The 143,541-nt window shown below is 43.8% G+C and overlaps 4 protein-coding genes and 2 long non-coding RNA genes across 7 annotated transcripts in view; 3 read left to right on the top strand and 3 right to left on the bottom strand.

Moving 5' to 3' along the window:
- Positions 1 to 21,079, bottom strand: part of Zc3hc1 (zinc finger C3HC-type containing 1) — a 30,429-nt gene extending 9,350 nt beyond the window's left edge. Inside the window, exons 1-6 of the mRNA XM_040728650.1 lie at positions 20,898 to 21,079; positions 18,128 to 18,239; positions 9,171 to 9,321; positions 7,990 to 8,073; positions 1,613 to 1,740; positions 1 to 141 (exon numbers count right to left, since the gene is read on the bottom strand). The exon at positions 1 to 141 is cut by the window's left edge and continues 14 nt beyond it. Of these exons, the coding sequence (XP_040584584.1) occupies positions 1 to 141; positions 1,613 to 1,740; positions 7,990 to 8,073; positions 9,171 to 9,321; positions 18,128 to 18,239; positions 20,898 to 21,043 (762 nt within the window). The 5' untranslated portion in view covers positions 21,044 to 21,079. The remainder of the gene's footprint in view (positions 142 to 1,612; positions 1,741 to 7,989; positions 8,074 to 9,170; positions 9,322 to 18,127; positions 18,240 to 20,897) is intronic.
- Positions 21,080 to 26,062: 4,983 nt separating this feature from the next.
- On the top strand, positions 26,063 to 72,182 carry Klhdc10 (kelch domain containing 10). Of its 2 annotated transcripts, XM_005086467.4 has the most exons (10): positions 26,063 to 26,358; positions 44,245 to 44,331; positions 56,270 to 56,491; positions 58,146 to 58,300; positions 61,430 to 61,578; positions 63,406 to 63,490; positions 64,124 to 64,190; positions 64,912 to 64,959; positions 66,647 to 66,786; positions 67,632 to 72,182. In XM_005086467.4, exons 1-10 carry the CDS (start codon positions 26,202 to 26,204, stop codon positions 67,839 to 67,841), a joined length of 1,320 nt encoding a protein of 439 aa, XP_005086524.1. In that variant the 5' UTR covers positions 26,063 to 26,201; the 3' UTR covers positions 67,842 to 72,182. The 2 variants fall into 2 exon arrangements, with proteins under 2 accessions (XP_005086524.1, XP_005086525.1); XM_005086468.4 differs by lacking the exon at positions 44,245 to 44,331 and having other exon boundaries at positions 26,066 to 26,358.
- A 7,024-nt stretch (positions 72,183 to 79,206) lies between these two features.
- LOC121133039 lies at positions 79,207 to 80,376 on the top strand. Its single transcript, XR_005869780.1, has 2 exons — positions 79,207 to 79,823; positions 80,154 to 80,376. It is a non-coding gene; the product is annotated as an uncharacterized LOC121133039 (long non-coding RNA).
- Positions 80,377 to 96,591: 16,215 nt separating this feature from the next.
- Positions 96,592 to 122,232, bottom strand: Tmem209 (transmembrane protein 209). Its single transcript, XM_040728581.1, is given in 16 exon segments — positions 96,592 to 97,212; positions 100,011 to 100,084; positions 101,742 to 101,839; positions 102,295 to 102,409; positions 104,166 to 104,263; positions 107,000 to 107,125; positions 108,946 to 109,042; positions 111,301 to 111,372; positions 112,326 to 112,501; positions 115,116 to 115,317; positions 118,632 to 118,828; positions 118,831 to 118,872; positions 119,410 to 119,541; positions 121,254 to 121,312; positions 121,471 to 121,607; positions 122,209 to 122,232. Coding segments are annotated over 15 exon segments (1,680 nt in total). The 5' UTR covers positions 122,209 to 122,232; the 3' UTR covers positions 96,592 to 97,157.
- Positions 122,233 to 124,704: 2,472 nt separating this feature from the next.
- On the top strand, positions 124,705 to 134,397 carry Ssmem1 (serine rich single-pass membrane protein 1). The gene is made up of 3 exons (XM_040728582.1): positions 124,705 to 124,972; positions 131,332 to 131,386; positions 133,557 to 134,397. The coding sequence occupies exons 1-3, from the start codon at positions 124,790 to 124,792 to the stop codon at positions 134,051 to 134,053; spliced, it is 735 nt and encodes a 244-aa protein (XP_040584516.1). The 5' UTR covers positions 124,705 to 124,789; the 3' UTR covers positions 134,054 to 134,397.
- Positions 134,398 to 140,191: 5,794 nt separating this feature from the next.
- The window catches only part of LOC121133029, a 17,457-nt gene continuing 14,107 nt past the window's right edge, over positions 140,192 to 143,541 (bottom strand). Inside the window, exon 2 of the long non-coding RNA XR_005869758.1 lies at positions 140,192 to 140,825. This is a non-coding gene — a long non-coding RNA (uncharacterized LOC121133029). The remainder of the gene's footprint in view (positions 140,826 to 143,541) is intronic.

The raw sequence follows: 143,541 nt of genomic DNA, 5'->3' as shown, positions 1-143,541 counted from the left end.
GCACAGAGAAAGCACACAGGCAGTGACATGGACTTGCATGTCCGAGCCCGGTTTGCTTGTAGTTTTCCTGTCGTCCGTCTGGTGGTCAAGCTCAGCCTCCAGCAGGTGCAGCAGAGCGCTGACCTTGTCTTCACACAGGCACTGCAAAAGAACCACAGGTAAAGAGTAACTCAAGTTTCAGCCACCGTACACGGAAAACGCACTCACAACATGCTGTGGGGCAGGGCTAAGGTGCCACACAGAACTTAACTTCCTCAACTGATGACTGAAGGAGGTAGCAGCTCTCCTTCTAAGTACTAGATGGCTCTCAACTTACCAACTGCAGATTTTATCTGAAACTTGTCAACTTCAAACACAAATAATAAAAAGATGACTGTTTGTGTCCTGACCTGCCACTGAGTTCACTTTTGACAGAGCAAACCTGCCAGCCTGATTGTTGGCCTGTGGTGACGAGGCTCTCAGGTTTGTTTTTTTTTTTTTTTTTTTGAGACAGGGTTTCTCTGTAGCTTTGGAGCATGCTAGAACTCACGCTGTAGAGCAGGCTGGCCTCGAACTCACAGAGATCCACCAGCCTCTGCCTCCCGAGTGCTGGGATTAAAGGCCTGCACCGCCAATGCCTGGCTCTGTTTTTTTGTTTTTTAAGACAGGGTTTCTCTGTGTGACAGTTCTGGCTGTTCTGGAACTGGCTTTGTAGACCAGACTGGTCTCTAATTTACTGAGATCAACCTGTCTCTGTCTCCGAGTGCTGGGTTTAAAGGCCTGCACCACCACCGCCCGGCTGTTTTTTTGTTTTTTAAGACAGGGTTTCTCTGTGTGACAGTTCTGGCTGTTCTGGAACTGGCTTTGTAGACCAGACTGGTCTCTAATTTACTGAGATCAACCTGTCTCTGTCTCCGAGTGCTGGGTTTAAAGGCCTGCACCACCACCGCCCGGCTGTTTTTTTGTTTTTTAAGACAGGGTTTCTCTGTGTGACAGTTCTGGCTGTTCTGGAACTGGCTTTGTAGACCAGACTGGTCTCTAATTTACTGAGATCAACCTGTCTCTGTCTCCGAGTGCTGGGTTTAAAGGCATGCGCTACCACTGCAAACACAGGCTAACTATTTAGTGCTAGAAGCCCTAACAGAGTGTCAACTTGAAGCAAATGACCAGTTTTTACTGTCTACAATACAGTGTGTCTTCATAGAAGACAACGGCCGGTGAAATGTATTTCTAGTCACCTTCGGAAGAGGATTTCTTGTCTTGTAGCACTGGAAAATGATATGCAATAAGCAGTTTAAATAAAAAAGCAAGATAAAATTGAATTTGTAGGGCTGGAGGCTGGATGGGGGGGGACACAGGCCTTTAATCCCAGTAGGTGGAGCTCTGTGAGTTCTAGGGCAGCCTAGTTTACATAGTAAGTTCCAGGCCAGGCAGAGCCACACAGTGAGACCCTGTCCTGAAGACAGAAAAGAGCCATTTAAAGATTCCTACCTAGCGTGTAAATAAAGTCATTCATCACATGCTCAGCTACTGCCTTTCTGGCAGAGACTGCATTGTCTTCATAACACTCCCATCCTCTTTTCAGTCAAATGGAGACTTACGTACAAAAACGCACTAGCCAACAAAAACTCACCATACTTTTCAAGTCCTCTGGCCTGAGGAAAGGAAGCTGGAGGTCTAAGTGACAAAGGCTTTGAAACCGGTCCAGGAACTCACTGACAAGAACAGCAGGCTCGTCCAATGGCAACATCCCAAATCTATCTGTGGGAAAATTAAACCAGGAGATCAGACAGGAATGAAAAGTACGACCATGAATAGAGCAATGAGAGAAATGTAAAATGGATAGTTGATGATATTAAACTATTGTTTTATATAAATATGAGCCCATAGAGGCCTGCACAGGTTCAAACCAGACACAATCCCAGCACTAAGAAGCAGACACACAGTCCCACCCTAATGAAAAGTTATCTGCAATTTGATACTTGCCTAGAAAGGAAGGGGAGGGGGATATTCAAAGTCCTATAAGTAGGACTGAACTTTTTTTTTTCTAATTTATTTTTACATGTATGAGTGCTCTATCTTATGTATAACTTTATGCCAAAAGAAGGCATCACCAGATCTCACTAAAGATGGCCGCGAGCCACCATGTGCTTGCTGGGAATTGAGCTCAGGACCTGGAAGAGCAGCTGGTACTCTTAACCACTGAGTCATCTCTCCAGCTCCCAGGACTGAATTTCTAAACAATGTACAGAGTGTTGAAGTTGTGAGGAACAAAGAAACAAGACTGTCTAGGAGAAGGGGTTCAGAGTGTAGTTTGGAGACAGAGCACTAGCCGCGTATGGGCAAAGTCCTGGGTTCCATTCCCAGCACTACCAGAGGAAAAAAAGATGGGCTAAATTTGAAATGAAGTTGGTGACAGGTGGAAAGCATCTAATTATGAACTATTGTTTGCACTTGTGCGGATGTATGAAATTACTACTTTTAGAAAAGCCAGGGAAGAATCAAAACAATTCCTGAGGCAGAAGTCTGGATTCAGCAGACAAAAATTAAAGAAACAATATTTGATAACAATGATCAGATTGCAGATAACTCACCGTGAGTTGAAGTAGAAGGTAAATCCCTATTGCTGAAGACACCATGCACTTCAGACACGGAGCCCAGAGACCCAAGCTGGAGCTGACTTGAAAGCCTTCCTCCTGAGGACTAGCTTCCATGGATTCAGGAAGTGCCATGCAAGCTTCCAAAGGAGGGAAGAAACCAACAGTCCTACTCAGCTCTGATGCCTATGAACCACAACAGTGACCAGCATGGCACCTAACCCCAAGGGTGCAGCAGTGGCACACATACCTTTAAAGGCCTGCTCAACAAAAAGGAAGTCATGCCTGGTACTAGAAAGCCAGCCAGGCAAGCACCCAGGGCTAGTGAAACCACGGATCTTGAAGGGGAACCTGTACCCATCACTTTGTAAAACCACCACAGTCCCTAACTATAATGTACTTGTCCTGATACCCACAGAGGAGTGCAGTTCTCACCCTTCCTCAAGGAAACGTCTCTGCAACAGACAAGACCAATACAGAAAACTATAATCCATGGAAATGCAGAGTTGTGGAGCCCATTCTTAACTGACACATCACAACACTACCCCTAAGGCTCAGGAAGCTTCTGAAGAGGAAGCAGGAAGATTACAATAGACAGAAGAACAGAAATTTGCTGTGGGATTGTGTCTCTTAGAAATGTCAGAGAAGACACACCCAATAAGTCTCACAAACATGGCTTCCTACACATGATCTGAAGAAAGCTGACTCCAACAGACACGCTAACAAGGAAGGGGGAAAGATCAGGAGGACTGAACTCTACACGGACTACAGGCAACCAAGAAATGCGAACAGCAGGAGAAATCATCTTCCCAGGGGAGGGGGACACCGATTCTGGCCAATTCCAAATGGCCAGACTTGGAAACATACACATAAAAGTAACATTATAGGACTGGAGAGATGACTCAGTGGTTAAGAGTACTGGTTGTGCCGGGCGTTGGTGGCGCACGCCTTTAATCCCAGCACTCGGGAGGCAGAGGCAGGCGGATCTCTGTGAGTTCGAGGCCAGGCTAGACCGACAGCCTCCAAAACAGAGAAACCCTGTCTCAAAAAAAAAAAAAAAAAAAAAAAAAAAGAAAGAGTACTGGTTGCTCCTCCAGAGGACCTGACTCAATTCCCAGCACCCACATGGCAGCTCACAACTGTCTGTGACTCCAAAATCTGACACCTTCACACAGACATACATGCAGCCAAAACATCAATGCACATAAAACAAATAAATCTTTAAAACATTATACAGACTGAGCAGGTTGTATTATATTCTTATATAATATAAAATACACACAAATGCACATACCGACAATAAGAGAAAAAGATCATAAATTTGAGAGACAGCAAGCCGGGCGGTGGTGGCGCACACCTTTAATCCCAGCACTCGGGAGGCAGAGGCAGGCGGATCTCTGTGAGTTTGAGGCTGGGCTGGACCAACAGCCTCCAAAACAACACAGAGAAACCTTGTCTCGTAAAAACCAAAAAAAAAAAAAAAAAAAAAATTGAGAGACAGCAAGAAGGGTACATGGGAGGGGTTGGAGGGAGAAATGGGAAAGGAGCAAATGTTATATTATAATCTCAAGGAAGTATCATGAGATTGTGGACCAAGAAAACGGCTCAAGTAGTCACGTGCCCACTGTGACAGCATGAGGGCCTGGATTTGGATTTCTGGTACCCATGGAAGAAGCCAGGCATGCGGACTGGAGAGACGGCTTCAGAGTTAGGAGCACTTGCTCTTGCAGGGGACCCTGGGTGTGGATACCAGCACCCACATGGCAGCTCGTAACTGTCTGTAACTCCAGCTCCAGAGGACCTAACGCCCTCTTCTGGATTCTTCATGCACCAGATATACAAATGATACACAGAAATGCATGTAGGCAAAACACCCATAAACATAAATTCTCAAAGTTTAATTATTTAAAACACAAGTCAGACAAAATGGTGCACAGTTGTACTCTGTGGGCTCAGGAGGACTAGCTCAAGTTTAAAGTCAGACTGAGCTACACAAGACTTTTTCTCAAAAAACAAAACAAAAAAAAAAAAAAACAGTTGGGGAGATGCATATCTGCAATCCCCAAACCTGCACTGTGGCAAGTTCAAGACAACAGCCTGGTCTACATAGTAATCTCTAGGCTAACCATCCAGAACTCCATGTTAAGACTGCCTCTCAACCTGGTGTTGGTGGCGCACGCCTTTAATCCCAGCACTCGGGAGGCAGAGGCAGGCGGATCTCTGTGAGTTCGAGGCCAGCCTGGTCTACAAGAGCTAGTTCCAGGACAGCCTCCAAAGCCACAGAGAAACCCTGTCTCGAAAAACCAAAAAAAAAAAAAAAAAAAAAAGAAGACTGCCTCTCAAAAACCAAAACTGAGCCAGGCGTTGGTGGCGCACGCCTTTAGTCCTAGCATTCAGAAGGCAAAGGCAGGTAGATTTCTGTGAGTTCGAGACCAGCCTGGTCTACAAGAGCAAGTTCCAGGACAGCCTCCAAAGCCACAGAGAAACCCTGTCTCGAAAAACCAAACCAAACCAAACCAAAAACAGCAATGCACAGTAAATTAAACATTGTTGTATAAGTAAGTGTGGGTATTTCTTTCTCCACATAAAAGTTACTTGAATATTAAAAAGCCAAACTAACAGATGATATTATTGAAAGCTGTATCAAATTTTTGGAGAAAGAATAAGGACAAGGTTGGTAATAAAATATCACCAGGCGGTGGTGGCGCACACCTTTGATCCCAGCACTCGGGAGGCAGAGGCAGGTGGATCTCTGTGAGTTTGAGACCAGCCTGGTCTACAAAGCGAGTTCCAGGACAGGCTCCAAAACAATACAGAGAAACCCTGCCTGGAAACCCCCCTCCCAAAAAAAGTATTTTTTAAATTTTGTGTGTCTTATGTATTCCGCCTGCATGTCTACTATGTTCTCCAAACGACTGGTGCCTCTGGAAGACAGAAGAGGATGTAAGAGCTCCTGGAGCTGGAGTTACAGATGGTCATGAGTTACCATGTGGGTGTTAGGAGTCAAACCCAGGTCCTCTGTAAGAGCACCAAGTGATCTTAGTCACTGAGCCATCTCTCCAGCCCTGGCCTGGCTCACATCCTTAATTGCAGCTCTTGGGAGGCAGAGGGAGAGGCAGATGTAGGTAGATCACTCAGTTCAAGGCCAGCTTGGTCTACATACGCGTTTCAGCCCAGCCAGGGTGACACAATGGGACTCTGTCTGAAACAAAACAAAACAAACAAATAAAAACGGGGGAGGGGGACTGGAGAGATGGCTCAGTGGTTAAGAGCATTGGCCGCTCTTCCAGAGGACCCAGGTTTGATTCCTAGCACCACATGGGAACAACTGTAACTCCAGTCCCAAGGGACCCGACACCCTCCTCTGGCCTGAGGACACTAAATGCAGAAACCATATAGACATACATGTAGGCAAAACCCCCATATGTGTAAGTAAATAAGTAATTAAAAAAAAAAAAAGAAAAGCATGAAGGTATTAAAATGGCTTCCAGGTTTCTGGCAGAAATATCTGGATGGGAATGTCAGGGCAAACTTTTAAGTGTTGGATAGAGTTCAGCTTTGCACTGACAAGTGCCAGGTACCTATAATAATATTAAGCAAAAGTGTTAATGAGGTAGTTGAAATGAACACAATCAAAGAGCTCTAGGTAGGAATTAAGTTCTTCAAGGAGAGTCAAGTTGTGAGTGGATCTAGAACCACCCACAGAACTCAGGCAAACCCAAAAAGAGCCTCAGTGACTGGTCAGAGGTAACCTCACCTCTGCACAGGACTGGGCTGTGCTATACTACACAGGGGAAAAGAAAATAGGCCAGAGATGGAAAATCCTGTGCTACAGCCACTTTCATGTTAACGGTTTCATCAGGAGAGAGAAATCTACCATTTCTGATTGGTTTTTTATTTTTTATTTTTTTGGTTTTGAGACAGGGTTTCTCTGTATTGTTTTGGAAGCTGTCTTGGAATGCGCTTGTAGACCAGGCTTGGTCTTGAACTCACAGAGATCTGACTGCCTCTGCCTCCCAAGTGCTGGGACTAAAGGCGAGTGCCACCAACGCCCAGCTTCTGATTGGTTTTTCTGTTGGTGGTCATGGAATATGCTCAGCCACAGTGACCGTGGAAGCAGCTTGAGCCCTCCTACTGGAAACAGAACACAGCTAGACTACACTGACCAGATACCACAACACATGACCAACACTGTCATGAAACCTGGGGCTGAGCAAGCTTGTACCTAGACTTGGAGAGAGTCCCCACCAGAGGGCTCTGCTGTTGAACCTGTTTACTTAGCAGAGAGTGCCAGCTGAATAAGAGAATACCTCAAGAATCCCAGCTGAGGGCCAATGGAGAACTCAGTGGAAAAGGCCCATAGTACCAAGTTGAACTTGGGTTTAATCCATATGGGAGAAGGAGAAAAGGGAAAAGGCTTCCGTAAGTTGTCCTCTGACCTCAATATGTGTGTGAGTACACACATACCATTAAATAATGCTTTAAAAAAAATCCCAGTTGAGCCGGGAGGTGGTGGTACAAGCCTTTGAAGTCCCAGCACTCGGGAGGCAGAGACAGGCGGATCTCTGTGAGTTCAAGACCAGCCTGATCTACAAGAGCTAGTTCCAGGACAGCCTCCAAAGCTACAGAGAAATCCTGTCTCAAAACCAAACCAAACCAAACAAAACAATCCCAGTTGATAGTACATTTGGGCTCTCTTATCCAGCAATATTTTGTAGTTCCAGATATAAGGAAGACTGCCCTGTAAGGTCCTTATTATAGGAAGGACACAGGATCGGGTTTCTCTTAATCCCTGGCGGGGCAGACTTGGGTTTACCCTTACTTCAGTGCTGTTACACAATACTGCTTTCCTGTAACAAAGCTAAAGGTTTGCATCACCTTCATTTGGTAAATAGTAAGTTGAGAGTCCCAAAGTTCTGTGGTTATCAAACCCTGTTCAACTGCCACTGTTAGTGCCACTCATACACCTTCTAAAGGAAGCCACGGCAGAGCACAGGGCTGCTTAATACAGGGGAAAAGCAGAGAGTTTGGAATCAGGTAGCTAGCCCAGGTTGGCCTCCAACTCACAGAGATCCACCCACCTCTGCCTCCTGATCTAACTCTTAGTTCTCTTGCCTAGAACAACTGAGTTCATATTATCTACCTTGAAGGGCCCTTGTGAAGAGTCAAAAGGCTACCACACACACACACACACACACACACACACACACACACACACACACACACACACACACACACACACACACAGAGCGTTCAGCGCTGGTGGGACAGTAATAAATAAATGCAAGATCTTGAAAAGCACAAACAGGAGGAAAAAAAGTAACTTCAAAGATTAGGTTTTTACAAGAAAATGTGCACTATTAGAAACTCGATGATCCAAAGAAATGGTAATAGAAATCCTTAGAATACGTACCTGGAGAAGGGCTGTCTGGCCAAAAACAGAACTTTTCATGGGCACTGCACAAAGATTTCTTGAGTTCAGCACATCGTTCCTTATCTGAAAGTCACAAGAAGTAGCAATTATTACATACTATATAGATTCAAAATCTGAAGAGCCAAGAGTCTTTAAGAGAATAAAGATAACCACACATACATTTAAATAATCAGGATACCTTTAAAAAGATGAAAACAATGGCAATCACATCATTTTAAAAAAGATTGAGCCACCACGTGGTTGCTGGGAATTGAACTCAGGACCTCTATAAGAGCAGCTAGTGAGGCCAGCCTGGTCTATAAAGTGAGTTCCAGGACAGCCTCCAAAACAATACAGAGAAACCCTGTCAGCTGGGTGTTGGTGGCGCACGCCTTTAATCCCAGCACTCGGGAGGCAGAGGCAGGCGGATCTCTGTGAGTTCGAGGCCAGGCTGGTCTACAAGAGCTAGTTCCAGGACAGCCTCCAAAGCCACAGAGAAACCCTGTCTCGAAAAACCAAAAAAAAAAAAAAAACCAAAAAAAAAAAAAGAGAGAGAGAGAGAAACCCTGTCTCGAAAAACAAAATAAAAAAACAAAGAGCAGCTAGTGCTCTTAAACCACTGAGCCATCTCTCCAGGCCTTAATTAAATCAACTTAATAGTTACCACAAGAGAGTTCCAAATTAAGATCCTTTGTTGGTGCCAGGCAGTCGGATCTCTGTGAGTTTGAGACCAGCCTGGTCTAAAAGAGCTAGGTCCAGGACAGCCTCCAAAGCCACAGAGAAACCCTGTTTGGAAAAAACAAAAACAAACAAACAAAAAAGACCCTTTGTTGGTACATAGGAGGCATGTTGTGCAACTTGGAACATAGGGCTTTCCAAAGTGTGGGTCTTCAGAGTATCTCTCTGCTCTGAAAGTTCAAATTTGGGATTAAAAGGCAAACATAATGCTGTCTGTCTGGAAAGTACAAAATCAAGGCCACTCCATAGTAGAACAGCTGAGGCTTCAGGGTGAAGGCCATTGCAACTTCACCTTGTCATATCTAGTACAACACATTCTTCACTCAGACACACGGCCAGTCCAGCACCTTGTACATACTAAGCCAGTGCTCTCCTACTGGCTACGTTACCAGCTCACGTGTCTTTGAAGGCGGAGGAAAATGTGATCTGAGCTTTATACTCACATCTGCTGAAGTCAAAAGCTGGCTGCAAACTGGCACAGAGGAAAGCCTGGCAGCTGGAGCACTTGAGCATGTCGCATTCAACTGTGATCCAGCCATATTTTGCACAGATAAGTGGGGACAGCTCAGGGGGCTTCCCTGCCCATTTCAACGAGTATTCATGTTAAGAAAAACCATGCATATGAAAACTAAGCACAATTAAAACTTGAACACATATTTTGAAAACCTAGGAATACATTCATTAAAAGCAGACAGTAAATAAGATGGCCCATACAACTCTCAGCACTGGGAGGCAGAAACAGGTGGATCTTGGAGTTCAAGGCCAGCCTGGTCTACAGAGTTGGTTCCAGGACAGTCAGGGATACACAGAGAAACCCTGTCTTGAAAAAACAAAAAAGAAAAGAAAATGGCAGACTTAATTTTGTGTGTACATATGTGTTTTTGCATGTATATGTGTACTTGTTTGCATATGCAGGGGAATACATGTATGTGAAAGCCCAAGGCTGTTGTCCACTTTACATATGGAGAGGCCCTTAAAGAGGAAATGAAAAATTCCCTTAAAAAAAAAGAGGAGGCCGGGCGTTGGTGGCACACGCCTTTAATCCCAGCACTTGGGAGGCAGAGGCAGGCAGATCTCTGTGAGTTCGAGACCAGCCTGGACTACCAAGTGAGTTCCAGGACAGCCTCCAAAGCCACAGAGAAGCCCTGTCTCGAAAAACCAAAAAAAAAAAAGAGGAAAAGACTAACAAAAAATTGGAAGAAATTGACAAATCCCTTAAAGAAAACCAAGAAAAAAACAATCAAACAAGTGAAGGAAACAATTCAAGACTTGAAATCTGAAATAGAGACAATAAGGAAAACACAAAACTCAGGGCATTCTGGAAATGGAAAATCTGGGTAAACGATCAGAAACACAAACAACAGAATACAAGAGATGGAAGAGAGAATTTCAGGGGCTGAAGACACGATAGAGGAAACACATTCATTGGTTAAAGAAAATGTTAAATCTAAAAAATCCTTAACACAAAACATAGAGAAAATCTGGGACACCATGAAAATACCAAACCTAAGAATAACAGGGATAGAAGTCCAACACAAAGGTACAGAAAATATATTCAAGAAAATCATAGAAGAAAACTTCCTAACCTATAGAAGGACATGCCCGTGAAAGTACAAGAAGCAGCCAGGTGGTGGTGGCACACACCTTTAATTCCAGCACTCGGAAGGCAGAGGCAGGCGGATCTCTGTAAGTTCGAGGCCAGCCTGGTCTACAGGGACAACCTCCAAAACAATACATAGAAACCCTATCTTGAAAAAAAGAAAAACAAACAAAAAAGTACAAGAAGCTTACAGAACACCAAATAGACTAGGCAAAAAACACCAAAACAACAACAACAAAAACAGTCCCCTGGCTACATAATAATCACAATAAACATACAGAATAAAGAAAGAGTATTAAGAGCTACAAAGGGAAAGGGCCAGGTAATAGAGAAAGGCAGACATATCAAAATTACACCTGACTTCTCAACAGAAACAATGAAAGCCAGAAGGTCCTGGACAGATGTTATGTGGACACTCACTAAGGGACTACTATGCCCAGCAAATCTTTCAATAACCATAGATGGAGAAAATAAGATACTCCATGATAAAACTAGATTTAAGCAATACCTTCCCACAAACCCAGCCCTACAGAAAGCATTACAAGGAAAACTCCAACCCAAGGAAGTCAGCTTCATTCACAAGAACACAGGCAATAGATGAGCCATCACCACCAACAAAAAACAAAAATAACAGGGCTGGAGAGATGGCTCAGAGGTTAAGAGCACTGCTTGTTCTTCCAGGGTCCTGAGTTCAATTCCCAGCAACCACATGGTGGCTCACAACCATCTATAATGAGATCTGATGCCTTCTCCTGGGGTACAAGTATGTACACAGATAAAAAACTACATACATAACAAATAAATAATTTAAAAAAGAGTTACCTTCAATACAGAGAAACCCTGTCTCGTAAAACCAAAAAAAAAAAAAAAAAGTTACCTTTAAAAAAAATATAACAGGAATTAGCAATCACTGGTCATTAATATGCATTAATAGAAATGGTCTCAAAAAGACACAGGCTGGGGGCTGGAGAGATGGCTCAGAGGTTAAGAGCACTGGCTGCTCTTCCAGAGGTCCTGAGTTCAATTCCCAGTAACCACATGGTGGCTAACAACCATCTGTAATGAGATCTGGTGTCCTCTTCTGGCCTGCAGGCATACATGGAAGCAGAGTGTTGTATACATAATAAATAAAAATAAAATCTTTAAAAAAAAAAAAAGAAAATCTTTAAAGAAAAAAAAAAAGACACAGACTAGTAGACTAGATACGAAAACAGAATCCATCCTTCTGCTGCATAGAAGAAACATACCTCAACCTCACAAACATACATTACTTCAGAGTAAAGATTGGGAAAAAATTTTTCCAATCAAATGGACCTAAGAAACAAGCTGTAGCTATCCTAATATCTAGCAAAACAGACTTCAAACTAAAATCAATAAAACAGATAAAGAAGGACATTTCATATTCACAGGAAAAATCCATCAAGAGGAAATCTCAATTCCAAACATCTATGCCCCAAACACAAGGGCTCCTGCACGTGGAACCTTCTCAAAAACAGACCATATACTTCATAACAAAGCAGATTTCAACAAGATACAAAAAAAACAAACAAACAAACAAACAAAAAAAAACAAAAACTGGAATAACCCCCTGTATCTTACTGGATCACCATGGCTTAAAATCAGAATTCAACATTAATTTCAGAAAGCCCATAAACACATGGAAATTGAACAATGATCACTTGAACCACCACTAGGTCAAGGTAGAAATAAAAAAGAAATTAAAGACTTCCTAAAATTTAACGAAAATGACCACACAACATACCCAAACTTATAGGTAACAGGAAAGTTCATGGCACTAAATGCCTACATAAAGAAGCTGGAAAAATCCCACACTAGTGAATTAACAGAACAACTGAAAGGGCTAGAACAAGAAGCAAACTCACCCAGAAGTAGACAGCAAGAACTAGTCAAATTAAGGGTTGAAATCAATAAAATGCACAGAATCAAGGAGACAAAGAGTTAGTTCTTCAAGAAATTCAACAAAATAGACAAAGTTTTATCCAAACTAACCAAAAGACAAAAGAAAATATCCAAATTAACAAAATCAGAAATGAAAAGAGGGACATAACAATAGACACTGAGGAAATCCAAAGAATCATCAAGTCATACTTCAAAAACCTGTACTCTACAAAATTGGAAAACTTTAAGGAGATGGACAATTTTCTAGATAAGTACCATGTGCCAAAATTAAATCAAGAACAGATAAACAACTTAAATACCTATAATCCCCAAGGAAATAGAAACAGTCATCAACAGTCTTCCAGCCAAAAAAAGCCCAGAGTCAGATGGTTTTAGCACGGAATTCTACCAGATGTTCAAAGAAGAACTAATATCAATACCCCTCAAATTATTCCACACAACAGAAACAGAAGGAACATTCCCAAACTTTTCTTACAAGGCTACAGTTACCCTGATACTCAAACAACGCAAAGATACAACTAAGAGAGAATTACAGACCAATTTCCCTCATGAACATAGATGAAAAAAAAAATACTCAATAAAATACTGGCAAACCAGGAATCCAAGAACTCATCAGAAAAATCATCCACTATGACTAAGTAGGATTCATCCCAGAGATGCAGAAATGGTTCAACATAAAAAAATCCATCAATGTAATCCACCATATAAACTGAAAGAAAAAACCACGATTATCTCATTAGATGTTGAAAAAGCCTTTGACAAAAATTCAACACCTCTTCATGATAAAGGTCTTGGAGAGAATAGGGATACAAGGAACATACCTAAACATAATAAAGGCTATATACAGTAACCCAACAGCCAACATCAAAATAAATGGAGAGAAACTCAACGAGATCCCACTGAAATTAGGAATAAGACAAGACTGTCCACTCTCTCCATATCTATTCAGTATAGTACTAGAAGTTCTACCTAGAGCAATACGATAACAAAAGGAGATTAAAGGGATACAATTTGGAAAAGAAGTCAAACTCCCACTATTTGCTGATGACATGATAATTTACATGACCCCAGATGAGAAATGGGCTGAGAAAGAAATCAGAAAAATACCATCCTTTACAAAAGCCACAAATAACAAAATATCTTGGGGGTAACTCTAATCAAACAAGTTAAAGACCTGTATGACAAGAATTTTAAGTCCTTGAAGAAAGAAATTGAAGAAGATTTTAAAAAGTGGAAAGATCTCCTATACTCTGATAGGTAGGATCAACATAGGAAAAATGGCAATCCTACCAAAAGTAATCTACAGATTCAATGCAATTCCCATCAAAATCCCAGCACAATTCTTCACAGAAATTGAGGACAATACTCAATTTCATGTGGAAAAACAAAAAATCCAAGATAGCCAAAACAACCCTGTATAATAAAGGACCATCTGGGGGCATCACCATCCCTGACTTCAAGCTCTATTTGTTATAGAGCAATACTAATGAAAACAGCTTGGTATCAAACAGACAGGTGGACCAATGGAATCTAATCAAAGACCCTGATGTCAAACCCACATACCTATGAATACCTAATTTTTGGTAAAGAAGGTAAAAATATAAAATGGAAAAAAGCATATTCAACAAATGGTGCTGGTATAACTAACTGGCTGTCAATATGTAGAAGAGTGCAAATAGATCCATTATCTATCGTCATGCACAAAACTCAAGTACAAATGGATCAAAGACCTCAAAATAAATCCATCCCACTGAAAAGAAAGTGGGAAATACACTTAAACACATTGGCACAGAAGACCACTTCCTAAATAGAACACCAGTAGCACAGACACTGAGAGCAACAATTAATAAATGGGACCACCTGAAATTGAGAAGCTCCTGTAAGCAAAGGACATGGTCAAGAAAACAAAACAGCTCCCTACAGAATGGGAAAAGATCTTCACCAGCCCCACATCTGACAGAGGGCTAATCTCCAAAACATACAAAGAACTCAAGAAACTAGACATCAAACTACCAAATAATCCATTAAAAGACGGGATATAGCTCTAAAAAGAATTCTCAACAGTACCATATCAAATAGCAGAAAGACACTTAAAAATCCTCAGGCTCCTGGAGTGCAATTGGAGTGAGGGAGAGCAATAATATGAACAAAGGAGTCAAGACCATAGTAGGGAAACCCATAGAATCAGCTGACCCGAACTAATGAGAAATTGCTGACTCAACCTGGTGACGCTGGGGTAATATATGAGGCCACTAGCAGTGGGTCCAAGATCTAATATACAAATGACTTTGTGAGAGATTCCTTGTTCAGTCTAGGCATTGGGTGGGGCTGGGGGTGGGGGTGGGGCTGGCTGGCTTGGTCCTGCTCAACCAGATGAGGATGGGATAGACCTAGTAGACTTCCTAGGGGAGGCCTTACCTTCTCTGAGGAGCAGTGGATGGGAGGTGGGGAGAGGGGAAATGAAGGGAGAGGGAGGAGAGGAAGGAGGGGAAAATGGGATCAGAATGTAAAAAATTAAAATAAAAATAAAAAATCAACCACGGGGGGCCTAAAGGAGCTGTGGGATTATGCTATGGGCAGCTCCAGGGGCAATATGGCATGCAGGTGACCATAGAAGCCAGAAAAGGGCATTAGATTCTGTGGAGCTGGATCTGTGGGCAGTTATGAGCCTCCAATGTGAATGCTGGGAACTGAACTTGGGTCCTCTGAAAGAATAGCACCTCTCCAGCTCTACTTTTAACTTTCTTTTTTGACAGAGTCTTACTACTACATATTCCAGACTAGTCTCAAATGTGTGATTTTCCTTCTCTAAGTCTCCCAAGTGCTGGGATTACAGGCATGTACCACCATACCCCACTTAGGTGTTATAAATATCAGACAGCATCTCTCTTTTTGGTTTTTATAGACAGGGTTTCTCTTTGTTGCCCTGACTGTCCTGGAACTTGTTCTGTAGGCCAGGCTGGCTTAAATTCAGAGATCTGCCTGCCTTTGCCTGTCAAGTGCTGGGATTAAAGGCATGGGTTACCTGGCAACAGATAGCATCTTTAACTATGTATATTGGAAAGTGTCCTTAAACATTTATGGATCCCGAATAGTAAAAATCTCACTGCTTTATTTACCTTAGGAGATTTTATTTTGCTGGGCATGCTGGTGTACACCACCACTCTGCAGGCAGAGGCAGGTGAATCTGAGTTGAGGCCAGCCTGGTCTACAGAGCAGAGTTCCAGGACAGCGAGGGCTACACAGAGAAACCCTGTCTCCAAAAACAAAAACAAACAAACAAAAAGCCAGAGAGACTTTATTTTAGGGGCTGGAGAAGGAACTCGGTACTTAGATTGCCCCAGAGTAGGCAATTTTAAGGCAGCTCTAGTCCCTGCTTCCTGGTCTCATGCCCTTGGGTAATTCTGTCCTGAATATGAGCTGGCCTGGTAACTTGTGGGACCAGTGAAATGCACAGTAGGTAAAAGTGCCTGCTGCTGAGCGTAACAATCTGAGCTTTATCTCTGGAACCTACAGGATGGAAGGGGAGAAGAGACTCCCCCAAGTTATCCTCTGAGGACCACATGTAACTATGGCACCCATGCATTCACATACATACGCATGTCTACACACACTAAGTAAGTACACATAATAAAAAGTTAATTTTAAAAAGAACATTTAAGCTGGGTGCTGGTGGCACTTGCCTTTAATCCCAGCACTCGGGAGGCAGAGGCAGGCGGATCTCTGTGAGTTCCAGGACAGCCTCCAAAACAATACAGAGAAACCCTGCCTCGAAAAACCTAAATAAATAAATAAATAAATAAATAAAAAGAATACTTAATGTTGGGCATGGTGGCTTACACCTTTAATCCCAGGACTTGGTAGGCAGAGCCAGGAAGATCTCTGTGAGTTCAAGACCAACCTTGTCAACAAACTGAGTTCCAGGACAACCAGAGCTACATAGTGAGACCCTGTCTCACTACATTTAACAAAAAATTACCTGGAAGACAAACAACCAACCTCCTCCCCCAAGTAACCTGGCTTTCATTTTGTTTCTCTTGTTTACTGTGATGGAAGCCACTGCCAAGTTGTGAACTGTTCTTCTAATAGCGTCCCTTATTATATTAAGGAACTGAGGGAGGTTTTTGACCACTGGACAGCACAGGCCTAAAGCCCTCAGGGGACAGTAACAAGAAAGTGAACCTGCTAATAGCAGCACAAGAGAGGAGGAACTGGATCCTTTCCTGTCTATCTATGCACTGGACACCCTTCATTGCTGCCTCTAAGGGAGCCTGAACCTCTGCTACACTGCTGAGCATAGCGGCACACATTTGTAATCCCCACATCAGAGTTAAAGGCAGAAAGATCATGAGTTCAAAGCCAGCCAGGGTTGTAGAACTAGTTCCTTGTCCACTTGGGCCATATAGTTAAGACCCTGCCTGAGCTGGGCGGTGGTGGCGCATGAATTTAATCCCAGCACTTGGGAGACAGAGGCTGGTGGATCTCTGTGGGTTCGAGACCAGTCTGGTCTATAGAGTTACTTCCAGGACAGCCTCCAAAACAATACAGAGAAACCCTGTCTCGAAAAACAAAACAAAACAAAAAACCAACAACAAACAAATTGGGCTACAGAGCTGACTCAGTATCTAAGAAAACCTCCAGGGGACCCAAGTTTGGTCCCCAGCACATACACTGGGTGCTCACAACTGCCTGTAACTCCTGTTCTAGATCTGACACCTTCCTCTGGCTTCCTTTGCTCCCCCCCCAATTAAAAAACAAACAAAGAAAAACAAAGCTAAAACTACTGTGTCTGGATTCATAGTCCATAGAATTTGTGTGATAATAGTTGGGTTTTTTTGTTTTGTTTTTTGATAATCATGCAACAGTGACTATTATACATAAGGGATCTAGAAATTGTCAAGACAGTAGTGAGCTTTCACTTAGACCACAGTCCTGGCTCCTCTCTATGTTAGCAGGATGTCCTGGGCTAGTCATGACTTTTTTTTTCGAGACAGGGTTTCTCTGTATTGTCTTGGAGGCTGTCCTGGAACTCGCTCTGTAGACCAGGCTGGCCTCGAACTCACAGAGATCTGCCTGCCTCTGCCTCCCGAGTACTGGGATTTGCCCGGCTGTCTCATGACTTTTTTGTTGTTGTTTGTAAAATGAATACAATGAAGCTGGGAATGTGGCTCAGGGGGAAAGTGTTTGCCTGGCATACATGAGGTCCTAGGTTTGATTCCCAGCTTTGCCCTCCACCAAAAAACAAACAGAAACCAGTATGTCAGTAGCATTACTTATTTTCACAGGAGTGAGTTAAAGACCAAAAGTGAGAATACATGTGAAAACAGAAGCATTGGCAGCTTTGTTTTGTACTTCTGTAAGCAGAAAAGGTTATCTGGGCATGGTGGCTCCCATTTACCATCCCAGCATTTGGGACCAAGGCAGAACTATAAAGCTGCTCTCAAAATAAAACAAACCAAAAGATTAGATGTATCTCTTAACTGATGCTTTATGGGATAACATATTATGGTGCTAATTTTTATAGAAAAGTTCCTACCAATACTGATTCTTTGGCTTAAGATATCAGCGTAAAGGGGCTGGAGAGATAGCTCAGCAGTTAAGAGTATTGGCTGCTCCAGTTCAAATCCCAGCACCCACATGGTGGGTAACAACCATCTGTTAACTCCATTCCAGGGGATCTGATGCCCTTTTTTGGACTCTGTGGGCACTGCAAACACATGGTTCACATACATGTAAAACACAGACACACATAAAGCAAAAACTAAAGATCAGAGTAAGCAGTCACATAAAGCAAAAACTAAAGATCAGAGTAAGCAGTATAGTAGTCTAGAGTAACAATTCTGCAGCAGGTTACTTCTTACACTAACTGAAAAAGGATATAGAGAAGGTTTCCACTCTGTGAAAAAAGGCTTCTTTGCTTGTAGATTCCAATGGGGGCTGTTCTGCTTGAGGCGATCCATTGACTGACTGGAATGCAGCAGATGTGTCCTTTCTGAAACCAAGCAGTAGGAGTGTTACTGATCTCATCTCTGTATTACTCTGCTTAAACCTTCTGAGTCTAGCTATTGTATACATACTACATAGCAAACCCAAACTAGATTTTGCGTTTCTAAAGATCATTTCAACTGTCACCATTGCAGTCCAGCCATTCCTCTGCTTAATGTAGCCTTTTTCTTCATAATACTTATTAAATAGACTCTAAATTCTTCAATCTGTCAGATACAACTCTTTAAAGTTTAGCCAGACTCTCCTAGCTCATTCACAGTTCTCCAATAATATTTTGCCTAACTTTAGTAAATACAAAATAAGGTCTTCAAGGATTCAGGTATCGACTAATAATAATACAATTTAAACCACCTCAGAGAAAAAAATTCTTTTCCTTTTTTTGAGATAGTCTCACTCTATAACCCAGCCTGGCCTGGAATCCACAGCAATCTCTGAAGTGTTGGGATTACTGCTATGTACGTGTGTGTGTGTGTGTGTGTGTGTGTGTGTGTGTGTGTGTGTGTGTGATATGTGAATGATATCAGCACTTGTATGGAGGTCAAGGAACAACTTTGTGGAGTAAGATCTTGAACTCAGGTCACCAGGCTTCCTGGCAAGCACCTTCACCTAATGAGTCATCCTACTGGCCCAGAAATTTAACTCTCCACATGCAAAGAATAACAAAGATTGGCTATCTGCATGGACTGTTGTTCTCTATACCTCAATTAGGAGGTTCAAGTCAAAGACAAGATTTTTCTATTTCAAGAAGAAACTTCAGAACAATATAATGTAAAGAAAACCAAATAGGCCAGACAGTGGTGTATCACATCTTTAATCCCACTCAGGAGGCAGAGGTAGGGAGATCTGAGAGTTTGAGAGCAGCCTGGTCTACAGAAGGTCAATGTTATACAAAGAAATCCTGCTTTGGAAAACAAAAAGAAAAAACCAGCCGGGCGTTGGTGGTGCACGCCTTTAATCCCAGCACTTGGGAGGCAGAGGCAGGCAGATCTAGGAGTTCGAGGCCAGCCTGGTCTACAAGAGCTAGTTCAAGACAGCCTCAAAGCCACGGAGAAACCCTGTCTCGAAAAAGGAGAAAGAAAAGAAAAAGAAGAAGGAGAAGAAAGAAGAAGAAGAAGAAGAAGAAGAAGTAGGAGAAGGAGAAGGAGGAGAAGAAGGAAGAAGAAGAAGAAGAAGAAGAAGAAGAAGAAGAAGAGAAAATGAAAACCAAACATTTTCAGTGACAGGCATTCCAACAGCCTCCAACATTCCTCCTGGGGATAGGAAGAGGCTGCTAAAACAAGAACCCATTTTAAAACAAGAGCCCATTTTAAGTAGGGCAGTGGTGGTGCACGCCTTTAATTCCAGCATTAGGGGAGGCAGAGACAGGCAGATCTCTGTGGATTTGAGGCCAGCCTGGTCTAGAGAAAGAACCCATTTGTTTGCCTATTCTTTTTAGTACATGCATGTGTGTGATACCTGAGTGTGAGTCTGGGCGTCACAACATGCCTCCAGAGTTCAGAGGACAATTTTCAGACATCAGTTCTTTCCTTTAAGTGGGTTTCAGGGAGATAACTCAAGTCACCAGGCTTGCACAGGGTTTATCTACTGAGTCATCTGGACTATCTCTGTTTTGTTTCTTAGAAACAGGGTCACATTTCTGTAGCACAGGCTTCAAACTTTCAAGCACTGGTATTACAAGTGGAAGCCACTATGCTCAGCTACAAACCTCTTTAGCAATAAGATAACACCAATAACTGCGACTTGAAAGAAAAAAATATTTCAAGAATCTTCCTCAGACATTTACAGAGAACCTCAAGAAGAAGGAGTCCTTTGGGGGGTGGGGTGGGGATCAGAAGATCCCTAAATCTAGAAGGGAATCACATAGCATTTATTTCATAAATCGCTGAGAAATATAGTATGGCTTCAGTCTCAAGGTTAAGAAAAGCCAAACCTACTGTAGTCTAAGCAGTATCTGTGAATTTGTTACCAAGAAAAAAAAAATGTACTCACTTGAACCCTCTCTTCCCACTCTCCACATCTCTCTCTGACAGGGCCTCAAGTTGGCCTGAAACTTCAGAAGCTAGCTCTGCCGCCACCGGCACACCTTAGAGGTTTGTGCCACCACTGCCGGCTTAATGTAGGGCTGAGGACCAAACCCTGGGCTTAGCGCTCACTGGGCAGCTATATCCCCGGCCCAGCATTAACTAAGGCGGACGGCGGGAGGGAGTGGCACGTCATCACCTAACTTCCCTTTACTATCTTGATAACTACTTTACCGCGCAATTCGTTTCATTTATGATCCCGTGTACATTTTTGCTTTATGCATTTAAGAGTGGTCTTCGGGGAAAGGGATTCCTAAGCGTCCTCAGACTGTGAGAAGCCACCGCACGAACCCTCATTAGTAGTCGGGTTTGCTTATTCAGCTAACCGTCTTCTCCCTCAAAAAAAAAAAGGCTTTTAACAAAATTCCGCTAGTGATGCAGCATCAGGTACATCCGGAGGCTGTCGAAGCCAAGCAATCGGAGAAGCCCCAGCCTCCTTCAGATCCCAGGAAGTATTAAACTCCCGCCACCAAGTCACGAATAGAAGTTACCGTACGCCGCGCCCCCGGCCCCGTCCCCGCCCCCGTTCCCAAAGCGCCCAAACCACAGCTTGCGGAACTCACGGTTCTGTGCCTCCCTCTTCCTGGACAATTCCCTCATCTATCAGCTGCCGAACTTTCTGGGGTGTCCCTTCAGGGGAACGAACAACGGCACCCCAAGCCTTTTCAACGCCCGCGGCAAACAGCTGCCCCTCACTGGTAGCCGCCATCTTGGTCCGTTCCTCAGTGCTGTCCCCACGCGTTTGGAGGCTCAGGAACTTCCGTTCTGGGTTAAGACCCACCCCTCTGGCCTCTCAAAATATTGATCTCAGGTCCCACCCCTTCCTGGTTATCTAACATGAATTAAGAGTGATTATAGGGCTGGGCGGTAGTAGCGCACGCCTTTAATGCCAGCACTCGGGAGGCAGAGACAGGGGGATCTCTCTGTAAGGTCGAAGCCAGCCTGGTCTACAGAGTTAGTTCCAGGACAGGCTCCAAAGCCACAGAGAAACCTGGCTAGAAAAACCAAAAAAAAAAAAAAAAAAAAAAAAAAGAGTATAATGTTTAACACACTGAACGAAGTAGGTGATTTCTCAGGTGAACTAGCATATTTTTAAGTTAATAATTTTTTTGTTTGTTTTCAAGACAGGGTCTCTCTGTGCAGCCTTGGCTGGCCTGGAACTCAATCTGTAGACCAGGCTAGTCTCCAATTTAAAGTGATCTAATTGCCTCCGCCTCTGTAGTGCTGGGATTAAAGGTGTGCACCACTACTGCCCAGCTAAGAATTTTCTTTGTGGCTTTGGAGGCTGATCTGGAATTAGCTCTTGTAGACCAGGCTGGTCTCAAACTCAGTGATCCGCCTGCCTCTGCCTCCCAAGAGCTGGAATTAAAGGCCTACGCCACCACCGCCCGGCTTAAACACGACGCTTTTATGCTCTAATAGTAATCAAATGTTTAATTGAGCATGGGGGGCGGTGTTAAAGGCCCTGGGGGAGGGGGATGTAGCTCAGTTGGGATTGTGCTCGCCTAGCCTACATCATATAAATTAATTCGGCATAATGGCACTCGGAAAGTGGAGGAAGGAGGGTATTAAGTTCAACATTTTTTATCCATTGCTACATAGGACATCCTTTGCTCCAGGTTAGCCTGAGCTACATAAGACTCCCCCCAACCCCTCCTTCAATGATGGCGCTTGCCTTTAATCCCAGCACTCAGGAGGCAGAGGCAGTCAGATCTCTGTGAGTTCAAAGCCAGCCTGATTTACAGAACTAGTTAGGACAGGCTTCAAAACAATACAGAGAAACCCTGTCTCGGAGAAGAAAAACAGACTCTCTCTCAAACAAACAATAGGTTCTGTAGTTCATCGTACCCCCCACAGTAGGGCTGTCTTTAGACTATCTCCAGGGAAGATTTCTCTAGTTTTTCCTAGGCCCTGGGTCAGGGTTTCCCACAGATCCCACTTTTAATCAAATGACTTTCTTTTTTCAGAGTGATTTTCAGTTCACAGAAAGTTAAATAGAAAGTACAGGGAGTTCGGTGCTGGAGAAATGGCTCAGAGGTTAAGAGCACTGACTGTTTTTCCAAAGGTCCTGAGTTCAATTCCCAGCAACCACGTGGTGGCTCACGACCATCTATAATGAGATCTGGTGTCCTCTTCTGGCCTGTGGACATACATGCAGAATACCGTACACATAATAAATAAATAAATCTTAAAAAAAAGAAAGTACAGAGAGATCACAGCCATCCTGTCTCTGCTGTGCCAGAGTGTAGCTCATTTGTTAGAATCGATGAACCAGGGTTGACACGTCATTGTCAGTCAAGGTTCATAGTCCACACAGTGTAACCTAGAAGTGTCCCTTCAGGAACTTTTTTTAAACGCTTTTCAATTCTAATTTGAATTATCATCTCCTCCAGGGTCCTCCACCCCACTCTACCTCATCCCTGCCCCGCTCCCATCTCTAATTATTCTAAACACATACTAGATAGTAATATCAGGGGTTTAGATTTATTTATTTACTTTTATGTGCGGAGGTGTTTTGCCTGCATGTTTGTCTGTATACCTGGGGAGACCAGAAGAGGGCATCAGATCTCCTGGAACTGGAGTTACAGATGGTCATGGATTACTATGTGTGTTCTGAGGACTAAACTTGAGCCTTCTGAAAGAACAGCCAGTGCTCTTAACCACTGAGCAATTTTTCTAGCTCTATAATAGAGGGTTAGCTATAAATATTTCCACACAATTTTCTTTCCTAAAGTTTTTTGTTTGTTTTTGTTTTTCAAGACAGAGTTTTTTGTTTTGTTTTGTTTTGTTTTGTCTTTGTTTTTGTTTTTTTGAGACAGGGTTTCTCTGTGGCTTTGGAGGCTGTCCTGGAACTAGCTCTTGTAGACCAGGCTGGCATCGAAGTCACAGAGATCCACCTGCCTCTGCCTCCCAAGTGCTGGGATTAAAGGCGTGCGCCACCAACACCCGGCCGAGACAGAGTTTTTTTTGTGTGTAACAATCCTGAGTGACCTGGAACTCACTTCATAGACCAGGCTGGCCTTGAATTCACGGAGATCGGCCTGCCTCTGCCTCCTGAGTGTTTTGATTAAAGGCTTGCATCATCACCACCCACTCCAAGGTTTGTTTTTGTTTTTTTAATGTATATGTGTCAGGGTTTGCATGTGTGACTGTATACCATGTTTCTGACGGTCAGAGAGGCCAGAAGAGGGTGTTGAATGTCTCGGAACTGGAGTTACAGAAGGTTGTGGGGGTACCATGTGGAACACAGGTCCTCTGGAAGAGCAGCCAGTGCCTTAACTAAGCTATCTCTCCACCTCCTCACTGTGCAGCTCTGGCTGGCCTGCAACTATGTAAATCAGGCTAGCCTCGAATTCATAGGGATCCTCCTGCCTCCACCTCTTGAGTGACTGGAATTAAAGGTGTGCACCACCGCCTTTAATCCCAGCACTCAGGAGGCAGAGGCAGGTGGATCTCTGTGAGTTCCAGGCCAGGCTGGACCGACAGCCTCCAAAACAGAGAAACCTTGTCTCGTAAAACCAAAAAAAAAAAAAAGGTGTGCACCACCATGTCCACAACTTTTTTGTTGTTGTTGTTGTTGCTTTTTCGAGACAGGGTTTCTCTGTATTGTTTGGGAGGCTGTCCTGGAACTTACTTTGTAGACCAGGCTGGCCTCGAACTCATGGAGCTCCGCCTGTGAGTTCGAGGCCAGCCTGGTCTACAAAGTGAGTTCCAGGACAGCCTCCAAAGCCACAGAGAAACCCTGTCTCGAAAAACCAAAAAAAAAAAAAAAAAAAAAGAAAGAAAGAAAGAAAAGTTGATGCTCTTTAATTTTGTTTTTCATAGTTTAGAGTCACAGAGTTTGTTTTTGGGGGTGGTTGGGGGAGTCTCATGTGTCATAGACTCTATTTAAACTCATTACACAGCCGAGGGACTTGAACTCATGCGCCTCCTCCTGCTTCAATCAGTGGAGTGCAGGGCTGGGATTAGAGGCAAGCCCTGGAGTTTTGTTTAGTCCTGCCGCTCACCTTTAAAAACTTTAATTAGATTTTAAATGTCTGTTTTGCTTATGTCTGTCTGTCTGTGCATCTCTGGCGTGCCCAGCAGCTGGAGGAGGCCATAAGATAGTGTTTGGTCCTGGATTTGGGGTTGCAAATGGGTGTGATATGTGGGTACCGGGTACTAGGAATCAAACCCATGTCCTCTGGAAGACAGTGCTCTGTACTCATCCTTCTAGCCCCTGGTCATTTTTTTTTTTTTTTTGAGATAGGAGTTTATGCGGGTAAGGCAGGCCTTGAACTTGCTATGGATCAGAGATTGGACTTGAATGCCTGGTCTTCCTGCCACCATCTCCTCAGTGCTGGGGTTACAAAGGCACCACCATGGTGTTTTAGAAGGCGGAGGGGACTGCACCCAGGGCTTGGTATGTGCTAGGCAACTTATTGAAGCAACTGCATTCCCTAGCACGGAAAGCTTCCTTTTTCCCCAGATGGTAAATTCTTTTTAAATAAACTGCTTTATAGTGCATGATGGATAAAACACTTCTTTTCCTATGGAAACTGGGTGTGGGGATACAATAACACAAGTCTCGTGGTGACATGAAATTTGCTCATTGGGATCAGAGGATACTTCTCATCCCAGCCCCACCCCCATCATTAAAAAAAAAAGGAAAAAAAATCCAACGTGTGAGGTTCTCCTGTGTGACTCATCAAGGGGGCCTGCAGTTCATCAGATCAGATCTCAGAACCTTGAGAAGTTTTGTTTCCCTCGAGAATTTTTTATGTTTCTTCCTTATTTGGGAACACCAGAGTGTATCTGCATTTTCCCACTTTGCACTGCGCTCCCCAAGTTCAAAGCCAAATTTTCTGTTCAATTCTGGAACAATGGGAATTTCTGATATATACATTTGATCCTTAAAATTACATCATCTGTCCCATTTGCTGTCATTTAATTGTACATGTCTTTCACTGTTGTATATCGTAAAAGGATTGAGGTTGGTTGCGACCACCCCCCAGCAAAAACATCTACACGGTCATCGGTTATCTGTGAGAAGATCTTTTTCTTGGCACGGCACACACAAGCCGGGTGTTATTTAAAGATCTTCACTGATGAATGCGAGGAGCCTGAAAGGTTTTGTCAATGGAGTTTTCATTTGTGTTTCTATGATTACTCTTAAGATTGCACGGTTTAAAGCTGTTTTCTCGGGACGCGGCTTCTACGGGGGACGGGTCCTGCCAAAGCCACTAAGAGACAAAACAAATGATGAAACCCGGGAATATCTCGTTTTTTTTTTTTTTTTTTTTTTTAGATTTCATCTCTGACTCCGCCCCCCACCCCACCCCCGTGAGCCCTTTGTGTGTGCCATCAGTCGGGATGTCAGTCTGCAGAGCTGCGGACAGACATACTGACAGCAGATACACGCGTTGGGTACATAAGAGACTTCTGAATACAGTGCTTATGTATGGGACAGAGTTCTGGAGTACCGACCATGCCCGGGGTAGCCGCCCTGTCTGGGAGTCTCTTCAGGCGTAGCCTCCCGCTCGGCTTTCCACTGGCTGGTCTGAGGACCCCGAGTGGCGGCGAAGCGGGATAGCGCCGGGAAGTCGATGCGCTCTGCGAGCGACTGCTCTCGCCTTTCCTCCCCCCCCCGCCCGTTTTTAGCTATAGCTATGGTTACCACGTCTCTCCCCGCCTCCCTGCACCTGCCAAGAAAGCTAGTGTTCATTGGCTGTCTGTCACCAAGGCGGCCAGCCATTGGCTGCCGGCGAGCCCGGCGCTCCCCCGGCCCCTGTCTCCCCGGTCTCTTGAGGAGCCCGGGAAGGAGGCTCGGCTCGCGCTGCCGGGACAGGGGCTTGCCGGGACCGGGCTGCGGCAATCGTTAGCGGGCCATGTCGGCTGCTCAGGGCTGGGACCGGAACCGTCGGCGCGGAGGAGGCGCGGCCGGCGGGGCCAGCGGGGGTAGCGGGGCCGGCGCGGCCGGCGGGGGTCGGGGCACCGGCCAGCTCAACCGATTCGTGCAGCTCTCCGGACGGCCGCACCTGCCAGGTGAGTGGTGGGGCAGCTGCCGGCGAGGAGGCGGCGGCCGCCGGGCTCTGGCTGTGGCTCGGACGCACAGCCGAGGACGGGGAGGCACAGCACCGGGAAGGTGGCGTTGAGGTCAGGAGGGGGACCGGAGCACGCCTGAAGAAAAGTCTCGACTGCTCCGTGTTGAGAGTTGTGTTTGCCTCTCGAAGGAGAGGCCACTGTCTCTTTGACATCCCCAAATGTTTTGCTGGTCCGGTTCCTAATCTTTCCCCTTCCGCAGTTTGAGGTTGTGAAAGGAAGACATTGGGGTTCAGTTGTGGAAAATTATTTGGAAAAGAGTGCCAAATTAAAGGAGAGGAGACAAGAGCGATACAAGGAGTGATTGTGTTTAAAAGAAAAAAAAAAGCCACCTAACTGTGTGAGAGTTGGGTAATTTGAAATGGAATGAGCTTGTGAAAGAGAGTGTGTGTGTGTGTGTGTGTGTGTGTGTGTATGTTTTGTGTGTGTGTCTGTGTATGTGAATGTTGGCTGGGGAGTATAAGGGAAAGAAACCAACAGACTATGGGAAACGGTTGAATCATTAATATTTGGGGATGTCCAGAGACAGAATGGATAATGGTGTGTAGATTTTAAAGGGGGAGATAAAGATCAAGAATATAAGGAAACAAATGATGATGATGTGACCCTGGTGTCAAAACTGAAAATTGGAAAAATATACCTATTGCTATAATTTCATGTTCTGGCCTTTTGAGTTCACGTGCCTTAAAAATAAAATAGCCCAAAGTCAAAATGATATGTGTGTAAACAGTTTTAAAAGAATACATTTATAAATGAATTTTCAGTTTATTAAAAGGAAGGTAGAGAATTCAGTCATTCCCAGAATGCCAATCATTATATTGGGCAATCGTGTTTTCTCACCGTGAAGAGAACTGTCAGGAATGATGTATTAGACCTTCGCCATGTTTTTTTTGTGTATGTGTGACTAGTGTTAAGTTGATTGTATCGGTGATATATTTGTTTAGATCAGTTTTGGGAGCCTGACAGTTTCTGAATTGTGTTTACTACTGTGACTTGTATTGTTTTAGGTAGTGAAAAATCAGTTTATTAATTTAAAGATAACAAAGGGAATTTTACTTACTCAATGAGACAATTACTAATGTTTGTGATACGGTTTTAATGTGTGCCAGGAATGTTCATTAATCCATTTGTACATGCCACTAAAATAAAGTTGAGACATTGTAAATAGCCAAATATACCATGAATTGGATTTGAAATGACAGTATCAGATGGGGTGTCCTGGAATTGCTAAATATGGTTTTTAGCATGAAAAAAGAATAAAAAGATGACATCTTTTTTGTTATCCCCCGTTAATAACAAAACCATAGGTTTTTGTCTGTTGCTAGTCTACAAGATAAATCCCTTGACAAGCACTATTCCCAGTTTGCCCTCTGCCACTGCAATCTTTAAGTCTTTGGTTATGGATTAATTATTATACCATGAACTTCATGTGGACATTCTCAGGGGCCTGTATATGTTGGTGCAGTACCTCATTGCTACCACATGAGGGCGGTGGAAACCATGATTTCAAATAAGGGCCTGAAGTATGGAGCTATTTCTGCATTCCCTTAGCACACGAGGACGAGAACAGCCATTTGTCCAGAGGTGAAGATAAAACGTGCTTAAACTGTGAAAATTCGAGAAGTGGAGTCGTCAGTCTTCCGCTCTGCTTCCCTTCTTCCAGGCTGGCACTCAGTTCCTCCTCCCCCCCACACAGGCATTTTCCATCTTTCCCTCATTGTCAAAACTGAAAAATTTCTGTTATCTCAGTAATATACTTTGAAATTCTTTCATACTAATCTTTTGTTCTCCCAGGTATTACATATTAAATCTCTTACTCTATTTTGAAATGATTCCAAAGGTTTTAAGTGGTAGAGAGGACTAGGAATGTGTAAGTGTGTTTTATGGCTGACTTTGCAGGCCTGTCTCCTTTTTTTCTCCTCACTCGTTTGGTGTATTCATTTTCCATCTCTTTTGACCTCTAGTACTAGCTTCCACACACTGGAAGAACCTTTTCTCCTTCCCGTTTGCATTTCACCTTGTTCCCAGTCCCTAGGAATTAAACAGCACAGCCTGGGAGTCTGCCTGGAATGCTCCCACCGTCTTTCAGGGAGAGATAGCATCTCTTGGAAACAACTTAAGGACAAGGTCTCACTGTGTAGCCCGGCTGTTCTGGAGCTTCTGTGTAGACAGGGTGGCCTTGGAGCCACAGAGATCCTCTAGCCTCTACCTCCTGTGTGTCGGGACTAAAGGCTTGTGCTATTGTGCTTGGTGGTGGCATCTTGACTCACCTGCTTATGGGAACCTGAAATCAGGGTGACCTCCTTGAGCTCCCCACCAGCTTCAGTTGTAATTAGCTACCCAGTCTTTTTACTTTTCTTCTGCTGTAACTGATTCTGGCTGTCATTGTCCTTCAGGGTTACTGCAGTAGCTTCTTAAGCTGGCTTCCCACTTCTGCTAGTACCTTCCATTCATACAGTCCTGGTCTGTGAAAGTACAAAATCTTTCATCATCTCTGCTTAGAGCCCTTTTCTGGCTTTTTTTTATTTTTAAGACAGGGCCTCGCCTTTGTTTAGGCTGGCCTTGAACCATCCATCCTCCTGCTTTCGCTTCTAGGGTAGTGGGGTGTAGACATGTACCTCCATACCCAGTCTTTCTCGCTGCCCTCACATAAGGTAGAAATCCTTAACGTGTCCTAAAAGGCCCCTCATTGTCTTTTTCTCCCCTTGGGTGAATCCTCCATTTTGTCCTCTGCTCCCTGCTCTTTCTCTCACCACAGGAAGCCACTGCACGTTCTTCTGTCCTGCAGGGACCTCATGCGCTTCATTCTCTTATTTAGCTTCTGTTTTATTAAATCTCAATTATATCTTTTCCCATAGGAGCCTTCTCTTACCTTTCTGACATGGCCCCTTCTCCCTGTACCCTTGCATGCATTTCTCCTTCGGCATTTGTGTATGAATATTCTTGAGAAAGACATACCATATCTCTGTGTATGTACACACACACACACACACACACACACACACACACACGTATATATATATATACATACACTTAAATGCATACCACAATGTAGTGTCTTAAATTTTTAAACTAGGAGCTGTAGAGAGAACTCAGAGGTTAAGAGTATTGACTGCTCTTTCATAGGTGCATGGTTCGATTCCCAGTCTTCACATAGTGACTTACAACCAACCGTCTATAACCCCAGTGCCAGGGATCTGATGTCCTCTGTGGTCTCCACAGGCACCAGGTATGCAGGTGGTACTCAGTCATACATACAGGCAAAACCCCTGTACACATGAAATTAATTTTTTTTTGAGACAGGGTTTCTCTGTGTAGCTTTGTAGACAAGGCTGGCCTTGAACTCACAGAGGTCCGCCTACCTCTGCCTCCTGAGTGCTGGGACTAAAGGCATGTACTACCACTGCCTGACCAAAATTAAAACTTTTTTTTTTTTTTTTGGTTTTTTCGAGACAGGGTTTCTCTGTGGCTTTGGAGGCTGTCCTGGAACTCGCTCTGTAGACCAGGCTGGCCTCGAACTCACAGAGATCCGCCTGCCTCTGCCTCCCGAGTGCTGGGATTAAAGGCGTGCGCCACCAACGCCCGGCTAAAACATTTTTTTTAATTAAGAAAATAATGTGTTGGCATTATGTGTAAGATACTAATGTGCAATGATTTGATTATTGTAGTTCAATCCTCCATAGCCCACTGGCTCCTGACAAACAGATGATACCGAGTTCTTAAAAGTATCAGGTAGCCAGGCGTTGGTGGCACATGCCTTTAAGGCAGAGGCAGGCGGAGCTCAGTGAGTTCAAGGCCAGCCTGGTCTACAGAGCGTGTTCCAGGACAGCCTCCAAAACAATACAGAGAAATCCTGTCTCAAAAAGCCAAAAAGCCAAAAAGCAAAAAAAAAAGTATCAGGTAGTGTATCAGGCAGTCAGGTATAGTGTCAGCACAATGTTTTGAAAATTTGTTGAAAATTTGATACTGTGTTGCATTTCTGCTTTTTAAGTATTTTTTCTTTAAAAAGAGAATTATGTATTGTATATGCTCACTTACAAGCATGCCACAGTATACACTTGGAAGTCAGAGGACAACTTTAGGGAGTCAATTTTCTCTTTCTACCATGTGGGTCCTGGGACTAGAACTTAGCTTGTCAGACTTGGCAGCAAGCACATTTACCTTGCTGGGCCCTTTCTACTATTTTCTAAGACATAGCAATGATGATGGGTTTACCCCACAGTTTACCCCACAGGCTAAGACAATCATAGATTTTAAGTCCTCAGTAATTAATAATCTTTATATATATACCTAGGGAAAAAATAAGAAATGATGCTGCTGTTTTGTAGATTATGCATTTAGAGCTGGAGCTCAGAGAACAAAGGAATTGTGGAACAGAATACAAGTTAGTATTATGCTTTAATATATGAGTTTCATTTCATGAATGTGCTAGTAAGGAAAACACTAAAACATTGATGCTAACATAGAAACTGACAAAGAGAAAGAGATCCTTAACAGTTGGTAATGCTAGTAAAAAAAGTAGTCCTGAAATCTTAATTTAAAAGTCTTCAATAAGAAATGTGACTGGGCTGGGCGTTTGGCACGAACTCCTTTAATCCCAGCACTTGGGAGGCAGAGGCAGCCTGGTCTACAGAGCGAGTGCCAGGATAGACTCCAAAGGTACACAGAGAAGAAGCCCTGTTTCAAAAAACAAAAAATAAAACAAACAAACAAACAAAGAAATGGTAGTGGTGCATGTCTTTAACCCTAGGGTTTGGGAGGCAAAGGCAGGCTGATCCTCTGTAAATTTGAGGCTAGCTCTCTGTGAGAGTAAGTTACAGGACAGGCAGGCAAGCCTGTACAGAGAAACCCTGTCTCACACAAACATACAAACAGAAAATGTGTAAAATTCAAATGGTAGTACAAGTCTGTGACCCCAGCCAGCCTCAGGAGGAGAGGCAGGAGACAGACCCAGATCTCCACTACAGAGCTGCGATTGAGTTGGAGGCCATCTTGAGCTACATGAAACCTTGTCTCAAAATCGGAAAGGCAAAACCAGACAACATATGGCAGAAGGCTAGTTTTCTTTCTATCTCTGACCCTGCCTATTGGCTTCTCTCCCCAGTAACAAACGGTGATACATTTTCTTGGGGTGTGTGCTGTTTGCCTGGTCTAGGGGTGTTGTGTGTTTAGATGTACTAGCTGGGGCTTGAAAGTGCAGTCTCCTACCACAGTGACACAGTGAGTTTCCTTGTGTATGAGGGGTTTACACTTAGGAACCTTGTCCTGCGGGTGAATTCCTAGAAGCACTGTTTGAGCCGTAATAAAACCGTTGCCCTCCATAGTAGAGGTAGTGTCAGTTCATGGTCTGATGCAGCGTTAGAGTGCTGGTCTCTTCTTGGTTCCTTGGTAAGGGAGTGGATTATTGCCCCCCCATCTTTCTAAGTGCTATGGATGGAACAAAGGTTTTGTACATAAGCAAGCATGTCACCCTGGAGCTATTCCCCCAGGTCAGAGATTGGGGCTTTTCTGTCTTTGTTTTTGAGACGGGATCTCACTCTGTTGCATTGGTTGACCTGGAATTCCCCATGTAGACCAGACTAGTCTCAAGCTCACAGAGATCTGCCTGCTTCTGTGCCACCATACTCCTAAAGCCCAGACCGACTGGCCTGGGATGTGTAGAAATTCTCCTGCTTCTGCCTCTCAAGTGCTGGGATTACAGGCATGTACCATTATGCTTGGCTAAACTTTTTTTGTTTGTTTGTTTTTCGAGATAGGGTTTCTCTGTAGCTTTGGAGGCTGTCCTGGAACTCACTTTGTAGACCAGGCTGGCCTCAAACTCACAGAGATCCGCCTGCCTCTGCCTGCCGAGTGCTGGGATTAAAGGCGTGGGCGCCACCAACGCCCGGTTGGCTAAACTTTTTTTAAAATTATTTTTCAATGTATGTGTGTTTTGCTTGCATGTATATCTGTGTACCATGTGTGTTCCGAGTGTCCTCAGAGGTCAGAAGTAGGCATCAGATGCCTTGGGACTGGTATTAAAAGATGGTTGGGAGCTACCATGTAGGTGCTGGATATTGAACCCAGGTCCTCTGGAAAAACAGTGGATGTTCTTTCTTGTTGTTGTTGGTTTTGTTTTTTTGTTTTGTTTTGTTTTGTTTTTGAGGTAAGATTTCTCTGTGTAGCTCTGGCTGTCCTGGAACTCGCTCTGTAGACCAGGCTGTCTGTCCTCAAACTCACAGAGATCACCTGTCTCTGCTTCCCAAGTTCTGGGATTAAAAGTGTGTACTACCACCACCCAGCTAGGGGATGCTCTTAGATGCTCTTAACTACTGAGCCATCTCTCTGAAGCTCTAAAACCATTCTTATTTTTAGTTTCTCCCCCCAAGTCAGAATTTCTCTGTGTAGCAGTCCTGGCGTCCTGGAACTTACTTTGTAGACCCCTGCGTCTGCCTCTCAAGTGCTGGGATTAAAGGTATGTACCACCATTGCCTGGTACCTAAAACCATTCTTTTTTTTTTTTTTTTTTTTTTTTGGTTTTTACGAGACAGGGTTTCTCTGTATTGTTTCGGAGGCTATCGGTCCAGCCTGGCCTCGAACGCACAAAGATCCGCCTGCCTCTGCCTCCCGAGTGCTGGGATTAAAGGCGTGCGCCACCACCGCCCGGCTGGCTGCTCTCTTTTGAGGGTACTCCTTCCTTCCTTCCTTCCTTCCTTCCTTCCTTCCTTCCTTCCTTCCTTCCTTCCTTTTCTTCTTTCATTCTTTCTTTTGAGACAGGGTTTCTTTGCTAGCCTGGAACTCACTCCGTAGACCAGGCTGTCCTTGAGCTCAGAAATCTGCCTGCCTCTTCCTCGTGAGTGCTAGGATTAAAGGGGTGCCCCACTCTTTTCTTGATGTTCACATTTTTTGCAACACTACAGTTGGCAGTCACCTGCTTGTGTGAGCACAGCTGTGCCGTGCTGCAGATGCTGAAGTGAGGAGACTTTCGGGGGCGGGGCTTTCCTTCCAATACGAGTATTCCAGGGAGGGAAGGAGCTTCCCTTGTCAGGCTTCGTGTGCCTTCAGTCACCGAGCCGTCCTGCTGGTGCACAGGAGAAAACATGCCTTGCTTAGTCCATTGCTTAACTCCTTTATTCCTCTTTTAATGTCTGAGTCTTCTGTCTGCATGTGTGCCTGCAGGCCAGAAGAGGGCATCAGATCTCATTACAGATGGTCATGAGCCACCTTGTGGTTGCTGGAATTGAACTCAGGATCTCTGGAAGAGCAGCCATCTCTTTTCATTATTATTATTCTTATTATTATTATTATTATGTTTTTAAATTTATTTTTAAATTTAAATTTAAATTAGAAACAACCTTCACATGTCAATTCCAGGTCCTTCTCCCTTTCCCTCCCCTCCTCCCATGTCCTCCCACCAACCCTTCCAATATCCCCTCATTTCCCCAGGGAGGGTGAGGCCCTCCATGGGGGTGTCCATAGTCTGTCATTTCATCCAGGGTAGGGCCTAGACCCTCCCCTGGGAGTCCAGGGTGAGAGTTGTTTTGTTTTTTTGAGACAGGGTTTCTCTGTGGCTTTGGAGGTTGTCCTGGAACTAGCTGTTGTAGACCAGGCTGGTCTCAAACTCAGAGATCCGCCTGCCTCTGCCTCCTGAGTACTGGGATTAAAGGCATGTGCCACCACCGCCTGGCTATTCCTTATTTTTAAAAGATGTACTTACTGCATTCATGTGATATAAATGCATACATGAAGATAAAACACCCTTATACATAAAGTAAAATAAATAAATAAAAAGGTTTTTACTTACCCGAGTCTAGTCTATTTTGCTTAAATGATCTCAGTTCTGTTGATTTTCTTGGTGATGGCACAATTTTATTCTTTAGGGCTAAATAATACTCCAGTGTGTGTTTGTTAATGCAAGTGTGCAGGGACATGTGTATATGGAGGACAATTTTGGTGTCATCCTCAGGAACACTGTCCACTCTCTTAGAGTTTCTTGTTGGCCTGGAGACTAGGCTACACTGGCTTGCTGTTGATTCCCAGGTAGGTTCTGTCTTTTCCTCCCCAGCTCTAGGATTACGAGCACATCACCACACCTGATATCTTTTTTTTTTTTTTGGTTTTTCGAGACAGGGTTTCTCTCTATTGTTTTGGAGCCTGTCCTGGAACTCGCTCTGTAGACCAGGCTGGCCTCGAACTCACAGAGATCTGCCTCCCTCTGCCATTATTTATCTATATTTATTTATTTATATGTATGTGTATGTGTGTGGGCATACAGTTGCCACGATGCACTTGCAGAGGTCAAAGGACAACTCTTTTGGGAGTTAGTGCTCTCTTTGTACTACTCAGGTTGCAGGGATCAAACTCAGGTTGTCAGCAAACGTTCACCTTTGCAGCTCAGCCATCTCAACCCCATGTCTTACTTTCATCTTTTCCCATATTAATTTTCCAAACCATCTGTTGATGGGTACTTAGGTTGTTTGTAGTTTTTGACTGTTAAGCATAATGCTGCTGTGTGTACATGTGCACAGATGTCTGGGTGTGTCTTTCCTTTAGATAAATGCCTGAAGTGCAATTGTTGAATCATGTAGTAACTCTGAGATATGTTGAGACATTTGAGGAATTGCCACACAGCTTTCCAAAGCAACTGGAATTTTACATTCCCACCAACGCTGTGAACATCTTCCCAAACACTTGTCATCTGACTTTCTGACTCCGTAAGCTAGCTTTAGTATGTGTGAAGGAGAGTCTCATGCTCCTGCTTTAGATAAGGTCTTCATGTTGTTCTGGCCATCCTAAGACTCCTGGGCTCCTGCAGCCTCACGCAATACTGCTGGGCTGTAGTCTTGTACCTGCATACCTTCATGTTTGATCTGTTTTCTCTTGATGCCTAACAATGCCAAGCACCTTTTCACCTGCTTGGTGACCATTGTGTCTCTTTCTTCTGTAGGGAGCTGTACATCAGACGCTTCATCATCATCATCATCATCATCATTATTATTATTATTGGTTTTTCAAGGCAGGGTTTTCTATGTAGCTTTGTAGACCACCTCTGCCTCCTGTGTGCTGGGTTTAAAGGTGTGTGCCACCGCCCAGCTCTCATCCTGTTTTTGATTGTGTTGTCTTTTTATATATTCTAGGTATAAGTCCTTTGTTATTTATATGATTTACCACTTATATGTACATTTTCTCCATTTTATGGTTTTCTTTTTAAGTTGTGTTGCTTGAAGCGCAGTGATTTTTTTTTTTTTTTTTTGGTTTTTTGAGACAGGGTTTCTCTGTATTGTTTTGGAGACTGTCCTGGAACTCACTCTGTAGACCAGGCTGGTCTCGAACTCACAGAGATCCTCCTGTCTCTGCCTCCCAAGTGCTGGGATTAAAGGCGTGGGCCACCAACGCCCGGCTTGATTTTTTTTTTTATTTTGATAAATTATTGCCTTTTTTTCCTTTGGTTTGTGTTTTTGGTGTATATCTGCATGAGGGAGTCAGATCCACTGGAACTTGAGTTACAGACAGTGGTGAGCTGCTATGTAGATGCTGGGAATTGAACCTGGGTTGTTTGGAAGAGCAGCCAATGCTCTTAACCACTGAGCTGTCTCTCCAGCCCTGTTGTTGTTTTGAGACAGGATTTCTCTGTGTAGTCAGGGCTGTCCCAGAACTCACCTTGGAGTTTGAAAAACTATCCAGTATGCATGTTATATGAAGTATTTAGAGTTAATTCTTCCTATCAAAACATTAAACTTGACCTGAAGGGTGGAGCTTTTTTTTTTTTTTTAAAGATTTATGTGTGTCTTGCTTACATGTATGTATGTGCACCATGTGCCTACTTGGTGCCCAAGGAGGCTGGCAGAAGGCCTCAGATCCCCTGGAACAGGACCCAGGTCTTTTGGAAGAATAGCAAGTGGTCTTAATCACTGAGCCATGTCTCCCCTCTGGGTAGAGTTTTTATGTTGAAATTTTGGTAGACATTCATAAACATTAGGAATGTATGATATTAGCCGGGCTTTGGTGGCGCACGCCTTTAATCCCAGCACTCGGGAGGCAGAGGCAGGTGGATCTCTGTGAGTTCGAGACCAGCCTGGTCTACAAGAGCTAGTTCCAGGACAGCATCCAAAGCTGCAGAGAAACCCTGTCTCGAAAAACAAAAACAAAACAAACAAAAGAATATATGATATTATTTTAAACCAGAGTGTTTACAGGAATTTTATGTTTATTAAAAGATTCAGATGTACAATTTCAATCTGACAGATTTATGAATTATAATACTTTTTGATTAATATATGTAAATTTTAGCTAATTTCTCAAGGATAGTCTAGCTAAAAATCAGTCATTTCCATAGATGACTATGTGATTTCAATGTCACATTTGTTTTGTGCCCTTTCTTTCGAATAACAAAACCGAAATGACAAAAAGCAGCTCAAGATTAGAAGCTGTTATTAGTATGTTGTAATCACTTCATGTTTATAGAAGAAAAGTTTATGATAGCCTGCTTTGGTCTATAAAACTAAGTAATATTGGAGGAATAAGAAAATGAAAGAAACCCAGAGCTGGGCAGTGGTGATGCACGCCTTTAATCCCAGCACTCGGGAGGCAGAGGCAGGCAGATCTCTGTGAGTTCGAGGCCAGCCTGGTCTACAAGAGTGAGTTCCAGGACAGCCTCCAAAGCCACAGAGAAACCCTGTCTCAAAAAAAAAAAAAAACAAAAACAAAAACAAAAAACAAAAAAAAAAAAGGAAGGAGAAAGCTATGCAGATCAGAAAGGACCACCAGCCTGTTCTATTCCAGCTCTCATCTCACAGTTGTTCTTAATTAATAGTTTTTAACTCCGAAAACTTTGCTGAGATATAAAACATTTCTCTCTCTCTCTCTCTCCATACACACACACACACACACACACACACACACACACACACACACACACACACAAATCTGGCCTCAAACTCAGAGACCTGCCTGCCTCTGCCTCCTGTGTGTTGGGTTTAAGGCCTGCCACCACCTCCTGGCTTAATGTTACCATATTCTGTAGTCACAATGATCTGCTTTGGTTTTGATTTTTATTGATATTTGGCAATGTGGCAGTGTAATGGAGTTAATATCCGAATCTTGAAACAGTAACTCTTTGGGAGTTAGAAGACTTACTTTTTTACTGAGAGCCAATGTCCTAGTTTTCATTCAGCAAGTATTAATTAAATGCCTTTACAAGACATACTTGTTTAGGTGCCACATTGAATTATGATCAAGAGCATGATTGTATAGTAGTTAAGAGAGATTTAGATTCAGATGCATTGGTTTAGCTGGGCTTGGTGATGAATAATGCCTGTAATCCCAGAACTCCCGGAGGAGGCTGAAGCAGAAAGAATTTAAGGCCAGCCTGGGCTGTATAATAGCAGATTCCAGGTAAACTATAGCTTTATGCAGAGACCTGTCTCAACAAACAAACAAAAGCATGGGTTTAAATTCTAGACTTTTCATCTGGTACTTAAGTGCTTTTGTAAAAATTACCTAATCTTACTCTTCTTGATCTCCTCATCTGTAAATTGGGAATCATGGTAGTATCAATCTCATAGTGTTGTGGAGAGGATTAAGTGAGTTCTTTTAATAGTGCTAGTAATGTATGCAGCATAATGTTTCCATGTATGTATGTGCAGTGCTGTGGCTAATCAAACTAGAACACATAGTACAACATGGCATTATGAGTCATATTTTAATTTGCTGTTTATTTGCTGCTTTGTTTCAAAATGGATTTGAAATAGAACTGAAGGAAAGTGTTAAGAGAAGCTTTTTCTTTGCTAGCTGCTTTGGTATATCCCCCGCCAGTCGCCTGGGCTCTGCCGCGCCAGCCTGGTTCTAGATCCGCATGAGTCCCAAATAAACACACAGGAGGCTATATTAATTATGAAGCTGTTGGCCTTGTTCGTCTCTTACTGGCTAGCTCTGCCTTAAGTAATTACCCCATAATTGTTAATCTAAGTATGTTTCTTACCGGAGAATAGTTCCCGGTGTCCTACTCCCATGGCGTCACATGTTGACTCTCCTGTGTTTCTCCTACCCAGAATCCTCCTGGATTCCTAGCCCCACCTATCTAGATTCCTATTGGCCAGACAGTGCTTTATTAGCATAAGACTTCCCCAACATCTCCTCTTTTCTGTTTAAACAAAAAGAAAGGTCTTAACTTTAACACAGTCAAATTGTATATAACAGAACAGTTATCAAGTAAGAACATAGTTACAATATTTTAGCAAGATTTAAAGAAAATATCATCCATCCCATCCTTGTGAGTCCAAAGTCCTATATGTAGCTTATCTTTTATCATAACTAAGGAAAACTATAATTATAACTATCTGTCTTCAACTCCATCAAAGACCACAGAAGGATAATATATAAACACTAGGATTGACAGAGACATCTTACTGCCTGGACAGTCACCCGAAGTTCCTCTGTAACGTTGGGGCATCCATCTTCAGCCCATAGGCCACAATGTGTCTGGAACACTTCTCAGCAAAGCAGGAAATTTCAAACTGTCCATCTGCATTGGCAGTCTGTCAGTCATTTTTCTTTGTCCTGCAGAAAGTCTCGTAGACTCTTCATCAAGCAGGAACCCTGTAAGACTGAGTTCAGTAGTCACTTTCCTGTGGGTCCTGCATGTCCAGATGATACAACAACAGTCAAACAATCTAGGCAAGAGCAGTTTCTTGCCCAAATGGCTAATCTTGCCATGTTGAAAGCAAACTCCATAACAAGTTTCTTCGATGCCCATCTTCCTCTCAGATATAATTGGTGCTGCCAGGAGCAGACATTTCTCATTGTCAAAAAAAACCCTAGACCATTTTAAATGCCATGTTCTGAAGGTCTTTCAGAGGTTTGAAGACTGTCTATCTGTCTCAAATATATTTCTGTATATCTAGAAAACCTAACTTACCTAACTATAAATTCTGACTATTATAAGTAACTATCTATTGTCTGTATTTAATTATGCATTACATTTTAAAAGAACAGTATAAGTACAATACTTAGTCAAGAGGAGAAATATACTTATCACAAAATTGACCTTGATTTTGTCTCAATAAATGAAAAACAATACCCATACCATAGGAAAGAAGGGCTAAGGTGTGGGTTCAGATATCTCCCCCCCTTGGGTGGGTGTTGTCTGACTTGTAGCCTTGGCTGGGCTGAAGTTTACAGTGGAGGTCAGTAGTTCTAGGCAAAAGTCCTAGGAGCATGTGTTGAAAAGATAATTCTTGATACCTTTAAGGCATTGTCACTTAATTTCCTTGTCACTTCTCAAAAATTAATAGGTCATAGCCTGTCTCATAAAACCAAATAAATAAATAAATAAATAGGTCATAGATGTTTGGGGTTTATCTTTAAATTCTCACATATATTTACTTGTTATTTTTGATTTTTGGAGAGAAGGTCTGACTATATAGTCCTGGCTGCCTAGCACTTTCCACGTAGACCAGGCTGGCCTCAAACTCCTGGTGAGTTCTGGTTCTGCCCTCTGAGTCCTGGCATTACAGGCATGTGCTACACTCACTCTGAGTTCTCACTGGAAATGATTTATGATGCGTGTTCTTCCTTATGTCAGAGCTGTGCTCTGACTGTGGTAGCACGGTAAAGTCTGGGGTAGAGAGGGTTGGCTTCCAGCTTCTTTCCCAGACTGCGGTGGTGCTCTGGGCTCCTTCCATTCCATGTGAAGCTTAAGTTCATTTGTTCTTTTCTGTAGACAACAGCAAAGCAGTTCTTCAGATTTTGGTAGAGACGACTTTGCTTTGATATCTTAACTTTTCAAATCCTTCTGACATTTTTCGTGTTTGGGTCTTGGTTTTTATGCTGGTTCATGCAGCTTTGAGAATCTTTGCTAGCCTCCCTGTGACTCTCCGTTAGTGTATTGTGCAGATCCCTATGGACTTTGGTAGGATGAGAGGACTGAAGGATGCTACCTACCATTCTCTCCTGCAGCTGCCCCTAGTCTGCTAGAGTGCTGACATCCACACGGGCTCTTGGGTCTCAGTTAACTGCTCCTTTTGTTCTACCTGGGGAGCACATTCTTGGCCATTGCCACCATTCCTATCTGGGAGCAGATGCATCTTCTTAAAAGAGAGACGTTGGGTTGGTCTGTAACTTAACTTCTGTGCCTCACCAACCAGCTGCGTGGTCGGTTTTACAGACAATGTCAGCTCTTTCTGCTGTCTTCCTCTGCAGCCTTAGTTCACCTGTTTAGACCAGCAAAGTCACCACTCATCCATTCCCTTTCTTGGTTCTGTGGAACTGATTTCTTAGGCTGTTCATCAGCTTTTTCTTTTTACATTTATCTCTCACTGGTTCCTCATAGTTTTAGTCTATAGGGCAATTCTTTTTCTTTCTATTGTAGATTTTTGTTTTGTTTTTCAAGACAAGGTTTCTCCATGCAACCCTGGCTGTCCTGGAACTCACTCTGTAGACCAGGCTGCTCTCGAACTCAGAGAGATCCACCTGCCTCTGCCTCCCAAGTGCTGGGATTAAAGGTGTGCACGATCACATCCAGCTTCTATTGTAAATTTATAAAACGATGACATATTTATGATTTGGGGAGAAGGTGAGTTAGCTTGTGTCTTTCTAAGCCTTTATTTTTAGTCAGTGTCTATGGTGAAGTAATTTTGTAAAAAAAGAAATTAAGCTAGCAGGTAAAATACTGATTAGATCATTGGGAACATGATGTTTTTCTTTGTGCAGATACCTTTTAAAATACACACTAATGGAGATCTGTAGTTTGTTTAATTTGTACCACAAGAGTTTAATGTTTGTGTAAAATTGTAATGATTAAAGGTTTCGGTCAGGAATAAATTTGTATGAAATTTAGAAGGTGCATGTTTCTTTAAAACACAAAAGTGCATGTGCATGTTACTGTTCTGTTGTTAGTGTTATGCTGCTGTGCCCCTCCCCTCCTTATTCTGTTTCTCCCCTCTCTCTGCTCTTTGGGTGTCTAAGAGCACATGGGTCCTGAACTCAGCACCCACTTTGATTGAATAACTCCCGTGGAGCTAGCATTAGCGTCTTCCGAGACAGAGTATGTTGGTTGCTGTGAGAGAAGCATGCCAAAGATGTTTAACAGAAGTTCTAATGAAACAAAATGGGGCGGGGCTTAGGATCGGCCCAGGGTCTTGTGCATACTAGTCCAGTGTGCTCTGCACCGAGCTACACACCCAGTCCTCCAAAACATCTTGGGTTACAGCTTTGAGTCACTAATTTTTAGTGTTATTTCAATATTAGTCTAAAGTAGTTTTATGTTTCACGTGGGAGTCAGGTGTGGTGGAGCACACCTTTAGTCCAAATAACGAAGAGGCAGGTGAATCTCTGTGAGTTCAAGGCCAGCTTGGTCTACATAGTGAGTTCCAAGCCAGCCAAGGCTACACAGTGAAACCCTGTTTCAAAAAACCCAAAAAAATGATATGACTATATTATTTCATATAAATACTATGCCATATAATTTTTGGTTAATGTAGAAGGAATAATTACCTCAACCTTCATCATAACTACACTGTTAACAGTTTGGTGTGTTTCTTTCCAATATTTTTAAATTATATTTTCAAAAAATTAAAGTAATATGGTATTTTTTTCCAGTCCAAAAGTTATGTGTACTTGATGAGGATACTTGGAAAATAAAGATGAGCACAAGAGGAAAAAAATTCATAAAATCAACCCAAAGATAATCACAATCAAATTTTGTTGTTTATCTTTTTTATATTTTTCATGAACATATGCTTTTTTTTACTAAAATTATATACTATAATACTACTTTGTAACTGAATCATTTGCAATATATTGTGAATGTTTGCTAATGTTAATAGTCATAAACTTATAAGTAGTATGTAGCATATGAACATATTTAAGTATGTTTAACTAGCATACTTAACCATCTCCCTATTGTTGGACATTGAAAGTGTTTCTATTTTTTTACCATTATAAATATTACCATAGTTAATATCTTTGTCCATACATCTTTCCATGCATCTATGATTGTTTCTTTAGGAGTAGATTCCTAGAAGTGGAATAGCTGGGTCAAAGGGTATGTACACTTTAATGCTTTTGATACATACAAATGTCAAATTTAACTAACCATTGTTATATTCTGTCTTGTGTTGCTATTCAATTGTTTTGTGTTTCTGTCTTGTCTTTCTAATTGGAACATAAGTGAGAATAAGGGAAGTCTCTTGCATATGTTAGTATCCTTTGGCAGTATGGCTTCCTGTGTTGGACTCATATTGATTCAAAGAAGTGGTTCTTCAGGGTTTTGGATGTCGAAGTCTATACATTTAAAGATATGTGTGTGCGTATATCTATATCTAATATATATATTTAGAATAAATTTAGGTTTGCAAATTTCCTATTTTTCTAGGCAAGGACACTTAGAAATAAAACCAAATAAAATTTATATCCCCATCCTCTTAGGAAATAAGGAATATTTAACAAAAGGATAGACCTCTAAAGAGAACATTTTAGCTCTTTGTCCATATTTTTATCATTTTATATTGGGCTAGAAATTTTCACCTTAACCTAGAAGTGAACTAGAGACTACCATTTGGGTACCACAGACTTAGAAGAGATTAGAGCATTAAAAATAGGAACACTTTGCAATAGTATAATTTCCCCATGACTCTCTCCACAGTATTGTGAAGGTCATGCTACTGCTTTAAACAGAATTTGTGTTTCTCCGTGTCAGTATTTGAATAAGCAAGCAGACCTGCTGATGAGCATCTTAAAACAATGTCCATTTTCTTTCCAGGGAACTGGAGCCAGGGTAGGTGTGATGTAGTGGAAAGAAGGATGGTAGGCAGCTCCTTGCCTTCCGTCATCAGTTTTCCTTGTTTCCTTCCTAGCGTGGTGACTGTGATGGGTTTTTACAGCCCTTGTTACACTTACTTCACTGTACTGTGATTATTTGTTTATGCAAATCTTTTGCTTCTTTGCACATGTGTTCTTCCAGGTAGGATGAGTCATGCCCTTCTTTTGCAGCTCTAGGTCCCAACACAGGGATCCAGGCATAGCAGGTGCCTAATAAACTGAGTGCTGAGCCGCTGCTGGATTGTTGAGGGAATTATGTGGTATAATGTATGTGGAAGTGCTTCATAAACTGTGTGTTAACAAACAATGGTAATTTTCACTTTTGATAAGAGCGATTTTAATGGCGATTTGTAAAACTTTGGAGAGAGAAAACTGCTCCTTTGAACAGTTGTATAAGTGCATTACATTTTTCTGCTGTCTGTAAGAAAACAAGTTTTAATTGGGGTCAGTGTGGAGCTAATTTGCTTCCTAGGAAAGCAAAGTACTCCTCCTCCCTATGCTACATGGAGGTGCCCAGAAAGTAAATGTTTGACTTGATTATCATCTAATTTTAATTTTAATAAGACCAGCGGCTTTCTTATTATTAAAGCCAGTATCCATTGCTTCATAACTAGTAAAGAAGGGTACCAAGCCTTGAGCAGAGGAGCCTGTGTTGTGACTGATGCTTTTGGGTAGAGCTCCTGTCGGCTTCATTGGCTATAAAAGTCTGTTCTTTCTAATTGCTTCTAAAATTCCTGGTAAATTTTTGCCACAAGATGGCATTGGTGATTACTTGAGTATATATGCTATTGAAGCAGCTCAAAAAAGGTGCACGTGATTGCATTGTTTGGGGGATAAGAGTTGAAGACTTTCATCATTGCTTATGTATTATTTCATTTTAACTTCCAGAGTTAAATGATACCTTATATCACTTTCCTTCTGTATTCAAGTATTGTTTTGTTTCCTGTTTTTCTGTCTTTATAATACAGTAACTATGTATTATTTGCCATGTGTTGTATGTGTCTGACTGACTGCTGATAATTGTGGTGACAGGTAAGAAGAAAATACGATGGGACCCAGTTAGGAGACGCTTCATTCAGTCCTGTCCCATCATAAGGATCCCTAACAGGTTCTTGAGAGGTGGGTGATAATAGCAAGAGGTCTGTGCTTCCTGTGGGTTGAAGGGAATTTTGAATGGATTTTCTAAATTCAAAACTGTTTTCTTTAAGTTGTCTAACAGCCAACATTGAAGTAAAATATTTTAGGCCTCAGTTTTAAATTTATGTTTTTTTATTGACCACTGTTGGAATTGTAATGACAAGTTTGGGGGAAGTTAGACTCTCCTAATGTATCCAAGATGGTAGAGTAGATCACCTCTCCAGTGCCAATGGCAGTCCATATAACCTTCCAGTGTAGGGTGTGATTCTAAGGGACACATAGGAGATGATGTGACATCTAGACTACAACCTCTGTATTAAAAACTAAATAAAAAGTCACAGAAAGCACTTGTAACAGGTGATTAATGTGAATATAAAGAGCTCCTAGAAACTAGACATCTATACCTACTGGAAAAGTAAGGAAATGCATAAGAATAGTCAGTACATAGAGAAATCCTAGCGGAGGAGCACAAGATGGCTCAAGCTTGGTGATCTGAGTTTATTTCTGGAACCCACATGGTAGAAACAAAAGTTGCCCTCTGACTTCCACACATGTTCTGTGGCACAAGCATGTGCATGTACACACAACACATGCAATTTATGAATAAATAATACATGTATATAATAAAATGTTAAAAATAAACACCAGTAAATATAAACCTCACTTAATTCACTACTGTGAAATAAATATAATAATTAATATAATCTTTTACTTATTAGATGAGAAGATTAAAGTAAAACTACCTATGTTGGCAAGGATATGGGAGGAGAAAGCTTAAATGCTGAGGTTTTATGCAGGACCCTTTGGACCTAACTCTTGAAAGCTGCGGTGCTTTTGATTGGCAGCTCCTCCTTCTAGGCAGGCCACATTGCTTCTGCTTACCACCTTTTTATCAGCTGTGGACTGTCCTGAGTGAAACATTGCTCAGAAGAGGATTGAAAACTCTAGCTCACTTCTTGTTATTTTAGCTATAGCAAATTATCAGACAAGCCCGCTTGATGTTGTACTTTAGACCTTATTAAATTACTTACAAGTCATTTCATCTAATTTTAACGGAAGATATTTAATTAGAAAGTATACCTTTAAAGCAGGCAGAACAGTGAGTTCCAAGACAGATTGGTCTACATACCAAATTCCAAACCAGCCAGAGTTAAACAAAAAGTTAATGTCTAAGGAAAAGTTCTATAGCCTGCTATAGATGTTTCTATATCTAGCATCTAACCGATTTTTGGCAGCCAAAACATGAAAAAACTAAAGCCAGGCCTAAAGACAATCAGTGATAGTGAGCCACCTTCCACCATTCCAAAAGAAAAGTAATTAGGATATAGAGTTCAATGAAAAACATGTGTGAGGCTGGAGAGACAGCTCAGAGAATAAGAGCACCTGTGCTCTTGTGGAAGAAAGACCCAAGCAGTTGCCCGCACCCTCGTGGTGCTCACAGGCCTTTATACCAGTCCCAGAGGGTCTCATGCTCTCCTTTGGCTTCTGCCAGCATTAGGAATGCAAGTAGTACACATAATTGCAGCAAACACTTAAACACATTAAAAAACTTTAAAAATTGTGTAAAATCCTATAAAAAATATAAAATGACCAAAGAAGTAGCAAAAACAAAACAAACCTTGGTTATATCTGCATGGTAGGGTTTTTGGTTTTTGCATAGTCTCCATTTAAAAACATTTTAACCATGGAGAAACAATCTGCACAGGTAAGTTTTATACCATTGGACACTTGTAAGTCTGAGAAAATTGGTGATAGATAGTTCTGAACTAGTGAGGTGGGAGCAGGGTCAGGGTTAGGTTTAAAGATCACCACAAGCCTTGTCTGTCTTCTCACCTTTGACCAGTTTGAGTGTTCGATGCTGTTGGCCACCTGCTTTTTCTCTTGGGGTCACCACACTGTCTGCTCCTAGATGTTTTCTTCTTCCTCTTTGTCCATTTTGTTCCCTTCCCTGGTTTCTTATCCCATCCACTAGCGGGAATTCAGTGTTCTGTCCTTTCTCCATGATCTCTATTGTCCCATCAGCTTTCTTAGGGTTAACTCTCTGTTCATCATTCATTTCTTCATTGGGTACTCTGGGTTGCTTCCTATGTGGCAGTTACTGTACTTCAGCTGATGATGGTCTTACTTAGAGAACCAGGTAAACAGATAATTACACAGTAATTGGGATGAAATTATTTGTGATAAATGTCCTAATAAGGTGGTTTGGCATGGTGCACACCAAAGAAGTTTCTTATCAGCAAATGGATGACAGAATAGTGTCATTTCATTATTTTTTTTTTGTTTTTTACGAGACAGGGTTTCTCTGTATTGTTTTGGAGGCTGTCGGTCCAGCCTGGCCTGGAACTCACAGAGATCCGCCTGCCTCTGCCTCCCCAGTGCTGGGATTTCTTTTTTTTTTTTTCAAGAAAAGTTGCTTAAATTTGAGTGGGTTTTTGAAAGGGAAGGGTAGACCTGCAGACCACAGGTGCCAGGTAGCTTGAATATGGTGTTTATGCAGACCCAGGCATGCATGGTGCTTTCAAAGGTTTACAGCAAGTTTAGCACAGTGGCAGCTAGAAGCTCGAAAAGGCTAACTAGAAGGAGCACCACTGTAGAATTTTCAGGATCAGACTCGGTTTTGTGGCTAGTAAAGAGATCATGATTACACTTACCTAGGCGAGGAGAGTTGCAGCCTGAAATGAAGGTGGCTGTAATAGGTATTGGGGGATGGGTAGGTAATTCCAACTATGTATGCGCTGAATTAGATGAGACTTGATCACTAACTGACAAATAGGAGGGAAAGCAGTGACTTCAGGGGCTGGAGAGAGGGCAGTGGTTAAGATGGCTCACTGGCTGCTCTTGCAGGAGACACACTCTATTGGCCTCTTCAGGCACCAGGCACACACATGCATACCGAAGACAAAATGCTCATACACATAGAATAAAAATAAATCTTTTTTTAAAAAGCTTCCAGATTTTCTATGTGACTTGTGCTACTCTTCTCGAGGCATGGCATAGATAATCACAGGGCAGATTTTAGGAATAGGTGATACACTCCCATTAATCTGCAATTCAGTAGTTGTAGTTGATTATCCCTTAACTAAGAAGTATTTCCAGAACAACCTCCATTCTTTCTTAATTTTTTGTTTGTTTGAGACAGGGTTCTTCTGTGTAGCACTAGCTATCTTGTAACTAACTTTGTAGATCAGGCTGGCCTCGAACTCATGGAGATACTCCTGCTTCTGCCTCAGGAAGCAAAGTCGTGGACCACCACCATCAGGCTAAACTTCTGATTCTTTTTTGGGGGGTGGGTTTCGAGACAGGATTTCTCTGGGTAACCCTGACTGTCCTGGACCTACTCTGTAGACCAGGCTGGCCTTGAACTCACAGAGATCAACCTACCTCTGCCTCCTGAGTGCTGGGACTAAAGACATTCTACACCACTGTCAGGCTAAACCTGTGATTCTTTAACACTAAATTTAACAGTTTTTTTCCCAGAAAACTTGGAAGGCCTGTCCCCTCTCTGTTCTGATGTCATCTTCGTGTACAACCTGTATCAGCACTGATCACAAGGAACTCTGCTCACTCGTGTGTGCCTCCCTGAGCTCAGGCTGGATACTCTACAAGAATGGGCCAGTAGAATAGCTGCTCTGACTTCTCCATCTCCATTGGGTAGCACAGTGCAAGTGAGGGTATATTGAGTTAGATCTAATTATAAAACTGTTGCCAGGGAAGAGCACAGGTGTAGGTTTTAGTATGTCCTCAGCTGTTCGCAGTTGTAGTGGTAAGTTCATGGATTGTTGAAACACAAAACACACTTGTTCAGTGGCCCATTGGGTGTTTTCTTAAAAAACAACAACCTTATTTATACTTTAGAAATAGTCTTTTTTCAAGCCTTTCATTTTGGGAATCCTTTATCTTGGTTGAAAGCAGTTTCATAGGTCTGATTTTGTAACTAAGATCCTACGTCTTCTCAAAACAGATTCCTGCCAATTAACAGTGTGGTGTGGTAAAAATAGTTCGGGTATATTAAAATGCTGAGTTTCCATCATGAAGTAGTAAACTAACTGAAAGTATCTACGTACCTTCTTCAGTTTTCCAATACCATTGAAGATGAAAAAAAAAAACCTGAATGATGATGTTATTGTTTTGTATTGAAAAGGGAAGTTTGGAGTCAGATTGTCTGCATCTGAACCCAGGCTCTGCCATTTGCCAGCTGTAGGACTTTGGGCAAGTGCTTGCTTATTTATTTTATTTGCCTTAGTTTTCTTATATGTAAAGTTAGAATGGTGATACTAGTATCTATTTACAGGGAGAAATATCAAGAGAGAATGTTTGCAAAGTTTTTAATTATGTTTAGGAACATTTAGTTAATGTTATCTGCTAGTTTTTCTTGTACAATACCAGGAGTTGTAAGGAATTTCAGTGTAATTAAAAACAAGTGGGTGGTGGAGGGTGGAGCCTGATAGAGCACTTGCCTACATGAATTCAGTTCTCAGTACTGCAAAGCTCATTGAAAACTAGGCAAGTTGTCACATGCTTGTATCATGGAACGTGGAAGGTAGAGGCAGGAGGATCAGGAATTCAGGTCATCATCAGCTATATAGTAAGTTCTAGAGCATCCTGGGCTACATGAGGCTGCTTTTAAAAACTGGAATTATATCACATGGGAAACCAACACTGAGTATAATGTTGTTCTTGATGTGTGATTACTTCAGAGACTTTGTTTTTATTTATTTTAATTAACTTTTTTTGAGACAAAGTCTCACTATGTAGTTCTAATTGGCCTGTAGTTTACAATCTAGGCCAGGCTAGCTTTGAACTCACAGAGATCTGCCTGTCTCTGCCTCTTGAATGCTGGGATTAAAGATGTGCGCCTCCACTACTGGCCTCATGGTGTTTTGCTGTTGTTGTTGCTGTTGTTTTTAAGTCTCAGTAAGTATATACCTTGATGGCTTGGAACTCAACTCTACAGGCCAGGCTAGCCTTGAATTCATAGAATCTGTTTTTGTCTCCTGGGTGCTGGAATTAAAGGCATGTGCTACCCTGCCTGGTTTGCTTCCCCCCCCCTTATTTTTTTAACTAGTATTTTTTTAATTTTATATTTAAGACAGGGTTCTCACTAAGTAGTTCTGGCTTGACTGAAACTTTCTGGCATCAGCTTACAAAGATTGCTAGATTAAAAGTGTCAACAATTGGGGCTGGAGAGATGGCTCAGAGGTTAAGAGCACTGGATGCTCTTCCAGAGGTCCTGAGTTCAATTCCCAGCAACCACATGGCGGCTCACAACCATCTGCAATTCAATCTGGCGTCCTCTTCTGGCATGTAGACAGAACACTGTAAAGATAAATAAATCTTTAAAAAAAAAAAAAAGAAGGTCCTTGCTTATAAAAAAAAAAAAGTGTCAACAATTATGCCTGGTCTTGAGGAAACACAATGGAATGTTGGAAAGCTTTCATCCTAAGCATTGCCCTCACAGAGTCGGTAGTGAATTGTTTACTGAGCAGGTCTCAAGACTGACCCCAAGTTTCTAACATGCATCTCAGACACAGACTGCTAAAAATGATTGCATTCAGTGTTCTCAGGGGAAATTATTTCATAGATAAATTCTGTTTTGGGGGAGATCAAAATAAAAAAGAGATATGAAACATTTTGGGAAAATTAGATGTAGAGATACTTCTGGTAAATGCAAAAAATCCAAAATGAGGAAGATTTGAATATATGAAGTAGTATGTGGAGACACTCGTAAAACTTATCCATGAAACTAAGTATAATTGCAGAGATTCTAATGGCATAGAGGAGTTATGTAAAGATGTGTGTATACATATATGTTACATTCCATAACTAACATTAAATAAGTTGGAAATAGTGCTAAAGGTCTCACAGTTTTTTAAATGTACAAGTCTTATTGAGGAAACTAGAAAGATGGCTTAATGAGTAAGTGCTTGCTGTACATGCCTGAGGACCGGTTTGGATCCCTCACAATCCATGTAAATACCAGGGGGCATAGCAGCCTGCTTATAATTCCAGTTCTGGGAAGACTGAGGCAGGGGTCCTAGGAACAAGCTGGTTAGCTAGACTAGCTATGTCAGAGCTAAACTGAGAGAGCTTTCCTCAGTCAACGATGAAGTGATGAAGACTGTCAGATTAGTCTTGGGTCTCCATTCAGACACACAAATGCATACACACAACACACACAAGCAAAGAGAAATCTTATTAAAATATCAAGTTTTAATGATATAAAAAGGTAACAAAGATTCATTTTTGTTAAATTGCCCATACTGTCACCTAATACGTGTACTTTCTGTATGTAACATTTCAGTGCAAATTTTATTTTAAGAACATACCCTTTTCTGATAGGGAGCCCCCCTCTCCGAAGGTTTCTCTGTGTAACCTTGTCTGTCTTGGAACTCGATCTGTAGACCAGGCTGGCCTTAAACTCAGAGATCCCCCTGCCTTTAACTCCTGAGTGCTGGGATCAAAGGTGTGCACCACTACCGACCTGCTATGAGCAAAATTCTTAACATCTAGAGATTATTTTATTTGCAGACCATTAACAAGAAACCAAGAGGAAATGTCATATTTACTGGTGAAATCTGACCGGTGTTCTCACTGAATTAAACAAGACTAATCTATTAGTATCATCTCTACTATTGTTCTATAAATTTCAGCTAAAACTTGAGTAGGATAAACAAAAACAACAAAAAATTATTTGCTAAGGGACTGGAGAGATGATGGCTCAGTGATTAAAAGCACTTGATAAAGATAAAGTTGGGTTCCCAGCACTCACATGGCAGTTCACAACTGTCTGTAATTCCAGTTCCAGAGGATCCAGTGTCCTTTTCTGACCTCCTTAGGCACTAGGTATGCACATTGTATATATCTTACATTCAGACACTTGTTTACATAGCAAATCTTTAAAAAAATGTTTTACTTTTTTTTTACGCTTCTGCCGGGCGTTGGTGGCGCACGCTTTTAATCCCAGCACTTGGGAGGCAGAGGTAGGCGGATCTCTGTGAGTTCGAGGCCAGCCTGGTCTACAAGAGCTAGTTCCAGGACAGCCTCCAAAGCCACAGAGAAAACCCTGTCTCGAAAAACAAAACAAACAAAAAAATGTTTTACTGCACTCTTGTGAGGTAGATGAAAATCAATAGTTTGAGGCTTATCTGGATTTAGTGGTGCATGCCTTTAAACCTTGCACTGAAGAGGCATAGACAGATTTCTATGAGTTCAAGGCCAGCCTGGTTTACACAGGGAATTATAGTGAAACCCCATCTCAACATAGTTCAAGCCTGGCCCAAACTATGTATCCAGACCCTGTTTCAATAAAAGCAGCAAGAAAGACAACAGTGCTGGGAGGGATATATAGCTCAGTTGGTAGCATACTTGCCTGTCATGCATGAAGTCCCGAGTTTCATCCCCAGTACTGTAAAAATTGGGCATAGTGACCAATACCTGTAGTCCCAGCATTTTGGAAGTAGAGGTAAGAGAATTGGAGCTCAAATCATCCTTGGCTATGTAGAGAACTTGAGGTGATCCTGGGCTACCTAAGACCCTTGTGTCAAAGAAAGAACAAAATAGGCACTTTCATATACATATTTAGGAGTATGAATTGGTTCAGTTCAGCTATTGGAAGAACAATATGGCTGTACAATAGTTTTATCTGTGAGCATTTGAAACGTGTGTTCCTTTGACCAAAAAGTTCTATTTCCAGATATATTCATACATTTTCATATGAATAAGTAGAAGAAACTATTTATGGTTTTTCGAGATAGGGTTTCTCTGTATTGTTTTGGAGGCTGTACTGGAACTCGCTCTGTAGACCAGGCTGGCCTCGAACTCACAGAGATCTGCCTGCCTCTGCCTCCTGAGTGCTGGGATTAAAGGCGCACGCCACCAACTCCCGGCAGAAGAAACTTTATTACAATATTATTTGTAATAATGGACTGTTGGGACTGACCTAATCATCTGTTATATAATCTTAGACAACTAGTTGGTTTCTGCTACAAATTCAAACCCACTTCCCTAGTCACTATAGCTCCTGTTTACCCTAAGTTAGAGTATTGCTTGACTTAGGAAAGCCAGGTCCAAGGTCTCACAGCTACATGTCTCTTCTGGTTGTTAGTTAGATCACCTCAGGGAGTGGTTCATTTTCCATTGTTCACTTCTACATTTGCCTTTTTATTAAAAGTTCTTATATTTTGAGTGTGTGGGGGTCAGAGAGAGAGAGAGAGAGAGAGAGAGAGAGAGAGAGAGAGAGAGAGAGAGAGAGAGAGAGAGAGAGAGAGAGAGAGAGAGCGCAGAGGACAGCTGTCAGGAGTTAGTTCTCTCCTGCCATGTATATTCCAGGAGTGATGCCAGTCTTTGGGCTTGGGGGTGAGCACTTTTACTGCTGAGCTCGCTGTGAAACCCTGTACCCGTGTTTCCTAGTGAGAATTCTGGAGCCAGATAACCCAAACCTGGGGATGATTTTATTAGCCAAAAACTTGATGGAAGATTCAGACTTTAGACTAAAACCCAATCTCATTTTGTCAAGGTCAAGGAGCCTGTGCTATATGCCATATGATAAATTAATGGTTGGTTCCTGATAAATTGCTGTGATTTATTAAAAGTGAATAGGTTTCTGATTCGTGAGTCAACTCTGCGGGAAGGTTAGTTACTCAGTGCAGCTGCAGAGGCTGTGACAGAACGCTCTTGGTCCAGTCCTTTCATTTTAAGAGACCATGAGACCAACACAAGTTAGCTGTTACATTAGCCCAGGACTATCTGAAAGAAACACGAGGTACAAACTTAAGTTTTATAGCAGCCACATGAAAAACAAGACATGATGTTGATAATCCATATCATCTTAACATATCATTACCATAGAACTGGTGATTTACATTCTTTTAGAGATGCTAAATCTTTGAACACAAATCTTAGTTAGGCTCAGCCACATTTCAAGTGTGGCCAGGAACTACTGTGCTGTGCAGGGCAGAACTACAATGTAAGCCCTAGAGATAGTGTCACTGGCCCAGCACCTGTCATGATAACAGTTCACAGCTGCTGTTAAGTAATATCTGGACTTAGAGTGAATGAATAGATGCATTTTATGTCAAATCATCTTTTTATTTTGCCTCAGTATTTGATTCACATGAGTTATGTTTATCACAAAGATAGTTTGTAATAAACTTAGAACACTTCTCTGCTCCATGTCCACGGAGAGGAAGTCCTAGAATGTTATTGTATTCTGTTCACACCTGCCCAAAATGTAAAAACCTAAAATTATCTAATGGCTCCTGGAAATGAAAAAACAATAACATCCTAAAGATTCTTAGTTCCTGGCTATTGAGCATAGCAACTGTTTTAAGTTTGTGTTGCTAATTCCTAGATGTACTTATTGCTTGCAAAAATCATTTCACAGTCCAACACTTGTCTGTCCCCTGGATCACTCTCTCCCCCCTCGTCCCCTTTGTTCCTTTACTGCTGGGGACTGAAGCCAGGGCCTGGCATGTTCTAAGCACCTGCTCTGCCATTGGGCTCCATGCCATATATCTTGGAATAAACTATGTCAGAGTCCATAGAGCTGGACATCGTCTTGATCGTCCCTGCCATTGTTTACTTTGGCCTAAAGTTAAACTCAGGGAAACTTTAGGACGTATTTGGTTTTTCCAGCAGTGTTGTGGGTGATGCAGGATAAGTACGTGCTGTTAGCCTTTGAGAAACTTTTACTCCATTTGCATTAGTAAAACAAACGGATGAAATGAGTAGAGAAAAATCAGTTACTAGGTAGTTTATCCTCAACATTGTTGAGTGTTCCTGTGACCCTTAGGTTTAGTTATAGAAAAGGGGATGCTCATACACTTCTCTTCCCTCAAATAGCTTACCGTCACCTAGAAAGATACATACGTAATCCAGTGAACATTTAAAAACAACACTTATATGGGGCACAGTGATACTGTCCCCAGCATGGATGAGGAAACAGATTCAGTGAAGGTCCTGGCTTGTACATGGTCCTGGTTGAAAGAACCTGGATTCAACCTAGATGTTATGGGAACCCTTGCTCAGTCTTAAACTCTCCTGTGTTTCCAGTGTGCCAGAAGGAAACTCAATTCTTGACTTAGGTTAAATCACAGCTCATTTGTAAATTTGCCAGCTGATTGTAATTGTCTGTATTTAGGAAGTGACACTGTTCCCATCTAATAACTGTTTAGGTTTGCCCCGACATTTAAGCAGGAGGCTGCATACATGCTTTCCTGCCACCCGAGACTTGAAGGCCAGGTAGGCTAGGCAAGATCAAAGGAAACCCTCAAGGCCTGCTGAGCAGTGAGGATGACTCAGCTCTAGTGAGTAGAGGGAGTAGTTGAGCCTCAGAGGACTCAGATGCTTGACCCAGGCCCTCAAGGATTGTCAGTGATTTGCACATAGGACTGACATGGAGCAGAGTAACTACGAGATTCATTGTTGCTTTGTTTTTCGGTTGCTCTAGTTCTCTGCATAGTTTTTCAAGTCTTGTTCTAAAGTGTACCCTAGAAAGTGGGATTTTTGCTTAAAAAGACATGAAAGGCCTTATTAGGTTGGTAATAGATACTTATTAGTGAAGCATATTTATTGGGTGTCTAGCAGTGCCCTAAGTATTAATGTACATTATACTAATATCTGTAGTACATGAAAATAGAGATGTTTTTAGGACTATAGCAAATATAATATCCTCTTAGTCCATGTTGTATTTTATCTTGTTTGGTTCTGTAACTGTTTGAGGGTTTATATAGATTGTATAAGAAGTTGTAAGGATAATAGAAATATAAAGTAGTGGGCTTTTTTTCACCCTTTAAAATGATCTCAAATAATTTTAAATGAGCTAATATATGTGTATATAATTTCATCATTTATTTATTGTATACTGGGGATTAAGCCAAGGGCCTTGAATATGCTGGGCAAGTCTCTACTTGAGCCAAATCCCCAGCTTTTTTTTTTTTAATTTTGAGACAGACTATTGCTAATTGCCCAGCCTGGTCTTGAACTTCTGTTCTGATTGAAATTATGGTTCTCCTGACTCAGCCTCCCGAGTAGCTTAGTGTCCAGGCTTGCACCACAAGCTTGCCTGGCTAGTTAATGTAACCGGAGCTATAGAAAGGCTCTGTGGCTGTAACTCAGTGGCAGGATGCTTGCCAACCATGCACAAGGCAAGTTTCACTTCTGTATCATAAAGAAAAAAAAATCTCTAAATTCTGGAACTTGCCTCCTTCCTGTTTGCCAGGCTTTGCTTTGTATGTGGTCCTGGGGTCCTAGCCAGAATCTTTACCAATACCTTGGAGTCTTGGAGGCCATTTTTAAATTTTTGATCATTTTGAGTTAAACATTTTTTTCATAAATAGCTTTTCTTAGTAATAACTTTAAACAGAATATAAGATGTTCTTTGGAATAAATGCAGGATTTTCTTTGAAAAGTTTTGGAATAGTATCCAGAGAATTAATTTTGCTCTGACCACATAAGAGCCAGCTTTCTTTAAAGTGTATGCTTACGTGTGTGTTATTTAGGCATGACTCATTCATGTTTGTGGTTGCTTTCTCCAGTAGTCACAGTTTAATCCAGTTTGCCTGTGCTCTCCCCTAAACAGTAAGGAAACCTGACCTCTGACCTCTGAAGTACTAGGCCTCTCCTCTTCCTTTTCTTGAATTCCATATCGTCAGCCATTTCCTTGAGTTTACCATGCTGTGTCACCTCTCCTGGGAAAAATCTTTCTTAGTCTTTGAAATTTAGAAATCATGAAATAAAATAGAGACTAGCTTTTTAAAATCTTAAGTAGTCTGTGCAAATATATGAAATAACCTAAGTAAATGCCATATGCTCTGTTGGGATCCCTCCCTGCCCCCTTTGAGAGCTCACATGGTTGTCACTAGTGTTGTTTGTGCTCTTCATCTGTGGGCCACTTTTGGAAAACTGTCCTCTTCTTCCTTAGGCCACAGACCTCCCCCAGCCCGCAGTGGACATCGTTGTGTGGCTGATAATACCAACCTCTATGTGTTCGGAGGGTATAACCCAGACTATGATGAATCAGGAGGCCCAGATAATGAAGACTACCCTCTCTTCAGGGAGCTTTGGAGGTATCATTTTGCAACAGGCGTGTGGCACCAGATGGGCACAGACGGCTACATGCCCCGGGAATTGGCATCTATGTCATGTAAGTGCCAGCAGTTCTGAAATTTTGACTTTGTGAACCAACTGAAATGTCAGGTTCAGTGTCACCTGTTCTTTGTTATAATTTACACTATTGTAACATGATTAAGTATTGTCACTGAAGAGACATTTCATTGCAATGATAATATAGTGTGATGTCTTTGAATCCCTGAGTTCCTGGGTTTGAATCTAACTGTATAATATTGGATTGCCAGATGAGTTTTAACTTGATTTGCCTATAAAGTAAGATTAACAATGTCTCAGCGGGTTAATTATAAAGTATTATGTATGTATATATGTATATGTAACATATATGTATATATATGTTAGGAGAATGTAGTCAAAATGAAAAAATGAAGTTGCAGCTATGACCGTTAATAGCTATTAAGTGAAGGACTTCACCTCCTTACAGCATCACTATGTTAAGTTTCTACAGTGATTGCCATTGTACAAATGAGCCTGAGATTTCATAGACGCCCTGAGAATAATGGCTAAGAGTGCATGCTCTGAAGCCAGACTGTCTGTGATTGAATCCTAGCTCTTTTTAGGGAACCATCAGCAAGTTATTCAAGCTGTTCTTACTAGGCATGGTAGGACATGCCTAGAATCCCAGCATTTGGGAGGCTGAGATAGAAGGATTGCGATGAGTTCAAGGCTATCCTGGGCTATGTAGCAAGACCTTATCTCCTGAAAACAAATAAGCAGAGGAATTAAAACATTTGCCATTTCTGTATCTGTTTATGATCTCTAAAAGTGTAGGTTGGGCTCATTTCTTAGTGGTAGAGTGTACCAAGCCCTGGATGCAAACTTAGCACAGAGAGGAGACAGAGGAGAGAGAGGAAAGGAATAATAAAGAGAGAGGGAAATAACATTTATAGTTCCTACCTCATAGGGTTGTTGGGAAAGTTAAGTTAGGCGGGTTAACTAGTTTTCCTGAAGTCACTAGATTTAAATCCAACTCTTGACCTCACTAGGATGCAGACTGTTAACTACTACAATTCATGTTAATCACTACAGTGACTGTTATTCACTACAGTGTAGACTGTTAACCACTATGGTGTGTGAGTTAACGAATTGTGGGGAAGTTGGGAAGCTACTGAAATAAGAGGGACAGAGGAAGGATGGAAGAAAGGAGAAAGGGAAGGTTGTATAAATTGTGGGAAACAGAATAGATAAAGATTGAATACCAAACTTGTCTTCAGGATATCTTTTTATCTGGTGGATGATTAAACTGACAGAAACCATAGTTTAAAATATAGAGATCATACCTCCGACAGAATGATCCCTTGATTCCACAATCTGAGTCCTACAGGTTCTTTTCCAAGGCAAAGATGATAGACAGTTTTCCTTTGGTTTGCTGTGTATTTGAGTGGTCTTGAACAGCAATGGTATCCTGTCGTTCATAGACTTGACATTGCTATGCACACTGTTTTAGGTAATGAGTTCTATAAGTGTATTTTGGCTGTGAACAGTGAACCATGTGAGAATGCACACAGTATGAATTAAGCCATTTTCTGAGGAATCTATAGTTCGATATTAGCAGTCTTAATAAGATCATTAAGGTAGACATGTTTGAGCTTTTCAGATGGTCTGGGTTCGTGGGCAGCACACTTCAGGAAACAACTGCCTAAGGGGGATGTGTGCTTCTTCCTTCCCAGTGGTGCTGCACGGGAACAACCTGCTAGTGTTTGGAGGCACGGGCATCCCATTTGGTGAGAGCAACGGCAACGATGTCCATGTCTGTAACGTCAAGTACAAGAGGTGGGCTTTACTCAGCTGTCGGGGGAAGAGACCCAGTCGTATATATGGACAGGTACTAATCTGGCTAATTATTGGGGAATGTACTTAGTTCATATTTTTCTAGTCTAGAGCAGTGCCAGAATACATTGTTTTAATGGAGATGTAAAGTAAATTCACAAATCTTACCATTCCCCTCTGTTGTTTTTACCATTCTTTGTTGAGATAGAGGTGTGTGTGTGTGTGTATGTGTGTGTGTATGAGAGAGAGAGAGGAGGAGGGAGGGAGGGAGAGAGGAGAGGGAGAGAGTGTGAGTTTTGTGTTTTGTGTTCAGCTAGAGGACAGCCTCAGGTATTGTTCCTTAGGAACTGTACCCACCTTTATCTCTCCTTTCTTTTTGAGACAGTCTCTCTCTCTCTGGGATCTTGGGGCTTGCTGATGAGGCTGGTCTGCCTGGCTGGCCAGTGAGCTCCAGGGATTTGCCTGACCTTGCCTCCCCAACTCTGCTTTTACAAGTGGATATCACCACTCCTGTTTTGTTTTGTTTGTTTGTTTTGGTTTTTCAAGACAGGGTTTCTCTATGGCTTTGGAGCCTGTCCTGGAACTAGCTCTTGTAGACCAGGCTGGTCTCGAACTCACAGAGATCCGCCTGCCTCTGCCTCCTGAATGCTGGGATTAAAGGCGTGCGCCACCAATGTCGGCTCCTGTTTTGTTTGTTTGTTGTTTTACATGGGCATAGGAGTTGAACTAAGGTCCTTGTGCTTGCACAGCAGCATTTTACCCACCAAGCCATCTTCTCAGTACCATTATTGCTAGATTTACATAGATGTTTCTTTAACTACACCAACCTAGTGCAGTCTGAGCTTTATAAAGCATGGTCTGAGTCTGCTCTGATATGGGGTTCTACGAAGAACTTTATTTTCTAAGAAGTGTGTAGCTCATCAAGAAACTTAACACAGAGCTGAATTAAATAAAGCATGTAGAAACTATTTGCAGGTCAGTTTAACCTTTAGTGTTGGATTTTTGTTTGTTTGTTTTAGTTTGGTTTTCTGAGACAGAGTTTCTCTGTGTTGCCCTGACTGTCCTGGAACTCACTCTGTATAGACCAGGCTGGCTTTGAACTCAGAGATCCGCCTGCCTCTGCCTCACAAGTGTTGGGACAAAGGGTATGTGCTACCACCACCTGGTTTAATCTTTGGTTTGTAAAGTTATGTCCAGAAAGACTTTTGAGACCAGTGGTGGAACTTGGAGTAACCACAGTTGGCTTGGGGCTCAGCTGTCTTGCACATGGGAGTGATTAAACACTTCTGCACTTTGTCTCTGAAAGGGGCTCTATCTCACCACAGGGGCTGCTCAAGTTCTACGAAGTCACTGTGGCAGTGACTGAAGAGGAGTCTGATGGAAATGTCAGCTCTGAGCTCCATACTTCTAGGACAGTACTAGACTGCTTTCCATCTGTTGCTGCTTTTTGGGCGAGCTTTTTTCAGATACTTAGGAAGAGAGGTAGCTTTCAGTGGAAATGCTTCTCCTCACAGTCCCTACATTCTTGACTCTAAGATAATCACTGTAGTTGGAAGTTTTTCTCTGTCTGGTCCAGTCCCACTGGACCAGTTTCCCTCCCACCCTCAAGTCATCGCTGCTGCTTATAAGATAATCACTCTAGGGCTTACTATTAATTACAATTGCTTGGCCAATGGCTCAGACATATTACTAACCAGCTCTTACAATTAAATTAACCTGTTTCTATTATTCTGTACTTTACCATGAGGATCGTGGCTGGTTACCTCACATCTTGCTTCCCCAGTGGCTACATGGAGTCTCCCTGACTCCTTCTTTCCCTCCATAACTGTTTGGATTTCACACCTAGCAATATTTTGCCTGGCCATTGGTCAAAACAGCTTTATTCACCAACCAATAAAAGCAACATGTATTTGCAGGATATAGAAGGACATCCCACATCAAATCACCTAACAGATACCTTTCTAGGTAGAACTAGCAAAACTTTATTGTGTACAGACAAAGGTAAAACAGCCCTCGGGTTCTAGAAAAAGATTTAGTCATTCATTCATGGACAAGGCTTCACATGTTGCACAGGCTGGCCTCAGCCTCATTTTAGTTGGGATTATAGGTAAATGTCAGATCACCTGGTTTTAGGGTCTGATTTATTTTTAACCTTTCAAATTTTTTATTTATTGTTATTAGAGTGTGTGTGTGTGTGTGTGTGTGTGTACACATGCCACAGCTCAAGGGTATAGATCAGAGAAGAACTTTTAGGGTTGGTTGTCTCCCTTCACTGTGGTTTCTGGGGTTGAATTCAGGGTTGGGCTTGCATGGTTAGCACTTTTACCCACTGGGTCATCTTGCTAGCCCTTTAACTTTTAGTTTTTGAGATTTTTGGTAGGGATTTTTGGTTTAAGGTCTCACTTTGTAGCTCAGGTTGGCCTGGCACTCACTATGGAGCCTCTAATCTAGACTCAGACTTCTTTCTGTTCTTCTTGCCTCAGCCTCCTGAGTACTAAGATTATAAGGAAGCACCATCACACCTGAGTCAAAGTCTGATACTTTATTTTTAGATGTAGTTTGTGTTTAGGCATAGTCTATGTTTAGTACCATGAAGGTCAGAAGAGGGTGTTGGATCTCCTGGAACTAGAATTATAGGATAGTTGTGAAACACCATGTAGGTACTGGAACTGAACTCAAGTGCTCATAATTGCTGAGCCATCACTCCAGCTCTGATATTTGATTTTTTAATTTATGTTGCATTTGTGCACAGGTGCCTGGGGAGCTGATTGTGAGCTGCCTAACATGGATGCAGGGAACTGACTCCAGCTCCCTGGGACAGCAGAAAGCTCTACCTGCTGAGCCATGTCTCTACCCTAAGATTCTAAAATTTTAAAGGGTTAAAAAGGAAAAGAGAAACCAGGCAGTGATGGCATATGCCTCTAATCCCAGCACTCGGGAGGCAGAGGCCAGCCTGATCCACAAAGTGAGTTCCAGGACAGCCAGGACTACACAGAAAACAAAACAAAACAAAAACAAAAACAAAACAGAACAAAAAAACCACAAACAAACAGAAACCAAAACTGGAACAACAACAACAAAAAGAGAAGATGATGTTGATAAGACATGAGTTTTGGCTAAGTTTCCATTCTGTAATAAAGTGTTAAGGAGTAAGGGGTCATCCTTATTCATCTTCTTCCTACAGGCCATGGCTCTCATCAATGGTTCCCTGTATGTCTTTGGGGGAACAACCGGCTACATCTACAGCACAGACCTGCACAGGTTAGATCTCAACACCATGGTGTGGACACAACTCAAACCAAACAACCTGTCCTGTGACCTGCCGGAGGAGAGGTGAGGGAGTCACTGGGGCCGAGGGCTTTGAGGTCTTCCAGACCTTTGGCATTATGAAGAGAAACTCCCTTGATAGAGTGGCTAACTGGCACATGGGTCCAGATCACGGTAAAGAAAGAGCTATTGATGAGAATATGTCTTCCTCTAAGTGTGGAATCTTTAAAATATTATTTCTCTTGTACTTTTTAGTCTTTCAGTAGTAAGCATTAGTAATGTTTGGTAGCAGTTGCCAATAAAAACTATAATGAGGGCCAGTGAGGATTGATGGAAGGAAAAGAGGATGGGAAGAGAGATGATGGACAGTGGGTGGGTGGGAGGGAGGGGCGTCATCCCTTCACTTCTCTTTCCATAGGAAGTTACCTCTTAGAATTAAACTTAATGACAAATTTAGTAGTATTTTCCTGAGTTTAAGAACAAAGTGAATATTTTTTAATTCCCTCTGTTCAGACTAATTGGGTGTCTTTTGTTGCCTTTACAAAGAATGTCTGCATTTGCTGAACTCAAGTGTCCTTACAGTAGGATGTTGGTGGGCTGGCTATTGCAGAGTTAGTGGGAAGGGTTGGAGGTGGTTGTTAATGCAGTTATTTGGATATAATTTATGCTGAGAGCACTAGGGCCTTTTAAGGAAATATAAAGAAAGCATTTTCACATAGTTGCCTTCTTTTAGTTATTTTATGGACATATATATGGTTGCCACTGGAAGGCTGTATAACACAAATAATAAAAACCCAAAGACAGATATTGGGTTTCCAGTTGAAGATCAGAAAAGCAAAGCAGCCAGCCACTAGAGAGTTCTTACCTCTACCAAAACTCAGACCAAAAGGGGTGATCCTGTCCTCAGCGTGACTGCAGACTGAATACACTGTACTACTGTCTTCATCCGCCGTGTATTCCTCTCCAGTGCTGGGATTAAAGGTGTGTGCCACCACTGCCTGGCCTCTATGGCTGACTAGTGTGGCTAGCTTTGCACTCTGATCTTCAGGCAAGCTTTGTTAGATCATAAACAAAACATCACCACAAGGCTGAGGTAGGAAGATTAACAATTCCAATTCTGAGGGGCTGAAAGGATGGCTCAATGGTTGATATGACTGCTCTTCGAAAGGTCCTAAGTTCAATTCCCAGCACCTATATGGCAACTCACAACCATCTAAAACCATAGTCCCATGGGATTCAATTCTCTCTTCTGATGTGCAGAGTACATGAAGACAAAACACCCCAGACATAAAATGCATAAATAAATAAATCTTTGTGGAATTCCAGTTCCAAGAGAACCTGTATTATTCAGGGTTCCCTAGAGAAACAGAAGGTATAGAATAATAAAGAGAACTTACTAGAATAGCTTACAGACTATGGTCCGGCTCATCCAACAATGGCTATCTGCCAATGCCAGGTCCCAGAATCCAGTAGTTGTCCAGGGCACAAGGCTGGATGTGTACGCTGGTCTTCAGTGTATGCCGTCGCCGGTTTCCTGAAGAAGTACCTCTAATGCCAGTGAAGGAGTGGACTCCTGTAAGAGCAGGCTGAGAGCATGACTCCTTCTTCCGGCTCCTTTATGCAGCCTGTTTAACATGGAGTTCATTTCCTTTCCACTTAATGGTGTGAAAAGAACTTAGGGGTGGATTTGCCTTCCTTTATTTCTTATTGTTGTATACTAACGCATTTTATGCATAGGCTATAATTCATTTAACTAGTTCAGTATTAGTTAACACTTGGGTCATTTCTAATAGTCTATCATCATAAATAATGGTAATATTTAGTTAATAGAAACCTCACAGCTGACCCTTAGGAAGGTCATTTTCACCCAGTTATATTTTTTGGTATTTTCAGATACAGACATGAAATTGCTCATGATGGGCAGAGGATTTACATCTTGGGAGGAGGGACTTCCTGGACAGCCTATTCCTTAAACAAGGTACTTTTTTTTCCTTACAGAAGTAAAAGGTAGTAGGAGACAGTGGACAGAGGCATGTGTCTTACTAATCACGATGATCCTGTGTTGTTTGCATTCCGAGCAGCTTCATCAGTACTTGTTGAAGAACAATGTTCTCTATGACAGAAAGTTGAACTCAGTGTCCCAATATGCTTGTAGTTGATAGGCACGTTCATCACATGCTCAAAGTCTTGATGAACATGCTGGCGGATGAGGACGATGGTAGTAATTATAGTTGGAGCCAGTTTTCACAGAATGTCGCATCCTCTTGGTGCAGTGCCTCTAGAAGGGATAACATGATTAGGGCTGCATACCACTGACTCCAGGGAGCTTTAGTCATCCACCCCATGGCATTTCAGAAGTGTCACAGTTAGAAATCCCAGACCTGCCTTGTCCCCTTCTCTTAGCAGGGCTGCCGCCCCGCCCCTGGAGAAGTGAAAGGAGTAGAGCCGCACACAGAACACTGACAGGCACGACCACTGCTCTCCTCATCCTAGCTTTGCCTTCGCACTGTTTGCTAAAACTGCCCCAATGTCTACTGTAAAAATCTGCTTTCACACGGCAACTAAGATTACAGTTATTTACTTGTACATATGTGTTTTTTTTCCTTCCAAGATCCATGCATACAACCTTGAAACAAATGCATGGGAGGAGATCGCAACAAAACCTCATGAAAAAATAGGTAATTAAATAAAAAAGTATTGATTCCTGTCTTTAGCAAATGTATCTTATACTTGTTTTGGGGGAGTAATGGTAATTTTCTTAAGTAATATTTATTAAAATGTCACTAGAAGAGTCAGTTGGGTGTTGGGTGGCACACGGTACTTGGGAGGCAGAGGCAGGAGGATCTCTGTGAATTCGAGACCCGCCTGGTCTACAAGAGTGAGTTGCAGTTCAGTCTCCAAAGCAATATAGAGAAACCCTGTCTCGAAAAAACAAAAAAGGCATTAGAAGTTACTTTATTCTTCATCGCAGTTGTTACTTCCCTTAGCAATTGAGCAGAGAGATTTTAGCAGGGATCACTGAATTATATGCTGTGGAACAGGAGGAAAAATACAGGAGAAATAAGAAATGGGCTTAGGGGCTAGAGAAATGCTCAGTGGTTAAGAGCTCACACAATCTGACTTCAGCTCCCGACATCAGGAACTCACAAGTGCCTGTAACTTGCGCTGCATTCACTGTGGTTTCTCTGTGGATGTCTTTGAGGCACACACATGTAGTATACACACATACTCACACAAAAATGGAGAAAAGAAAGGAGAATCAGAAGTTAAAATCCGCCCATCTGAGCCACTGTCACCCCACCCTTCTCCTTGCTGTTTCCCTGACACTTCATCAGGACGGACTGGAAGGACCCACTGTTCTCTTGAATAATGGAACCCCTGTATTTATGTGTTTGACAGGTTTTCCTGCAGCCCGAAGATGTCACAGTTGTGTTCAAATAAAAAATGGTATGGAGTCTAAATAAACTTTTGATTCATTTCTGTACTCTCACCTGCTGAGATTAACTGATTTCCTGGCTAGCTCCTCTAAAGGGGTGCATGATTTTGGACTACACCCATTTCTTGTAATTTAAACTTAAAGGGAACTCTAGATAGAGTTGTGTCTCTTGGAGTTGTCAGAATGTAAACTAGTTTGTGTCTGGGCTCTCTGTTAAAAGAACTATAAAGGTGATGGCAAATAAGCTTTTCCTGTACCACTGGATCTTTTAGCTTGATTTATAGTTCCGCACTGTGAGTGCTTGCACAGTAAGACCTTGGTGCATACTGTACTAAAGTTGTAATAACGTCTTCAGCATATTAGAGCATGAAGCCCATTCTGTTCTCTATCTACTGTCAGAACTCTGAGATCATTCCCTAGTCCTCCTGTAGCAAAGGCCTTGTATGATTTCAGAAAGCAGCAGCCACTTTAAGCATGTTAACTCTTCTTTGGCTAATAGTCCCACCTTTTAATTGCAGGACATTTTATGGTTTGACTTATACCTCCTTGAGCAGCCCCTACTCTCCTCCCCACCTCTGTAAAGGGGTATATCCAAGAACTTGATAGCCTGTATCCTTTTAGCATCCCAGTTCGGATTTAAGTAGTATTTATCTGCCATTTTATGTACACACCGGGACTTTTTAAAAATTATGCTTCTGCTTTTTGGATCAGATTTATAGGTAGTGACACTGTTCTGTTTTGCCTCTGAGAATGGGGCTATGCTTTTAAAGTTTTTCTTGAATCCTAGCCAAAAAAAAGTTTCTGGTGTATTTTATAGTTTAATTAAGTATTGACTTAAACTTGGTCCAGACTTGAGTTAACCATTTATTCATTTGCTTCCTGGGAGCCATGCATCATACTGTTGGAACTTCTGGGCCTTTAAAAGGTCACATGGCCTTTGCTAAAAGTTGACCAGTAGTTAAAACTTACCTATCCAGAGCTACACAGATCAAATGAGCTTTGACTTCTTTGGGGGGAGGGGTTCTGAGACTGAGTTTCTCTGTGTAACAGCCCTGGCTGTCCTGGAAACTCACTCTGTAGACCAGGCTGTCCTGGAATTCACAGAGATCTGCCTGCTTTTGCCTTCCCAGCTAGGACTAAAGGTGTGCACCACCATGCCCAGCTCACCTTTTTGGGTGGAAGGGGTGAGGAAGGACCCATTTTGTGGTCCCAGATTGCATATTGCAGTATTTCTCCTAGGTGAAATGTCCATGGGGAGAATATTTGTCACTAGTAATAAAATTTTTTAAAAAAGCATGCTTTAGATGTTACTCAAAAGAAGAATTTGAAAACTGGTTTGTAGCTGTGTTTTGTTTTTGATTAGTGTTTTCTTGCCTGGTGGGAGTTTTAGCTTCTCTTGGGAACAGGGACGTCTCCTTCCAGGACATCTCCCTGGGCCTGCATAGCCACTCCTTCAGAGCATGAGCTTTCCCCAGACCTCAGTTTATTGATTTCCAGTGTCCTGAAACCTAGAAATATTTAAATGTGAGAACCTGACATGTAGCCTCCGTAGACACTGGCATCCTTTGTCCCAGTGAAATGGCCCAGTTCTGTTGAGGAATGGCCCACCTGTCAGCTAGCCATGTGTTCTCACGGAAGACACGCTGTAGCTGCAACTCATTTCCTTTGTGTGCTGCTGGCTTTCTCCTTTGTCGACAGATGTGTTCATTTGTGGGGGCTATAACGGAGAAGTGATCCTGGGAGACATCTGGAAGCTGAATCTGCAGACGTTTCAGTGGGTGAAGCTCCCTGCCACCATGCCAGAGCCCGTCTATTTTCACTGTGCAGCTGTCACGCCCGTGAGTTTGTGTGTGCCATTCTTACACCGTAGATGGTAAGGCGGGCTGGAGAGGAGATGGGAGAGAAAAGGAGAGGAAGATACTAGCACGTCAAGTTTAAAAGAGCACTATAAATGTAGAGGAAATTCAGTATGTGGTGTTTCCTAAGAGGGCAGAATAATGTACCATATTTGGTATCAAAGATACTACTGTAAGATTTTTTTTTCATTTTTGTATTACGAACATTTGGTATTTTGTATACTCAGTATACTCCAAATTTAATTATTAATAAAAACTTGTTTGTAGTTTCAGTTGAAATACACACAAACACCCCCCCCCAGGTGGTGGTGACATATGCCTTTAATCTCAGCACTCAGGAGGCAGAGCCAGCCTGACCTACAGAATGAGTTCCAGAACAGCCAAAAGAACAAAACCAAACACAGCATAAGCAAATTAAAAGAACAAACTATAGGACTGGACATGGCAATTCCAGCATGCAGGAAGCAGACAGATCACTTGAGTTTAAGAGTTTGAGTCTAGTTAGGCCGTGCATGAAACCTTGTATCAAAACAAACAAAACAAAAACCCCACCAAAATCATAGTTTTTCTTTACTAGCACTCATTATATAAGCACTCTGGGTTTCTGCATAGGCTCAGATCAGTGAGAAACTGTGTGTCTGTGGTGCTGGGTGCTGGCAGTTATACAGGTGTTGTACCTCATTGCAATTCTAGCCTGAGGGGTGGTTTTGTTTCATCTCACCTTGATTCGGTCTATGCTGCTCCCTTTCCTTTGTTGAAGTTTCTGCCTTGGTAGCTCTTTCTCTTCCATTTGAATTTGTCTTCTTTTAACTGCCATTTGTTCGTAGGCTGGTTGCATGTACATTCACGGAGGAGTCGTGAACATCCATGAAAACAAACGGACTGGGTCACTGTTTAAGATCTGGCTGGTGGTACCTAGCCTGCTGGAACTGGCGTGGGAGAAGCTGCTCGCGGCCTTCCCCAACCTAGCAAACCTCTCCCGAACACAGCTTCTGCACCTTGGACTAACACAGGAACTCATCGAGCGCTTGAAATGAGAGTTTCTGGACTGTTCATTGATACTGGAAATGTTAATTTAAAGAGACTCTTTATTTATGGGCAGTGTAGAGTGTGCTACAAAGAGGACTGGTTACCCTGATCAAGGCCTTATTCAGAAAATACATCAGATGCCTTTCCATGAATGGGTTTAAGTTTATGGACATCTTATTTTCTCATGTGCTTTCTTCTTTGCTTCCCTCCTTCCTGCCCCGGATGCACCACATATGCATTCCCTCTTTCTTGATGGAGCTGAGGGAAGATCTGAAAGTACCTTAATGAAGTGAGGAATCAAGAAAGATCATTTTTTATTTTATTTTAAAGAAATTCTAACCAGAATGACCATGTCAGCTGATACCACAGATTAAAGCATTATCATCAACAAATACCAAGTTTAAAAAGCCAGCAACAAGTCTGAGATAGAGTGAGAAGACTGACCTGGATAATCTTGTAGGTTGTTCTTAAGTGTGGATGTTGAATTAGTGTTTAAGATGTGTCTGAGTGGCTGGACTCAGGCAGCAGTGTTTGATGATCTGGTGCAAATATACTTACCCTCGACAAGCATTTGATCAGTGAGCCCCTCAACTTTGTGATACCCCAGTGGTTAGCATTGACTTGCTGAGGTTCAGCATTGTCTGTTACTGTCACGTCGTTGTCTTTTAAAGTAAATGTATGGCGTCAAGTTCTTTCCAGGCAGTGTTGAACTTCCCCTACGCTTATTAGTGGCTTTAAATATGTCTTAGCCTCTTCACGAGGAACTGTAGATTCTAAGTGCGTGGTGTAGATGTCGAAGGACAGTAGAATAGAGCATAGCGCCCGCACCCTTCAGACGCTTAGCTTCGGCTTGGGGCGATGGGCTCTGACTATCATACCAGCTGTTTCCTTTTTAGAAGTCGTTTCTTTCCAATCTCTGGGCCATGTCCTTGCATTTGCTCAAGCAGTGGTTCTGGATTCCCTCCTGAGCTTGTTGCCTCCTTTGCTGTCTGCTTCAGTGTACACGATGCTGTAATTGCCTGTAATTGGATAAAAGGTCTTAAGGGAAGACGCACAGCTTGTCCTTCCTCAAGAAGCAAGTGTCATTTGAACCCAGCAGGAGTGAGACAGGATAATTTGCTTGTTTGTTTGTTTGTTTCCGTGAGAGATTTTAGTTCTGGTCTCTTTTATTTAGTTAAATCTAGGGAGAAAAGTGACCTAAGTTTTCACTAGTTTTGTCCTCAGACTACTAGAAGAGTTGAGGGGGTAGCTTGTGTGAGCCTGTGGGTATCCATAGGTGTAGTCAAGATGCAGGAGGCCCACTTGCAGGCCCACTACAGAGGAGACACATGCAGGAGATTTTGAACACATTTTTCCTTTAAGTGCCTCTTTTTCACCTAGCTTTAACATTATTCTTTTAGCCCCAAAGCGATCTCTTTAATTTGTGTGGATTTAAAGTCACCTTTAATTTATAGTTAAAAAGTTCCTGCCCCGTGCACAGTCCACGGGAGGTCTTTTGACTTCTTCTCTCGACAGGCCTTATGTCCTGTCCATGTGGGCTGTCGGTAGAGCCTTTGTTCACCGTCCTGTGAGAAGCACTTATCTGTGAGTTTGGGTCACTTCTGAGCAGGGAGGGAATGGAGCTGCTCTTCTAGGGGTCCCATCCCCCAAATCTCGCCATTCCCTGTTGGTGAGGCTTTGACCTCCTACCATCAAGGAGCCCTCTCCAGAGTAAGTCAGCCTGAGCCGCTCTGTGAGTTCAAAACTGTGTGACTCCAGGCCAGGCCTTTGGACCATGGCAGAACTATATCCCGAACTAACAAGCCATGTTTTCTAGGATGACAGGATTTTTGTCATTGGTTTGATTGTTCAGCCTCTGTTTTGTCTCGCACGGTCCTTGGAATACAAGCAGGCCGCTGGCTCTGATCCACTAGAACAGAGTGAAGAGGGGCCTGACTCAAGCTGACTTGCTGGCATCCTTTTCAGCCTTTCGGAGGTTGTCTTCTTTGAGATGGATGTTGGAGGCCTGACATCGACGACCATATGTGTCTTATAAGTCCATGTTTGGTCTAAAGTCTTTAGTGAAATGGTGCGGTGAGCAGCAGTGAGTGCTGTAAGCCGCTCGTATGCACGAGTTCTGGATGCCAAATGACTGTAGATCAGGCCTTAGAGTAAAGGGGACTGGATTTTCCCGAAGGGTCACCAGCATTTTAGTTTCTCTCTAACCAGCCCCTGGGTTCCCGACTGCATCACCTGGCGTGGGGAAGGCGACGATGCCTGCTGCCCCTCTGCCTCTTTGAGGTGTGCCGGGCATCTCCCTGCAGTCCTGGAAATGGAAGTGCAATATGTAGAAACATGGTCTGATCAGATTATGTAGGAGTGATGACGATATAGCCACTGCACTACTTTTTGTGCCTATCTTGGGCAAGTCACCTTACTGCTTTACAGGAAAATTATGCCAAGGATTGTCAGTGTGATCATAAGCCAACTTCTTGATAAAGCTGGATTTTTTCAAGTCCATGTTTTCTTATTCTAGTTCATAAAAAAGTTACTGTTCCTTGGTTTGTTAGAGGTGGGATTTTTTTCCCATCCCTGTTTATACTGCCTTCTATTTGCATGTTTTGCCCAGGAATAAGGAAGTTCGCTTGAAAGTATTGCCCAAGTGAAGAATTAGAACCTAATATTAATACACTAATTTATCTGGGAATATAATACCTTATTAAATGGTGCTTCCATCACTATAAGGTATTTTCCACTTCACAGAAAAACCAGTATATAATAGATTGGATCTTTGCCTGCTTTCCACTGGCGGGAAGCCCCCTTTAATGACCCGGTGACTCGGTATAAAAGCTTACTTTATAGCATTCATGTCCAGTACAGAGCTAGATTTAAAAACTATATATGTAAAATTAAAATATTAACATTTCTAGATTAAACGTAAGCCTTTGATTATCCACAGTCGAAAGATGAAAGCACAGACAGTTGAAATCCACAGAAAATCAGTGTTTCAACTTTTTTGTTAAGCAATCGATTTCTTTACATACCTTTCCCCATCCTACTCCTCCCCCTCTCCTTTTTAAGGGACTAGTAGTTAGGAAAGGAAAGGAAGCTCGGAACAGGGGCTAGCAGCAGCCACCACTCCAGTGGCCCAGGTAGCTTTCGAGGTTGAAGCATGAAGCCACAGGTGGTAACCCTGAGGCGCCATGGTGCCCTTGAGCATGGTCTGCTGCTGAGTTCTCTACTGCCTCCTGACCAGAGAACACTTCCTTCCTGTAGGAAGAAAAGGCCATGTCTCACAGGAACAGGAAACCCATCATTTGAACACATTTCTTTGGTTCTTGACAAACTTGCTTTTCCGTTTTTTTCCTTTGGTGTTGCCTTCTCCATTCTGATAGACAGCCTGGTGTGCAGGAACGGCACACGACCCTCTTGGACTGTGTTGGGTTTCTCTCCTCTAGAGTCAGTTTGGTTTTCTGTGGTCTTGGTGACACTTACAGTGGCCCTCTCACCAACACTCTGATGTAGCACAAAAAAACCATTTTCCCTTTTGTTCTTTCTTGTGTTCTGGTGTTGGACTCGAGGGTGAATGAGGGTTTATTGTCATAGCCATGCATTTCAAGAACTGGTTACCATAGGTGTAAATTCCATTGGTCCCCAGGTACCTTAGAACTCTGGAAGCGTTGGCAGGGTCTGAAGCAGGCTCGGTGGGGTTCTGGAGCGTCCATGTGTATAGACACCCTTCTAGTTTGTGCGATTTGGAAGAAAAACATCTCCCCTTGTCTCGTGTCATAAGCAGAGTTCTGCGTTGTGCTTCAGAGGCAGCGCCCTCTTCTCGGGTACTTCCCACGTGAGTGTTGTTAAACCTTTGAGAAGGGTTTTAAGGCCCTGCCTAGTCTGCACAGGCTGAGTCAGAGGCCGTTTTCTGAGAAAAGGCCAGTTTCACTAAGTAGCTGTAAGTGCTGTTGTGCTAGTTACTTCAGGAATGGAGAGGAGGCGGCAGGAAGCCCGGGCTGGTGGGGTCGCAGGGAGAGTGCAGGCATCTCCTGGAGACACTGGAGGGACAGGCTGGAAAGGAAGGCCTCTCTTTGGAGTTGCTCTGAGGCTGGCCCAGGCTTGGCTCTTCCCGCAGGGTGCGAGGCCATACACAGTGCTTGCCTTACTTTAAAGCTACTTGCCACAGTCCTGTTAAATAGTGTGGATGTCCTTTTGCAGTCTGGTGTGCATGCCATGTGATCAGGACAGCTTTCCACCTCCCCTGGTTTCCTACAAGCAAGTAAACCTACCCTGAAATGTCCAGTCTGTACTTATGTACCTTGTCAGTGTTTGCTGTTGGTTTCTAAAACAATCTGATCAATAAATCTCTAAACAGACTTGGTCCAAGTCACCATGATTGTCTGCAGTAATGTGTGCACATATGTGAGTTCACCTTTTGCCGTGTATATATATGACAGTCCTACCCCCTTCTGTGCACCTCAATCCCCACTAGAGTCAGCTCTGCTCTCTCATGTCTGCGACCCCCTACCACCCCGCCCCTGTGATGGGCTCTGTCTGCTCATTTCCAGAACTGCCCCCCCCCATGGTAACTGTCTCAGCAGAACTCGGCTCTTGGCAAGGGTGTACCTGTGGGGCAGGCCCCCGCATTGCATTTATGTACCCCAAACCACTGCTGGGCAGGCGTGTGGAGTTGAGGCTTCCCTGAAGGGTTGGAGGAGATACAGGGAAGTCTGAGGGGAACGTGAGCCCTGTGAACAGTCATAGGGCTTCACAATCCAAAGAAAAGGCCTGAGTTCCAGCAGAGTCCCGTCCTGGGATCCTCAGGATGAAGCCACAGTTGTTACCCCGCGTCACCTTCTGACCCTTCTCCGTCTCAGCTGTTAAATCTAGAGTAGATGAGGGTACCCCATCCACATCTGGCCACTTGAAGGCCTGCCTGCCTTCTAGGATTGGACACACTCATTTCTCTTTCCATTGGCTTTTTCTAAGGACACATTTCTTGGGTGTTACAATGTAAAGCTACAAAGAGGAGAAAGGGTTTGTGTGCCTTCATCCACCACACAGACAGCACATAAAATGTCCTCTGCGGTCGGCCTTCCTTCCTTCGGCTTATTTTCCTCCTAAAATGTGCTCCTGTCACATTTAACACCAACTTTCATACTTTTGACCTGCCAGAGGCATGGTGGTGCACACCTCTAATCATTCCGGAGACAGATGCCAGTCTGGTCTAAATAGTGAGTTCCAGGATAGCTAGAGCTACATAGAGATCCCCATCTCGAAACAAAACAAACAAAAGCAAGAAACCAGTCCCCCAGAGCTGGAGTTCCGGGTGGTTGTGAGCCAGCCACCTGGCATGTGTGGCTCCTCTAAACTGCCAGGCCGCCCTTCAGTCCCTGAAAGACTCTTGTTTGCATTTGACGGGGTTCCTAATCGAGGACTAAGGGGGCGGGCTGCAGTTATCTCGGTTGGTTTGCATGACTTTGTTTTTCTCGTTACATTTGTGAAATTCCACTTTGTCAGAACTATTACAGAGCTGCTAGTGCCATCACATTATCTTGTGGTAACCATGGCACTGCAGTCCCCATACCGCCTTCAGACAAAAGTCACCGTGCTATATATAACCCATAAAGCCTCCTGCAATGAAGGGCGTGTTTTCTGTGCACTCTGCACTAGGGTGGCAGCTACCAACCACATGTAGTGGCTGTTGAACACTCCAACAGTGGCTACTGTGACAGAGATTTAATTTAAAGGCATTTAATATAAAGAGCCACACATGGCTCCAACCACAGATCGGCAGTTTTAGACAGAGCTGAGAGGCTGGGATGGGGCTCTGCTCCTGCCTGTTGGTAGCATGTCTCCTCTAGATAACTCACTTTTTCTTGGGCCTTAGATTACTCATCCGTCAGAGGAAATGGACTGGATGATTCCCCAGGGCCCTTTCAGGTCAAAGGCTGTACAACTCTATTACTGGCCTAGGGTGGCCACTACCCTTTGATCCGATACTCCGATGGTTGGTCCCACTGTGTTTGGGGTCAGCTATGTAGATGAGGTGAGTGCTGCATTTGGGCATGCTCACTTGTGTGACACAGGCGTTTGCAGAGCAAACCTGTAAGCACTGGTTTCTAAACCGTCACGGCTGGCAGGACGGCCCAGTAGGGAAGACCTTTGCAGCACCTAAGTCTGAATTAGAGAGCACACGAAAACAGGAGAGCTGCACCTCTGAGGGTTATCTTCTACACACAGTAACCATTCCAAAAGTGATGCATATTTATTAAATGAGGTCAAAATCCCCCAAATCCAGTTCCGGCAGATAGGCTGTTTTCACAGATTTCAGTTCTGATTCAGCTGGTTTAAGAGGTTTGGAGACCCAGTCTTCCCTGTTCCTAGTACTGTTCAGCAGAGAACTGCAGAGCCAAGGCCAGAGTGAAGGTCACTGCTCGTCTTTGCCCGGTTACCCTGAAATCTGATGACACAGGCCTGTCTCTTCCCTCTCTTGAGAACCCCTGGAATGGCAGTAGAATGTCATTTTCCCGAAAGTGGGATCAGTAGTATCTCCTGATACCACTGTGAGGTTTATGCCTAGGTAAAGTGCTTAGACTGGCAGGGGCCTAATACTATTGCGTAGCTGTTAGTCATTGCTGCTCTCTAGGGCAGGGAGGTCTCAAACTGAGACAGTCATTTAGGTGACAAGTTAATTAGAGATGAAAAGGATAGTATCTAAAACAAATAACAATAAATAAGCCATCACAGCCTACACTGCTAGTTCTGTATCACTGAGACCAGAATAGGGCTGGGGATGCAGTGAGGTTTGGGGACCTGCCTAGCCTGGGACACGTGAGGCCTTGGGCTGGTTCCCCAGCATCTCTCCATAAAACAGACATCTTGTTTTTCTGGATATTGTGAATGCATCTTGCTAAGTCGATAGTTAGAGTGACTCAGAGGCTCCTAAGTTCCTCACTGGTTCAGATACAGCCTGGTGTTTGGAAACCTTTAATTTAAGTGCCACACCTAGAGGGGAAAAAAATGAAGGGGAAGGAGGTAGATTTAAAACACACACACACACACACAAAACAATCTGTTGTGTTAAGTGTGTGGTTGTTGCCCAAAGCATATCCCTCAGTATCTCGTCCCTTCATAAACTCAAGCAAGAACAGTATTATACCACATTTCTTTTTTCCTTAGCCAGGCGACAGGAGGTGGAGGGCCCTGACATGCCGAGGAAACCCAGCACAGTCACCCTCCCACTCACCAAGGCCCTGACACCACAGCCTCAGCTACCCACGTGAGACCGCTCAGCTCCCGAAGCAGCCAGGCAGGAAGGCCTGCTCAGTACGGCTCCTCGGCACAGCCCTCGGGCTCGTGAAGGAGGACAGGGTCGGCTGCACACTTGGTACCCACCCACACCGAGCCACACTTCACAGCAGCTGCATGTGTGACACAGAGCAGGCTGCCAGCCTCAGAAGGCACAGGCAGATCAGTGTATCTTTCTTGAACCCTCTAACTAAAGCTGCCAAGAGTCTGGAGCTGAGAAGGCTCCCGTCTTTACTGCAGATACCCAACGTTTCTCCCACCCCTTGTAAGAGAGCAAATTTATTTACAGCCAGGTGGCTGAGGCCCTTATTTACAAGAACTCCATCCTCCAACAACCAAACTCACATCTGGCCGGGATCAAGGTGTCAGCAACTGCTCCTTGCCCACCCTACGCCGCCTGCCCCGCAGATGGAACTCTCAGGAATGATGAACACGGGCTGCTCACAGCTGCCAGCCCATCACGGGTCCAAGACTGCAGGGGTAACTTCCTCTCCCTCCTCGGTGACAGAGCCCTATCTGCTGGCAGCCCGGCCTTTCTGCACGCACTTTCTGCAGAGCTAATTGGCGTGGAGCGGGTGTGGTGGTGCGCACGTGCTTTTCATCGCAACATTTGAGAGGCCCGGGCAGGTGAATCTCTGAGTTTGAGGCCAGCCTGGTCTAGGTTGTGAGTTCCAGGCCCACCGGGGCTTCTCAAAACCAAACCAAGCCAAAGCAAACCAGAAAGCAACCAAACAAAAACATTCCACTGGAACATAAGCTTGAAGGGGCTTAGTCTTACTTCACAGGAGGCTAGGCCAGGGTCAACCAAAGAGTGGTTGCCAAGGGAGTTACCAGCCCTTCTAAAGCCAGAGGAAGCGACTTGTTGGTTAGAACTCTCACCTTTCTTGCGTCTTCCCGTGCCCCCGGGCCACCGCGAGCAGAAGAGCTTAAAGGAAGGGACCCTTACCCAGATGGGCGCGGCTCCGCGGAGCCTCAGTGTAGCAAGGTGAAGCCTGGGGCCTGGCCAGGAAACCGAGCTACAGGCGGACACCGGTGCCCCGGGGGCCACCGCCAGTCGCTTGTCCTGGCAAGTGTCCACACTGCTGCAGAGCCAGGTCAGGGTTTTTCGGAAGGTAAGATGGCCTCGCGTTTCGCCGAGAAGCCGCCCAGGGTGGTTTCTCTGCCGCCCCCTGGCGGGCAGCGGGGCGGGCAGCTCAGGGCCAGGTGGTGCAGCTACCGGTGCCCACGCTAACTGCATCTAGTGGGCACGCAACCGGCTGGGATGCCACAGGGTGGCACAGCCTTGTGTTCAGGCAGATTGCACACGGAGGCAGGGATTCTACCCAGCAAACGAGTTAGAGGAGAGTAACCAGGCACTAAGTGAGTGGGCAGGAAATCCCAGAGGAGCACCGCGAGCTGGTTTTCCAGGGACAGCACCCAGCTTCTGGTGCCTTCTGGAAGAGGAGGAAGCCTGCGGCAGACGCCAGCAGAACCGCGGAGAGAAACGTGGAAAGCGAGGCAAGGCAGCTAGCTAGTTGGGAAATTTAATTTGAGGCCACACCAAGGACCCTCCTTGGTACACAGGGTGAGGCCGCTTCAGACAGGACACTCAGAGTACACAGAGCAAGGGCTGGACTTCAGCTCCCATGTCTTTATCCTGGGGTGGACACTTGCGCAATGACAACCCGAGGAACATGGCACCCCCAGAGGATGCCCTGGATGCCAAGCCCTAGCCTGGAGAGACCCAGGGAGGTCCACATGGAACTCAGGCAGGGGTACCGTGGGTCTAGATTTTCCCCACTAAAGCTCTGCAGGTTAGGATCCTCCCTTCCTCCACAGCCCCCGTGCAGAGGGGCCCAGGGCTGCGGGGGAGAGCCACTCTGAACCGGAACGATCTGGTTTAAGGCGAGCCGATTCTCGCTCCCGCTCCCGCCCCCATCCCCCTCGCCCTCCCTTCTCCTTCAGCGACAGGCTGCTTTCTGCTGCAGTCCCCTGACCAAGGTAAACAGGAGGGAGGAAAGAAAAGGCTCTGTTTCCATGGTAACCTAGAGGGGCGGTCGATATGGCTCTCTCGGATGTGCTTGTACGACTTGAGGGAGAAAAGAGGCCCCACTGGAAAAGCAACAGGGAGGAAGGACCCTAGCTGTGTTCATAATGGGGTTGTTCTGGAGGTGATGCGGGTCTGGGGCAGGGGAGGTGACGAGCCTGACACCCCCCAGTGAAGTGACAGATGGGCAGGAACCTGTAAACACAGTTGCACCCCAGGGGCTGGGTTCACACCAGAAATGCCACCGTCAACTCAGGAAATATCAAACAGGTGCCAGAGCTGTCGGGACCTGCCCAGACCCTCACACCTTGCTGGCCAATTACAGAAAACCTTCCGTGGCAGCTCAGCTAAGAGGCAGCCACAGGGTGAGATGAGTCTCAGACCCAAGGACAGGTTCTGACTGAAAGAGCCCTCCACCCAGTTCCTTCTCCTCCCCAAGAGGAAGCCTCCAGCATCCCTAATCCCTACCCAGCTCCTCAGTGTGGCATCTGATGAGAATAACACAGCGGTCCCAGCATGGGGTAACATAACGGGTGTGGGTCACTCCTCCTGAAGGACAGAGACGGTCCTGTCACTCCCCAAGGACTGTAGTCCTCCCTCACTGCCCAGGTAATTGCCACACATGGAGACGCCTCTGAGGAGCAAGCTGAGCAGGTCAGAAGCCTCTTCTGGCTGGCTTCCGGGTTCCTGTGAGCTCCCTCAGAAACTCCTTCCACAGGGGCTGAGGGAAGCAAGCAGTTTGCCTTGTCACCAGCTGTCACTTGGTAGCTGGGAGAAAAGCAGAGGCAGAAGTTACAGGTTATTCATCTTCCCACCCCGGAGAGGCAGCCGTGGAGACAGATACCTGTGGAAGCTGTGTGAGGTGCCTTTGTTTCCCCCAGGCCACGCAGTAAATCTGGCAGTGGGGCTTCCTAGCCTTGGAAACTCCAGCCCGGGCCAAGTCTTTTCACTTACCATGAGCCAGTAGAAGCATGTGATCTGCCTGGAAGACGCCTTTCAGACTAGAGGCAAAACAGACCAACAGGTTTTCCTTGCATAACAAACACTCAGAAAGAAGGAGGAGGAGGAGGAGGAGAAGAAGAGGAAGAGGAGGAAGAAGAGGAGGAGGAGGAGGGCTGGAGAGATGGCTGAGAGGTTAAGGGCACTGGCTGCTCTTCCAGAGGTCCCGAGTTCAATTCCCAGCAACCACATGGTGACTCACAACCATCTGTAATGTGACCTGGTACCCTCTTCTCAGACATACATGCAGGCAGAATACTGTATGCATAATAAATAAATAAATCTTTAAAAAAACACTCAGAAAGAGCCCATCTTAGCTCTTTCCTTGGCTTGCGGATTCCAAAGCTACCCGACCTCAGTGTCTTGCTGCTGTGGTGCCTTCCCGCTGCACCTTGGATAATTAGACTCCTTGTTAGGTCTTGGCAGTGGTTCGCTCTGCAATCTTCTCCCTCATGTAGTCTTGTCCTCTGTCCTCCATCTCCAGGTCTCTATTCAAATCTCAGTGAGGCAGGGCCCAAGCTAGGGTGCTGCCAGGGAGACCCCGAGGCCTCCGCCCTGACCCCTCCACTGGCCCTGTCCTCCTTCCGGCTCGCTTCATTTTCATATAGCTGACTGCCTAACTATTAATCCCACTGTCATGAGGACAGGAATGGCCTCTGCCTTGTTCCTGTGCTTTCTGTGTCCCTCAGAGCCTGCGACATAGTAGACGCTCAGTAAACGCTTTCAGATGGCTCGATGGTTGGGGACCTAGGGTCAGAAGGTGGTGTCCTCCGCCTGCTCTGCAATCTAGCAGGGCCTCCTACAAGCTGCAGCGCAAGGTAGCACATGCCCAGTAAGGCCCACAGAGGGAATCAGTGTGTTCCTGCTGAATAGAAGAGAAGCCAGAAAAGCTTTAGCGGGAAAAGGGGACGCTGAGCCTTTATAGGCTGGGTTGCCACAACCAGGCTGTGGGAATCCTGGGCAGCAATGTCTAAACCGTGACCCGAATGACAAGTCAGCCTGAGGTCCAGTGTGCTGCCCATTGGGTAGGGCAGAGGAAAGACAACAGCAAACACGCTCCCCGCCTCTGCTGGGGGAGCCGTGGGGGGGGGGCTGAACAGGGTCAGTAGCAATGCTCTGTCCCCTCAGCTGTGAGCTCAGGTAGTGTACCCAGTGTGACCCAGCCCTGTGCACTGGGAGGCGATGGGGCGGAGCAGGAAGACCTCCGCCTGTAAGCACTACACTCCTCTCAAGACAGGGGGCCGTGGCAGTTGCGTCTCGGGTGCTGCATGTCCCTCTGCTTCTTGAGGCTGCTGACAGCCTTGGCTGCATGTGACCACAGTGGCGAGTCCCAGCAGTTTCTTCAGCCCAACCCCCATACTTGCAGTATGAGTCACCTTCAATTTCCTGCCTGCCTCTTCCCTGACTGACCTGATAAATCCGGACAGCTTTTATTGCTTTTGGCAAAACACTGCCATTAAGATTTACGGAGCCAAAAGCTGTAGAAGGTAATCTTCAGAGTAATTTACACAGTGGGTTTCAAAAGATGAAAAGTTAGCATTTCAGAGGTAATTTCATAAAAAGGATTATCAGATTAATCACTGTGTCGATTTAATAGTGGTGTCTAAAATAATTAATTAGCCTGCTTGAAGTCAGCAATGCAAGAAGGAACCCAGAAGGAATACAAATGGCCATGTCAGATGTAAGTATTTTTGGGGCAATAGATCTGCAGAGAATTCTTGCTAAAATTACCTTGGAGCAGTGTCTGGCTTAGAGATAAGATAAGGAAAGGAAGTATGGCTTCCATGGCACATGCCTGTCATCCTAGCACTTGGGAGGTAGAAACAGGAGGATCAGGGGTTTCAAGGTAGCTTGAACTTCACAGTGAGTTCAAGGCCAACCTGGGCTACACAGTGAGGCTCTGTTTCCAATAAATAAATAATTAAATACATGCAAACTGAAAGCAGATAGAATTCCAAGACTTGAGGTCAGCCTTCGGCTATGACTGTTAGATGCTTGTCCTCACCCGCAGAGCGACAGCTGATCTGCAATGTGTTGAATTGCCTTGTGACACCTGGAAAATGTGTTCAACCAAGCCACATCGGAGTGCTGACACGTCGCCGTGGTGGACGGTCCAGGTGTGACTTTCAGCTCAGTTGAGAAGTTACCTGTGAGTGTTCCAAGATGGAAAGGAATCAGTACCAGCTGGGCTAAGTCATAAACTCCTCACGGTGCCCGCGCCGGCACAGCTCTGACTCATTGGCATGTGTCGTGGCAATGCTATGTATGTTCTTAGTGCTATCATCAGCCAAATAGTGCCACCCCACACGAGAAAAAACAAAAAAATGTTCGGGTCCTAACCTACTGAGTCCTAACACCGCTGACTGTGACCAACCCTGAGCACCAGGCACTTGGAGCCCTAGCTGACCTCAAGAGCAGTCCTTCAGGAAAACCTCTCTTCTCTAGTCCCTTTGCTTCATACCTCTAGTAGGCCTCCCAGCCAGGGTAGCTTGCGGTGTTCCCTGGGAGAACGAAAGCCCGCTCCTTCAGAAAGGGCACTGAGAGTGCACCCGGCCAGAAGAGGGCACCAGGTTGAATTGTAGATGGTTGTGAGCCACCATGTGGTTGCTGGGAACTGAACTCAGGACCTCTGGAAGAGCAGTCAGTGCTCTTAACCTCTGAGCCACCTCTCCAGCCCCCTCAATGGTATTTTCAAGAGCAGAGCTGATCACATCCTGCTCAGTCCTCCCTGCTGTCGTTTCTTCCATACTCTTTCCTAAGGACACAGATACCAACTAAGGCGGGGGCCATACCACCGTGTGAGGGGCTGCCTGCCCCCCAGCAGAGTTGCCCTCCCCAGGTCTAGACACTTGGGCCCCTTTCCATGACCCCTAGGAAAAGTGAAGGTCTATATGTGCCACCAGAGCTCTCCTTGAGCCCCACAGGGGCCGGGGGTACCGGCTGGGTGGGTTGCCTCCTCTCCATCTCTCTTCCTGGGCTGAGGTTCAGAGACTGGAGAACCAGGTGGATCCTGGCAAGAGTAAGCGCTAAGTCCTATGGGATAAGAAGAAGTCAAATGTCTACCAATGTACTTCCTGCTGTTGGGCTTCCACGTCTCCTGGGGAGCCTGCCGAGGGGGTCCTTCTTGAAGAGGCAAAGCTGGACTTTTGGACCTAAGATAGGGAAAGAGGGAGCTGGACTAGGGTAGAACATAGGATGCAGGATGATCCTCCTCCATTTTGTTGTTGGTTTGTTTTTGGAGACAGGGTTTCTCTGTGTAGCTTTAGTTTGGAGCTTGTCTGGGCACTCACTCTGTAGACCAGGCTGGCCTCAGACTTACAGAGATCCACCTGCCTCTGCCTCCCGGGTGCTGGGATCAAAGGCATGCGCCTGGCCTCCTCTCTCTCTTTTTTTTTTTTTTTTTTTTTTTTTTTTTTTTTTGGTTTTTCGAGACAGGGTTTCTCTGTATTGTTTTGGAGGCTGTCCTGGAACTGGCTCTGTAGACCAGGCTGGCACACGCCTTTAATCCCAGCACTCAGGAGGCAGAGGCAGGAGGATCTTTGTGGCCTCCTCATTTTTGAGACAGAATCTTGCTTTGCTGTCCAAGGCAGCCTTGACTGCCTGACCTTCCTCTCAGCCTCCCCAGTGCTAGAATCACTAATTTGTTTTAGGGCTTACCTTTTATGCCCGCGGGAAGTAATATTTTGTAACCTTTAATCCCAAAGTGTGGTTGTGGTTCACTCTTCCCAGCCTAGGTGGTGCCATCATCTCCTGTCCACTCTGGCAAGGCTATGTAGGAGACGCTGGTGGCTTCTTTGAATTTTCCAGAAGTTTAAGTGTGTCCCCTTCCTTTCTGGGGAACTGATACTAAATGTATGGCCTTCTGTATGTTAGGCAAATACTGTGACACTGAGCCACACCCATTCCCAGGATGGCTCTCCTGGATTTCATTCATTCATTCGAGAGAGACCCTAGGGCCAGGCACATGTTGAACAAATACTCTACTACTGAGCTCCAACACCAAGCCAGATTCCCTTTTAGTGAGGTCAGGGTTGGGAGGACTCAGACAGCGAGGCTGTCGGCTTGGTGCCCTGGCACTTGGGGCTGAGATGGCTTGTCCAGCCATGAGTTACTTTGATTTTCCCACAGAGCAGAGAGGGGGCTGGAGATGTGGCCCAGCGGTACAATGTATACTTAGCCTGCGTGAGGTCCTGGTTTTGACCCCTGGCACCAGAACAAACAACGACTAAAGAACCACACAGGACACGAGACAGCAAAAAGGAAAACAAAAGAAACAGCAAAGTGTTTGCTCTTGCGGATCTTGTTAAGGTGGTTGGAAAAAGATCTGCCCACAAGACAGCCAAGAATAAAGAAAGCCGTGAAGGAGTTCTGCACAAAACCACAAGGCCCAAGGGCACCGAACAGCGGGGCTGGTCTGAAGAAACAGTAAAGATCTGGGAGTGTTAGCTCGTGAGGAACTCAGTGACCCAAGGAGACATTGCTGCCGTGGAGGCGGGCCCCACCCCTGCAAGTGAATCCCAGCAAACAGAACCCCACAGGCAGGCGCTGGGGAGCTGTGTGAGCTGGGCTGCCTGTGGCCCGAGGGTGCTGAGGAATCACCCGGGGTCTTGTGAAAGTGTGCTCCAGGGAGGTCCTCACACTTGAGGTGCTTGCTCCACCCCAGGCCTGCGCGCCTCGAGGTCTAGGGCTGACTCTGCTGCACGTGGGGTTGCCATGAGTCTTTGAGAATTGGATCCAGAGCTCCCAACCCATCTAAGGCACCAGCCACAGGGGCAGCGCCCTCCACACCAGATACCACACTAAACACCCCTCATCACACACAGACCACAAACCCCAAACCCACCCACCTCCACAAACCACATACCACACCCTTACATACTACACGTATACCACATACCCCACAAACCACACACACCTCACACCACCCCTTGGAAGCCCCCTATGCTATTACTTCCCCAGCTGCATGTGTGCGCGCGCACACACACACACACACACACACACACACACACACACACACACACACACACTATCCACCCAGGATCCCCCCCTCTTCATGGAAGTACATTACATATACCATAGACAGCCCCACACCACACATGCAAATTCACTAAACCCACACACCCAAAATGTACGGGTACCCATTTAATCTTGGCTTGGGCTTGAATCTGACGGGGACTCAGAATCTGCAACTGGAGACAACCACGTTTGCCATCTAGTCAGCGAGTTATTGATCAGACAAGGGGTCCTGATGGAGGCTCACCCCGTGTTATTGCCCTTAGAGGCAAACTGCGCCATGGCCTCTCTCGGGCCACAGCTGTGCAGAAGAGCAAAGCCCCCAGACTGTTTGGTCACCAGCAGTGCTGTTACCAGCTCCCCTACCTCAGGCCTGAGATTTACTGATCTCATTTTCAGATGGAGACAATGGCTGCAGGGAAGGAAGCCAAGTGTTGAGCCTGAGGTGAAGCCGCCCGAGCCCCGGGCAGCTTAAGTGGTCAATAAATCCGCTGACTGAATCACAGGCCAGGAAGGACACCAGAGCGTGGGCGGCCATATCCCCGTCCATTGCTGCTCCGGCGGCAGGGCTGGGGCCACCAAGGACACAGGTGCCTCGCCACCCCCATTTTCTGAGCCCCTGGTGCCTCCCCTCCCTACCCAGCCGCTGTGGCAGGAGTTGCGAACTGAGAGATCACCGCGGGGCACAGTGCGGCCTCTGGCCCCTTGCAAAGGTATCTGCAAAGGTCACATCTAGACTGTGACAGCAGAGTGGCAGGCCACCTGCATCGAAGGGCACCCGGGGGCTACGGAGATGGCTCAGTCAGTGAGGGGCACGCAAGACCCGAGTTTGATTCCTCAGACCCACACAAAAACAACACAACAAAAGCCGGGCGTTGGTGGCGCACGCCTTTAATCCCAGCACTCGGGAGGCAGAGGCAGGCGGATCTCTGTGAGTTCGAGGCCAGCCTGGTCTACAAAGTGAGTTCCAGGACAGCCTCCAAAGCCACAGAGAAACCCTGTCTCGAAAAACCAAACCAAACCAAACAAAACAAAACAAAAAAAAACAACACAACAAAAAGCAACGCGGTGTGGTGGCGTCGGGGTGTGGTGGCGTGTGCATGTAATCTGGGGAGACAGAGAGGGCAGATCCCGGGGCTCTCTGCAGACTTCCAGGCCAGTGAGAGACTCTGCTTCCCTCCCACAACTGTAAGCTCTCTTGGGGGCTCTCCGGAGCTCAGCGGAATGCCTACCCAGGTTCCTCGTGGGGTAGGAAGACAGAAGAGTCAACTCTGAAAAACATGGTCAAGGGGTCGCAGCGAGTCTCCTGTGCCATCACACTCAGCCGGAGACCACTGGTTGCTCCGGAGCCAATCGGGTTTCTTCTGTCTGTAACTCCCCATGCCATGAAAAACGAGTGGCCGCCAGAGTCAGGGACGACCATAGTGGTATGGTCACGGTCGCCTCGGGGCCACCCTGGCCAGAGCCTCGCCCGAGCAACCGAGTCACAATGCCTCAGCGCCAGTCAGGGTGAGGGACAGCCTGGTGTCTGTGTTGCTCCAGTCTCCACCGGGCGGTGGTTGGATCTGGGCTCTGTGCTTTTCGGGAGCCCCCGGTGAAGGGAGCTAGGTGAGGAAGCCAGGCCGTCAGCTTCTGCTTTCCTCACTGCTTCAGGGTCCCTGGAAACCGCTTGTGAAGCGGGAGGCAGCAGGGCAGGAGGGTGGGGGGCACCAGGGGAAAGCAGAGCTTGCTGAGCTGGGCCTGCTCAGGAGCCATGGGGCTTGAGCTGCGCCCAGAGGCAGAGGCAGTAGGCGGTTCTGGACCCACGCCAGGAGCAGGTGGCCGTTAGAAGCCAGGCTCCGAGCCCGTCCTCGAGAGGCCCCGCAGGAGCTCTGGCCTCTTTCTGCCAGCTGTGCAGCCTGGCGTGGGGTGGTCCCCAGGAGGGCCTGCTGCGCATGCAGCTGCCCAAGGGACTAGATGCATGATTCATTCTCCCGCTTGCTAGTCATTCCCCTGTCATCTGCCTGGCTTCTCACACAGCCTGCCTGCCCCTGGAGGAAGGCGTGCCCATCTGACACCTGCCCGGATGTGCTCAGCTCTCCGGGCGCATTCATTCAGCTGCCCTTGTGGCTACGTCTACACTGTGCAGCCTCCGTGCCCAGCCAGCCTGGCGCCTGATGCCCTTGTCTTTCCCAGGGTGTGGCCTGCCCTGTTCCATCCAGTCCCTTCAGGGTGAGTTTTGCACCCAGCAAGCAGGCTGTGTCAAACCAGGAAGCCTTCCAGTAGCCTCTTCAACTGCCCCAGCATACAGGACAGGATGCCTAGCCTGGAAGCATCTATCAGGGTGTAGTGGTCAGCACCTACCTTCCTGGGGCACCGTGAATCCTTCCCATGACTCCAAGGGAGACAAGGACGATAGCCTCTTACCTCTGACAAGAAGCTAGAGCAATCTAACCCAACTTGGCAATGGGAGGCCCGGGAGTATCAGATGAGGTCCGTATCGGGTAGATTGGAGCCAGCCAGGTGGGAGGGAAGGGATGGAGGAAGGGAGCTACCTTGGCTGATTCCTGGGAGATAGGCCTCAGGTGCCAGGCCCAGCAAGGGCTTTCCATGCCTGTGGCTTCTGCAAAGTATAGACAGTTCATCAGCTTGATCGCCAACCACTCCGAAGTTTTCAGAGCCATGACAAGAGGGGATGATGGGAAGTCCTGTGTATTTGTCAATAAAGCACTGTTGGCCAATAGGGAAGCAACATAGGTGGGACTAGGAATCCAGGAGGACTCTGGGGAGGAGAAACACAGGGAGTCATCCCGTAGCCCGCCAGAGAAGTAAGATGTCCGGAACTTTTCTCCGGTAAGAGAAATACTTAGATTAACAATTATGGGTTAAATACTTAAGTCAGAGCTAGCCAGTAAGAAACAAGCAAGGCCAACAGTTTCATAATTAATACAGCGTCTTGTGTGTTATTTGGGGATTACAATGCGGCAGAGCCCAGGTGACTGGTGGGGAAAAACCAAAGTGGCTGACAAGAAAAAGGCTTCTCTCTACAAATGGTGTCAGGAGTGGGATCATGAATTTCCATGTAGAATGACAAAAGCTTTAAAGGGATTTTAGAAACAAAAGAATGGAGAAAAGCTTGGGTTCTTGGTAGCAGCATTTTTCTCAGGTGGGCTCTGTTTTGCTAGTGACAAGCAGAGACTCACGTGGCTCTCTTAAGGGTGTCTTCCTGACTCAGCATAAGCAAAAAACAAAAAACAAAAAAACAGCAAGGTTCTTTTAAGAGGTTCTGCTAACAATTAAAAGGAGTTTATGTACAGCTGGAAGTGGCAGTGACCACATCTCCAAGCCGACAGCTTTTGCTGGATGTCAGCATAGACTGAGACAGTAAGCTGTAATCACACTTACACCCGCCATCTTGGAAAAACTGCAGTTTAAACAGACGATGTTTTACAGATGAGACACGTGGCCAGAAAAACATAAAGATTTACAATAAAGTCAGACTTGGGTAAAGAAAAACCTCTAAAGGTTTACAGTGTGTTTAAAAATATACATAAGATTGAGAGAGAAAAAGAAACGGCATAGAGCCGGGCATTGGTGGCGCATGCCTTTAATCCCAGCACTCAGGAGGCAGAGGCAGGTGGATCTCTGTGAGTTCGAGGCCAGCCTGGTCTACCAAGCGAGTTCCAGGACAGCCTCCAAGACAATACAGAGAAACCCTGTCTCGAAAAACCAAAAAAAAAGAAAAAAAAAGAAAAGAAACGACATAGTGGTAAATAGAGAAGCCGGCTGTGGTGGCGCACGCCGATAGGATTTGCTGCAGAGGTAGAGGCAGGCGGATTTCCAGAGAAACCTTGTCTCAGAGAAAGAAATAAAGAAATAAAAGAGAAATAGAATAATAATAATAGATAAATAAATAAGACATGTAAAGGTGGAAAATACACAGAGAGTCTGGATACTGTACGCTATTATGTTTTTCAGTTTTTTGATTGCTAAGGAAGGAACAACTACTAAAGTACACTTGATTATAAAATGCTGCTGAATTAATTCAACTTATATCTTTTTAAAATGCCTTGACTTCAAATTTTAAGTATAAAGATATGTTACTTTGGAAAAGAGTTTTTGTTTATGTTTCTACAGAAAATGAAAATCTGAGGATTCCTTCCAGGCTTCTGTGGTTTGATAAACCAAGACCCCTGGAAGCAGTGGGCCAGGTGTTCCAACAATTGAAACAGCTAAGATGATGCAGTCTTACAGACCACGAAAATAAGGACTTATACAGGTTTCTGAGTTTTGTCATGATCTCCATGGTGTGAATAGTACCCCCTTCCAGCACCGAGCAGTTTGGATGAGCGACGTCCAAATCCCCATATTGTTTATAAATATTTGTTTTCTTTTTTTTTTTTTTTTTTTTTTTTGGTTTTTCAAGACAGGGTTTCTCTGTATTGTTTTGGAGGCTGTCCTGAAACTCACTCTGTAGACCAAACTGGCCTCGAACTCACAGAGATCCGCCTGCCTCTGCCTCCCGAGTGCTGGGATTAAAGGCGTGTGCCACCAACTCCCGGCTTAGGGATTTTCTTGACAATGAGAAATATCTGCTCCTGGCATCACCAATTACGTCTGAGAGGAAGATGGGCATCGAAGAAACTTGTTATGGCAAGATTAGCCATTTGGGCAAGAAACTGCTCTTTCCTGGACTGCTCGACTGTTGCTGTATAAACTGGACATGTAGGACCCACAGGAAAGTGACTGCTGAACTCAAACAGTCCTTCAGGGTTCCTGCTTCATGGAAGAGTCTATGAGACTTTTTGCAGGACATAGAAAAATGACTGACAGACTGCCAATGCAGATGGACAGTTTGAAATTTCCTGCTTTGCTGAGAAGTCTTCCAGACACACTGTGGCCTATGGGCTGAAGATGGATGCCCCAATATTACAGGGGAACTTCAGGTGACTGCCCAGGTAGCAAGATGTCTCTGTCAATTATAGTGTTTATATATTATCCTTCTGTGGTCTTTGATAGAGTTGAAGGCAGATAGTTATAGTTTTCCTTAGTTATGATAAAAGATAAGCTACATATAGAACTTTGGACTCACAAGGATGGGATGGATGATATTTTCTTTAAATCTTGCTGAATGTTGATAGACAAAATATTGTAACTGTGTTCTTACTTGATAACTGTTCTGTTATATATAATTTGACTATGTTAAAGTTAAGGCCTTTCTTTTTTTTAGACAGAAAAGAGGAGATGATGGGAGAAGTCCTGTGTATATGTCAATAAAGCACTTTTGGCCAGTAGGGAAGCAGGACAGGTGGGACTAGGAGTCGAGGAGGACCCTGGGGAGGAGAAACACAGGGAGTCGTCATGTAGCAGCCAGAGAAGTAAGATGTCCGCCTGGACACATGGTGGCTCCCAACCTTCTGTAGCTCTCTTCTGGCTTCCATGGGCTTTGCATACTCTTGGCACACAGATATGCAGGAAGAAACTACAACCCCAGGTGGTGGTGGTGGTGCACACTTTTAATCCCAGCTCTCAGGAGGCAGAGGCAGGTGGATCTCTTGAATTCAAGGCCAGTGACACTCTGAGTTTGAGACCAACCTGGTCTATAGAGCTAATTCCTCTCTTTCTCTCCCTCTCTGTCGGCCCCCCCTTCCTCTCTCCAGCTGCTTCTGTCATAGAGGCTGGTCTCCCATGTGGGTGCTGGGGACCAAATCTAGGCCCTCTGCAAGAACAAGTGCTTTTAACCACTGAGCTATCCCTCTAGCCCCTTGGGTTGTAGTTTTGATTCCTATTATAGCAGAAAAGTTTTAAAACCTTGGACTAAAGAGTCAGAAAAATATATATTTTTCACCTTACTAAATGGTCTACAGTAGAAATTTATAGAGGGCATTAGCAGTATGTAGTTGCTGTTTAATGTCCAAGTCCTCTAAAGGAAAGGGAAGGCCCACCTGGTGGTGGTGGCGCAGGCCTTTAATCCCAGCACTCAGGAGGATCTCTGTGAGTTCGAGGCTAGCCTGGTCTACAGAGTGAGTTCCAAGACAGCCAGGATTGTTACACAGAGAAACCCTGTCTCACAAAGCCATAAAAATGAGAGAGAGAGAGAGAGAGAGAGAGAGAGAGAGAGAGAGAGAGAGAGAGAGAGAGAGAGAGAGAGAGAATAAAAGAAAAGGAAGGAGGGGTGGCCTGTCATTTCTATGGGGGAGGGACACGAGGAAGTGGGTAGTCTGCTCCTGTATGTACAATAAGCAGCAGAGCAGGGGAGGGTTCACTGAGTGACTGGTTTGCTATTTCAGGGTGATAAGGGACAGTATTGTGTTACGTGCATTTTGTTGCTGTGACTAAAGACCTGGCAAGAGAGGAAAGGGTTACTCTGGCTTACAGTCTGGTATGATATGACCTACCATGGAAGGAAGGAATGGCTGTGGGGATGTGAGACAGCTGCTGGCTCCCATTTCAGCAGAGCAGGCAGCTGGAATGAGACAGGCTGCAGGGTAGAGCTGTAAACCTCAGAGCCGATGCTAGACCCTGTTTCTCCAAGTCCTCTGTAGCCTTCCAAAACAGGCCATCACCAGGGGATACCAAGTGGTTACATACATGGGGCGTTGTACTTTATCTCCAGACCCTACAGCAGTTATGGAGAGGTGACATTTGGACAGATCTTACTATAGACAGAAAAGCATATGACCGGTTGCCACTCCAGCTCCAGGGAATCTGACACCCCCTGCTGGCCTCTGCGGGCACTTGCACTCTCATGTGCACATACCCACCCGCAGAAATGAGCACATGCACATTGTTGAACTAAGTTTTCATCTCTTTATATTCCATAAGATAATACAGAAAAGTCAGCAACTCGGCCACTAATGAGTTTTTGTGATTTTTTTTCCCCTTGAGACAGTGTTTCTCTGTGTGTAACCCTGGCTGTCCTGGAACTAGCTCTGTAGACCAGGCTGGCCTTGAACTCAGAAATCAGTCTGCCTCTGCCTCCTGAGTGCTGGGATTAAAGGCGTGCACCACCAACACCAGGCTCTTTGGTGTTTTTTACATCCTTAGCACCTAGCATAAATTAATTATTTACTTACAGTGAATAAATGCTTACTGTTGCTGCAATTGGAGGTCTATAATCCCAGCTACTTGAGAGGGTGAGGTAGGAGGATTATGAGGTCAAGGTCAAGTTGTGTCAATTTAGCAAGGCTCTCAAATTTTAAAGGTTGTGGTGGGTCACTGGTACTGCGGCTTGGTGACAGGTTCTTGTCTAGCATGTGCAAGCCGGAGCTGGATTCCCAGTATTACAAAAATAAGAGTCAGTAACACAATAAACCCACACAATGAGCACTTTCAGATGCAACTATTTTTTCTGTTGATTATATCCTTAGAATAAATTTCCCTGCTCTCAATGAATCATGTTTGGCATTGCATATTACAAGCAGATTGTATTTTACAAAGATGGCCACAAAGATGTCCATATGTCTTTGGTGAGAAAAATCTATCACCTACTTGTAATGTGGGGTATTCCTGACCAGGTGGTAGAGGGCTGTGTCCTTCCCTTGAAGCCCCGTATCTGCCGTGGCAGAAACAGCACAAGAAATGCTAAAGCTCCCATCTCACTGTCTTCTTTTCTCAAGGCAGCTGCCTTTGGATTTCAGCCACCATGCTACGAGGAAGACCAGGCCGTATATGGAGGCTGAGTGCGGGCACTTTGCTAATGTCCTTCCTGGGACTGCCAGACCCTAGCGCACAGCCTTAATGATGCTTGGTTTCCAAGCCCAGACAGTGTGGAGCAAAAGACCTGTTTTCACTGAGCCAGCATCCCTGACTGGCGTGGTGAACAGTGTCTGGAGTGGCGAACAGTGTGTGGAGTGGTTTCTTTCACAGCTGACATGACTGGAACACACCTGCAGGTCCACATTTGTACTGGCTGCACAGCCACCAGCTGTAGGAGTGTGACATTCCCCTCAAGCTCACCCTTCTCAGGGAAAGGTATCTCTCTACTCCTTGAGGGGAAAAAATCATTTATTGTTGCTCCCAGTTCGTAGCAGTTTCCAGTTGGCACTAGGTATGTGTGTGTGTGTGTAAAATTACGGCTAGGTTACTGGACTTAGTTTCCCCATCAGACAAAGTTGACACATACACACACACAACACAGATAAAAGTCATTTAAAAGGTGTCAGTGAGGGGGTCTACAGGTCTACCACCTGGTCAGGAATGTCCCACATTACAAAAGTGAGGGGCCTCCTAGTCAGACTCTCGTCACCTTCAGGGCGCACGATCACGGTGTCCTGGGACCAGATAGCATCTTCATCCTCACTGTGTCTTCCCCAACCTGGCATTGACTGAGATGGCGCATGAGACGCTGAGACTGGACATACAGATCCAACGGCTTGCTCCTCACAGCCACCTGCAGACTCCACTGCTGAATCCTTTTCCTATCATCCAATGAAATAGGCGGTGGGCATGGAATGCAGAGTGGAGCCCCGCAGGCCCGGATGCAGCCAACTGCTAGCTCATGCTTCTCTTCTCTGCCACCCTGCCCACCGTGGCGCCCTCTGTGGTCTTCAGCACAGAAGGAGTATTCACTGCAAACCACAAGAAATTCGGTGAACTCTGTTGATATAGCCCAGTTATTAACTCAGCAAATATTTACTGAGCACCTCACACACATTTGCTTTAAGATTTCCAAAGAGCTCACAGTCTCCGGGAGACTTGTTTTCCTGCGTTCGTTCAGGAGTGCCTGCCAGGAGGGTCATGCGGCACCTGCAGAGAGCCCTACGCTGACAAGTTTTAAAATTCTGCTTCTACGTGTGTCCGTGTGTGGGTACAGAGGTGGCGGTCGGAGGGCAGCCTGCAGCAGTCATTTCTCTCCCTTCACTATGGTGGGCCTGGGGACTGGACCCAGTTGTCAGCCTTACCCGATGAGCCACCTTCACGGTCCCCTCAGCGACCCGGAAAAGTCCTGGCAAGTGAATGCGTGCTGTGCAGGTTACACGGACACATCCATTAAAGGACCACGTCAGGACGTGGATTTTCCTCCGAGTTTGATCCAAGCCACGTGGCCTAGATAGATCTAACCACTACTTTAAGGTCCTTCACTCCAGGAATTCCTAAGACAGCATCCAAAAAAACGTTCACTAAAGAAGTGCAGAACACTGACCCGAACGCAGCCCGTTGTGTTGAGCTCGTTATAAAGGATGGTCAGCTCATGAGGGAAGGCGTGCAAACCCTTCTCAAACCACCAGGCGTGGGGCCCGTGGCCTCTCTCCCTAGTTAGCAGTCATGGGGTGGTCTGGGTGATACCTTTCCTGTAAGACGCACAAGGGGTCTTTCTTTGCAGCTGGAGTGCGGTAAATCAGTGCCTATACTCGGCCAAAGCCATCAGAGCTGCTCTTGAGCCAATCTTTAGAGAAAGAGACGCCCGGCTGCTGCCTCCACCTTCTAACTTTCTCCTGTGGGACACAGCTTATGAGAGCAGCCTGGTTCAGGGCTGTTACTGTTTCCTTCTAGTTCAGAAGTGGAAGGAGGGAAGGAAAGGGGCTGTTTCCTTGGTACGCTGGAAAGTTTGACCCGGGAGGCGTGCAGCTGAGCAGGGATGCGGATGCCCCGGCCATTGCAGATGTACATCCCCGTGGTTCCAAAACGGGAGAGTTGTTTTCTGACGCCGAGAGGGCTGGTGCTAAACTGACTTCGTACTTTGAGACTCTACAGCCCCTTTCTTTACCAAAAGAACTGTCAGCATCTTCACTTTTAGTCTTCCTGTGCCCTTTTAGTCAGAAATCCCACGTGAAGCCAGGAGCCGTAACACACGTCTGTAATCCTAGTACTATAGAGGCCAAGGCAGGAGGAATTCTAGAGTTTATAGTAAACATGGGCTACATAGTGATACTGTGCTTAAAAAAAGTCAACCCAGCCAGGCATTGGTGGCGTACACCTTTAATCCTAGCACTCACGAGGCAGAGGCAGGTGGATCTCCGAGTTCCAGGCCAGCCTGGTCTACAGAGCAAGCTCCAGGACAGCCTCCAAAGCAATACAGAGAAATCCTGTCTGGAAAAAGAAAAGAAAACAAAACATGCAAAAAGTCAGCCCAAGGTAGTGGCGGCACTTGACTTTACTTGGGAGGCAGAGGCAGGCAGATCTCTGAGTTCCAGGACAGACAGGGCTACAGAGAAACCTTATCTTGAAAAAGAAAAAACAGAAATCATTGCTTTGCTCCAACAATATTAGTCCTTTCTGGCAAGTGGCTCTTTTAAGCCAGATTTTGGAATATTCACCTTGGTTTTAGAGGCAGGATTTAACTATTCATTGAGACAGGGTCTTTCTATGTAGAACAAGCTGGGTTCAATCTGCCTCCACAGCACTGGAATTAAAGGCATAGGGTACCTTGAGGGCTGTGAGGAAATATCTTTGGGGTCAATGCTATACTTGTGGTGCACTTGGGTCATCCCCACCTTGCATGGGCCTCTTCTTCCTGACTCCATGGGATCCATCATAAGCCCTCTCTCATTCAGGGTAGAAAAGATGGAGTTACTGGTGTCTACTGAGATGCAGCTCAGGCCTGATATGTAACCATCTTACAGACTTGGTGGGAAGCTACTCAGTGGCCGACGGCAGTGTCACAGGGGCCCTGGTTGTGCCTTCCCACCCTAGGTAGCCAGACAAGACATCTTTCCCAGAAGCCCTCCTTCCAAAGAGCCTGCTAACGCTCAGACTTTGACATAGTTCAGAGTAGGCCAATCAGCCCCTGTTGGGTCCTCACTGCTGTCTTATGGGGACAAAGTGTTCCTGTGGGTACACCCCAGGTTGCTGAGGAATGCCTACAGAGCGCATGGGATCAGTCCTGGGTACTAAATGACTTACTTTCTGGGCAGCGCTGCGTAGCAGGTGCAGGCCTGGGAATACTTCTGCACTGGGAAAGCCAGGGGGCCTGACTGGGCCACCTTTCCCTGAGGGGACCTCTAGTCATAAGCAGGTACACCTGAACAGCAGGATCCCCAGCTCAAACTAGTCACTTGCAGTACTTGTGTGAAGACAAGCTGCTCAGCCACGTCCAAATCTGTTGGTAGGAATGCTGATTCCAAAGGACACAGGTGTGTCTCATTTTCTGGAGGAAAATGCTGGCTAGTTGGCATGGTCAGGATCAGGTCTAATCAGAGCGAGTCTCACGGAAGGGGCCGGTGTAACAGGAGCATTCCCAAAGTGTATAGAGGATGAGCAGGAGAGCAAACAGTCCAACACGGGAGCAAGCAGCCCACACCGGCTAGAACCAGATCTGGGTGCAGGAGGCCCAGCTGGGGCCAGATTGCAGGAGGTTTTCAATGTCAGGCTAAGGAATTATCAGGGGAGTGAAATGATCAAACAGGTGTTTCAGGAAGATAAATCTGAAGAGAATGTGCAGGATGAATTGGAAAATCTGGAAGCATGGCAACAATTAGACAGCTCTGAGATTAATTAGGCCGTTACAGCATCCTGTGTGAGTTAATAAGGGTGGAAATGAATGGAGTGGAGGCAGACATGGAGAGGGACAGCTGTAAGACACACGGCTAAGAAAGAATGGATGAGGTCTGCCGCCTGATTGGACTGGGGACCTAGGGAGCTCAAGGAATCACAATTGACAGCGGAGTTGTCAGAGAAAGACCTCACTGGTTTTTGTGAGTATGAATGGAGATGCAGAGAACGCACAGGATACCCAGCTGCAGATGTCTGACAGGCTCCTGGATGTGTAATAATGGAGCTCAGGAGAGATTAGTACATATTAATGAACTTGGGAATCAGGCAGAGGAATGACACGTGCATCTGCAGGATGAATGTGCTCAGCAAGGAGACTCTACAGGGGAAGAAGAACCGAAGGCTGCCTGCCCTCTGGTTTGCAAAGCCACTCTGCAGACATTGCTTTGCCGTTCAAATATCAGCTCCTAGAATATATTAGTTTGAGAAAGCCAAGTAATGTAGCACTTTCGTCTCAGTGGAAACTAGATTATGAACACCTTTAGTATGCTCTAAAACAAATTTAGTTTAAGTAAAGTCTGGTATTGATAAAGAAAAAGATAAATGTCACAGTGAACATCATCTAGATTCATGGATCTCAGTCAGGCAATGAAAAGGAACATGTGACACATACCCTAGGGGTAACATTTGATTTGCGGTATTAGTAGATATTGACTCACTTTCATACAAGAAACTGCTATATTGGAGGCTGGGGATGTAGCTCACTGGTATAATGTTAGATGCACCCTGGGTTCAATTCTAGTAATGAAAACAAAAAAAAATGCTATATTTGCAGCATATTTTCTGTATATTAAATTCAAACTATTTCATCAGTGTAGATTATTATCAGTTATTATTTTATTATTGTTTTACCGTTATACAAGGTTGTTACTATGTAGCCTCGTTTGGTCTTGAGCTAATAATCCTCCCACCTCAGCCCCATGAGCAGCTGAGGACCCATTCCACCACATCTTTCCCTTCCTTTCTTCCTTCCCTCCCTCCTTCCTTCTTCCCTCCCTCCTTCCTTCCTGAAAGCTTCTCTGTAGCTTTGGAGGCTGGCCTCAAACTCACAGATGTCCGCCTGTCCCTGCCTCTTGAATGCTGGGACTAAAGGTGTGTGCTGCCACCACCACCCGGCCTCAGCAACTGTGTGAATAAAAGGTAATGTTAAGTACAGTTCGATTAAGAAGTTGCTCTAAGAACTCTACATCAACGCACACTAACAATTTTTCTTTTTACATAGTCAAGTGTTTTTACATGTATTTACTATATTGTATTTTTTGATGGTTACAAATAAAATACAAGGTTGGTGGTGTTTTATATTGTTAATTCTCTGGTACGGTCTGTGATTCCAGGGTACCTTCAATATATCTCAAAATCACAGATTTAAATTGCAACATGTCTAGTGACTTATGTGACATTTTCTTTTATGAAATGGTAACACTTACCAAGAGTTGCTAGGTGACAGCTCCTTCCTTTTAAGCTCAGAGTCAACCCTTTGACCTTAAAAAAAACCTCAAACCATACAAAATGCGATGCACCCATCACCTGTTTAAACAGACGATGGAAGCAATATTTAAAGACACGTGTGACTACTAATTAATTCATATACATATAGGAAGAAAAGAAGGAGAGCAATACTCTGTTCATCTAAAAACCAGAAATGGGAAGGTTATTGCAATCTTCAAGAGGGCAGTGGGAGAATGCTACTGTGACACCCAGGTTTAGGCCCCAGCACACAGACATACAGACACACACACAGAGTCAGACACACACACGCCCAGCACACACACACACACACACACGCCTAGCACACAGACATACACAGAGTCAGACACACACACACACACACACACACACACACACACACACACACACACACACACACACACACACGCCCTCTTCCCCAGTGGGCAAGAAAGAGGTGCTAATCAAAGTATTAACAGTTTTCTTGATGTCCTTAGACATTTAACTAAACCCAAAAGTTTAATTTTATCAACTAAATTTAATGCAAGTGTGACCTTTCAAGATGCCAATATTATCAAATCTCTTTTAATATAAAAAAAACCAATAGAGGGCTGGGGAGATGGCTCAGCAGGATTAATTACCACATCACTTTGAAATTAATTTCATTTCAGCTTTTGGCTGACTTGCAGTACACTGGGGAAATATAGAGATACAACAAAGAAAACCAGCAAGGATCATTTTGAGCACTTACACTACTACACAAAGAAACAGTTTGTGATGGCGAAGATGAAGTGTTGGTCACTGGGTTACAATGGGGAGGCGCCCTTGCTCTCACCGAGTGAAGGGACTGCGCTAGCTCACATCCGGGGCTCTAGTTTAGAGTCACCCAATGGAACTAGTGTTCTGTGAGGGAGAAGATGCAGGCGCTGTTATGTTGTAAGAAGCTTTCCAACAGTTGTTCTTGTTACATCTAACAAGTCCTGTTTCAGAAGAGGCGCTCACTCGGAGGTTCAGAGGTGGGCAGCTTCAGCTTCTTCCAGGGCAATTAAAGCCAAAGTCCAAATGCTTGGGATTAAATGATGGACTACTCTCCAAAAATCCATAAAATATTCACACCAGAGAGCCCGAGATTAACTCTCCTACAAAGAAGGATAACAGTTTTAATAGAATTGCTTGCCCAAGTATCCAAGAACTGGTTCTGATAAAATCAACAATCAAATAAAATGAACTGTTTAGCTGGTGACAGCTGAATGACTCAGCAGTGTAGCCTGTCACACAGCTCAGCAGGTGAGTTCCAGGATGGCGACCACTCTACTAACTATATTTAAAAGCTATGTTTAGCTGGGCATTGGTAGCGCACACCTTTAATCCCAGCACTCAGCACTCAGGAGGCAGAGGCAGGCGAATCTGTGAGTTTGAGGTCAGCCTGGTCTACAGAGCAAGTTCCAGGACAGCCTCCAAAGCTACACAGAGAAACCCTGTCTCAACAAAAAAACAAAACACAAACAAACAAAAGCTATGTTTAGAAGAAACAGGTTTATGGGGTGCTAAAAGTTAGTTTTTCAGTAACTTTTTTTTTGAAACAGAGTCTCTCTATGTAGACCTTGCTGGTCTCAAATGCAAAGATCCTCCTGCCTTTGCCTCCCAAGTGTATGTCACCAGGCCTGGCTAATTTTTCAGTAGACTTAAAGAACTACATTAAATGAGAGCGCTAACAAAATCATCTTTAATCCCGGTACTCTGGAGGTAGAGGCAAGAGGATCTCTGAGTTAAAGGTCATGACAGCCAGTGCTACACAGAGAAACCATGTCACAAACAAACAAAACCCCAGTCTTTCAGAAACACTAAGTAAAATCAATGATTTTTTTGTACTTAAAGTCTAATTTTTTCTGTATGTGTGTGGTATGTATGTATGTATGTATGTATGTATGTATGTATGTATGTATGTGTACTGTGTGCATGCCTAGTACCTGTGGAAGCCATAACATGGTGTCAGATTCCCTGGAACTGGAGTTAAGACATTTGTGAGCCACCATGGTGGTGCTGGGAATTTAACCAGGGACCTCTCTGCAAGGGCATTCAGGGCTCTTAACCATGGAGCCATCTCCAGTGTCAATAATGATTTTGTATAGTAACAATATACTTGTTGAAAATTTCATATTTCATTCTATATATACACATATATGCTTATAATGAAACCTTACTGGAAATTTTAGAAAAAAAATGTACTTACTGATAGCTAAGACACATCATAAAATTAAAAGTCAGCTCAAACAGCATTAAGTTTGGGTGTATTTTAGACAGGGTTTCTCTGTATTGTTTTGGAGGATCTCCAGGAACTCGCTCTGTAGACCAGGCTAGCCTCGAACTCACAGAGAGATCTGCCTGCTGAGCACTGGGATTAAAGGAGAGTACCACCAACGCCCAGAGTAATTCATTTTAAACAAGGTGAAAGATACAAATTCATTCCTCAAAGTAGTCTGGATATTGAAAACCTGACACCGTGGGTACCTTGCTGGAGATTTTCATTTTCTGGTGTGCACTGTTATTTAATTTCTATACTGAGCATGCATTATCTTTGCAATTGAAAAATAATGAAAAGCCTTCTTAGTTTAGGTGCTTTACACAATGGTACTCTTATTTATCTAATCTTTCTTATATTAAAAAATAAGATGCAGGAAGTGAATAAAGGGCTGGTGGGAAGGCTCAGTGGGTGGAGGTACCTGCTGCCCAGCCTGATGAGCAGAATGTAATCACCGGGACCTATGTGGTAGGAGTGACTGACTCCTGCCAGTTGTCCTCTGACCTCCATACATGTGCTCTGCTCTGTTCTCCTCCCCACCAAACAGACAAATAAATGTCAAAGCAGCAGAAGGGGATGAATGTCTCTGTTTATGATTTCTGCTCACATCTGCTTGAATGTTTTACATGTAATAAACACATTTGGGCCAGAGCTTTGTTTTCAGGAAGGCAGTGCATTCCACGAGAGGTACCGCGTGGTGCCGTGTGCACACACCGCCTTCGCATCTCCAGTAGATACCGGCACCGTCCTATCCAGAGCAGCACTCAGCATGTCCACAGTATACAGCTCATGCAAGCAGGTAACACTGCTTCTTTCGGGGAAATCTGACACTCATTTGCCCTTTAGGGTGTCTCATTCAGACAAGTCATGCTCTAAGTATTTAGTGGCACATGTGCCCATGGCTGTGATGCTGGCAGCACATTCAGGAACATGTCTAATCTCTGAATTATGAACAGCACATCTGAACACAACCTCTTTCACAGAGGCATGCCCACTAGAGTGGAACCAGCCACAGATGTCCTCTGGACCAAGCACGTCCCTTGACATTTCATTAGTTTTAGGTCCTTTTTATGACAGCTGGACCCCAGAAGCCAAGTTTTCAGAGTCCCAAATTATACATTACCAGATTTCCCCAGTCTTGGCAGTGGTCCATTTATTTCAAACAGTATTTGAAATACTGAAGCACTGAGTCATCCACATGACAATACAGAATTCTGAATTTGTAAATAATGTGAGCTTCATTACTGAATTCATAAGCAACTTCAACAGATTATTTTTCATTCCAATTAGCAGTATTTTGGAATGGATACAAAGTAGGCCCTTTGGAAGTATACAGACTTTGTGGAATGGTTTGGGAAGCAGACTCCAATTTGTGCTTTATATTTTCAAGTGGTAAGAGTCTGATTTTTACCCTATTTCAGAGATGCTCCCCAGGGGACACAACAGTAAAGCTGACTGGATGGCATCCAACTGACTTTACCAACAGGGAAATGGAAGTTCTGAAGCCTTAATGGCCTAGACACTGATCTAGGATTCTGTCCACAAATCTTGTATACGTGTTGCCTCCTGCAGAATCTTAACACAGAAAGACTCTAGCAAAATTAAGTACTTAACTTTAAAATCACATATACCTACCCCAACATTCCTGACTCTTTGGTCTTTATGATGTAAAGGAACATCAGCAATGTATGAAACATGTTATTTCTGCCCTAGAATCAAGACAAAAACAAGGATTTAAACTAAAAAGATTCAGTCACGGGGGCAAATGCAGACCTTACAGTTCAGAATTTTTCATAATTCGGAGCTTTATTCATTCAATACACAGCCCCTGCTGTGGCGAGACAGAAAAGACACAAGGAACACAGGGCCGACTATGGAGCAGAAATGCCTGGCGGTAAAGGCAGAACGACAACGGTATATGGAGTGCGATGGGATAGCAGGGTACCAGAGGAACAGAGAAGGCGCTACCCTAGACCAGAGACAAGGCACGGCTTCCTAAATGCAAGAAGGTAAAGCAGATCTGAAACATGAGCAGAAAGCTGACAGCCTGGGTGGGGTCTCACACATGCGGAACCAAAGTGGTGAATCGTGGAAGGGAGAGCTTTTCTGACATTCATGGGTCCATCACCACACATACAACATGTTCTATCCTCCATGTGACAAGAGTACCAGGATTCACACAGCTTCTAGTTATACTTCAAATACACTACAGTTTGCCTTTAGTAGTGTTAAATGATTTTTATTGGTAAGGGACAGTTAGGCAATGTTTTACTGGCTCTGAAATCCAACTATTGTATGTAAGTATTGGGTTACAAAATTCCTCTACTGATAGATCAAATTTTACATGACTTTGGGTCATGTAAATTTGGCTTAGGAATCTGAGGCTAAATGAATTTTAACAAGACAGCGTTTTGCTTTCATACAAAAACAAGGGGTTGGCATGGGTAGAGACAGGAACTTCAATGGCTCAAAATAGTTAATGCACCTTACAAAAGTAAAATGAATGAAACCAGAAAGAAGTGGATCTGATGGAGGTAATTATAGTCAACAGCTGTGTATGGAAGCACCTGCTTGGAATCCTAGTAATTGGGAAACTGAGGCAGGCAGGACTGAGCAGTGGAAGCCATCCTGGGCTAGATGTTGAGACCCAACTAGGAATCAACAAAAAGAAACTGCTATTGTAAAATTTCTCAGTAAAGATGCTGATTAAAAAAAAAAAAAAAAAAACAAAGGTCTGAGGCCAGCCTGGTCTACACAGACAGTTTCAGGACAGATAGGACTGTTACACAGAGAAAAACTGTCTTGAAGGAAACAAGACAAAATCCAAAATAAACAAACAAAAACCCTCCAAAAAACCCATCCCAAACCAAAACCAGAAAGAGCTGGGAAGATGGGGCACATAGTTAATTCCAGCACTCAGGAGGCAGAAGCAGGAGGATCTATGTGAATCTGAGGCCAGCTGGGTCTACATAATGAGTTCTAGGACACCAGAGCAACATAGTGAGGCACTGTCTAATACAAAACAAATGCAGTGCTCAGAAGGTAACCTGACAAAATGTTAATAGTGACGGCTTCTCAATGAGTGTTTTCTTCACACTCCCAAATTAAACACTATTGCATTTACAGCACACAGAATACAAAACTGTGAGTTGTCTCACACAGGAAATCACAGCCCTTGAGAAGCTGGAGTAGGATCACTGAAAACCAAGGCCAGCCTGGGTTACAAAGTCCCCTGCCTCAAAAATAAACAAACAGATTCAATTTTTAAAATGTTATCAAAGTGTTATCTTTATGATATTCCCTAGCTGCAAGTTCTTTAGGGCTAGGGATCCACTTCAGTCCCCTAGAACTGAAAAAAAGAAATACCTTTGGAAGATTGTAGACGTGTCGCTGATAGATTAGTTCATAATGTGGAGGGTTGACAGCACTCTGATAAATACAAAACACATTTTCATTCGTAACATCTGTAAAGAAAATATGACATATTAAAAAACTAAGCATGGGCCAGGCGATGGTGGCCTATGCCTTTAGTCCCAGTACTCGGGAGGCAGAGGCAGGCGGATCTCTGTAAGTTCGAGACCAGCCTGGTCTACAAAAGCTAGTTCCAGGACACAGAGAAACCCTACCTCGAAAAAACAAACAAACAAACAAACAAAAACCTAAACATGGCGAGGCAGTGGCGGCGGCAGTGGTGCTGGTGTATACCTTTAATCCCAGCACTTGGGAGGCAGAGGCAGGTGAATCTCAGGAATTCAAGGCCAGCCTGGTCTACACAGTGAGTTCTAGGACACCTTGTCTTAAAAAAAACAAAACCCCAAGCAACAACAAACCAAAACCCTAAACAACAACCCTCCCCCAAATAAAACAAACAAAGGAACGTCTGGTGACAATCCCAGCATGTTCTCTGAGGAGTTAGTACCTGGTTTATTTGGCGTCTGAACGAAGTGCTGAGAAGTAAATGTTTTCCCATCAGGGTACTTAGGGTGTGGAGGTAACCTGGAATCAAGGTAGGTGCAAAACACATGCATGATGATCTGAAGACAGAAAACAATTGTTCCAAGTTAGAATGGCAGACACAAGCTTTGAAAAGATCTATACATATGAATTTTCTCTGCAGACCAGGCTGGCCCCCAATTCACAGAGATTGGCCTGCCTTTGCTTCCTAAGTGCTGGGTTTAAAGGCGTGCGCAACTACCACTCAGCTAAAAATTTCTTCTTGTAAGGAAGAGAAATTTACTTAAATCACAAAAGTATTTAGTGTGTTGATAAGTAAGGCTAAGCAATCCACTCCAGGGCTGGAATGTAGCTCAGTGGATACAGTCCCTGCCCTGGTTGTCTCCAGCACACCCTAAAAAGTTTCACAAAATTGAAAAATGTATCTGCCATCATATCAACTCAATCTTTTAATAGGAAATTTTCCCTTTCAAAATGCAAAAGCACTAAAAGTTTGAAAGGGGGAGTGGGTGTGGCATTTGGGTGGGACAATTTAAACACCACACTTACCTCATCCCCATTTGTTTTTATAGTGATCCAAAGCAGGCAGAGCAGTCCCTCTCCCTTCTTCCCTTCCTCCCTCACCCCCGTGTGCACCCATGAAAGCGTGACGCATGAATGTGTGCGCGTACGTGTGTAGGTATGTGGGTGTGTATTTCAAGACTATACCTAGAGTCTCAAACATATTAGGCACATGTTCTGTCACAGATCTATATATTTAGCCCTTTTTAACTTTGATATAAGGTCTCATTAAGTTATTCAGGCTGGGCTTGATCTCATTCTGTAGTAGCTCACGCAAACCTGAGTTTTTGGTTTTTTTTCTTTTGAGACAGGGTTTCTCTGTAGGTTTGGAGCCTGTCCTGGAATGCTCTTTGAAGATCAGACTGGCCTCTGCCTCCTGAGTGCTGGGATTAGAGGCATGTGCCACCACCAACAGCCTACCTCAGCTTTTTAAGCAGTAGGGGTTACAGGCCTACGCTTGACTTGGCTCCTAATTTTCTGTGAAGCAGAGAATTTGCAACCATGCAGTTGCCAGTAAAACCAACAAAATCTGCATACATTCAATTCTCAATTTGAATATCAACATCAAAAATTAATTTTCATGTAAATACGTAATATAAAAATAACACACAAGGGCTAGAGAGATGGCTCAGAGGTTAAGAGCACTGGCTGCTCTTCCAGAGGTCATGAGTTCAATTCCCAGCAACCACATGATGGCTCACAACCACCCATAATGAGATCTGGTGCCCTCTCTTGGCCTGCAGGAATATATGCAGACAGAACAATATATATATAATAAATAAATAAATCTAAAAAAAAACCCAAAAAACAAAAACCACAATTTTGAAAAAACAAACTTTAAAGCTCTTTGACTTGCTAAGATGATGGTAACAATCTTTCCTAAGGTAACGATCCCACATAAGAAAGAATGTATCACAATATTCTTTGCTACATTATTTAACACAGAAAAACAAACTCCCATCACCACTTTATCCATTTTTTAAGCCCAATATAGAAGAGTTAAACAATGGTGAAAAATAACGAAAAATGCTCAACCATCACAAAAGCAAAAAGGGGAACAGAACAGGTCAATCTGCACAAGTGTTCCTGCAGCCATGCCGAGGTACTTGAGAGAGAGAGAGCAGCACCCGATGGAGCAGACAGTCTTCACAGTGGCTGGGCAAGATGCTGATGGTACGCTAATCATTACTTTCCTTTCTAATATTTTGTAAGAGAAAAGAAATGCATGTAAATATAACAAATTTATCAGGTAAAACAATCAATGAACAAACGCACAGCAGAATCGGTGGGCAGGTCTGTATCCCACTTTCGTCCTTTGAAGTCTCCACCTCTGTTCCATCGGAAGGAACTCATACAGCCTCCCTGGGAAAGCTCTGTACAACAAAAGTCAAAATCAAAACAATGAAGACATATTTAAAAAGAAAAAAACAAACCAGAAAGAGAAAACTAGAAGATTACAGTAGGGAAAGTACACTGTTGTAAAAACCTTACCAGAACATCCCCCAAAAGAAACATAAGATACAGTAATTAAGCACCGCTACAACAAATCAGGTAATACAGAAATATGGAGTAATCACTGTCACAGTTAGTACATTTTATTTGGGGTGCTGACATAGAAATTTTTAATATGTGAGAACTGCATTGTAAGTATGTAAAGCCAGGTTCTTAGCAAAAAATATGCTGAAAAATAATGGCAACTACAAGGTAATCTCAAAAATATGTGTGTGTGTGTGTACACGGAGGAAGAATCAAATATGGGGAACCATCTCTCTGTTCACTCTAGGTGGCAAGACTTTCATTGTAGTCTGGAGGTGGTGGCCCACGCTTTAATCCTAGCACTTGGGAGGCAGAGGTGAGTGGATCTCTGGGAGTTTGAGGCCAGCCTGGTCTACAGAGTGAGTTCCAGAATATCCAGGGCTACAAAGAGAAACTCTGTCTCAAAACACCAAAGAGACATTCACTGCATTTCATTTGTTTTGTATTTTGATGATACCTCATACACATATTACATATGATATGTACAGATACTATCAACAAAGCCAACACTGCCAAAATATCTGAATCTGAGCCTATAGGAAGTATAGAGAAGTTATATAAACTACATCATGTATACATTCACAAAACCCAACTCTATAAGGCAACAATCTAGCTCTTTCAACAAATACCTTGCAAAGATTAAAAAAGGATGGACAGGATAACTACAATTAAAAAAAAAAGAATAATTTATCATAATACATAATAGTATTTGAATCCTGCTTCAAACAAACAATATTTAAAACAGGATTTATATACATAATACATATCATATATTAATATATTTTGTTTGTTTTGTTTTTTCAAGACAGGATTTCTATGTGTAACAGCCTTGGCTGCCATGGAACTTGCTCTGTAGACCAGGCTGGCCTCGAACTCATAGAGATCCACCTGCCTCTGCCTCCCAAGTGCTGGGATTAATTAAAAGTGTATGCCACTGCTGGGCGGTGGTGGCGCACGCCTTTAATCCCAGCACTCGGGAGGCAGAGGCAGGTGGATCTCTGTGAGTTCGAGGCCAGGCTGGACTGACAGCCTCCAAAACAATACAGAGAAACCCTGTCTCGTAAAACAAAACAAAAACAAACAAACAAACAAACAAAAATGTGTATTCCACTACCACCCGGCAGGATTATATATTTCATGAAATGGTAGGATATTTAAGCATACAGTGGATATTTCATAAAATAAGGGAAATATTACAAATGTGAGATATGATACCTAATATATGCTAACAGTATGTTAACATTGTATGATGTTTTTAAAAAATTTATGTTTTAGAGATATATTAGGAAAACATTATAGGGGGCTGGAGAGATGGTTCAGTGGTTAAAGAACCCGTTACTCTTTCAGAACCTGGGTTCAATTCCCAGCACCCACAAGGCTGCTCACAATTGTCTATAACTCTACTTCTAGAGTATTCGAAAGCTTCATACAGACATTCATGCAAGCAAAACACCATTGCACATGAAGTAAAAATAGTATCAGCCAGGTGGTGGTGGCGCATGCCTTTAGTCCCAGGCACTCAGGAGGCAGAGGCAGTCAGATCTTGTGAGTTCAAGACCAACCTGGTCTACAAGAATGAGTTCTAGGACAGCCTCCAAAACAATACAGAGAAACCCTGTCTTGAACCCCCTCCATAGTAAGATCATTAAAAAAAAAATCACAGATGAACTGACAACTGAAAGATCATCCAATAGAGGAGCTTTATAAAACCAGCTGGGGTAATAACACAGGGCAGGGCGGCCTGAGTAAAGATGTTCTGATGTTTATTTACAAGGTTGTGGTTGTGTGGTTTTTTTCTTTTCTGTATTGAGCAGGCAATTCAGGTAAGTGATCTATTACTAAGTTCCATCTAGTGTTCCATGTATACTTGAAATTCTCCTCATGTGAGAAGTTTCTAGAAAGTCATGAAAAAATGTTTATTCCTAAAGATGAATCCATGGGTTAAAGTAGAGGACTGTAACACTTTCAAGTTAACATGCATGAAAAGTTTGTAATACTGAAATAAAATTTTTTAAACTTGCTTTAACAAAGAAACATTTTACAATCTGTCCAAATGAAAAATAACTCTAACTTTATGAATTGCTCTCTTAAGTAGAGACGTATAACGAGGAGAGTAAATGGGTGAGCTTGGAGGTCAATCTTCCTCAGAACCCATCTTCCTCTAATTCTAAGCACATAACAGAAACCACAAATTAAATAGAAATTACAAGAATCAGATTAGCACACCAACATTACAAAGAATATCACAGTGGCACCCAGTTCTCGGTAGTGTTAGGAGCAGAAAATGAGTCCAGCCTGTTTAATTCATACTTAAGTTTTTTTTTACATAGAATAACATAATTAAAATCTTCAAGGATAGTCTTTTAACAGTTCTTAGTGTGTTAAATAGATGATTGAAAAGTTGTTCAAGTATAAGCCTTAATTAACCCATACTTAAATATATACTTATAAAATATAAGACCATAATTATATTTCTTACTTTTTTCAAAATATGTTTTTCCTGGTTATCTTTCATTTACAAAAACCCTCATGTTGCAAAAGAGCTTCCATTTTTCCTCTTCAAATCAAGTTACCTTTGATTCTTTCAAACAAGTACTCCTGATTTGGTGTTAGGTCTAAATACTGCACAATTGCATTCAGAGTTGGAATGAGAGGAGCTTTGACCAGGGCAGCTTGTTTCAAGCTGGTAACACTCGCCTCTGTTAAAATACAAAGAACACAAATTACCCATCACAGAGACTCTCAAAGAGCTTCAAAGTTTTCCCTCGCCTGTTCTACTAGCTGGCTCCGTTTCACACAAGCCGGCGGCGTCTTCCTTCCCGCACTAGCCCACCCGCCCAGCACAAAGACGAGCAACTGTTCCTATGCTGTTTTTCTGTCCTAGCACTAACCATTTTCTTCTACCTTTCCTGTCTGTTTTGTTAGAAAAAGCTTAACAAAGACAGGGGTTTCAGTCATATTTCTGCAGTGCTACACCATACCAATGCCTAAACTAATACCCAGTACATTGTAGGTCCTCAATATCTGTTGAAAGAATAAAGGAGAGAAGTATTTTTTTTTAAAAAAGATTAATCTTATAATTTAAAGAGGTGATTTATTTTTTATGTATGGCTGCATTGCCTACATGTATATCTGTGTTCCACATATGTACCCGTGCCATCTAAGGTCAAAAGAGGATGTCAGCTCCTCAGGAACTGTAGTTATATTTGGTTGTGAGCTGCCACGTAGGTGATAGGAATTGAGCCTGGGTCCTCTGGAAGAGCGGCCAGTGCTCTTAACCACTAGACCATTTTCCTAGTCCCTTATCTTTGACCGTGTCTATTTCTGTATCTGAGACGAGCAGAGTGCAGGTGCCACGGAGATCAGCTGTCCGGTCTCCTGGCGCTGGATTTATAGGTGGTTGGTGAGCGTGGGGAGCTGAACTCAAGTCCTCTGCCAGAGCACTATGTGCTCTTAACTACTGAGCCCACCCAGAAATAACTTAACTTGCAGTATACGGTTTACAACATGTCATGCATGGTGGCTAGATTCTCTCTGTCTCTCTCTTACACACATACATACACACCTCTTCTTAAAAAGGCATCCATGGTGGCGCACGCCTTTAATCCCAGCACTCGGCAGGCAGAGGCAGGCGGATCTCTGTGAGTTCGAGGCCAGCCTGGTCTACAGAGCGAGTTCTAGGACAGCCTCTAAAACAATACAGAGAAACCCTGTCTTGAAAAACAAAAACAAAACAACAAAAAAAGGCATCCAAATTCATGTTGGCAAAATTAATATATATAATGTTATAAAAAGTTATACCACAGCTTTCAAAATACGCTGTATTAAAAGTTGCTCACTATACCAGTTTAAGTAGGTTTATGGTAGGGATTTTTTTTAGATTATGAAAGATAATCATACAAAAAAATTAAGAAAAAAAAGGCAGCTAATGGTACCTGGTATTAGAAGGAATATTCAATGGCATAAAAGATACAGCATGAATTATCATATGCTTTTTGAAGGGAATATATATTGAAAACCTTATTCACAGCAACATTATTTATAGGAAATAATCCAAATGCTAATCAACTGATGAATGGATAAACAAAATGTAGAAGATGCACTCTGAGTACTAGCTGGGCATAAAAAGAAATAAAGTACATACTGAACGACACCACTAACATCAACTAGCCCAAACAAGCGTGTCTGTACAACAGGGACAGACTCATGCTCCCACAAGGCTGAGGGAGCGCATGGGAAGGAGTGACTTGATGAAGGGTATGGGGCAATGAAATAGTATAAAATTAGCTGGGGTGATGGATGGTTCAGGCCAAACCTATGGGCTATCCACTTTCAACAGGCAAATTGTATAGTAGGTAAGTATACCTCAAATAAAGCTGCTGCATTTAAAAAACAATTAGAAACATTTTCTTCTTCACCTGAAGACAATGGAAGATGTTCAACAGCCCATTATAAGAAGATGCTTTCCACTTAACTGATTTACTGAAAATCAATCACAGGCATGGCTCGCTTCACATACCTCCTATCTGGAGCTCTGGACAGCCCATGCGTCTCATCTGAGTGCTGACAGACTCAATCTCCTGCACAAGTGGCACTAATATCGTCTCATTGATCCACTAGGAAGGAATGAAGAATAGCTTCTGTAGTTATCATTCCAAAGTATTTCTCGAATCATTATTTTTCCCCGCAACTTTTTGCCTTCCATTTGATTAACAGACTCATAAAACACAGTGGAAGAGAATGCAAGTAGCAGCTTCGTGATGCTGAGAGAGCAGATGTGCTACCACACACAGACCAGGTTCCATTCTTAAGTCACTTACACCTTTGATTTCAGTTTTTCCTAAATTTCTGTTTTCAAGGCAGACACAGTGAGAGGCTCATGCCTGCAATCTGAGTACCTGAGAACCAGGCAGGAGGACTGTGGGAATTTGGAGACCAGCTGGCTTACATATCAAGTACCACATCAGCCAGAGCGACATTATACAACCAGTCTCCAAAACAAAACACTTTCTGATTGTTATTCTTGGCTGAAAGGAAACATAACCATCAGTCTACAGTTATAGAGGTAATTACATATTACGGTATCATTTATAATAGCTTATAATCACTAAAACGGTTTTCAAACTAAGGTAACTGATGAACTCATCATAGGCTTGCCCATGCCCTAGCTGCAGACAAACAGACTTACTATATCTAAAATCAGTTTGTAAACATTACAGTATTACCTTTAAAGATTGGTGAATTCAAATCCCCCCTTCCATGGCTGGTATCAAGCTAATTTGGGGGTGTGTAAAAGTTGGACAAAGGAATCTCTCTTTGGTGTGTTTATGTATTACTGTTCTCTGTGTTTGCAGTGACCCTGACCACTACTTCTGTTCCTAAGCTTTTGTTTAACTGTAAAAGTATGAAAATGTCTCAGATGACACACTAATTCACAATTCCTTTATTGTGGGTGTGTATGTATGTGCACGCGTGTGCATGCATGTGAGCAGAGGTGTTTGCACAAGCCACAGGTGCTGGCACCCCCTCATCTGCAGTTACAGGTGACTGAGAGCTGCCTGACATCGGTTCTGGGAACCAGACTCAGGTCCTCTGCAAGAGCACACATGCTCACAGCTCTAGGTCCTGAAACCCCGTTCAGAGCTAAAATACCCAGCAAGTCGTCTTATTTTAGATAAAATAAACTTAATAAAATTTCAATCTTGCTTATAACTGTAAGTGTAACAATGTACAACAATGTACAGTTTCGAGGACATTCTGTCACTTACTCATTCTTTTGCCTCCCGAGTGCTGGGACTAAAGGCGTGCGCCACCAACGTCTAACTGCTCATTCTTGATAACATTACATATAGCAAAACTGCCCAGGCAAAAGAGATACAGGCCTCATCCCCAGAAATCCTGACTGAGCATGATGGCACTGGACTCAAAATATGTATTCTATTATTTTCTTCTTGAATTTATTAACTTTTTCTTGAAATAACAACTCTCCGGAGTTCAAGCTGGTCTTGAACTTGAACTTTCAGACTCTTGCCTCAGGCTCCTTAGTATGTATGACAGGCATGTGTCATCATACCTGGCTAGTTACTTCTCCCTCTTGGTACCTTTCTTAAAGCATAATAATGAAACAAAATTTTTCTAAGCCATGGAGTGGGGAGTCAAGTCTATCAGAGAACCCAAGAAGCCACCAACTCAGAGTGTGGAAGAGTTGACGTAAGCAGTGCGGGGACTTTTGTCTAGGGAGATAAGGAAATTGCATGTATATCCTAAATAGTGTCAAGCACACGAGTGTTTTCTGAGGGTCACTTTCCTCTTGTCTCCCTACAATTCTAGGTATACAATATACTGACAGAAAATCTTCTTGGGAAATAAAATTGAAAATTTGGGAAAGGGAAGAACTTAAAAACATACTGCTCCTTTATTTTCTCTAACTACACTGATTAATCATGGAAAGGAACACACAATCCCAAGAAAACAGATGCTATAAGGTAAACCGTCTGCTCTACCTCACTATATACATACCATTAATTTAATATTTAATTCTAACTTTCTCATGAATAACCTCAGTCCACAGTCTGATATTGTCCAACAACTTGCACAAGACACAACTCACATTTCTTTTTTCCTTATGATTTATTTATTTTATGTGGGTATATGTATGCATGTATGTATGCATGTCTGTCTGTCTGTCTGTATGTCTACCAGCATGTATATGTGTGTGTGCTGGTGCCTGTGGAGGTCAAAAGAGGGTATCAGATCTCCTGGAACTAGAGTTACAGGTGGCTGTGAATTATCACGCTGTGAATTGAACCCAGGTCCTCTGGAAGAGCAGTCAGTGCTCTTAGCCACTGAACCATCTCTCCAGCCCACAACTTACATTTCTAAACTTGGCTGTCCATGAATCCATGTGATCAAGAAGCTGTCTATTCATGGTCACTCTTGCCCATACCTGTTAAAATAAAAAACCTTCAGGAACACTAATATTCATTTAAAACGCATTTAGTAATTTTCTTATTACTAACTCATGATTGTTGTTCATGCAGAAATATATCTTTAAAAGTTCCTTATTTTGATAGGGTTAGAGAATGTGTATGTGTTTTGCTTTCAAGTATGAGATAAAAATATAAAACCCCGTATCTGATATTGAATGGATAAAAGAACAGACTGGCACATCAAGAATTTTAAAAGCAATAGTCTGGCACATCAAGAATTTCTTTTTAACTATTTACTTTTATGTACATTGGTGTTTTGCCTGTGTGTATTTCTGTGTAAGGATGTTAAATCTTGGAGCTAGAGTTATAAACTGTTGTGAGCTGCCACGTGGGTACTGGGAATTGAACCCTGGTCCTCTGGAAAAGGAGTCAGTGCTCTTAACTGCTGAGTCATCTCTCCAGCCGTAGGAATTTCCTTTTATTTTTTATTTTGGTGCACTCCTAGGAATCAGTGAGTGCCTTATGCATGCTATCCAAGTAGGTCCTCTACCACTGAGTTACATTCCCAGCCTTTGAGAACCCTTTTGCTAATGACTGTAGAAAGCTATTCTAGGCAGGGAATTTTAGTCAACTATGTACCATAAACTGTACAAATTTCAATGATACGCCGGGCGGTGGTGGCGCACGCCTTTAGTCCCAGCACTCGGGAGGCAGAGGTGGGTGGAACTCTGTGAGTTCGAGGCCAGCCTGGTCTACAGAGCGAGTTCCAGGACAGGCTCCAAAACAATACAGAGAAACCCTGTCTTGAAACCCACCCCCAAATTCAATGACAAAAGCTACTCAACAAATGATTGTCAAATTTATATTTCTAACCAGTAAAAGTAAAGATCTTACGAAAAGTTTTCTAGAGATAATATTTTCAGCAATCTGAAAGTCATAATATATTAAATCACTTTTATTTTCCCTTTACCTCTTCTGCAGCTTGCTTAGAACTGAGATCAGCTTCATCTTTGTTTGCACACGGGGCCTGAGACCTACAGGCCAGTTGATACTGAAACTTCTTTAAGGTCTGTGCGTAGTCACCCACAGAACGACTATAATTCCAGAAGGTAGGGCTGGTGGAAGGGGAGGTGGAATCTGGGCTCCCTACAATTAAAATGGAAAGTTTCGGTTCTTACAGTCATCTTTTATGTACCAATAACTCAGAGACGCTGGGCATCTAGGAACTAGACAACCTCTGACAGTACTCAAGGAACCAGAAGACAAACACTCCCCCGATGGCACTCAAGGAGTCAGAAGATAAACTCCACAAGCATCAACTCTGGTCCCCAACATTGTCTTCTCTTTGGGGACCACTGGTTAGAAATTTTCTTTTTTTAAGTGAGAAGTTTTATTAGAAAGGGGAGGGAGGGGGAAGGAGAGAGAAAAGAGGTGAAGAGACACAGAGGGAGGACAGAGAGGAGGGGGACAGGAGCAGAGAGGAGACCGCAGAGATACAAGGGCAGGAAAGAGCAAGAGAGCCACTGGTTAGAAATAAAGAGACCACTTCTGAGCATCACCAACTTAAAGAGGCCTAAGAATTATGAATGGCTGGATGTGTCTGTCTCGTTCTGTTGCAAGACTAAGCTCGTGTTATTCTGGGAGACATTCACTGATGAGGGAAAAACAAATGTTTGGAGTTCCTTTGAATGGGGTTAACAGCAGTACTCTGTTAAAAAGCCTTTCTGAACTACAGGCTCTACAAATTGTGTTTCATATGGTACCCTGTTACCCTGTGGTAATTCCTGTGTTGATTAAAACTATCTGTGCAAATGTAAGAAACTGACATCTAGCAAACAGTGCCTCTACTTGAAGTCCTCACTGTACTTGAGTCTGCAGTCCCCAAGGAAAGCGGAATTCTCTAGGGCAGGGATGAATTCTCTTCTACCAGCATGTAGCACAGCTGGACAAACGAGTCCTCAGTAACCAGTGTGCTTATGAAGGGCTTATTCTTTCAGAGTCTGAGACAAGGTTTCCACCCAATCTGCCCAGAACACACAAAACTCTGCTAAAACTGAAAAGTAAACAACAGAAATTATACAAATTACCAGCAAATGAGACCCCCAAGCAAAAAAAAAAAAAAAAAAAAAATCAGCTGCAAAAGTGTAAATATTCAGTCTCCAAGAATTTCAATAATTGAACTATTGGATCAACTTTGAAAAAGTAGGTTTACCATCACTGAGGCAGCTGGGCCCCTGGTGGTGGGGCACACTTTTAGTCCCAGGACTCAGGAGACAGAGGCAGGCAGATCTCTGTGAGTTTGAGGCTAGCCTAGAATATTGAGTGAGTTCCAGGACAGTCTCCAAAAGCTACAGAGAAACCCTGTCTTGAAAAAAAAAAGAAAGAATTTTTATACATCAGGCTCAGCACTCAGGGGACTGAGTGAGGAAACAGTGTGTTTTAAGATTGCCTGGATGACACAATGAATTCCAAGTCAGTCTGCATGACTGTCTGAAAAACACAGACATAAAAACCCTCATGAGAACATAGCAATAATTTTGAAAAGAATTTTAAACCAATGTTAAAAGCAGCATTAAAATTCTTATAACAGGGCATTTCCATAGCCTGAGAGCAAGTAGGTTTGCAAAAAAAATTAATTTATGCAGACTATTTACCTGAAACCTAAGAATATAGCAGAGTGGTTAAAAGTATAGAAATAGACAAAGACATACCAGGCAAAGAGAGAGAGACCAGAATTTAGAGGATATGTTCTTTTCAATGTGTCAGAACCATTTACACAAAAGTAACCAGAGAGCCTCCAAGCAAGTCTAAGATTAAAAAACCTTCCTTACACAGAGAAAGAAGAGAAACCCCAAACATTAATAGATCAGAATCTCTAACTGCAGCACAATTAACTTAGGAGCAAATAAAGATAACCAGGTCTTGCCTGGCTTGACAATGAAAAGCAACAGCAATAACACGTACAAACATCGATAACAATACTTCTAAATGTGAAAGAAAAAATAAAGAAATGAAAAATATCTGAAAATCATAAAAGATATGTATCAAGTGTTCTTTTGTGCTACACTTCAAATATTTCAAAATTTCAAAAAAGAAAGTAACAAGACAATATTGATTTGTTTCTTTGACATCTGTGGCACTTGCAGGCAGAATTAAATTAGAAACCCCTAGAGAGACGTCAAGCGACACGAAGAGCCATGCTCCAATAATTTGGCTTCTTCAGCCACAGCCAGGCTTTTGCACCTAATGTGCTTCTGTGGAGGCTCCGGGGGAAAATCATTACTCAGTTCAATAACCTAATTTGGTTTCAAATAATTGACTTTGTAATAATCAAATCCACCTCAAATAGATTAAGACTTGCTAACACTGTTTCCCTAGGTAAACTATAGACTTTAAGGAATTATTAAGAGACAAATTTTTAAATGTTACCAAAAAAACGAAAACAAAAAACCAAGCAAAATAAAAAGCAACCCCAGTAGCACTTAGTCCCCGTGACCCTGCACATCAGTTCCCAAAAAGACTAGTAAGGAGCTATGATTTGAACAGGCCTTGCTAAACACTGCCTGAAAACACGCATAGCCACGATTTAGGGACATTCTAGCTCATGTGAAAGGCTTTTAAATTTACCACAGGGAAAGATTCAAGATTGCCCAGGTCAGCTATGTTTTACCTCCTAAGTTTAACAGTTAACCTACTATTAAAGGATTATGCAAAATAACAACAAAAAAATATATATCATATGTAAACAAAATAGGCGTACCCAGCTTAACTCTATGCTGTTTTTCCTCCTCGCTTCTAAGGAAAGTGTCCAAAGTCCGAAGGTCTGTCATGTAGTCTTCTTTGTCAGTAGGTGAGTTATAGACCGTGGGTGAAGAACGGTAGCGAGATCTCAATCCACTGCTCTCCACTGGGCCAAGAGTGGTAGGGTATGGAGAAGAAGGAGACAGACTAAAGCTTGCCAACTACACAAAAGGAAAGAATGGTATTTACTTTGGATTGAAACTCAAACATTTATTTTTGATTTTTTTTTTTTTTTTTGGTTTTTATGAGACAGGGTTCCTCTGTATTGTTTTGGAGGCTGTCGGTCCAGCCTGGCCTCGAACTCACAGCGATCCACCTGCCTCTGCCTCCCGAATGCTGGGATTAAAGGCGTGCGCCACTACCGCCCGGCCTTATTTTTGATTTTTAAAAGTAAAACATACAAGCTATTTTCTGAAATCCCGGGACACAGAAGATGAGGACTGAGTTCAAGAGCAGCCTCTGCTACATGGACAATTTGAGGCCAGCCTGGCTGCACAGGGCTCTATCTAAACAAAAGTTTAAAAAAAAGCCGGGCACTGGTGGCGCATGCCTTTAGTCCCAACACTTGGGAAGCAGGGACAGGTGAGTTCGAGGCCAGCATGGTATACCGAGTGAGTTCCAGGACAGGCTCCAAAACAATACAGAGAAACCCTGTCTCGAAAAAACCAAAAAAAAATATAAACAACAACAAAAAAACCAACAGAGACCAGGGTGACTTAGCAGGAAAAGGTGCTTGCCACCCAAAGATACAAGCCTGACAACCTGAGTATGAGCCACACTAATAAAAATAAAAGTTATTGAGTACTCTTTTAGTTTTAAAATTCATTTATAAAAACTGTGGTTGCATATAATTCCAGTATTTGAAAGATGGCAGCATGAGTAAGGAGTTCAAGGTTCATCAGCCTCAGCGACCCCGTGAGTCTGATGCGATGCTAGCCTGAGCTACACAAGACAGCCTTATACCCCAATAGAGAAAAAGCTGTAATACAGTGTGTAATCCCAATTGTGCTGGATGGTGGCTGAGACAAGGGGCTCATGAGTGCAAGGCCTGACTGGGAAACACATGGAGATTATATAAAAGAAATTTTTAAAAATTGTTTTACAAAGCCGGGCGTTGGTGGCGCACGCCTTTAATCCCAGCACTCGGCAGGCAGAGGCAGGTGGATCTCTGTGAGTTCGAGGCCAACCTGGTCTACAAAGTGAGTTCCAGGACAGCCTCCAAAGCCACAGAGAAACCCTGTCTCGAAAAACCAAAAAAAAAAAAAAAAAAAAAAAAAAGTTTTACATTCTCTTATTCTGTGCATTTCGATTTCTTCAAGTTCTTGCTATAACTAACATTAAGAATGTCACTGCATGGGCCGGGCGTTGGTGGCACATGACTTTAATTCCAGCACTCGGGAGGTAGAGGCAGACAGATCTCTGTGAGTTTGAGGCCAATATCACTGTACATAAATCTTTGCTTCAATTTTTGATAACTCAAACTGTTATTACATTTATGTGTGGGGTGTCTGTGTGTGTCTGCATGCGATGCTCGTGTGTGCCACAGGGCAGAGGACAGCCTTTGGAGTTGCTTCTGTCCTTCCATGTGGATGCTCAGGATCAAACTCAAGTCCTTAGGCTTGATAGCAATTACCTTTACCTGCTGAGCCCACTTACCAGTCATTTATTGCTTTCTTTAGGGCAGACTCCTCAAACTGGCCAAAGCATATAACCCTTTAAAACATTTACTTGCATCTTGTAAAAGTGTTACTGTAAGTCATATTCCTCTCAGAAAAGAAAGGGCGATCTATTTTGGTATATTTTCATCAATTATACTACTTTAAAATGTTTACTTCATTTATAATAATTCCTCTCTTTTTGGGTTTATTTATTAGGTATGAATGTGGGTACAGGCACCAAAGCACGTTAGAAAGTTAGGGGACAACTTATGTGGGTTGGTTCCCTCCTTCACCTTGTTCTGAGATAGGCAGGGCTTGTTCCTGTTCTGCCTAAGTCAGCTTCTGGCTCATTCTCCTGTCTCTGCCTCCTACCTTGACAGAGGACTCCTGGGATAGCAGATGTGTACCCCTGCAACCTGGCTTCTTATGTGGACTACAGAGACTGAACTAAGGGCATCACCTTTCCAACAAGCACTTTACTCCAGAGCCATCTCCTGGCTTAGAAACTTTCCAGGCCAGCCTGGTCTACAGGGCTAGTTCCAGGACAGCTAGGGCTACACAGAAAAACCCTCAAATAAAAACAAACCAACAAACAACAACAAAAAAAATAAATGCAATATGATCAAAATAAAAATATGAATTTTAAAAAGCCATAACCAGGAGGGGAAAGAATATGATCAGAATGTATAAAAATTTTTTAAAAGAAAAAACCTATTATTTTCTTTAAAAAACATCTGGAGCTGGAGAGTTGGCTCAGTGGTTAAGAGCATTAGCTACTTGTTCCAGAGGACCTGGGTTCAATTCCAGCACCCACAGGCAGCTAACAACTGCCTGTACCTCCAGTTCCAGGGAATCTGATACTCTCACACTGACAAATGTGCATATAAAACAAAAATAAAAAAAATTTAAAAAGCCATACTAAGCTGGTGCTTTATGAATTATAGCTATACATCTCTCATAGTACTTAACATGTACAAAGGTTTTTAAAATTCTGTCACCTAATATTGGATAACTAGGAGCATAGAACTCCATTTCAAAGCAATGTTATGTAAACAGGCAGCCAGACTGCTGTTTTCTTCTAGGCAACCTTCTTCTAACCAGTAGCTAGATGTTGGGCCAACACGACAGTCAGAGCTTCTGATAGACAGCTTCTCTTTTGATGCCTTACAGAATTTAAATTTCAACCCACAAATTTCTAGTAATACCCTAAAAAATTAGACCAGTGCTGACATTACTAAGGAATTTAGAGATTTCTACCCATGACACAGCAAGCGTTTGTATTCCAGAACCAAACTACACGAGGACCCCTGGTTTTAGTTAAGAGGACCAAGCATACTACAAAGTGTTAAAATTCTACAAGAGAAAGAGAAGCCCTCACACAAAAAGGTTTAAAAGGGATGCCAGGCAGTGGTGGCGCACACCTTTAATCCCAGCACTTGGGAGGCAGAGCAGACGGATCTCTGTGAGTTCGAGGCCAGCCTGGTCTACAGAGTGAGAACTGGGACAGGCTCCAAAACAAAAACAAAAAAAGGGAAAAACATGCGTAAAAGAAACCAAAGTTCCAAATTATTTCAAGACTGTTGAAACAGGCTGGGTGACTGTTATGCTTTATCATCCTCAATAACACTCGTGCTAAGAACTTTAGACTGCGTGACAGGAAACTTGGCTTCTGTTCTCAGCTCTTAATGGGTGATTCAGACAACCACTGTTCCTCAGTTTCCACACCAACTAAATGCAAAGCTTTTATTCACTGGGTGATTTTAGTGCAACTCCCAATTCTAAAGCAGCGTCACTGTCCAAACTAAAGGAGCCATTACCTTATTGTAACCACTGACTGGAGAGTAGGTCACAGCAGGGCTGTATGAGCCACTGCCCCCCGGGGACAGACCTTGCAGTTGGGGGCTGTACCCAGTCATACAGCTGGCGGCAAACTTGGGACTGGGGCTGGGTGAACGAGACGGGCTGTAACTTAACACACTCTGACCCTGGATTGAAGGGGAGGGTGGGGAGGGGGGACCTGGGAGGCCGCCAGATCCCGGGGAGGAGTAGTCTTCACAACTAGGAGAAAAGAACATAAATTACATACACAATAGGTTTAAATTAAAACAAAATGTTTAAAAATTAGGTCTTGCTATGTAATTCAGGCTAGTCTTGACCTTAAGCTCTTCCTGCCTCAGTCTCTTTTGAGTATAAATAAAATTATGGAAACAGATTTAAGGGCTGGGTGTGGTATAGCATGCTTTTAATCCCAACCTTTGGGAGGCAGAGGCAGGTGAATCTCTGAATTCAAGGCCAGGTCAGCCTGGACAGCCAGGGCTATGGAGAGACAACTAAAAAAGTAACAGAAGGATCTGGCTACTAAACTACATGAAGCAATATTTCACAAACACAACTAATTAGTTGTTTAGCATTTCCACAATGTCCAAAACAGTAAAGCTATTTCCATGAAGCTGGTATTCCACTCAATTCATACACATAACAAAGACAATCACATGACAATTTCCTACAGACTAGCTTAACAGCCGTCTAGCTCAGAGTCTATGAAAAGGGAAAACTAAGACAAACAGCCACTGATTTCTCCCACCATGCACTTACCAGCCGTTTTCAGCCCTAACAGTGCCTGCTGGCCCGGGCTAACCACCAGACTTGTTGGTGCTACCGTATATTTGAAGTATCTCCAAAAATCAAATAGGGCATTAAGACTGAAGAGAGATGCCAGAGCGAGTTCTGGAAGAAAGCAACAGCTACTGTTATTACTATCATTACTGATTTATTTGTGTGTGGAGGGGAGAGGACAACTGTGGAAGCTGCTTCTTTTCTTTCACCATATCGGTTCTAGGAAATTAAACTCAGGTCAGGATGTCTGGTAGAAGTGAGTTTAATTAATTTTGAGTTTTTCAGTGTAGCCCAGACTGTCTGGAACTCACACTGTAGACCAGGCTGGCCTAGAACTCACAGATCCACTGGCCTCTGCTGCCAGAGTGCAGGGATTAAAAGCAACCCAATCTATTATTTGTAAAAAGCAGAAAGGTCTTGGTTCCATTTTCAGCCAATTGGTTGGGGAATACAAATCCCTTCATATTCTTAGCAAAGAGGCAGGCAGATCTCTTGTGAGTTTGAGGCCAGCCTGGTCTACAGAGTGAGTGCCAGGACAGCCTCCAAAGCAATACAGAGAAACCCTGTCTCGAAAAAACAACAACCAAAACCCCCTAGTTTCTTATTCCTCAAACAGATACTGCTTGATCATAGTCTAGTGAGTACGGGCATTTGCTAGTGAGTTTTAAACTAATTACTAATTCTTATAAACAAACCTGCACAATAGATATTTTCACATTCGTTTTAATAGTCAGGTGAGTTTTAGGAGTCCCAGCCTGTGACTCTGTCATAGGACTGATGATCCAGAGCCCCTTCCTTTTCCACCTGCTCTCTTGCTTCTTCCTCTAATCTTCTATTTATTCCCTCTGCCTGTCAGTCATGCCTAGTTCTCTCTCCTGCCTTGCTAATGACCAGTCAGCTCTTTATCAGACCAATCAGGTGTCTTAACAGGCACAGTAACACAGCTTCACAGAGTTAAACAAATGCAACATAAAAGAATGAAACACATCTTTGCACCACTAAACGCTCACAGCATAAACAAATGTAACACATCTTAAAATAATAATCTACAATGCCCCGTGGTAGATTTCTTTCTTTTTTCTTTGTTTTTCCAAAATAGGGTTTCTTTGTGTAGCCCTGGCTCTACAGGAACTCACTCTGTAGAGCAAGCTGGCCTTGAACACACAGAGATCCGTCTGCCTCTGCCTCCAGAGTGCTGGGATTAAAGGTGAGGGCCACCACCGCTGGCTCTCCACAACAGATTTCAGTTTCATAGACTACAAATTTACTTTAACATCCCTAGGTCTCTTTATATCCTAAGGATTAACCTGGACTGGTCTTGAAGGTGAAAAGTTGGGAGAGGATATTTCTGGACTGGCAAAGGTAAATCTTATCACCCACATGCTTTATTTTCCTTCTTACGACTCCTAACTACCTAACTCTGCATTGTTTATTAGCTCTGTTTACTTGTTTAGAAACAAGGTCTCATGTACTGGGTTGGCCTCTAGCTTCTGATTCTTCTCTTTCTATCTCCCAAGGACTGGGATTAGATGTTTACTGCCATTCCTGGCTTCTTTTTTGTTTTCTTTGAGATAGGGCTCTGCTATGTCTCCCAGACTGGCCTGAAACTTGAGGTTATCCTCCTGATTCAGCCTCCAACTAGAATGTTCTTTCCATAAAAGGGGTTTTTTCCTAGTTCCTTCTCTGCAGTTTCCATCATTTTGGGAAATAAGTAGGTAGCTCATTATTTGTCTGCATGAAGAGTGAATACTAAGCCAAATTAAAACTATAAGCGAGTTTTCATTTGTAGTAAATCTAAATTCCAATGAAAATTAACTACTTACCAATATACCAGAGGGGCCAGTATGTCACATTATAATATGTACTAATTAACTTTCCAGTCCTGAAAAGATTAGAAATACTTTTCAGTTATTTTAAAAAACAAAACAAAAACAAATCACCCCCAACTCCATCACAAACAAACAAACCAAAAGAAATATGAAAAGTCATAGAACCAGCCAATGATGGTTTAAAATTCCACTCTTGGGCTGATTAACTTACATTTCAGTATATATCATTCCGGCCATAGATACATTTAGGAGTCCCCAGGCTAAAACCACTTTCCTAGTTTCTGTTTCTTTTCTCATCCTGATGGTTCTGTCAATAAGAGATGTACTGGGGCTTACTTCTCCCTGCATCTATTCAAGAGCAAAACAAAACAGCCTGGAATTAATCAAAAGAAATCAAAAGTGTCTGTTGTAAAGTAACAACCCCACAGCCTTTTCCTCTTCCCTAACATTTCTTCCCAACCTCTCCCCACCCCACTTTAATATTAGTATATAAGAAGGGAATCCTAAAATGATTCTCTGGTGCTACAGAGAAATCAACAGAGAACTGGCTGGTTATTCCAGAGAAGTTAATAGTTCCATAAATGATAATGTCTTGTGTTACAATGTAAAGTAATGGTTTGTTATTAAGTCTGCAGAGAATCCACATTTTGTCTCTGACTCGACTATGTTACTAGGTCTAGATGAAGATACTAACTTTGTCATCACCACTGTGACAATCTAACCCTGACCTTGGGCTGATACAGACCCGGGATGTCCTTTTGGTGACGAACTTGTGAGGTTTTACAAATGAGGTGGCCCGGGACGACCATGGGAAGGGTCAAGAGAGAACAGGGAACACGTGCATTCAGTTTTGGCACACTGGAATTGTGTCTCCTTTGTCTTGCTAGGCTCAGCTCTGCAATCACATGGCAGCTCTGGGAAGTTGTATTCTACAGAGCAGACCACTAACCTTCCCGCCATCCAGCCCCGCGCCAAAACTCCCGTCGGAGAGCTTCCCTCCCTGGCTACCTCTGTGCAAACTTTAGTCATCCTTCTGTGTCTTTCTTCCCTTCCACTACAAGTGGCAGGACTTCTGGCCACATCCTCCCCTGGTTGAACCCCAGGCACAACTTTAGGCGTGGAACTCTGGGTGACCGCGTGGACTACACGTCCAGGAAGCACAAAGACAACCCCCAAAACGCACCATATTCTCCAGCCGGAAGCCACGAACTCGCGCCACTCCCTATTGCACATGCGCGAAGCCAAGTCTATGGCGGCGGCGGGCTAGGAAAAAAAAAAAAACTACAGTTACCGGAAGGACCGGGCCTTCTCTTCTCGCGAGAAGGAGGGGGTGGGGCAGAGGGACCAGGGCAGCGAACGTTGCCAGGGAAACGCCCTCGGATTTGTGGCACCTACTCAGCAGCTGCTGGAAGAAAGCTGAGCTGCAAAATTCAGACCAGGTTCTGAGCCCATAGTAAAAAGTATTAACTGTAACAAGCTGAATTTCGAATATTATCAATTGTAGATTTATTTAGGACCTTCATGGGGTCACATTTGTAAGCAGGTTTTATTTAGCCGGATGACTAATTGGTAGGATACAAGCATGCCTGATGTGTCCAGACACAGCAATGACAAAGCATTTTTCCTGCTTTGAGATGTTTTCCCCCCCAATTGGTCGGACCCAGTGTGAATTCTCAAATACCCACCTAATGAAGATGCAGCAGTAGGAAGAAAAAATAGAAGGTTCTATTGAAGTTAGTGGTTTTGAGACTAAAAGCAAAAACAAAATACCCACCTTTGCCCTGAATGTTCTTTGAAAGAGCTGAGGAAAAGTTCGCCTAGGAGGTGAGTTGGGTTTTACTTGGTAGTTAGTGCACATTCCTGCAATGTATCACTGCACCAGGTGTGGAATATAGGGGAAAACGCTCCCTGGTTATTGCTCCAAAGGGCTTTGCCTGAATTCTACAGGTGAAGTGGAAACAGGGAGATCGGGGGAGGCATGTCCACTACAATCTCAGCTCTGCAACACTGGCCCATGTACCCAGGACCTGGGGACTCATGCCACAGAAAACCCAGCCAAGCATGGTGGTATGTGCCTTTAATCCTGGCATTCGGATTCAGAGACATGTGGATCTTTGGAGTTCAAAGGTCAGCCAGGACTATATAATGAGACTGTCTTAGAAAACGTAAATAAATATTAAACAAAAAAATGAAGTTTCATTGTGATATTGCATATGAAAACTGGTAGGTTATTGTATGCTCTTAAAGAGATTTTTTTTGTCTGTATTGTCTTAGTGCAATGTTGTTTGGATCTAGATATAGATTTAGAGGTGAACTAACTTGGAAAACTGTTCAAAGAGAAAGGGTTCAGTTCAGTGTACAGTCAAACTAGAATGTCAGACTGTCATTTCTCCGCATGTAAGCCTATCTAAAAAGAAACTGCATAACTTTGATGTAGTTCTTAACAGGGGTCTGTGTCCTCTTGTTAATGTAACAAGTTATTGTACATCTATTCAAGGCTTATACAACACTTGTAAGATTAAAGTTGATAGATAGTTGCCATTATGTTATTAGTTATCGTAACAAAATATCCCAAAACATGGAATGCCTCCTCCAAGGGCAAAAAAACAAAAAACCAAAACCAAAACCCCCCCCCCCAAACTAGAGACCATCCATACTTTAAAAGAGCAGCCATTCCTACACACAGTTTGGGAAGCTGTGAGCGGGGCTGGCTTCTCTGAGCCTGATGGTGTTGGCTTGCACATGGCCTCATCTTATGCTCTCTTACAGCCTTTCCCCCTGTGTTGGTGAATATTGGTACCCTTTCCTCCTCTTTGAGACCACTAGCTAGATTAAAGCTCCATCCTTAAGACCTGATAGAGCCTCTGTAGCCTCTTTAAACTTTTTTGAAGTTTTATTTATTTTGCGTGTGTATGTGCCTATGTGTGGCTGCACAAGCTAACACAAGGAGGTCAGAGGATAGCTTGAGGGAGTCTGCACTCTCCTTCTGCCATGTGACTGGCCGGGGATCAAACTCAGGTGGAAAGTCTCGGCATCAAACGCCTTTACACACTGAGTCATCTTACTGTGTCTTTACTGCCTCTGTTCTAGCCTTATCTCCAAATACAAGATGGGGCTGAGGGTGTCCACATTTGATTTGTAGGGGACACACAATGCAGCCTGTAATACATTAGAACTGTGTATGTTAATTTACAATGGTATAGTATACACCATAAAAGAGACTGATAAAAAAACACAATACCTTAAACACTTAAACAGAAGAAAATAAAGTATATGTACGTTTCAAAGAAGAAAAGACTTAGCCAGAAGAAAGTATACTGAGAAATTCAGGGAATACCATAAACTGTGCTAGATGTCATTTAGATAAATCTGCACATCTAATCCAAGAAGACTTAACAGTTCCTGCAACAGTTGCTTAAGTGTATGTCATAATAGGTTGCCAGGGAAGTTGTCATAGGCCATGGAGGGAAATTGTTCCTGGTCACCTTCATCCCTTTGAGCATGTTTTGTTTTCTAAGCAAGAAGCTATCATGGGAGACCTTTTGTCCTTATTCTGGGAGGTGGACCCTCCTCCCATGCCCCTCAGTTTTGCCATTCCGAGTCAGGATGCCGAGTGCCGGAAAGATGATTCTTGTGGGACAATAGGCAGTTTCCTGCTTTGGTATTTCGTCATCATACTGATCCTCGTGTTCTTCTCTCGGGCTTCTGTCTGGGTAGGGAACCCTTTTGCTTTAAATCATGTCTTTAAAAGGATTTTTGTTAACTACACTGTCTGTAGGTTGATGAAAATAATTTTTAAAGGTTTGTGTTTTGTTTAAATAAATCATACAGTCTCATGCCAGAGACGGTAAAGTTATTGAAAAAGATAAAGAGAGAGCACTCTACTCCTTTCTTGTAGAGGTAGATACTGTTAGAGGTGCGGAGAACTTCCTTCTAGGCTACTTTTTTCCTGCTTTTCTCAGTATATCTCTTTATCTTTGTCCTTGCATAGTCAAACTTATAATGTATGTATTTTCGTATCCTGACTTTTGAACTTAATATTTTGTCAATACTTCCCCCATGCTATAGTCGTTCAGCAGCATTTTCCATTATGACTTTTCTGTCTTATGGTTGCACTATAAAAATTCTGCAGTTGGAAATTTAGGTTGTTTACATTTTAGTCGTATGCTATGTAATACTGAGATAAATCTCTCTACTGGTTAGTGACTTACAAATTCCGCTTATAGCCATGTAATTCTGTTATCAAAGATATAAATGTTTGTCCTATTGATAGGACACATGTAGGATTTGGGGAGTGGTTAGAATGAAGCATAGAATAAATACAGAATTGAACTAAACAAGGCTAACGTCAACACTCTTAGACACAGATTAGCAAAAGAAAATGCTAGAAGCTTAGGAATGGCCTAGTCCACTTTATCAAGGCTGTGGCCCTCAGTGTACTGAGTACCAACCTCTTGAAAATTGCTGACACAGAATCTTTTCTGGCCATTAATAATGGGCTGGTGATTAATCAAGCTACCACCATTTAGCATTACAGCCAGAGCGCACTGCTGGCAGTGGTCAGCTAGATTGAGTGCTACATTAGTTCTGGATGGAGAAGAGAAGGTTTGTTATTTTGATGCCAGGTAGATTCCATTATAATAATAAAAAAATCCTCTTCCCCCTACTACCTCCTGGCCAAGAAGTTTTATCTGAAGTTTAAATGCTTCTTAAGGTAAATACTTTGCCAGAAGGAGAATTAGAACAGTGATGTGTTTTAGACCCCCCTGGCTAAGTATATTGAATTTTGGCCTGGCAAGAAAAGCTACTTTAGAAAATTAACAAAAAATTGGAATTGATCACTGGCAGTTTCATCATGAAGATCATTTAAGAGGTCTAAGCTATTCTCTTGTCCCCTTGCTTACATCAGCAATTTGGAGTTGTAGAGCTTTAAGGACTGAAGGGGAGCATGTGGTCCAGCCTTCTGTCTGTAGGTGAGCAAAATACCCATACCCACCCTACTTTTTTTTTTTTTAAGTAACGTGTCCAATGTCACACAAGTGGTTAGTGACAGAGTGACAGGAGGAGAATGGATCCAGATTTCCTGCCATACTGTTTGTTTACTTCAAAACCTAGCTTGAAACGTTGAATTAAATCTCTTCAGTGCTGATTAAAACCTTAATTATCCATGAGGTTTCATCTTTCCCTTTGTGCCCTGGTGGCAGCTACAGTTGGTCGGCCTGCTTCTGCTGAAGGGTCCCAGATTTGAAATCTGAGAACTGTATGAGAGCTAGTCAAAGAGGATAGAATTTTCCCCTTACTTTGAACTTCTTCATTTCCTCTGTGGAGTGGTGGGCCTCTATCTCCAAACCGTAAGGCAGCGTACAGAGTGGTAAAAATGCAGCAGTGATTACCCTCCGACGTGCACCATGCGGGTGGCCTCTGGATTTGTCTCTTTTAAAAAGATGTGCTTTCCCATTTGTTTTCAGATAGGAACTACTTGGGTTTTTGTTTTGTTTTTTCGAGACAGGGTCTCTCTGTATTGTTTTGGAGGCTGTCCTGGAACTCGCTCTGTAGACCAGGCTGGTCTCGAACTCACAGAGATCCGCCTGCCTCTGCCTCCCGACTGCTGGGACTAAAGGCGTGTGCCACTGACGCCTGGTGGAACTACTCTACTTGTTTAGCATGTATTAAGGTTGCTAGTGCTGGCTTTATTTTTCTAGATGATATTACTCTGAGATCCTTATTTTTGCATATGTAGAAATTGAGCTTAGCGGGTGTTGGGTGGCCCAATCAGATGGCAGAGTTGGTATGTGGCAGAAAGCTAGCATGCAGCCCACATTTTCTGCCCCTTCTGCAGAATAACCACTGTCACTACTTTCCCTCACTAAGATATACATGGGGGCTGTTAATGAAATGCTTGTGGCCGCCACAAGTTTAATGCAAAATCTTTCATTTGATTTTGTGATTATATTTTTGATTTGACATCCATTGTGGAAGCTCTCCACGGAAATGATTTTATAAACCTAATAAGTGCTTTTAAACACCTTTTCTCTCAACTACAAAAGTGCACACTACAGAACACAAGATTATGGGAATGTAGACAAAATTTAACAGACACTACTCCAGATTATATGGACGTCACCATATAATATCTAGGTTTACAGACATCCAATCTTTCAATAATTGTCTGTATACATGTTAGAGTTAAAATATGCACAGAGTCCTAACACATTTTAAAAAATGTATCTTTGAGAATGACTTCAGACTCAAGATATTCATAGAATGGCTACTGTAACAAGAAAAAAAAAGACAAGAAAATATCCTACTAGAGATAGAGAAAGCAGTGAGCCAGGGATCTTGGGTTTTGCTGCTAGCACTATGGAATTTGTGCCAAGTGTGGTGGCATGCATGCACCTGGCATGCACCTGTAATGCCAGCACTTGAGAAGTGGATGCAGGAGGACCTGGAGGTTCGAGGCCCTCTTTGGCTACATGGTTAGTTCCCGGCTAGCTAGGCTATATGAGGTCCTGTCTATAAAAAGCTAAAACTTTAAAACTAACTAATGTAACACATCCAGGGAGAGCACCTTGCAACCTAAATAAGTTTGACTTTTTGTACAAATTGCTTTTCCTAATTGTAGACAATTTGAAAAAAGAAGGAAAAAAATGACCATTTTAACCTGCCTTTACTTCATACATGGTTTTTATATACATATGTCCTTTGAAGTCTTTCCAGGTCTTTAGATATCTTGTGGGCATACTGTTACATATAAACTTGCATCTTGATTTTAGCCTGATAATCAAACATTATGACATACTTAAGATATTTACAACTATGTCTTACATGATCACACCTTAATTGAATTAACGATTATCTACTTTTGAATTTAAGTTCTATGTTATCCTATATATTTATATTATACCATATATATCCTAAATATATTATACCACAATGAATATTTCTTTGGTTTATTTTTGGCTTTTAGAGACAGGGCTCTCTGTGTAGCCCTGGCAGTTCTGGAACTCACACTGTAGACCAGACTGGCCTTGAACTCAGATCCAACTGCCTCTGCCTCCTGAGTACTGGGCTGGGATTAAAGACATGCACCATCACTACCTGGGCATAAGGAGTATTTCTTTTTTTTTTTCTTTTTTCTTTTTGGTTTTTATGAGACAGGGTTTCTCTGTATTTTTTTGGAGGCTGTCGGTCCAGCCCGGCCTCGAACTCACAGAGATCCGCCTGCCTCTGCCTCCCGAGTGCTGGGATTAAAGGCGTGCACCATCACTACCTGGGCATAATGAGTATTTCTATGTGTATAGCTTTCAGTGTATGTGGGGTTTTTTTGTTTCTTCATTCTTTGTTGTTGTTTTGTTTTGTTTTTTGCTTTTGTGTGGGGGAAATAACCTCTTGGTAATAGATTCCCTGAGAAAGAATGTCAAATGTGCTCATGAGTGCCAAGCATGGTGACACTTCTGTAATCCCAGAATTTAGGAGGCTGAAGCAAGAGAATCCTATAACCAAAGTCAGACTCTTCTACATAGTGAGGCCTTGTCTCGGAAAAAAAGACAGTGAGTGTTCCTTAAGTTATTCCTGACATTGTTGCTTTCTACATGTTAGGAGAACATAGAATTTACAGTTCAAAAGTAGATAATTGCTAATTAAATTAAGATCATGTAAGATACAGTTGTAAACTGAGCTGTGGTAGTGCACATCTTTAATTCCAGCACTCAGGAGGCAGAGGCAGGCATATCTCTTGAGTTCAAGGCCAACCTGGTCTACAGAGTGAGTTCCAGGACAGCCTCCAAAACAATACAGAGAAACCCTGTCACGAAAAACCAAAAACAACAAAAAAAGAAAGAAAGAAAGAAAGAAAGAAAGAAAGAAAGAAGAAAAGAAAACAACAACAACAAAAAATCTACAGTTGTAAATCTTTTGGTGAAACCATTTTCAGCCTCAGAAAATGGGACGCTAATGCTAATGGGGAGATGGGGCAAAGGTGTTTAGAATTGGAACTACGCAAAGAAATTTAGCTTTCCTGGTTGCCATGCTCACAGATAGCATATTCTGGTTGCTTTATTTGAGGAAAGCTGAAAAACTGTCAAAATCTGCAAGGAGACAAGGGACTCTGTATGTAGTGTAGCTCAAGTTAGCCTTGAACTCAGGACCTCAGGTTTCAGCCTCCAGAGCAGTGAGATTGCAGGAGAGCACCACCTTGAGCTTTTAGCTAATTAACTAATTAATAAACGAACCCATTTTTGAGACAGGGTCTCATTATGAAGTAGTCCCTGATCTGGAACTCATTTGTAGACCAGGCTGGCTTCATACCACAGAAACCCACTGGCCTCCGCCTCCCTAGTGCTGGGATTAAGATATGTGTCACCACGCCCAGCCATCCTGAGTTCTTGAAAGACTGATTTTAAATTAATGTGTAGTTTTTTTGAGACTGGGTCTTGCTGTATAACCCAGGGAAGCCTGGAGCTGAGAACCCTGAGTTCTTAAAAGACTGATTTTAAATTAATGTGTAGTTTTTTTGAGACTGGGTCTTGCTGTATAACCCAGGGTAGCCTGGAACTGAAAACCCTGAGTTCTTGAAAGACTGATTTTAAATTAAGGTGTAGTTTTTTTGAGACTGGGTCTTGCTGTATAACCCAGGGTAGCCTGGAACTGAAAACCCTGAGTGTTGAGATTACATGTGTGTGCTACACTGGGATTCAAGTATGGTTTTGTTCTGAATTTTTTATTACATTTTGTAGAGAGAAGCTGTTTTCTTGCCAGCCGCTTTGGTTTTTCCCCACCAGTCTCCGAGGCTCTGCCGCGTTGTCGTCCCCAAATAACACACAAGACGCTGTATTAATTATGAAGCTGTTGGCCTTGCTTGTTTCTTACTGGCTAGCTCTGACTTAAGTATTTAACCCATCTAAGTATTTCTCTTACCGGATGGACATCTTACTTCTCTGGCGGGCTACATGATGACTCCCTGTGTTTCTCCTACCCAGAGTCCTCCTGGACTCCTAGTCCCCCCTATCTTGCTTCCCTATTGGCCAACAGTGCTTTGTTGACATATACACAGGACTTCCCCATCAACGTTTATTTCCTTATTTGTGTCTGACTGAGCATGTGCAGTAAGTAGTGCATACATGATGGTCAGAGGACAACTTTTGGAAGTCAGTTCTCTTCTTCTACCACGTGGTTCCCAAGGATCAAACTCAGGTTGTCAGGGTTAGCACCATGGGCCTTTACCCACTGAGCCTTCTTTTTTTTTTTTTTTTTTTTTTGGTTTTATGAGACAGGGTTTCTCTATTGTTTTGGAGGCTGTTGGTCCAGCCTGGCCTCGAACTCACAGAGATCCACCTGCCTCTGCCACCCGAATGCTGGGGACTAAAGGCGTATGCCACCACTGCCCGGCCCCACTGAGCCTTCTTGCCAGGCCCCCAATCCGTCTTTTGAATGATTTTTTTTTAATTTACTTACTTTGTATGCATTGGTGTTTTGCCTGCATGTTTGTCTGTGTGAGGGTATCAGATTACCTGGAACTCCAGTTTCAGACACAGACAGGTTTAGTTTGCTTGTTTGCTTCTTTCTAAACAGGGTTTCTCTGTGTAGCTTTGGAGGCTGTCCTTGAACTCTCTCTGTAGACGAGGCTGGCCTCAAACTCACAGAGATCCGCCTGTCTCAGCCTCCCGAGGACTGGGACTAAGGGTGTGCACCACCACCACCACCACCACCACTGCCGCCGCCGCCCAGGTCCACAGTTCTAAGCTGCCATGTGGGTTCTAGAATTGAACCCAGGTCTTCTGGAAAAGCAGCCAGTGCTCTTCACTGCTGAGCCATCTCTCCAGCCCCTCCCCCGGTCTGTTTTCAGTGAAACTTCTCTGTAATGTAAGGGATGGAAAACTATCCCACCACGAGTATTATTTTATCTACAGTCTTTGTTCAGGCTCACCATTACAGGAGCTCCAGATACACTGATGTAACAGGGCTGACTGTTTAAAGTCAGCCCTCAGTAGGGAGCCCTGAGCAGCGGTGCTGAGCAAGCCGATGTTAGAGCAATGCGACTGACTGAGTTCATCTCACTGTGTTCCCGAAACAGATGTCTGAGAGCAAAAGGGATGAAGACAGTGGAACAAGCTCCTCAGTGACTAAAGGTGAGAGCCGGTGCGCTTGGGGTCAGACTGCGTGGAGAGAATGTGTTGCTGAGCGTGCAGGAGTGACAGAAGGGACAAGCAGGGAGAAGCCCCAAGGCCTCACCACACTAGCTCAGGTCACTGGGCCACCTCTTGGCTCCCCTCCTCCTAAGTGCAGAGACAGCTCAGATGCCCCAGCAGAGCCACCACAAACTACAAACCACTGGCAGATAGAACTCATCTTGTTGTCATGTCTCAGGGCTTGCTCTCACAAAGCTGTGTGAATAGCTATGTGTCTATAATATTTATAAAATGTATTGATATGAGAGATTTCTGTCCCACGATTTATAAAGAATGAAGTATACAGTGCTCCTTGTGTTAAGTCCTCTATAGACTACTGATTTCACACACAGTGCCCTTTTTGACTTTGGCCAGACCCTTGCCTTCCTGGACCATCTCAGAGTTATAAACTGTGAATGAGTATAATGTTAGCAGAAATGTTATTGCCCTCAGCGTTAAGGAACGAAATGGCATCAAGACACCGATGTATGTTGGCACTCAGCTTAGTTGTTCATACGGCTTCTTTATTGAAGTGAATCGTAGCTTCAGAACACTGGAAGACTATTTTTTAATTTTAGGTTGCTACACTGTATAGGTGGCAGCTGCGCCAATCTCCGTTAGAAACACATTCTCCACCATTTTGTTAGCCCCGGGCAATCAGTGAACCACACACTGAGCCCTGATCTTTTTGCTAGTTTCCAGGTAAATGCTTGCTCTGCTGATGGTTTTGAGCTGGCAGCATATTATCACAGAACAGAGCTGGAGACAGATGTACAATAATAGTGCAGCCTCAAATAGTACTTTCCACACCCAGATAAACAGCTTCAAGAGCACACAGCATAATAAACTGTAGTAAGATAATTAGGAAATTATGGGCATTAAGTAATTATCACCTTTTTGGTAGATTGATTTAATTGTAAATTTGTGTAATTTGTTTAGTAATGATGGTTTAACCCATTTCACAAAATTTCCAAAAATGTATTAGGATTTTTGAGCTGGAATGAGTCAACATCAGCTTAGGAAAGAGCATGAAGAGAAGAGATGCTTCTTGCTGTCCAAATCGCTCTGATACACACAGTGCAGTCTTTGAGATTTCAAAATAAAGGGAAAGGGTCCTTCTCTGGGAACCTTCTTCTCTGCCAACCTTCCCGTTGGATATCACAGGCAGGGTTTACAGAAGTCCAAAAGTGATTTCAAGGATCTATGAGACTCCTCCAGTGTTTGTGGGGTACAGTACTAGAAATGTAGCCCGTGACTGAGAAAGGCTGTCATTTGATCGCTAGTGGTCCTACACGTGTGTTGGGCTTTCTTGGGTAATGTGAAGTTGTTAGCCAAGGCTCCATCATTTTGAAAAGTTCTAGCAGTTTCCTGAAACCACAGTAATCAATATCCAGAACTACATACAATGACATGCTCCCCTTAGATTCCTGCCATTGTCCCCCACTGAAGACCTTGATAATGGCTTGCCATAAGAGATGTTTATGGGTGGTCAGATTACTTATTTAGATAGGGTCTTACTAGATAACCCTATCTGACATGGAACTCAACTTTGTAGACTAGACTGGCTTTGAACTCAGAGATCCATCTGCCTAGGAATCTGCCTCCCCAGTGCTGGGATTAAAGGCGTGTCATGTCTGATTGAAGGACCTAACATTATTTAACTGATTATTCACTGGTTATGTCAAACAGAGGCCAAATGCAAACCAAAACTTGAAACCTCCTGCCATGTTCCAGGCTCTCTGCCCTTTAACTATGCCAGCTTGTAAGCAGAAGGCCGGCTCTGGTCCTACAGACACCCTCTGTAGGGCCCCCAAAGCTGCAGTCTTAAATGGTTCTTCCCTTGTCTGTCTGTCCTTCTCACTGACCTTTCTTTTTGTCTGTCTGTCTGTCTGTCTGTCTGTCTGTTGTTTTGTGTTTTGAGACAGGGTTTCTCTGTGTAGTCTTGGCTATTCTGGAACTCATTCTGTAGAGAGTGCTGGCCTTGAACTCACAGAGATCTGCCTGCTTCTCTCTGCCTCCCGAGTGCTGGGATTAAAGGTGTGCACCACCAACGCCCGGCTCACAGACCTTTCTATAGCAACCAATTACTAATGACTTATTGCCTAACTTGTCGATCTGTTTTGTTGGTTAGCAAGCAAAGAAGTTTCCTATAAGCGACAAAGTAAAGATGGGCCCTGGGACTCCTCACAAGTGATGAAGAAACCAAAGCAGACCCAGATCTCCATGGTAACTGACTCTGAAGTGGCTTTGGTGAATGCCTACCTTGAGCAAAGACGAGCTAGGCGCCATTCCCAGTTCCACCGGGTGAATCAGGCCCAGCAAGACAGTGACACCACTGAGTGTGACAGTGAGGAATCTAACTCTGGAGTCTCCTCGTGGAAGGAGAGTGAAAGTGAACACCATCCATTGCCCACCAGTATCAAGAGGAGAAAACCAGTGTCGAGGCCAAGAGATCTGGAAAATTACCAACTCAGGGAAAGGCCCTGCCTCCACTGCAAAGCCATGAGAACCAATGAGTGGCTGACACGCCACTTCCCGCCAAGCACCTCAGTAGCAGCCCCCGTGAAGGGAGAGACTCAAGAGGAGAGTTTGACACCTGGCATCAACACAAAATTAAGTAAATTTTGAATTTTGGTATCCTTACCTTACTTGAAGTCAAAAGAAGGAGATGAATAAAACATGAAAATCAGAGTTGTAGGTGAGGAGACATTTACAATAAAGCCTCTTTGCTAACAACGAAAGTATAATTGGAACCCAAGAGGTCAAATTTCAGATAAATTCATTGTTCAAAACAAGGGCAGAGAATTTTTTCATGCCACCACAGGAACACAGAAGACTTATCTTGTATGATCTTTTTTTTTTAAGTCAAAAGAGCCCAGGGCAGATAGTCCATACCCGAGGGTGTGTATTTTGTTTATGTCAATGATAAAAATACGAAAGCTCTTTGAAAATATATGTATGTTGAGAAACCATTTAAATCTATTCATATGTTTTGATTATCTGACTGACTTAACAAATGAGGTGATTTTTTTTAAATAGCTGATATGATTCTACTAGAACTGTATTGATCGGTAGATGGAGTCCACTAAGGGCTGTTGAGGAAAGGAGCGTAAGGGCCTGGAATCTGACCTTATTCTAGAGTACATTAGGGAGAAGGCAGTACATTAGAGTACATAGCGTGACTCAGAAGGCAACTGGGCCATGACTTGTTGTCGGTTGTTGTCCCAAGACCATGTCAAGTAAGTGTTAGAGCTATTTTTTTTTGACACTTGATAAGATAGGGAGAACTTTTTTATTTGATACTATTACATAGAGATCAATAAAGGAGCTACATAGAAATGGAAGCCTAATACAAGATAAGTGATTTATGGCCAAGGAGAAGGGTGAGGAGGGTCATTGGGTGGAAACCACTAAAAGAAGATAATGAATAATCTGCTAAACTTACCTAGCAACATTTTTCTTTTTGAGACAGGGTCTTATTAGGTAGCCTTGGCTGGCCTGGAACTCATATAGGCCAGGCTGGCCTCAAATTCACAGAGATCTGCCTGCCTCTGTACTGGGTTTAATGGTTTGGGCCACCACATCAGACCTCTAACACGATTCATGGTGAAGGTGGGACTTAACCATCTCAAGTATGGTCAGCTGTCAACAGGATTCCTGCTAAAACAGCTCAGTAGGTCAGACAGAACAGGACCAAAGTTGAAGCCTGGTCAAACGAGGACTCAGAGGAGCCTGTCTGAAGCTTGGTAGACGAGAGGACCTTTAACACAAATAGCTGAAATCTAGGGACTAGATGTTTCATTTAAGTTGGGGACCCTAGCAATGAAGAGTTCAGGACTAATATGGGTAGGCATTTCTTTTCTTTCTTGGTTTTTCTAGACAAAGCTTCTCTATGGCAGTCTGTCCTGGAACTAGCTCTTACAAGAGCTGGTCTTGAACTCACAGAGATCCGCCTGCCTCTGTCTCCCGAATGCTGGGGACTGAAGGCATGTGCTACCACCGTCCTGCTGGTGGGTGTTCTTTCTGTGGATCACTTTCCAGGTAACTGGCAGGCACCCAACTGTGTTATAAAACAGTGTGCAGATTCTAGAGAGGGCTGGCAAGGATAAGAAAATGTGTCATGGAGTCTGGTCATGGGGCTAGGTTCAGACAAGGTTACCATTTATGTGGATAATGTAGCCTGATACTAAGGACTCAGACTTCCATGAGGGTCAGGGAAAACACTAGTGTAGAGAACAGACAGCTATGACTTTGGACTCAGGATTCACTTTGACAAGAGCTGACTCCTTAACTAATTCTAACAAAGACTTTGGAACCAATGTAGATGTCTAAAGCACTGGTATCTGATTAGGATAATCTGTGTGAACAGTAACAGAAAACAGAGGTAAAGTTGCTCGGTAGAGTACATGCATAGCATACATGATGCGTTGGGTTCCATCCCCTGTACTGCATGAACCAGGTATGGAGGTGCATGCCTGTGACCCCACCACCAAAGAGGTTGAGGCAAGAGAATCAGGAGTTCAAGATCAGCCTGGGATATAGGAAACCCTGTCTTTTTTTTTTTTTAAGATTTATTTACTAATTATATGTACAGTATTCTGCCTCCATGTATCCCTAAATATCAGAAGAGGACACCAGATCTCATTACAGATAGTTGTGAGCCACCATGTGGTTGCTGGGCCTTGAACTCAGGACCTCTGGAAGAGCAGGCAGCGCTCTTAACCTCTGAGCCACCTCTCCAGCCCGGAAACCCTGTCTTAAAACAACACTAAGTAGAGGTGGAGGATCTAAGGAGAGAGTTGCCCCCCATGGATGAGCCATAGATGTGGTTAGATAAGAAACAAAAGCACAGACATCCGGGTTGAGACTCACGAAACGGAGACTGCAAATACTCGTCATAGCTGGACATTGCCTCCCTGCAAAGCCCAGTGTCACTCTCAGGGTGGGACTCCAGGCCAGCACGACAGTCTCATCTTACGGTCAAAGCCTGTCACCTGTTGGCTGACTGACTTGATGACTGACTTGAGGGAAGGTTTGCCTCCATTTGGTGAGTCATCCCTGCTGGGTTTCAACTGCATCAAGCATCACAGCTCTTACCAGACGGACGGAGAACTGCAGGACGCAGGAAAGGCTCTGACTGAAATGGAAGCGGTGAACGAGACATGCTTGCATGGGGTGGGGGTGTGGGGTTGCAGAAAGACAGGGAACGAGGTGGCTGGCAGGGGACTCGGATTACCGAGTGGTCAGTCTCCATCTCTGCTTGCCAGATTGGGGAGTGTGTCTGCTTGGCGCCAGTAGGCCTGTCAGGGTGGCAGGGAAGCAGCCTGAAGGGTTCCCTTAATCTTTCCCAGCCTTGACTCAGGTAGAACCCGATCCTTCAACTTTAGAAAACAATTGGAGGGAAAGCCGGGTGAAGTAGAGTTGGAGTTGAGTGAAAATGGGGGGGGGGGGGGAGCGATGAAGTGGAGGAGGCTGCCTGCTACACCTCAGGGCATGGGGAGGGGCTTCCCATTGCACTTACATGTCTTAGCATAGCCCTGTTAGCTACTGTGGCTCTGAATACTAAAGGTGATGCCTTAGATATAATCTGATAAGATAAAACTCAGAGCCACTGGGGCTACCCAAGGGGCTCAGGACATATATCTTACCATAAGTGGGATTTCTAGTGAGATTCCTAGAGAGTAATAGGTTTATAGAGTAGAAAGGAGAAAGGCCTTAAGCAAATATTAATTGTATTAGAGTTCTTCGCATCTGGTTAAGATTACAGACTAGTAGGTGAGGGTTTTTTTTTTTTCCTGCTCATGTCCACATTATTTTCTCTGTCTTCTGGTCCTACTTAAGGGAAAGTCTAGGTAACAAGCATATTAATGTTGTTATTGGGGAACATTTAGAGAATGCTTGCTTCATTTCAGACACAAGTCTGCAAGATAGGTATTATTCCAACCAGGCAGATGGTGAAACAGGTAGAGAAAGGGAGAGATCGGGCTTGGGGTCTTATCTAACCACTGACATAATCGCTCCATGGTGACGATATGTTGTCCGTTTTTTCACACTTACTTGTGTGTACGTGGATGTGTCTGAGCACACGTCATGGTGTACACGTGAGATCAGAGGACAGCTTGCTGGCGTCTGTTCTCTCCTTCCACCACGCGGGTCCAGGGATCGAACCCAGTTTACCAGGCTTGGAAGCGAGTGCCTCTAGCCTCTAAGCCATCCCTTATCCATGTTCTGCTTCTTATTTTATGTGCTTTTTTATTTTATGTGTACAAATGTTTTGCCTGAATGTTATGTATTTACACCTTAGTGCCCCCAGAGATCAGAAGAAGGCCTCAGATCCCCTGGAACTGTAGTTATGGATACTTATGAGCCACCAGATGAGTGGTGGAAATTGAATCTAGGTCCTCTGCAAGAGTTACGAGTGCTCTGGACCACTGGGCCACCCCTCCAGCCCTGTTATGTATTTGTTCTTGTTGTTTGAGATAGGGTCTCACTAAGTAACCCTGGATGGCCTGGAACTCAGAGATCTGCCTACCACAGGCTCCTGAGCACTGGGATCAAAGACATTTGCCAACATACCTGCCTTCTTCTGTGAATATCTGGTACACCAAATACCAAATGCAGATTAGAGGACTGTTGGTGGAAAATATAGCCAGGAGTCAGAAATTGAATAGAGGTGGGCACAGTTCTAAGGGAGCTGAGGGCTCTCCTCTTTGGTGAAAGAACTCACAGCTCCCACTTGCCTCAGCTTTTGTGAGGAAGCCTGGTTGGACTCAAGACAAGAGGAGCGAGGCCTGGAAAGGCTGAGCTGGAAGCAGTGGGAGGCTGGAAATAGATGAGACTGAATGTTGAATAGCAAGAGGCAGCAGGGACTAGACCAGTGAGGATCTGAGAGGAGGAGACTGAGAGGCTCTGATTTAGAGCGGTAATGAGTAGGAACGCTACTCCATCCCTGAGTAAGGAGGCTCCTGAAGGCAGCACAGCAGCTCCTCAAGACTCCAGATAACAGACTTGCACACAGCCGGCCGCCTCTTCTCCCGGCAGGGAGTGCCCTCGTCTCCCAGTGTGTCCTAGAAGGATGCTTTCAAAACAGTCCTTTTCGTCATCACTCTAATCTGTGGCTTCGTGGTTCGTGGTCAACAACCACAGATACTAAACATTGGTATTCTCATTGTTTTGGGTTTCTTTTTTTTGCTTTTTTTTTTTTTTTTTCAAAACAGGAGTTCTCTGTGTAGCTCTGACTGTCCTGGAACTCATTCTGTATATCAGACTGGCCTGGAACTCACAGAGAGAGATCCATGCGCCTGCCTCTGCCTCCTGAGTGCTGGGATTAAAGGTGTGCACCAGAACCGGCTGGTTAATTATTAATTTCTTACTGTGCCTGATTTATAAATGAAACAGCTTCACTCCTCCTCCTCCTCAAGAAAATATGACTACCCAGCAAAGAATACAGAGTATGAGGACAATACAACTGCCAAAAGGACTCTGTTTTTCTCCAGCACTACAGATAGAACCCAGGACTTGTGCATGCTGGACAAGGGCTCTACCTAAATTATCATAGGTGTGTGCACCCCCCCACAAAAATCATGTATGCACACATTTCAGCGCCCTCTGGTTTCCATGCCCTTTGGAAACAGTCCCTCTTGGTAAGGGTGGGGGCTAGTGAAATCAATTAGTGGTTGTAGCAAACAGGTCAAAAAATAATAGAGGGCAGCAGAATTGTTTCAGAAGATTCAGTCCAAAACATTTGTCTTACTATGTTAAGGTAAAAACACAAAATGTAAAGCTGGATGGGAGTTTTCTTCAGAGGCTTTCCCGATTATGCAGCCACACCACTGAGTTAGTGAGAAAACTCATTGCTCCATGCATTCCAGATTTACCACATGCTAGTAATTAGTAAATCCTCACCACACTGCAGGACGGACCCGCTGTTTAGCTTAGTGGGAAGCGTGAATTGAATCATATGACTTTAGAAGAACTACAGGTTTCTATTTGTAAATACAGTAAGTGGAAGCAAGCTAGCCAACTGTGGCCAGTATACAAGGATGGGCTTTGCTTTGGAGAATAGACAAGAGTAATTTGTAATTGACATTTCAAAGAAGCCTAAGAAACAGGCCAGCCTTTGTTTAAATCCTAATTACCCTGTTTGTATGTAAAAGGATACTTCTATAGAAAGCTTTTCAAAACAACTGGTTCTTTTAAGTAGATAATTATTCCCCCCTCTAATCTTGTTTATACTATGCAGAACTTCAGTGAACTCTTTCTTCCCTCCACAAAGGTTAACTTCAGCCAGCCCTTCCTAAAATTATCACAGATTCCCAATTAGTGAATTTGAAAAGGGTTTCCCTGCAACAATACGCCAAGGACTTGTCTGCGGTGCTCTTTGTTGCACTGAATAATGTCTGACAGGTTTCCAAGCACCGGGCCACCTGGATATTCTCTCTGTCAGGACCACGCGGGCAGGGGTGGACGGCGGTTAAAGGGGACTACAGATGAGTCACAGACCTTCGGAGGTGGTGAAGGAAGACAAAAGGACTAGTTTTGGGTGTGAGGAGGAACGTACGTTGGTAACCCTAAGCAGGAAAAAAAAAACTTTTTTCTTTAATGTAGAGCAGAAGATTGTTAGGTCAAGCGAAGCTCCTAAGAGAAAGGTGTCTTTTAAATCAACTCCTCTTGTGCTTTTCTTTTGACCAACCCTCCCCGCCCCCACCCAGCTCCCGGCACTAAACTACTTATTTCCTTTTGGAAATTTCTACTCAGTACTCAAAATTCAATGCACGAGATCCTTTTATTAAAGTAATAAAAAGTTTCAATCCCGACAATGCTAGTTTCCAGTTCTCGTCTTTTTAACTTCTGAGCTGACTTCTTGTGCAGGCAGATCCTAACACTGCCTGCTTATGGGGGCCTGCAGTCTGTAACGATCTTTGTTTACCAGCGTCCCCTGTCACCATAAAGTTTCATACGTTCAAAACCTTGATTTAGCGGTGAAAATGCCAGGCAGGGAGCCAGCTCTGCTACTAATTAGAATAAATCAAAAGGGGAAAAGGGGGAGATAAAAACCGGGTTCCGGTGGGCGGATCTACCGGATTTATTAAGACTGAGTGACAGGTCTGAGAGAGAAATAAGAGACAAAAGTGTCTGGAGAAATCCCTGCGAGGGTCAGAGCCCTTGTGTGTTTTCTCTGATTGCACGGCTTTAGAGAGGGAGTCGCGGTAGCCCCTGCTGATTGCTTCCCATTCTTCCATTCTGACTCCTTTGTACACTTTCTCTTACATGAGGTCCTGATTGCCCTGAGCCAATCATGGCAAAACCGTTGTGGATGAGTGGTTCCAGCGGGCAGGGGGTGTCGTTTGTTTCTGAGGAGAAGTTTGCTGGCGGGGGCGTTCTTCAGAGTTTCTTCACCCTGAGAACAGACGTGCAGAGAAAGGAAACAGCCTCTTTTCTTTCCGTGGACCTCCCCGAGTCTGCAGGGGATGGCAACACGTGTCCACAGAGGCACGGGTTTGAATGTGACCAAGTGGAAAGGCGGAATAAACAGGCGCAGAGCTGCCGAACTGACAAGAGCTGGAGTGGGGGTGGGGGGCGCGAGGGGGGGGGTGGAGAGATGGCTCAGCAGTCAAGAGCATTGACTGCTCTTCCAGGAGTCCTGAGTTCAATTCCCAGCACCCGCATGGCAGCCATCAACTGACTGTAACTCCAAGATGTGACATCCCCACACAGATATACATTCAGGAAAAAGACCAATGCAAATAAAATAAAAATAAATTTATAAAGAAAAGCTGGAACAATACTTGGGTTTCTCTTTTGCTTTGTTTTTGTAGCCCAGACTTGCCTGCAATTCACCATCTGCCTGCTTCAGCCTCCTGTACCTTAGTAGGATTGCAGGAGTGTGTCACTAGGCCTGGTACCTGCTTTTGGATTGCTTTCAGGCAAGGTAATTTTTTCCTAAGACAAGTTCTTACTAGGTAGCTTTAGCTGGCCTGAAACCCTCAATGTGGACCAGCCTCGCCTCAAACTCATGGAGACCTGCCTGCCTCTGCCTTCTGAGTGCTGAGTTTAAAGACATGCCCCAGCAACATTTATTTTTTAAAAAACTTACCTTGCCTCGGTGTGGTAGTGCACACCCTTAACTCGCCCCCCCCACTTGAGGATCCTACACACACACCGGAGAAGAGGCAGGCTGAGGTAAATTCAAGGCCAGTTTAGTCTACATCTGGAGTTCCAGGCCAGCCAAGACTATATAGTGAAACATTGTTATAACAAACCTCTCCCAACCAAGTATGTCTATTTGTAGTTTCTTGTTTTGTTAAAGACAGGGTCTTATGTACCCTGGGCTTGCGCCAAATTTGCCTTGTAGCTTTGACCTTGTTTGTTTTTGGTTTTTCGAGACAGGGTTTCTGTTAACAGTCTTGGTGGCTGTCCTGGAACTCGCTTTGTAGACTAGGCTGGCCTCGAACTCACAGAGATCCACCTGCCTCTACCTCTTAAGTGCTGGGATTAAAGGTGTGCACCACCACCACCACAGCTGTGACCTCGTATGTGATGACCCTGATTTTCCAATCCTCCTGCCTCTACCTTCTGACTGTAAGAACTACAGGTTTATACCACCACGCCTAGTCTGTGGTGCTGGAACTGGAACCATTGAATAGTAGGGAAGTCCTCTGCCAACCAATCTACTTCAGAGACAAGTTATTTCAGGCACATTAACTATTTTTTGAGCATTCTCAGGGAGTTTTCCTGTTTCTTGCATTTGACTTAGGATCCTCCTCTCTGATCTACAGACAGGGCCTTTCACCCGGGAAGTGCTTTGTACCGCTGAAGTTGCTAAAGACAGACACGTATATAAACTGTTGCCTTCCCATGTCCACGGTGGCATGGATGCCATTCATGCAGAAGTCTGTAGACCCAGGGACATGCTATTCCAGTGTAACGTGTGCACTCTAGAGTGTCCACAATACCTAGCATAAGGCAAGGACATGTAAACAGCTGCCCTGCTCCAGCAGGGCACAACGAAAGGTCAAGCCCACGGGAACCTGGAAAGACGGGACAAGAGACAAGAGAAGTTGACGGTAAGACAAGCCTGATCAAGCTGCATTTAATGAGAATTCTGTGCTGGCATCAATAGGGGAAATGAGGTAGGGGGATGGGAGAGAGGGATACAGGACAATGAGGGAGGGGTCGTTGCCTAGCAACCAGGCCACTGAAGGTAAGCAGGTAACAGGTGTTGGCAAGGCTAAAGGGTCGCAGAGGGAGGGGGTTAAGTGATCTAATTGTGGAATGTTTCCTTTTTGCCAAGTTCTATTCGTTAGGAAGCTGGGGTGTGTGTGTGTGTGTGTGTGGTGGTGGATATTCTTAAAAAAGGCTGGCAATATTTACAAGAGGTTCTAAATGTAGGGAAAAGGGACCAGTCAAAGAAACACACCCTGAGCAGAGCCAAAGAAACACACTTTGGCCCTGCAACCAGAACCAAAGAAATGTACCCTGACCCTAAAACCAGTGCCAAAGGAACACACTTTGTCCCTGGAATCAGAGTCAGTGAAAGAAATGTACCCTGGCCCTAAAATTGGAGCCAAAAGGCTAAAAAGGACCAGAGAAAGAAACACACTTTGGCCCTGAAACCAGAGCCAAATCTGACCCTAATCCTGTGTAAAAAAGTAACCAATCCCGGAGCAGAGCTCTAGCCAATCTGAGCTCAGCACTGAAATTGGACCAATCCCTACCCTGGAAAAACTTCCCCAACCCCAGGAACCCCTATATAAACCCTGTGTATGTTCAGCTTGGCTGGTCCAGCTGTCTTCCAATAAACACCTTTGGATGAGCTTCGGGGTGAAGATCTTCTTTTGCGGCTGCGACAGAGCAAAGGCGACCCTGGGCAGAGCAGAGCAGAGCGAGCAGAGGCGACCCTGGGCAGAGCAGAGCAGAGCAGAGCGAGCAGCGCTGTAACACTTGCCCGGGAAACCTTCCTTGGCAGAGCGGAGTTGTTACACTCTGCTCCCGCCCGGCTCCCTGCTCTCCGCTCGGCTCTCCAGGAGCAGAGCTGAACTGTAGCAACTTCGCCCGAGAAACCTCCTGCGGAGCAAAACTGCTACACTAGGCGAACATCCCCAGCTGGAAGACCC

The sequence above is a fragment of the Mesocricetus auratus genome, unplaced genomic scaffold (assembly GCF_017639785.1).
Source record: "Mesocricetus auratus isolate SY011 unplaced genomic scaffold, BCM_Maur_2.0 Super-Scaffold_100019, whole genome shotgun sequence".
NCBI classification, from domain to species: domain Eukaryota; kingdom Metazoa; phylum Chordata; class Mammalia; order Rodentia; family Cricetidae; genus Mesocricetus; species Mesocricetus auratus.
This window is presented reverse-complemented; position numbering and strand designations above follow the sequence as displayed.

Excerpts from the sequence above, each read along its gene's own strand:
- Ssmem1 (XM_040728582.1), top strand. The coding sequence starts at position 124,790 with ATGGGAGACCTTTTGTCCTTATTCTGGGAGGTGGACCCTCCTCCCATG. Across the intron at positions 124,973-131,331 it reads TCTCTCGGGCTTCTGTCTGG|ATGTCTGAGAGCAAAAGGGA; the intron begins GTAGGGAACCCT and ends TTCCCGAAACAG. Across the intron at positions 131,387-133,556 it reads AAGCTCCTCAGTGACTAAAG|CAAGCAAAGAAGTTTCCTAT; the intron begins GTGAGAGCCGGT and ends TTTGTTGGTTAG.
- Klhdc10 (XM_005086467.4), top strand. The coding sequence starts at position 26,202 with ATGTCGGCTGCTCAGGGCTGGGACCGGAACCGTCGGCGCGGAGGAGGC. Across the intron at positions 58,301-61,429 it reads CCAGTCGTATATATGGACAG|GCCATGGCTCTCATCAATGG; the intron begins GTACTAATCTGG and ends TTCTTCCTACAG. Across the intron at positions 63,491-64,123 it reads CAGCCTATTCCTTAAACAAG|ATCCATGCATACAACCTTGA; the intron begins GTACTTTTTTTT and ends TTTCCTTCCAAG.